The 141,424-nt window shown below is 41.8% G+C and overlaps 11 protein-coding genes across 27 annotated transcripts in view; 5 read left to right on the forward strand and 6 right to left on the reverse strand.

The window, feature by feature from the left end:
- Positions 1 to 1,319: 1,319 nt before the first annotated feature.
- LOC133412050 (junctional cadherin 5-associated protein) lies at positions 1,320 to 11,128 on the reverse strand. Its single transcript, XM_061695067.1, has 3 exons — positions 10,800 to 11,128; positions 2,261 to 5,968; positions 1,320 to 1,385 (listed from the first exon to the last, which is right to left on the reverse strand). Exons 1-3 carry the CDS (start codon positions 11,126 to 11,128, stop codon positions 1,376 to 1,378), a joined length of 4,047 nt encoding a protein of 1,348 aa, XP_061551051.1. The 3' UTR covers positions 1,320 to 1,375.
- A 7,137-nt stretch (positions 11,129 to 18,265) lies between these two features.
- kcnj9 (potassium inwardly rectifying channel subfamily J member 9) lies at positions 18,266 to 28,777 on the reverse strand. Its single transcript, XM_061694605.1, has 8 exons — positions 28,532 to 28,777; positions 27,340 to 27,730; positions 26,336 to 26,549; positions 23,895 to 24,096; positions 22,876 to 23,068; positions 21,831 to 22,028; positions 20,652 to 20,782; positions 18,266 to 19,905 (listed from the first exon to the last, which is right to left on the reverse strand). Exons 2-8 carry the CDS (start codon positions 27,617 to 27,619, stop codon positions 19,630 to 19,632), a joined length of 1,494 nt encoding a protein of 497 aa, XP_061550589.1. The 5' UTR covers positions 27,620 to 27,730; positions 28,532 to 28,777; the 3' UTR covers positions 18,266 to 19,629.
- Positions 28,778 to 29,193: 416 nt separating this feature from the next.
- On the forward strand, positions 29,194 to 33,675 carry eif3f (eukaryotic translation initiation factor 3, subunit F). The gene is made up of 7 exons (XM_061695121.1): positions 29,194 to 29,334; positions 29,672 to 29,742; positions 29,987 to 30,204; positions 30,275 to 30,366; positions 31,830 to 31,966; positions 33,291 to 33,404; positions 33,512 to 33,675. The coding sequence occupies exons 1-7, from the start codon at positions 29,223 to 29,225 to the stop codon at positions 33,587 to 33,589; spliced, it is 822 nt and encodes a 273-aa protein (XP_061551105.1). The 5' UTR covers positions 29,194 to 29,222; the 3' UTR covers positions 33,590 to 33,675.
- Positions 33,676 to 33,946: 271 nt separating this feature from the next.
- On the reverse strand, positions 33,947 to 34,975 carry LOC133412075 (MICOS complex subunit MIC26-like). Its single transcript, XM_061695122.1, has one exon. It carries the CDS (start codon positions 34,819 to 34,821, stop codon positions 34,174 to 34,176), a length of 648 nt encoding a protein of 215 aa, XP_061551106.1. The 5' UTR covers positions 34,822 to 34,975; the 3' UTR covers positions 33,947 to 34,173.
- Positions 34,976 to 35,134: 159 nt separating this feature from the next.
- On the forward strand, positions 35,135 to 37,485 carry dnaaf6 (dynein axonemal assembly factor 6). The gene is made up of 6 exons (XM_061695082.1): positions 35,135 to 35,271; positions 35,365 to 35,431; positions 35,506 to 35,611; positions 35,730 to 35,826; positions 36,275 to 36,360; positions 37,356 to 37,485. The coding sequence occupies exons 1-6, from the start codon at positions 35,182 to 35,184 to the stop codon at positions 37,483 to 37,485; spliced, it is 576 nt and encodes a 191-aa protein (XP_061551066.1). The 5' UTR covers positions 35,135 to 35,181.
- Positions 37,486 to 38,444: 959 nt separating this feature from the next.
- On the forward strand, positions 38,445 to 47,651 carry ralbp1 (ralA binding protein 1). Its single transcript, XM_061693854.1, has 10 exons — positions 38,445 to 38,500; positions 39,617 to 39,908; positions 41,701 to 42,144; positions 42,774 to 43,123; positions 43,366 to 43,527; positions 44,419 to 44,550; positions 44,626 to 44,736; positions 45,385 to 45,506; positions 45,584 to 45,704; positions 45,856 to 47,651. The coding sequence occupies exons 2-10, from the start codon at positions 39,659 to 39,661 to the stop codon at positions 46,201 to 46,203; spliced, it is 2,040 nt and encodes a 679-aa protein (XP_061549838.1). The 5' UTR covers positions 38,445 to 38,500; positions 39,617 to 39,658; the 3' UTR covers positions 46,204 to 47,651.
- Positions 47,652 to 48,200: 549 nt separating this feature from the next.
- rab31 (RAB31, member RAS oncogene family) lies at positions 48,201 to 56,651 on the forward strand. 2 transcript variants are annotated; one of them, XM_061693855.1, is made up of 7 exons: positions 48,201 to 48,404; positions 49,734 to 49,813; positions 50,219 to 50,300; positions 52,225 to 52,296; positions 53,135 to 53,241; positions 53,893 to 54,002; positions 54,161 to 56,650. In XM_061693855.1, exons 1-7 carry the CDS (start codon positions 48,369 to 48,371, stop codon positions 54,256 to 54,258), a joined length of 585 nt encoding a protein of 194 aa, XP_061549839.1. In that variant the 5' UTR covers positions 48,201 to 48,368; the 3' UTR covers positions 54,259 to 56,650. The 2 variants fall into 2 exon arrangements, with proteins under 2 accessions (XP_061549839.1, XP_061549840.1); XM_061693856.1 differs by lacking the exon at positions 52,225 to 52,296 and having other exon boundaries at positions 53,147 to 53,241; positions 54,161 to 56,651.
- A 5,685-nt stretch (positions 56,652 to 62,336) lies between these two features.
- Positions 62,337 to 80,678, forward strand: vapal (VAMP (vesicle-associated membrane protein)-associated protein A, like). Its single transcript, XM_061695152.1, has 6 exons — positions 62,337 to 62,531; positions 73,299 to 73,451; positions 75,274 to 75,377; positions 75,716 to 75,796; positions 79,321 to 79,533; positions 80,190 to 80,678. Exons 1-6 carry the CDS (start codon positions 62,474 to 62,476, stop codon positions 80,322 to 80,324), a joined length of 744 nt encoding a protein of 247 aa, XP_061551136.1. The 5' UTR covers positions 62,337 to 62,473; the 3' UTR covers positions 80,325 to 80,678.
- Positions 80,679 to 82,823: 2,145 nt separating this feature from the next.
- On the reverse strand, positions 82,824 to 100,906 carry LOC133411410 (protein APCDD1-like). Of its 2 annotated transcripts, XM_061693778.1 has the most exons (6): positions 100,568 to 100,906; positions 99,169 to 99,719; positions 93,524 to 93,701; positions 92,931 to 93,456; positions 90,594 to 90,915; positions 82,824 to 86,572 (listed from the first exon to the last, which is right to left on the reverse strand). In XM_061693778.1, exons 2-6 carry the CDS (start codon positions 99,206 to 99,208, stop codon positions 86,127 to 86,129), a joined length of 1,512 nt encoding a protein of 503 aa, XP_061549762.1. In that variant the 5' UTR covers positions 99,209 to 99,719; positions 100,568 to 100,906; the 3' UTR covers positions 82,824 to 86,126. The 2 variants fall into 2 exon arrangements, with proteins under 2 accessions (XP_061549762.1, XP_061549761.1); XM_061693777.1 differs by having other exon boundaries at positions 99,169 to 100,906.
- Positions 100,907 to 125,433: 24,527 nt separating this feature from the next.
- On the reverse strand, positions 125,434 to 131,711 carry LOC133412027 (zinc finger and BTB domain-containing protein 14-like). Its single transcript, XM_061694996.1, has 2 exons — positions 131,614 to 131,711; positions 125,434 to 129,321 (listed from the first exon to the last, which is right to left on the reverse strand). The coding sequence occupies exon 2, from the start codon at positions 129,300 to 129,302 to the stop codon at positions 128,124 to 128,126; it is 1,179 nt and encodes a 392-aa protein (XP_061550980.1). The 5' UTR covers positions 129,303 to 129,321; positions 131,614 to 131,711; the 3' UTR covers positions 125,434 to 128,123.
- Positions 131,712 to 135,131: 3,420 nt separating this feature from the next.
- The window catches only part of LOC133412137 (band 4.1-like protein 3), a 36,588-nt gene continuing 30,295 nt past the window's right edge, over positions 135,132 to 141,424 (reverse strand). For 10 of the 15 annotated variants that reach the window (XM_061695251.1, XM_061695245.1, XM_061695247.1 and 7 more), the window contains 7 exons: positions 141,164 to 141,205; positions 140,169 to 140,237; positions 139,911 to 139,997; positions 139,719 to 139,817; positions 139,249 to 139,329; positions 138,881 to 138,996; positions 135,132 to 135,366 (listed from right to left, as the gene is read on the reverse strand). In XM_061695251.1, coding sequence (XP_061551235.1) covers positions 138,886 to 138,996; positions 139,249 to 139,329; positions 139,719 to 139,817; positions 139,911 to 139,997; positions 140,169 to 140,237; positions 141,164 to 141,205 — 489 coding nt within the window. In that variant the 3' untranslated portion in view covers positions 135,132 to 135,366; positions 138,881 to 138,885. The remainder of the gene's footprint in view (positions 135,367 to 138,880; positions 138,997 to 139,248; positions 139,330 to 139,718; positions 139,818 to 139,910; positions 139,998 to 140,168; positions 140,238 to 141,163; positions 141,206 to 141,424) is intronic. The other 5 variants (XM_061695246.1, XM_061695248.1, XM_061695253.1 and 2 more) reach the window with 4 other exon arrangements.

Below are 141,424 nucleotides of genomic sequence, written 5' to 3' on the forward strand. Positions count from 1 at the left end.
GTTTGAAGTGGCCATTTTAGTGAAAATTTACATTTCGTAGCAGCCTCTGGACTATTTTTTTTATAAATCAGTCCCCAAAGCCAGTTCTCCTTAGCTACATGAAACGTAATTGCAACCTACCATGAGTAGACTCTCAAAAAAGTATCTAAAAGCTATGAGTAAAAAGACACAGGAAGTTGGAAAATTGTATTTGAAGCCACCAATTTAGGGGCATGTATGATATTTCCAGGGTTCCTTTAAAAACAAACTTGTCCAATCAATGTCCAGTTGGTACCAAATTTGAACCGTTTACTACACAAAAGATACTAAATGTCGAACAATTAGATTTATTAGAACTGTGTTGGTGGCGCGTGAAAGTAAATTTTGATGACTTGCCATAAAACATGAAAATCTAATAAGTTGTCAACTCCCCAACTGTCATCACACATGTGGCGGTGGTCTAATAAATGTCTCAAGCACTGTACATAGATCTATATGATGACGTAAAGCAGCAGCCCAAATACCCTGACACCATGTCCCTGTAGAATGATCACAACACATTAAAGACGACGCTTCCGACAGGTACTAGCTCCACGACACCGCTCAGCTTATTTATACAACAATACCTCTATCTTGTTTCCTTTTTTAAGTGTTCTGTTCTATCTATTTATCCATGTTGTGATAGAGTTGCTGTCAACCTTTATTGCTTCCTGAAGGGACCTACGCGGCGGGAGCAGCACGGATCTGGTCGGACTTCACCTGAAAGCAAGGCAACCGGCGCGCCGTGAACTGAGCGGGCGATCACGTGATTAGCTTAGCAACTGGGGGGAGAGGGGTGGTGGTGCGTAGGAAAGGGCACAATGTCGCCGAGTTAAAGAAAGGCCGAGCGATGTCGGGAAATCAAAAACAGTTCTCGAGCCAAACGCGGTCACGACGAGCGGTGCCGCCACCGCCGCAGTCGCAACTTTATTTTGGTACAGCAAATAATAGCAAAACCCTCAAATTAATGCTTACATTCATAATGCACAGATTCTCGAGTGTATTCGCCGTTGTCGTTTGCAAGGATGAGTTGCATAATGTCTGCCAATGAGAAAAGCATCGGGAGAAAACTGAGGGAGCGAAGGAGTCTGTAATTGTGTGTCGACTGGATCGGACAGGGTGGGGGGGGCACCTCCCTTTTGGCAGTGGAACAGCACTCTTAGAAGTCAAACCGAGGGTGAGGGTGTGTACACAATGCTCTCGTCGGACAAGAAGGCCATTTCAGTGTCAAGAGATGAAGATGAAGGCATTCTAAGTTAGGCAGCCAGTTCACAGTGTTGTGTGGAGCGCTAAAATCTCGAGATGGGGACACGATGAACGTTGTCTTTTTCGACACCGTCGCCGCTCTCTCGGGCTGTCACAGCGTTCTGAGACGAAAACAGAGGAGTCATTACACCAAAGTCTACCACACTTGGTTTCAGCATTGGGATATGATTTTAGGGAAGAACTAGTCATTCAAGCATAAAGTATCAGGATCGAGCAGTTTCTAAAATGTTCAGGAGCTTATCGGTTTACAACGGAGTTCCATTCCTACGGAGGCAATGTAACCTGAATTTGTACGCCGTTGTAAGTGGGATTACGCCATAGTCTGTTGCTAACCTACGCTAATGCAATAGTAAAGTCAAATGAAATGCAGTAACTGAGCGTGCCTTCTTCTAGTTCTTTGCACGTCATTGCATTTTGGGACCATTGTAAAAACACGAGAACCTCCAGTATTGTTAATAATTTTGAAATCTGAACAAATCAAATGTCGTAGAGCATTCTGGTACAGATTGTTTCGATTTCCCATGGTGCACTTCACAGGTGAGCTTATGCCTGGTAACTTTGGGCATGGCGCACCCTGGACAGGTTACTGGTCAAGCACAGGGCACATTTAAACAACACAGCTATGCACAATTTAGTATTCAGTTCACCTAACATGAATGTTTTTGGAATGTGGAACCTTTGAATACCAGGCCACTTTGCTGCCCTAAAAGTAACTCAAAACATTCATCCTTCCATCCATCCATATTCTATAGCGCTATCCTGTTCAGGCTGGAGCCTATCCATACTAACTTCAAGCGCAAGGCGCCCCTGGACTGGTCGCCTGTCAATTACATGGCACATATAGACAACCATTCAAACTGACATTCACACTGTCACTGAGTGGGAATTAAACCCACACTCCCCACACCAAATTCAGGTGAGTGAACCACTTTTAGCGACACAAGTGAAAACTCAATTCTTAATATTCTTATCTTACCTGAAAGTAGACCTGTCACCGTGCTTCGCAGTTTCTTCCAAGACCTGGCGGGATCCAGACACCTCTTTGTCTTTGTTCTCCCTGCCTGTCTGAGAAGCGTTTGGGTAATCTTGGGAGTCCTTGCCCTCCCCATCCCCCTCTCCAGAGTCGGTGCTCCTGATGCTGAGGCGTCTCATGCGATACATCACGTCCACCTCCCGCATCTTGCCCAGACGCTCCACAGCCACCCGGCTAGGAGAGACGGCTAGCTTATTATGCAGAGCTTCAATTCTATTAGGGGGGGCGCCACTCTGGTGCTCCCCTTCCAAGCTGAGGGACAGCCTGCGGTCGAGCTTTGGCACGACTGAAAGTGGCAGTCTCTCAGGCGGAAACTCTGGCAACCCGGGGTGGTCTCGCCCCGGGTGTGTCCATAGGACAAGTCTATGTTCCGCGAGAGCAAATGGCTTCCTCTCTTGCTCCTGCTTGTTGTCCGACGTTGCTTCAGTTTGTCCCTCTCGTTCAGTGTCAGCCGCAATACATTCTGCCATTTCTCCCTCGTTGGCTTCTTTCTGTGCTGACTCCACCAACTCAGTTTTACTTAGTTCATCTGAGCGTGCATGCACATCTGTGGAACCATCGACTGTTTCATCAGTATCGCCCAAATTGTCTTGTGTTGATGAATCCTTCTTCGCTGCATCAGCACTCATATCGGACCCCGCCTGGTAGCGACTCGAGTTCTGCGGTTCCTGATTCCTTGCATCCTCAACCGGGCTTTCGTCTGCAGCGCGCTGCGGCGGACTTCCGTTTGGATTGACGGAGCTATCTGAGCTGTTCTCCTCGTGGAGAGGAGGTAGTGGGCCCTGTCTCAACTGGTTCTCCAGCTCCCTTTTGCAAATAGGACACTCCTCCTCTGAATCGAGATCTTGAGGAGTTGCCGGGTCATTAGGATTGCTCGAATCCCGAGAGTGACGCAAAGTCTGGCATATGTCCTCATAGTCGGGAGGACTTGTGAGCGTGGATGCGTCCTGCATGGGCTGTCGGTCTGCCCACGGCACTTCTGCTGTCGTGCTGTTGGTCATCGGGCTGAAGTCACAAAGCGGTGTCTCGATGGGTTCATCGGGCAGGTCCAGTTTCACAGTCCTGCCGTCGTTGCTACGTCTACGCGGAAGATGTGGAACAACCCTGTATTCTCGAAAACCCGACTCCCGAGGGGGCACAGGGAGTTCCTCCCTCAGCTGCTTGCTGAACGTGACCGACTTTGTGGCAGGCCTGGAGAAGGCGCTCTTGACTTCCCTGTACTCCGGATCAACGGACCAGCTGACCGCACTGCGCCTAAGGCTGCTGGGTTTGTTGAGAGGCTGGGACGTCAGACGGATTTTGATACGCTCAGGGATTTCAACTGACCCGTCGGGGACCTTATTGCTGGCAGCGCCAAGCTCCAAGATGTCTTTGTAGGCCTCGTTGAGGTCCTCGATACACTTGTCAACGCTGGGCTGTTTGCTGCTCTGTTGCTGCTGTTGTTGATCCTGGACTTCTTTTTGGATTGCCTCCAGCTCTTTGACAGCATCCCACGGTCGCTGGCTGACAATCGGTTTCAGCAGGAACTCGGGAACCTTAAACACCTCCTGGCCGCTGCTAGCTGCTGGTTTGCTCTCCACATTTCCTGAGGGTGGAACTGCTGGCTGCTGAGCTGTGCTCTTGTTCAGCTGGTTGGAGAAAGTGGTGGTCAGGGAGAAGGCGCTGTTGCTTGAAAGTTTTAGACTCTTCACTCCCTTGATAGGGAACGTGAAGGTGGTGCCTGCTACACTGCCACCATCTGCAGGGGCTTCAGTGGCAGCAGGGATGGGGTCTTCTTGTGCTTCCTTGTTTTCAGGGCCAGTTTTTTCGGCCTCTGGGCTAGTTTGTGTCTCCTGGTCGCGGTACTGGTTTGCGGGCCAAGATCCTGACAACTTCAGCTCCTTGTAATGGTTTATTTTAGGGGGTCTACAGGGCAACTTCTTGAACATTTTACTGCTCGCTCGGCTGCTCGTCTTGCTGCTCGCTATGCTACCTGTTAGCGCTTGCAGCTCGGCCTCGGCTGAAGACGTGCTTTGGAGACTTTGGTTAGTTAAATGGCCCGTTTTGTTTTCGCTGGGACTGTCGGCTGGGTCTGGTGACTTCTCATTATTGTTGTTCTGATCACGGATTGTACCAGTGAGCTGTGGGGTGACCGGAACAGAAACCAAACAAAAGATGGTTTCACTAAGTCTCTTTTTGAGATTCTTGGATTTATCCTTCTCCGGTGGATCGGGCTGTTCAACTTTCTTTACTTCTGCCACAGTTTCAGTGACAACCTGGTCAGGCGGCTTGCATGGGGGCGGTGGTGGTTTACCCAGAATAGATGAAGGGAAAAATTGACTACGATTTTGTTCAGGACCTACACTGTCACTTTTTTTGTTCAATCCCCTGTTACTCCATCGAGTACTGCTGTCATTTTCAGTAAGAGTCGCCTTGCGACCAGTGTTGAGGGATTGTCCCTGTTGGGGAGGAAAGGCACTATCACTTGGAGATTGTCCTAAATTCTTAACGGATGGATTCTCTTTGTTGATGTTTCGGATCTTGTCTGAGTCGGTGAGAGAATTTCTGCTGGGCCCTCCTGAGATTTGATTCATTCTTGCATCTTCAGCTGGTACTTGACGAGCTTGACTCTGTTGCTCTTTGTGTCCAGAGGGTGTCTGTTTTCGATAGGATGCCACACGATCTCCATAGTGTTCCAGCCACGAATCACCCGTGTGCCTCGTTAGCCACCTCCCGGGGTCTGAGCTGGGCTGCAGGGATTCTGACCTCCACCGCAGGTTTAGCATTTCGTTACGATTGATTGACACGGCTCTTGGGGGTGGGGCTCTTTTATAAGACGGAGGAGGAATGTAGCCCGGGGGTTCCATTCCAGGGAGTGAGTGTTGTGCAAAATAGTCATGACGCAGCTCCCCGTCCCTTGAATAAAAGATAGGCCTGTCTTTTATCTTGAGACCCTGGTCTATAGCAAGCATTTCTGCACTACCCCTAATCTGCTGGTGAATCTCATATGATGGCGGCTTTGAAGGCCTGCTGAACCTCGGCTTTGGTAAAAGTGCAACGTGGCTGCTTGGCCCGGAATTCCTGCCCCACCGGTCCCTGCCAATAGCTCCGCTATAGATATACCGACTATAGGGCCCAGAGAAAAGAGTGCTGCTTAGCCTTGGCGGTCTGTCTGGTAGGCTTGGTCTGGATGGAATTAGCTCTCTGCTGTTTGTTCCATCAGGTGACAAAACTCTTGGGAGAGACTGAGACTTGGCTTTTGTTCTTGGGTGAAAAAAACCTTCAGGTGCCCTCAGGCGATACTGCTCCAAAGCCCACCTTTCCCCATCCCCGTCCGACAGCTGCCTGCCCAGGCCCACTGCGGGCCTCCACTCCTCGGTACCGAGGCTTTGACACTTCCGCTCCCCAGTCACCCTCAACTGACCAGGTGCATCTTGGTCCCTCAGCCAGGAAATCTCCTCCCACAGCTGCTGCGCTTGCCTCTCTGCCCTGAGTTCCTCGGCCGCTATGAGGGCCTGTGGTCTCCATGCCCCCGCAGAGGCTCTTAGCTCCCTACCATCGGCATAGTCCAGGAGAATACTGAAGTCTTGGCCTCGCCTCCGCCAGTATGAAATATCTCTCTCGTCGTGGCTTAGCAGCTCAGAGTAAGTCAAACTCGGGACATCATAGAAACTGCAAAGGCAAGAAAACTCAGTCTTAGTAGGACTTCTTCTAGAAGCGTTCATCAATAATGCAGGTTAACCGTCTATCGGCCATGTTTGTTTTAGACAAGAATGTTGGTCATCCCAATGCCCATTACACACTGGTCATTTAAGACAGGATTTTCTGGGCTCACTGTCGAATGTGTAAAGTACCGATGTGGTATGCGGGGGTTTGAAGTCGACCCAAGAATTTGTCGCCTTCTCAGATTTTATCTGAGGCCGAAGAGAGACAGAACATTGCCAGCCATGACCAGTGTATGAAGTTAAACTCTCGAGCGTCACTGCCCATGCCCCTTTGTATTTTCACACATCTAATTATCGAAACGCAGCAACCCATCAGGGTTGCATTCAAGCGACATTAGCCCCTTTCACACAAAGTTTATGTATGAGAGGTACACTATATTGCCAAAAGTATTCGCTCACCTGCCTTTACTCTCATATGATCTGAAGTGACATCCCCTTCTTAATCATCCATCCATCCATTTTCTGAGCCGCTTCTCCTCACTAGGGTCGTGGGCGTGCTGGAGCCTATCCCAGCTGTCATCGGACAGGAAGCGGGGTACACCCTGAACTGGTTGCCAGCCAATCGCAGGGCACATACAAACAAACAACCAGTCGCACTCACAGTCATGTGTACGGGCAATTTAGAGTCTCCAATTAATGCATGTTTTTGGGATGTGGGAGGAAACCGGAGTGCCCGAAGAAAACCCACGCAGGCACGGGGAGAACATGCAAACTCCACACAGGCGGGGCCGGGGATTGAACCCAGGTCCTCCGAACTGTGAGGCCACCGTGCCACCCCTTCTTAATCAATAGAGTTTAATATGACATCGGCCCACCCTTTACCACGATAACAGCTTTAATTCTTCTGAAAAGGCTTTCCACAAGGTTGAGGAGTGTGTGTGTGTAGGGACTCTTCCAGAAGCGTATTTGTGAGGTCACACAGTGCTGTTGGACGAGAAGGCCTGGCTCTTAGTCTGCACTCTAATTAATCAAAAAGGTGTTTTATCAGGTTGAGGTCAGGACCCTGTGCAGGCTAGTCAGGTTTATCCACACCAAAGTCTCATCCAAGTCTTGCTTTGTGCATTGGTGCACAGTCATGTTGGAACAGGAAGGGGCCATCCCCAAACTGTTCCCAGAAAGTTGGGAGCAATTAGTTGTTCAAAAGCTCTTGGTATGCTGAATGCTTTCAAGTTCCTTTCACTCAAAAGGAGCCAACATTTTGGACAATTCCATCCTTCCAAATTTGTGGGAACAGTTCTTCCATTTCTAAGATGACGGTGCATCAGTGCACAAAGCCAGGTCCATAAAGAAATGGATGAGAGAGTTTGGTGTAGATGAACTTGACTGGCCGTAACAGAGTTCTGACATCAACAGGATAGAACAACTTTTAGATGAATTAGGGCGCAGACTCAGAGCCAGTCCTTCTCGTCCAACATCACTGTGTGACCTCAAAAATACGCTTCTGAAAGAGTTGTAAAAAATTCCCACACACATTCCTAAACTTTGTGTAAAGCCTTTTCAGAATAATTAAAGTTGTTATAGGGGTAAAGGGTGGAGCAACGTCATATTAAACCCTGTTGATTAAGACGGGGATGTCACTTCAGATCATATGTGAGTCAAGGCAGGTGAGCAAATACCTTTGTCAATGTAGTGTATGGCAGAAGATCCAGAATTTGTTCATCTTTCCAGTGTAGAAGCAGAAGCTAGTGAAGTAGGGGGAAAGCCCAGACCTGGCTTTTTGCAATTTCCCTTCAAACAGCCATCTATCTCTGTTATGCCTAGATCACACTACAGGATTGTAGCCCCGACATTGGCATGATTAGCTATCATTTTCCCAGATCGGGCCCGACATATTTTGTCGGGAACAACAAAACTTTTTGTGGTGTGACATAATTCACGACCAACGATTTCACGCTAGGTAGCCCTACGACGCCAAAATGAAAAGTCTAGCATGTTTGATTTTTTTGGGGATATCTTCTGTGTAGTGTGACATATCAGCGACAACTCTCCGACAGAGCACCTTGACGTCAACCAATAGGATTCGGTATTATGACCGGCGCTTCGCCTCCTGTGCTTGCTGTTGTCAACATACTTGGTCGCCGTTGTCAATATTTATTTACGCGCACAAACCAATTTTTACCAAACCTTGAGAGCATGAGTCGACAGAACGCCGGCATATTTAGGTCCAATCTTTAATCCTTGCATTAGCTTGCTAGGCCACGTAACATTTTGTTACCTGCTTGCAAGCCATATAGTATTAAAAGTATGTGAACATACCTCAAGCAATCCTTGAATGAACGTCCTCTCCCGAGCACCTTGTGACGACCACCATTTTGTTCTTTTTTTTCCCCAGCACAATACATTGGCGCGATCCATTGTTGTTGTCTTTGCCATGGTAACGGGTCTATCTGGTTGCATTGACCGGTGACACGTTTTCTGGTTCCGACAGTGTTTGATTTGACAAGATAAAGCCCAGTGATCATAAAAGATGGGTTACAGTGGTATCGGAATACATATCGTGTAGTGTTGCCACTGTCAGATCAAGACACGGCAAGATTTTATGGCAGTAGTCTGACAAGTGCAATCGTAAAAGACCACATTTGTCTTGTAGTGTGATCCACGCATTACATTTCTGATCCTACCACCACAGCTGGGAAATCTGTTGGTCGACTTTGACCCCCCCCCCATTTACCATCGGCACTTTATACACAGGGCAGCAAGCCAGGAAAATGCCAGCTTAGATGGTCAGTCTGTAGGGGCTTTGGAGACACTATTTGGCTCATCAGAGATGTAACAGATCGTATTGGAAAGCGACAACTGGTTTCAACACAACAGCGTGGTTGAAGTGAGTGCCAAGTGTTACATTTCTTCCTTTCACACAGCAACCGCCAGGATCTCTGTTCGGCCTTGGAAGCCAGGAAATTCACGTCTACTTCACACCCCAAGTCCACTTGTCACTCTCGTCTAAATCTGCTGATCGGTCGGAACGGAACTGTTATTGGAATATTCTTTCCTCGTCGTCATGTTGAAATAATCATCAGATAAATCAAATTGTCAGCGAGCCAATATGTTAACGTGACTGATAGCGTTCCACCACGCATTGATCTGATTTTACACGACGTACATACTATGCTACACGTGTGTGTGTTTGTGTATGTGTGTGTACATGTGTGCAATGGCTTTTCCAACAAACTGCTGAAGTCAGCCCTCGCTTCAGCATCCCATAACGACGCAAATTGTCATGTTCGTGCAATATGATCTGCATTTTTAATTATGCTGACCTTTTCCTTAAAGGGTCGTTATTGGAAAAAAAAACATCAATAGTGCAAGTCTGGACACATGCAACCAATGAAGAGACCATAAACATTTGTTGTGATTATTATTCAACTGCATTATGATACCATACATGACGATGTGATATGATACCATACGACATGATACAATGTGATGCTTTAAGATACAATTCATTGCAATATGATACAATATACTATATGATACGATACAGTACGGTACAATAAATTGTGCCAAATTACGATAATATATGATATGTTGCGATACATTGCAATTAATTAGGATACATGACGATATAGGCCGGCACGGTGGACGACTGGTTAGCACATCTGCCTCACAGTTCTGGTTACCGGAGTTCAAATCCCGGCCCAGTCTGTGTGGAGTTTGCATGTTCTCCGCGTGCCTTGGTGGGTTTTCTCCGGGCACTCCGGTTTCCTCCCGCATCCCAAAAACATGCGTGGTAGGTTGATTGAATACTCTACATTGCCCGTAGGTGTGTATGTGAGTGCGATTGATTGTTTGTTTCTATGTGCCCTGCGATTGGCTGGCGACCGGTTCAGGGTGTACCCCGCCTCCCGCCCGAAGATAGCTGGGATAGGCTCCAGCACGCCCGCGACCCTAGTGAGGGTAAGCGGTAAAGAAAATGGATGGATGGACATGACGATATAGTAGGATACAATGCAGTGTCTCATTGCAATACGATACTGTATGATATATTATGATGCGATGCATTGTGATACGTTATTATATTACTATACATCGCAGTATTGTTCGATACGCTACGATATTATACATTTCGATAGGTTGTGTTACACTACGACACGTTACGATACTTTGTAACATATTACCATAAATTGCAGTCCGATATGATACCATACAATATTATATATTACGGTGCATTACCGTACGGTACAATATTATCCATTGCGATAAACTGAAATACATTGTCTATACGTTATGATACTAAACTATTGAGTAGCCATGCGTTTTAATGTGTTCTTTTTTCACTATGTATTAAAAACAAGGCAACGTGTAAAAATAACCCCGACGAATGAACGTGCTGTGTGTGTGTGTGTTTGTGTGCGTGTGTGTGTGTGTGTGAGCGAGAGCGAGAGAGACACTAGCAGCATATGCTAGTGTATGGCTGAGGGGGGAGCCGCGCACACTTGCCCAGCAACATGCTGACATCACGCAGCACGTGCTGGGTGGGATTCGGTGTGTCAGTGTTTCCAGTAGAGTGACTCTGTGCTGCGTCTTGACGCAAGTTCAATTCACCCCCAACCTCCAGTCTCACTCTGCTGCTGTTTTCATCTGTCACGAGGGGGACACGCGCTAGCTGTGTGCGCACAAATGGATCAAGCTTTCGTCAGAAGGCCGGCCTGAGATATATCAGCCGTGCTGCTGCAGGGAAGGAGGGTGTGGCGGGAGTTGGGGGGACCTGCAGTGCAGCTTTTGCACGCTGACTGGAGGAAAGGGGAAGGCGTAAAAAAGTGGGGAGAAGCACTCACCCGCTGTCTGTAGCCAAAGAATCACTCAAGGGTTGAGTGTCACCTAGGATACCGATGAAGGCCTCCTTCCTCCTCCTTTCAGCCTCATTGTCCATGTAACCCTTGAGGGGCGCCGGCCTGCTTCCGTACAAGCCGCTGCTGCCCGCCGAGGCCCCGCCGCGCTCCGTCTCATAGCCGTTGAGCGCTGCCGCTGCCCGGCCCGCCCGGTTGTCCAGCAGGAGCTCACGTTGGCAGTCGGCGGGCCGCTTGTCATAAGGAGTGGCCGACGACGGGCCACTCCTGGGCAGCTTGTATCCGTGTGAGATGAGCAGGTCCTCCACACTGTACATGGCGGCGCACGTACAGGGGGCAAAGGTGGGGGTTTGCCTTATGCGCTGTACTGATCAGCAGAGGCCATCACTTTGGGGAAGGGAATGCCAGAATAAAAAACAGAAAGAAAGGGTTAACGACACATCACTCCAGCAACAACCCACATTAACCACAATACCATGTGATAGGAAATGAATCATTCAGTTTTGATTACTTCAGATACAGAATGATTCTTTGTGATACAATTCATTCCGATAGAATACGATGCATTAAGTTGCGATGCGATACTGTGAGATATGATACAATGTAATTTTGCTGCAATGTCGCAACTCATTGAGGATAAGCGGTACAGAAAATGAATGGATGAACATTAAGCTACATCACGACGTAACAAATACCATGTCAAGCGATACAAAAGATAACGATAACTTCCTTGTAAGAGATAACGATTGGGTATTGGGTCATCACAGTTCAATTAAGTTTTTTAAAAAACCTGAAATCTCTGATTGCATGTTGACAACGGGTTATATGAACACAATCTGGTTAATGAACGACTTGAGAAATCCATAAAATGCTCCTTATAGTTTGTCCTAACTTGACAATTTGTGAAATGCATTTACGGAGTATGAACATTTTGGTCTTTTTCTTCTGACTTTCACATCAACAATGAGCCATGATGTGATAAAAATGACAAATTGATACAAGCTCCCCGGACCTCAAGGTGACCTTAATGTTTTGTTGTTTTTTTCTTCTTGAATCCAAGATTGCATTTTGGAAATTCTGAGGAGACGATTTTCACTCAGCATTGAAGCGATTCTTCACATGTACGAAATACACTGGAACCATTAGCCCCTGATGTCGTACAGTTTGACCAAAGATTTAGGGAAATACATGTCTCTGAAGTCACACATAAACTTTGGAGTTCATCAAGGGATTGACTGTGTGTGCTTTGCTTTTTCTTTGGCTTGGTGTGTATTTTTTTGCCAATGATTCATCTAGCAAAGAACAAATTTAGAACTCATAAAAAGCATCTGTTTTTCCACTTGTATAACGGTTAATGTTTAAATGTGCCTTAAAACATTGCCTGAAACTAGGGGTTGAATGACTTCAGATTTGGTAATGATAGTCGAGTCGACGATTAATCGATGATGTCATTTATATATTTTTCAGTTCTCAACTCTCTGCGCCTTTCGCCTCCAAACAGAAGCTTGCTCACTCACTTTCCCCGCCGTCCTCGGTTGTACTGGCTCCATAATCTGTCTTGCAGTTAACCTTAGCGGATGCTTTTGCAGATGGGTGTTAATAGCATTTGTGCTTTTTGTTATATTATAGGATAGACTTTCATATTTTGCAAGTAATCGTGATACCGGTCTCATTTTTAGTATAATATTTCCACGTTTGGGCACTAGTTTGCTGCCCTCACCGACCACCTGTTGATTTCAGCAAGGCTTCCATGTTGTAAAAAACACATGATTGGTAATTAAAAGGCTTCAAGCTATAATCGTCAGTGCGCAGTGATTAAGCGGGTGTGTCGGCTCGTCCTTTGAACCCGTACTGTACACTTACGTAATAAAGGTCTCATGTTGCGATGCCACCTAATGATAACGTGCGGTTGGATATGATAACATAAAATAGGGAATGTGATGATACGGTACAATACAGTATTAATGCAATACGATATTGTACATTTCGATATGATACGATACAATGCGATACTTTTTGATTTGATACCGTACATCACGACATGATGCGCTACCATAGGATACATTACAATATAATGTGCTGCGATTTGACACATCACAATATGATGGGCTACAATATGATAAATTACGATTCGATGCATTGTTATATGATACCATGCGACACAATACAATATGGTCGGGTACAATTCATTACGTGAGGCTACATCACAATATGATGTGTTACAATTTGATACATTACGATGTAGTGTGACAACGATACAATCTGATACAGTACAATAGGTTAAGATATAATATGGTACAGTACTGTGCGATAGGGTGTGGTGTTACGGTATGCAATACAATAGATTGTAGTATGACACGACGCAATGCAATACGATAGATGCAGTACGACGACGGTATGATATGGTACAATACGATGCAATACGGTACAGTATGGTATGATACAATAGACTATGATTCAATACATTAGGAAATGATGTGCTACAATGTGGTATGTTATATGATGCGTTGCGATATGATGCGATACGATACGATGTGATAAAAAGCAATACCATTTGATGTGTAACGATACGATACGTTACATTGTAATAACTCGTTGTGATATGGTATGTTATAATACGATCACATTTGCAATAATTAGTATTTTTGCTATACGGTACCATTCCTGGAGCTGAGGGGCTGTGAATGCACCACCAGTCAACTTGCATCACCAGCCCCTCAATCACTGTAATTGAAGGGGGGGGGGGGTGAAGCCACACCTACCAACATATTATTAAGTATACAACTCATTCCTGGAACTAATGCACCACCAGTCAACCTATTATTAACCATACAACTTATTCTTGTAGCTGAGGGGCAGTGAATGCACCACCAATCGACTTTTTATAAAGGTATGGCTTATTCTTGGAGCTGAGGTGCGGTCAATGCACTCACTGCCACTCAACTTACACAAGGTCATGACTTCAGAGCCTCTTTAGTTTGCATAGCAACAACTAAAGTACCACTGTTTATTCCCACATGAGTTCACCAAAACAAAATATGCATCTGCAAACTTATTAAGAAGTGTACAGATGCTAGCATTTGCCACTATTAAGCATGTGCAAGCAGGAGGTCACATAAAGTTCACTTCAAATGTTTATAAATTAATATTCAACATGTAACAACCCTCCATCCCAATGTACATGCATCACAGCATGGGGTGTGTACCTTTACCTAGTAACACACACACTCGCGAATACCTCCTCATCCTCCTGCTATGAATGAATCATGCAGGTGAAACACGTATCATCACAAATAGTCATCCATAATACATGCTTAATGTGCACCACGGCTGCCTGGCTGCATGCCATGCGATGCTATATGCTACTATGCTATGCTACGCTTTCCTACGGGGGGGGGGGGGGGGGGGGGGCACTGCAATATGGCAACATCATGAGCCCTATCATCATACCTGCCTGGAGACAGCTGCATGCACCTGCACTTCAACTTGCACATGCGGCCATGCTGCGACCCAACCCTGACCGTGCACGGGAGAGGTGGGGGGTGGGGGGCTACCACCACCAAAAATAATGTGACAAATCCTAAAAATGTATGCTAAGACGCGCAAGTTGCAGATGCGCTAAACTGGGAGCGTTTACCGACGCGCACACGCGCTCACACGCACACATGCATGCATAGCAACCCCTCCCTAGAAACCACGAGCTGCACATTGCACAGGAAAAACACATACAAGAAAAGAACATTAATTTGTCATTTTAGTCTTCAAACATACCTGGCGAGATGCTTGCGTGCGTGCGTGGCCGCTCGCTGCAGTTCGACTTGCTCACAGAGCGCGGAGCCCGAGCCGAGCATGCCGATTGGTAGGCGGGGAGGACGCGCCGGTTGCTGGCTGCCTCGGACTGCATGGGCTCCCCGAGACACACGCAGGGAGGGAGGGATGGAGGGGGGAGGCAGGGTGGGGTGGGCTGCCGCTCCTCCTCGCTCGCTGCCTGCTCAAATGGTTTCTTCCACACTTGCTCCTCAACTTTGTGTTCCAGGGTTGTTATGGCAAGAGTATTGTTCGCATTGTTCGCTTTTTGGGCGTTCCCTGGAAAGTTTTGAAAAAAAAAAAAACCCTGTGACTAGTTTAAGCAAGGAACACGAAATTAGGTGGACATGTCTGTCATGACATGACGCACAAAAAAAGTCTCAAGGACACATGCGAAACTGAATAGGAAGTCAGTGATTTCGGTTTGAAGCAACCATTTTGGGCGAATTAAAGATTTCGCATACAGGTATAGGGAATTCGTCCGAATGAACTCCATTTGTAAGTAGACACCCTTGACAGATGGGCAACGCTGAATTACAAAGGTTTTTCCGGCATCATAGTTTGAAGATCATGTCAAGGATCCGCAGTGAAATTTTGATGTTAAATACAGCCAGTTGCACATAGAATCATGAAATCGGTTGGGCATGTCTACCATGATGCAACACGCGAAAAAGTCTCAGAGCCATGCCTGGAATTTAAGAGAACATCGGCCATTTTCGTTTCAAGCGGTTGTTTTGGGCTGAATTCTATGAAACTGATCCACTTCAAACAGGGAATTTGCCCAAATGAGCCCCATTCAAAAGCGGGTATGGCTATCTTAGACTTAATTTTTGCTTGGTTTTATTAAGGCTCAACGACCCTTGCCTGAAATTGAACAGGAAGTTGTCAATTTTGGTTAAAAGCAGCCATTTTGTGACAATTCCAGGGCTCCGAACCAAATGAGCCCCAATTGGAAGCAGGAATCATGGACAAGTGATTCCCAACCACTTTTGCCACTTGTGCTGTGAGAGATCATCAGGTGTGCCTAAGGAAATTATCCAATCTCACGTATTTCGTCCAAAAATAATTATATAGTTACTACAAATAATGTATCTTTGTTCATCTATCTATGCGTATAGTGACAGGCAGAAGAGTTAAATGCTCTTCCACTAGATGGCAGAAGGTACAATTAACCTGTGTATCCACCTGTTGCTCATCATACAACAATAATAGCTTTAGGTTCAACAGGTCAAGATTTCACACTAAGTAAATCAAGATGAGATCATCAGTATTTCACTGTACTTTTGTGCCATTTTTATTTGGTGGTGTGCCGTTAGATTTTTCTATTGTAAAATGTGTGCCTTGGCTCAATAAAGTTTATGAAACACTGTCCTAGACGGATGGGTGCAAATTGCCAAGCTTTTTTATTTCTATGCCGTCTAACGTGGGCAGAGCATAGTGTCACTGTTTAATAATCGTTTCAATTCTCAATGAAAAAGCGGGGAAACAAATAGGAAATTCTGCGCCAAAGTCAGTTTCACTGATGGACACAAAATTGGGTGTACGTCTATCATAACAGGACACATAAAAAAAGTCTCAATGATTCATACCTAAAAAGCCAGAGCATGTTGGTAATTTTGGCAGCCATTTTGGACGAATTCCAGAGTTCCTACATTGAATAGGGAATTAGCCGGAATGATCCCCAATCAGAAGCAGGTATTCCAGACAGATGGGGGATCCAAATCATTTTTTTTTTTTTCTTCTTCCCAAACACCAGCTAATGTGGGTTGAGCACGGTGTCAAGGTTTGATGATCGTTTTCAGATTTGCCATGAAAAAGTGGGTGAAGTTTTTTTGTTTCACTCACGAGCATACAATTTGGTGGATATGTTGCATTTTCGTCATCGGGTCATGGATGAAGCATGGTGGCAAAGTTTTATAACTCGCCTTAAAACATGAATCATTAACTTATGGGTCATACAAGTGTAAAAAGAAGCTACTAATCACTGTAAATAACCACATTTTAAAACAATAACTTGTGCACTCACCCTTCGACGACAAGTGCAGATTACTTCTTGTTTTCTTGGGATGTGAGTCTCTTCACATGAAGATTAAACAAACACATGGAGCTAATTTTCCAGCCGGGGGAGTGGTGCTTTTATCGCTATGCTGCTGCTATACATCGCAATGTGATCAAATTGCATGTCTGAAGTCATCAACATATTTATTAACTTGTACGCTTCTGTTGCAAGTCACACAAAAAAAATCAAAGAAAAAGCTAAACACAATTCCAGAGTTAATCCATAAAATTAAATGAGATTTTCTTAAAACATGAAACTGGTGGTTCTGATGTATTTGTAGCGAAAATGACGCCTACATCCTATTGTGAATTAGAATTGTTTTTTTCTGAGCAGCCAGGACAGTGATGCTTTTTCTCACTATGCTACCGCTATTAATCACAATGTGGTCAAATTACAGTTTGGAGGTCATCAGCCTATTTGTTCATTTTTTTGGTACTTGTGCGCTTCTGTTATGCTGTCATAAAAACAAAAAATACAAAGAAAACACTAAACATACAGTGTATATAACAAATATACACACTGATATAAAAAGATGAGGCCAAGATAAATCAATGGAAAACTTTTTCTGCCATTAGTGTGACCTATAACCTGTACAACTCAATTGAAAAAAATTTTGCTGTGGAATCTCTGTGCAGACCATGGCTTGTGCCGTAAGATGTTACTACAAAAGGACCAGGAAAAGACAACTAGAACAGCTGAACCGTATTCCAGTTAATCAAAGACACTTCAAATGGCAACAGGTGTGTGCTGACTCCCGTTTAACATGAGTGTGAATGTGATTGGTTAATTCTGAACACAGCCACAGCCCTACTTATAAGAGGGTATGCATATTAAAGTGATGTATTTTTTACTTTACACTCCTGAAAAAAATTTAAAATATTTTTTTTTCAATTGGCTTGTACAGATTATAGGTCACACTAATCACGGAAAGAGTTTTGAAATGATTTATCTTCGTCTCATTTTATCACAAAAATCTGGCATTTTATAAGGGGTGTGTAGACTTTTTATATCCACTGTAATTGTAAACTTGATCCTTTAGATGGTCATTGATTGTTTTGGTCATGCCCTGCTTTGCCTCCTCTTGTTCTATTTTGCGACTGACTGGGTCACAGATGACTGCTATTGTCTTTTTTAAATGTCATTTCTTCATGGCTATATGTCAAGGTCACTTTGCATGTCAAGGTCACTCGTTTAAAAAAAAAAAAAAAAAGCAACGGCGCCACGTCTAAGCAAATGTCACTTGGCCTCCCCTTAGTCCATGAGCCCCTTTGGACGTCTACTTCAAAGCACGCACACACACGTACATGTAAACACACACACACACACACACACACACACACTGCTACACACTCTCTTGTCCCCATCCCCGGTTGCCTAGGAGACAGCTGATGAGGTCCCCATCTCATAAAACAGCACCAAGAACGCCGCGTGACAGCCACGATCATCTTGCAGCGTTGGGGATTTTTGTCCTCCTCTGGCGGCCGAACTGAGGATCTAACCCAGCTGTGATTCTGCCTAGTAACCCAATGTGCTGACTTCTCCTGTCTGGCACCAGCATCCATCTTGACAGATATATGAAGGAAGGAGTTTTTTCTTTTCTTTTCTGGAATATACTTTATTCTAAGTGACATATTAGTATATGAGATAGACAATTGTTGTTATTAAAAGCATCGAGTAAAAATCACCACGCGTATACACAGCAGCAGCAAGCAGTAAGCTAGGAAGTGACTTGTGCTTAGAATTCTTAGAACTATAGGCTGGGTAAGGTCAAGAGTAGGTCTCGGATCTGAACTTGTCGGTGCTTACAGCCCAATTCCAATTTTAAATATAATTTAAAATGGAATTACTGCCGTGCCTGATGGTCTACTGCAGTGTTAGATTGACTACCCAGATTGCATACAGTGGTATCATATCATGTGGTCAACTGTACGGTCAGATTGCCTCGTCAGACGATCTACTGTAGTGCCAGATGCACTTGTAATGTCAATTATTCTACTGTAGTGTGTAGTATTTTAAATTATTATATAGTATATAATACTACAGTAGTATTCTACTGTGGTGTGCCCATTAATTATTCATAACGTAATTAAAGGTAATTTGAGGGGGGAAAAAAATTCTGAAGTGTGTATGAAACGAAGCAGATTCACCTAATTACACATTTGTTTTTGATCTGGTTAATGTTAGTACAACCACCACCTGTGTGCCATGGCACCACACACAGAACAGTTTGCACTTGTGCTAGTGCTAACACAACATGAGGGCTCCTGTCTGGTCCACCATAATGTAATTCTCTTTGTTTTATCTTTACATTGACAGTAAATTACAACTGAGAGTGGCATTACAGCTTGAAGCCTTTTTTTTGGGGGGTGGGGGGGGGAGAATTGTTCACCATCTGCCAAACTGCTGCTTACTGTGATGGGAGTTTAGTTCACTGCCGGTACAGCGCTCATATCTCGAATTTTAGCTCACAGCTCAGAGCAATCAAAATCATCAGCACGACGGCTCGCATCTCGAAAAACTCCTAATTTGGGTCACTCGCATCTCAAGGCACCTCTGTAGTAGCCCCAGATTTATATCGACATGAGGGTAAATAGCACCGTTGCTATTAATGTGGCTACTCCAGATCACCCACTTAAGTGGTCTGTAATATTGGTGGACCAGCTCCTGCTGTGTTAGCACTAGCATAGGCGCTAATGTTAATATTTAGGGCTGTTTGTAGTGCGTCAGTCTTCTTATAATGTTCAAATACATCCTAAACTCTCTAAATGTTATTTAAATGTGAACAAAATTGGCCAATTTACAATATCCCACCTCATTCAAACAGTGATAAAGGCCAGGGCGGTTAAAAGGAGACAAGTCCACGTACACTATCTAGAAAGAGTTAAAGAACAAAATGTCTTCTTGATGAGATATAAACAAAATGGCAGAAGGTCTTTGTAAAGATTCTGTCATCTAGTCCTCACACGCCGACTGGATGCTGCCGTTCGGCTCGCCCAGCTCGGGGGACGCCGCGCTGACGTCGGTCAGCTCGCCGACGATGAAGGTGGGCGCCTCCCCTTTGCCGTTGGCGGGGGCGCTCTTGGGCGGCGGTGCCTCAGGCTCCTTGGCCCCCTGCTGGACCAGGGTGGGCTCCTCGTCTAGCCGGCTGGAGATGGACCAGTAGAGGTGAGCGTCCAGCCTCGCGGCAGCCAATGAGAGCTCTCGTGCCGAGCATGAGGGTGTGTCCACCTGGATGGTGATGAGGGGGTACCAATTAGCCCTACATCGTGTGAGACCTCAGTTCAGCGAGCATCAAGGAACTAACTCGCATTCAAAGGAGCAATACGTCAACCTCACCACACGGCTCCTCACTTATTATCCAAGTTAGGAAGTACAGTAGCTCATCTGACACTACAGTAGATCAAGCAAGCCATCGGCGTAAGCCATTTAACACGAACAAACCATCCAATTCACCAACATTGGGTTAGACCAGCGGTCTGTCTTGCACCAGGACTTAAACGTGGTCTGAGTAGGTGTAAGTTTAGATCCACTTTCTGCCACCAAATTTTCACTCCGCCAGGCACATCTCCAAGGACACTCCTTATGCTGCGCCGGAACGCACCACGTAGCGCAGACTGGTCTGCCAAATACGCACGGCAAACCTTGCGCTTGCATGAAAATCAGGATCCGCATTGCGCCCCACAGCAGACGTACCGTCTACGAAAATAGAGCTCCATATTTGACTAAAACAGACGCTGCTGTGTTATCAGGCTTGTGATAAGTAAAAATATCGTAATTGTTTTGTTTTTGTTTTCACATTATGATGTCAAAGTTTGAATATGACACAGACGCTGCTGTGTTATCAGGCTTGTGATAAGTAAAAATATCGTAATTGTTTTGTTTTTGTTTTCACATTATGATGTCAAAGTTTGAATCTGTTGTTTGTCATAATAATAGTAATAATAATAATAAACAATAATCAGGAGAGCCGTTACCTCGAAGGTGTGATGGAAAGCGCCGTAGTCGACGTCGAAGAAGCCCTCGGCCAGCGACATCATGGGACTGAAGCGGTGCCCCCACTGCACCTCCTCGGCCAGGTAGGAGCTCCGGGCCTGGCAGGTCATGCCTGGACACGGGGCGCGTACAGCACACGCGTTACTCGCAGCCGCTTTGGGCCGAAAGCCAAGAACAATCTTTGTAACGCACCCAGTGATGAACGACTAAGCCTTTATCATTAATATTCTCTGTGGCAGAGTTACGGGCAAAAAAACAAAAAAAAACAAAAAAAAAAAAAAAACATTGTCGGACGTTGCTGAGCAAGGAAATCAATAGCCATCCTTACACCCGTGGCGTCAAAGAATAGCTCCAAACTTTTATTATCGTGTTTGGGGACCATTTTGCCGCAAGGCAATAACATAAAGAGCTTCGCTAGGCCGCATCTTTTGCAGGTTTGATACCACTTTGAATTATGGTGACCGCAATGCATCCCCCGGGGATCTTTAAATTGCAATCATTTAAATACGCAAGTTGATGAAAGAACAATTACAGGTATAAAATGTATTCATCAAATTTTAAAACAGAGTTTTTTTGGTTGTGTATGGGGTAGAGTAGGTTTGTGAGGTTAAAAGTTTGATGGCAATTTTTTGGGACCGAATACAAAGTATCAGCAATCCCCCTTAAAATGTTACTTTTAACTCAAATGTAGGCTTTTAAAAATGCTCTTTAGGATATGCTCTTCAGACATTCATTCATTCAGTCATCTTCACGCTCCACACAGGCAGGGCCGGGATTTGAACCCCGGTCCTCAGAACTGTGAGGCAGATGTGCGTACAGTCTTCAGACATGTATAACATATTTAGAAACATACCTCTGAATGAACTGAATAAGGTCTTTAAAAGCAGGCTTTTTTTTTTTTTTTTTTTTTTTTTTACTTTTTTAAGGCAGTGTGCAAGAGGTACAAAAAAAAAAGTGTAATGGTGGTGTGATCTAATAATTACACATTTACAGCGGGCTGTTTTCACTAAGTGCAATTTTTTTGTTCACATAAAAATTTTAAATATGAGCATTTCCTCTTTCTGTTTTTGTATTAGGGTATGTGCGGGGGAGACTACTCGTGCGCCATCCTGCCTCTTCACAAAATCAAAACATTAAAAAAATGTCCTTCATGATCTTACCTGTGGCCTCCACCATTCCCTCCAGGATGACCACGATCTCAAAGTCCTCCTTCTCCAGCTGCGCCTGCGACATGTCCCAGAAGGGCGAGTGGGCGTCGATCTCATGCGAGATCACCAGCGGCGACACCAGGAAGAGGCGGTCGTCGCCTGTCTCGAAGCCCACGCTTATGTCCGTCTGGTCCAGGGGGATGAACTCCCCTTCAAGGAGAGGACTCAGAAGGTAAAAACGTCTGCTTTTCCTTTTGCCAGTGGTGGCCCTTCTCTGCTGGCCTAAACTCTATCACAAGCACTGACCTGCATTTACAACCTTAATTATAATATTTACTCCATTAAATTCTATTAATTTATTCTCAGTCGTCTATTCTCTTCATTTCGTACCAGTTCTCTTGGCTGCTCTGTTTCCAGTACATGTATGTGAATTTTTCTTTTTTGTCCAATCAGATTTCAGCCTCTATGTGTTGCGTTGTCACTGTAATCTGCTCAGGGCCTTTAGAATCAGTACTGCAGCCCGATGTAACTAAAACTTTACTAACATTGCGACTTTTTTTAAATTTATTTTTTTAACCAATCAGATTTCAAATTTACCTTAGTGGACCAGTTATCTGCCCGAGAGTAATGGCAGCATGTTTCCGTTCTCTGATTGGTTGGTCAGAACAAGCCAAGTTCAACTTGCAAAAAAAAAAAAAAAAACAACTGCAGTGATCTGCACACATTAGTACATTTAATAATCAGCGTCTCTGGAGAGTATGATGCAGTTTATTTATTTATTTGAATTTTTGTCATGTTTGTAGAATATGGATTTGGCACAGTCATGTACTGTTATTTGTGTTTTTGTATAGTATTGATCATTTCAACGTGATAGTGGTGGTATTAAGACAAATCAGTAAAGTCACTGAAGGCCCGCAGCCTAACCCTAATCCTGAATTGATTTCATAATGTCCTAAAAGGCTGCGACACACTGGTGTTAACAGCACTGCTGTTGTACTTTACACACATGTTGTTATAGTATTGTGATGACTGTATGGGAGTGTGGTGGCAGCCTCACCCTCCTGCGTCTGCTTGGACTTGATGAGCTTGGCCCGCATGTTGGCACCCACGATGTGCGAGCTGCGCAGGTCGCCCACCCGGAACATCAAGCACAGCTTGTCGTCCCGCAGCGAGATAACGGCGTTCTTGGAGAACACCAGCGTCTCGGCGCGCTTGTTCGGCTGTGAGATCTTCACGAACATGCAGCCCACCTGTGCCGACGTCACAAAACAAACACGTTAGAAATAACCTTCCAACCAAAAGGGCTGGCGACCTGTGCATTTCACAGCAAAAGTGTGAAACGCGTGCCATATTTCTTGTTAATTGGACACACTGGTGGTACAATCTTACACAGCATTTTAAGTATTTTTTTCAGTTGCCAGAACAATAATCATAATTTAAAATAACATTTTAAAAAAATGTACTTGCTGGAATAATCAAAAGTAAAAAAAAATATATATAAATAAGTACAAGACATAATTATTAATAAGAATAACTAAAGCCCCCCCAGAAGCTGATTTAGTTTCCAAAATTACCATAAAAATAATGATAATAATTAAGCCCTTAAAAATCAACTAAGCTGCCAGAATAGTATTTTTTAAGAAATTATAATTACGTTATAATTCTAATATGAATTATAATTATAATTATAAAACGTGATTGAGTTACTGGAAAAAATAAAATTAAAGAGAATAATAACAATAATTAAAGCTCCCTTAAAGGGGATTTAGTTGTTGCACTTGACATAATAATAATAATTAAAGCCCCCACAAATGTGATTGAGTTGCCGAAATAATAATAATGAAGAATAGTATTAATAACAAACAAAGCCAATTTTGAGATAATCACTGCTCTGATTTTTTGTTTTTATCTCCAGGTCAAGTCAGATATTTTAACATAAGGCCTTGTTGCTAAGTAGATTTCATTGGGTTCAACCATAATTGCCCCATAGAACATCCATCCATCCATTTTCCATACCACTGTTTGACATCACTTCAGAATAATATCTACTGTGCAATAAATATAACACATGCTCACCATGAAGGCGTTGACCATGGAACCCAGGATGGCCTGCAACAGCAGCAGCATGGTCCCCACGGGACACTGGTCAGTGATGACGCGGTGGCCATAGCCGATGGTGGTCTCCGTCTCGATGGAGAAGAGGAAGGCCGAGATGAAGCCGTTGACGTTGTTGACGCACGGTGTCCACGTCTCGTCCTCCAGGTGGTCCAGATCGCCCCTTAAGGGTGATGATAATGATGCCGAAATGCGTGGTATATCACCAAATCCATTACATAAACTGCCTACTGCAAATGCATGGACACAAACAACTGCAGTGTATCCCACTGTACAATCTGTGAAAATGTCTGTTTTTACAGGCAGTGCGAAGGGGGCAATAGTTTTTATCGACCCCCTTCTGTTACAGTGTGAGACATGAGTCCATGCATGAGCTAAAGTCTCAGATCAACCGGGAAGAAGCTATTCCATTAAAGTGGTGTTAATTTACTGTATATCATCCGTGTTGGCGGCACAGTGGGCGACTGGTTAGAGCGTCTGCCTCACAGTTCTGAGGCCCGGGGTTCAATCCCCGGCCCCGCCTGTGTGGCGTTTGCATGTTCTCCCCGTGCCTGTGTGGGTTTTCTCCGGGCACTCCGCGGAGTTTCCTCCCACATCCCAAATACATGCATGGTCGGTTCATTGACGACTCTAAATTGCCCCTAGGTGTGAATGTGACTGCGAATAGTCGTTTGTGTCTATGTGCCCTTCGATTGGCTGACAACCAGTTCAGGGCGTACCCCGCCTCCTGCCCGAAGATAGCTGGGAGAGGCTCCAGCACGCCCGCGACCCCAGTGAGGAGAAGGGGCTCAGAAAATGGATGGATGGATGGATCATCTGCGTCTTTATGTTAAGCAGCATTGGTGGCCGAGAAATTGCATAAACAGCAGCCTTCTGCCGCAGCTGGCGTTGGCCCTCCAGTGATACGATAAGGTCAGGATTTTATGAAGCGAGCCCCTTGGCTAATTAGAGCGCAGAGCCGGGAGGGAGTGACGTGCCGCCGAAATGCGACGACTGCTTTGTCATCCTGTTTTTCTTTTTAGCCTTTGCAGCAGAAACGCCTCTGAGGCCTTGTCGCCGGGCGCTGTGGACGTTTAATTAAAAGATGTACTTGTGTTATATTGATGTCCGGCCAAGTGTCGGATCGGGCGATCCATTAGTCTTGTCTGGCGATAAATAATTTGCCACAAGGAAAGCGCAAAGCGGCTTCGCTCGACGTAGGCCGTCGCTAATACCCGCTAAATAATTACCTAATTGTTTTCAACACAAATAGTGTGCCTTTAGGGTTTTGAGCCACGCGGCAGCAAATAAATCATTTCATAAATGCTGGTGGCAAGGCGTCATGAGTCATTTATTGCATTTTAATATGACTACAGAGCAGCTTCACCAAATTACATTTACATGTGACAGTCAAAATATTGGGAACACCTCTCACTATGATGCTCTGCTCACGTTATGAATGAATATTCGACGGAAATTTTTGAAATATTTAAAATTACATTTTTAAAATCTTTTTATCTTACCGTTAAAGGTATCATTTTTCATTCTAAAAGTAAAAACTGCCATTTTAAACATAAAAAAAACAAAATGAAAAATGTTGGTTTTAAACTTACAAATTTGGTTTTAAAAGTAAAAGCTGTCATTTTAAACAAATATTTTAATTTGAATCATTAACATTTTTATTTCAAATGTAACAAGTTTAAGTGTAAAACTATTGCATCGTTACACTTGAAAATAAAATTGTTACATACGACATACATACGACTCATTTTATGCGCAGAAATGTTCATTTTAAGCACAAACATTTTTATTTTAAGCGCAAACATTTTTATTTTAAACTTTTTTTTTTATTTTAAACATAAAAATACATTTTAGGCATCCATCCATATAAATTTAAGTTTACTGTTAAAACAGTCATTTGTAAAGTTGAAATATACAAAACAAATTTTAACAGAAAAAAAACTATTTTAAATGTCGAATTTTAAATTATAAATGTAAAATGTTCCATTTTGAATGTCATAAGGTTCATTTTTAACGCAGCAATTTTCATTTTAAATTCAAAGTTTTTTTTTTTTTAAACTTGACAATTATAATTTTAAACAAAAAAATATTACATTTTAAACACAAAATGTTCATTTTAAACATCCAACAACCTAGCGATATTCTACAGTGCTTGTCCTCATTGGGGTTGTGGGTGAGCTGTAGCTTATACCAGCGGACTTTGGGCAATAGTGAGTTACAACATGGACTGGTCGACAGCCAATCGCAGCATTTGAAATGCAAGAATTCATTTTTAATGTAAAAATTAGGATCAACTTTACAATAAAACAATTTTACATTTTCAGTGCTGACGAGCAAACGACAAAATGACGCCTTGTGAGTTGAAAAGCCGATGAAATAAATTCGTCGAGGACAACGCTCACCTGCAGTAGGCGATGAGGTACCAGATGGCGCCGAAGAAGAGCCACGTGACGGCGTAGGCCATGACGAAGACGAAGAGCGAGCAGCGCCAGTTGAGGTCCACCAGCGTGGTGAAGATGTCGGTCAGGTAGCGGTACGTCTCCCGCATGTTGCCGTGCTGCACGTTGCAGCGGCCGTTCTTCTCCACGTAGCGCTGCCTCTTGCGGCGCGCGCGAGCTGGTACAAAAACAACACGGCACACGGCTATACATGACCACCATAGATTGGCTCATTAGATTTCTTTGGATTTTATTTTGTATTAACAAAGATGGTTAGGGTAAAAGTATAAAGTATCAGAGAAAAAAAGTACACATTTTATTCAGGAAATGTAGTGGGGTAAAGTGAACGTTGCCAGAAATACGAATAACGACGTTAAAGTACACACACGTGAAAGTTCTACTTAAGTACAATAATGGAGTATTTGAACTATGTACGTTACATTACAAGACTGCTGATGAATTGCCAATAAGCAAGAACTGCGAGATAACTAGTACTGGTAAGCGCCATAAAGTCAGAAGCAGAACTAAGCAACATGAAATTCATTAGGCATGTCTATCTTGAGCAGCCTAAAAAAAAAAGTGTCAAGCAGCTATGCTTGAAAAGACACGGGAAGTCTGCCACTTTGGTTTGAAGTGGCCATTTTGGTGTTATTTTGGGTAATTTCCAGGAGTCCTCCAAAGACTAACTTGTCTTAGGCTTTGTTCACACTACAGGGCATGACGCCTAATTCAGATTATTTTGTTAAATCCGATCTTTTTTTATGTAGTCGTTCACATTCAAAACAAGACATGAGACTTCTCATCTCGACGGAATTAGTCTGTGATTTAACAGGCATGCGCGCACAAACCCGTGTCAAACAAACCCAACAAACCCATGGCAAAGTTTGATTAATCGTAGAAAACACGAAACTCCAATAGCTTAACTGCACTCGGACAGAACCAGACCAAAAGTCATGAAGGTCACTCACCCCACCCGAATCTCCCTCGCTCCTTCTCGGGCCCCTGGGTTTTCTTCCTGGTCTGATTGGCTGTGGCCTCCCGCTCTGCCATCTTGGACTGGAACGACCGGTTCACCTTAGCCGCCTCTGTGGTGACGACGTGGCCCAGCTCCTCGGACACGTTGAAGACGCCACGGCTGTCCGCGGGTGGCACCGGGGCCTCAGCTACCGCCTCCTGGTCCCCTTCTGGCTTGCGGTCCACGGGCAGCGAGAGAGAGTCCGGGGGCAGGACTGAGTTCTCCACAGCCATGGCTTGCGCGCTTGTGTGTGTGTGTGTGTGTGTGTGTGTGTGAATGTGTTATTGAAATCTCACTATGGCGCACTCTGTCCACTGGATGTTGGTTGTCCTACCATTTGTTTGCTGAAACAGGAGAAGGAAGACATGCAAGTCAGGCTATTGTTCTGTCAGTGACTGATTTGTTCATCTCCACACAAATACACGTACAAAATATGGAAAACTACTCAGTTGGGTGCAGACATCAGTCAAGGACGAATAATTTTTCTGAAGATATAGAAAGCTGAAAATGCTAATCATAACGGTCTTCCTGCTTCGTCACATTGAACACAATAACAACAAAAAAATAATTACTAAAATGTTCGCAAGGTCAACAAAAGTGGGATGGGGTGTCATTCCATCCCGCTAAAAAGTCTCACGGGATTTGCTGAGGTCACGTGTGATGTTGGTTTTCAAGCTTTGGTTGACTTTTGAGGCTTTTTTATTTTTTATTTTTTTTCCCCAGAACTCTAAATTATTCCACTTTGGAGGTTGCACTTGCATTTGAATTAGGCATTGTGTTAGGGCAGTTTTGCATGTTTTATACAGCAGCAGGGGGGGGGGGAGTGTGTGCGCGTGTTGTGTGCGTGTGTTCGCGCGTGCGTGTATGCCATATGTGCGCGTGTGCTATTTTCAAATGTGCAGGCCTACTCAGGTGTCTTACATAATGCACGCAGCGTGACCTGATGTTAAAAAAAAGAATAATATCCATTATTAGTAGTCATGATAACGAGTCTATTTGCACAATACAAATGATTCATGTTGGTGCGCGTCCATTGTGAGACTGATGGAGGCAATCACAATGACGCACGATCACAAATTGGCTACAATGGTGCACATTTGGCCAACTAGGGGGTTGTTGTGTATTAAAATCATGAAAGCTCTAACCTGATTAGTTTAGCATCATTTGAAGAACATATTCGTCGTGTGGAACGGTGGTTGGACGCGTCGGTCCATTTTCGGCATCGATCCGACGGTTCCTCCAGGACCGGGGGGGACAAAAAAAGAGCTCTCACCGCCGAAAATGGACCACCCACGTCCGATTCTGGAGGCTAGCCTCTCGTCGTGGCCGTTCGGTGGAGGAGCTTTCCGCCGGTGCGTGGATGCGACGGAGGCGGTCAGGTGTCGGCCCAGCCCCTCTCGCAGAGTCTTGCCTTTTGGCACATTTTACTTAAATGACAAAAAAAAAAAAAAATTCACCAATACATACATTTAAACACTTCACACGTTTAACATTGCACTATTTAGACTCTGTAAAGTTAAATAAAAATAGAAATAAAATGTTAAAAAAGCGCCGTGGAAATTTACGCTACATTCACTGGACAAAACGTTAGGTACAACAGTACAAGCTAATGAAATAAAAGAAACCGAAGCTAAATACAATACACCAAATGATTACAAAGCATAGTTCAGTTGCTATACTAAAATATAATGGATATTCTAATTAATAGGACATATTTCCTCATGTAATTTACACTCCGAAGCAGGAGTTGGCGGTATAATACTTAAAGTGGCTAAAATACTAAACAGTTAGCCGAAGTGAGGGACGAAGTAGTCCTTTCTCTTCCTTTTTTCCAACATGTCGGTGTTCGGGCCCGTCGTGAAGGTCCATCCCGTCGTCCTCGCGTCCATTTGCGACTCGTACGAGCGACGAAATGAGGGAGCGAGTCGGGTGATTGGCACCTTATTGGGTAAGGAGACATTTAAAAAAAAAAAAATGTATTTCTTCGTCGTATTGTGGCGTGCTAACTGGTGTTAGCATGTCTGTTGCTAACGCATGCTACCTCAGCTCACTAGCCGGCAGATAGCCTAGCCCAGTTAGCCGAGCAACATCACTTAAACCAGCTATTGAATATTCCCGTCATTTACTCCTAACATTACTCGGTCACATAGGGTCATATTGGACGCTCAATGTAGACTGTAACATTACTGATGCTGTTGTAAAGTCGGGTGAGCTATCTGTACTCTTGCTAACAATAGTTGGCTCAAACGTTTACTTATTTCAACATATGGCTTGTCCCCCTTCAGGTACCATTGACAAGCATTCGATCGAGGTGACCAACTGCTTCTCTGTGCCCCACAATGAGTCTGAAGACGAGGTGCGTTTTTATATCTTTCTGCTGTTTATTATTGTCACTATAGCTTAGGTTGAGCTGGACAGTACTCAACTCAAGCAAAAACAGCTGAAATTAGGTATGTGTAAAATTTAAATCTTGAAACAAAACCATCCTTTGTGTTTCCAAAAAGTAGCTGCATTTATACATTAGTTAATTTTATTGTATACCTTAGTGTTTGTTTTGTTTTTGCTTGATGGTGGTTGTGTGACACAACGCTCGTCATCAGGTCGCTGTGGACATGGAGTTCGCCAAGAACATGTACGAGCTCCACAAGCGGGTGTCACCCACCGAGGTCATCATCGGCTGGTACGCCACGGGCTTCGACATCACAGAGCACTCGGTGCTCATCCACGAGTACTACAGCCGCGAGGCCACCAACCCCATCCACCTGACAGCAGACACGGCCCTACAGAGCGGCAAGATGAACATCCGCGCCTATGTCAGGTCTGTCTCTCCATCTCTTTCCTCATTCGTTTGTGTGAACGACCACACGCTGACACTCCATCTCTCACAGTGCGCAGATGGGTGTGCCCGGGAAGACGGTTGGCGTGATGTTCACCCCACTCACGGTCAAATACATCTACTATGACACGGAGAGGATAGGCGGTAAGGAAGGCAACACTTTATTGAATGTGAACATTTCCACCTAGTGCTCTTGTCTTCTTCTGATTCTGGAAGTGAGGTTCTATCCATCAGTCACACTGCACTCAGTCCAGCACAGGCCCTTTATGTACCCTATCACAATCCCTTTTACATTGCCTTTAAAAGCAGGCATTTTTCTTCCTTTTCCCCATGTCGCTCTTCTATATGGGCAACATGGTCGACCGCACAGTTCTAAGGTCTAAAAGAAGATAAAGTGCAATTTGTCTACTGCAAAGAACTTGCGTGTCACAACAGCACATCTACGATCAACAACACAAGGTAACTTATCGACGTTAGCTAATTTTATATAGCCTACCACTGCTAGTTAGAACATGTTGTAATGCCCCAGCAAGTGATCAGCGATAGATGCAGCCACCTGTGCATTTTAATCACGTTATGGAACAAACAGCGAGAAAAGACAGAAACACGCGTTACATTCATACACAAGCGGCTATGATCACAACTGACGCACAGGCATTTAACAACATCCATATCGAGTGACCTGAGCTAACAGGCTGCACTCTCATTCATGGACGCACACATCACTCACCAGTCCAGACAGCTAACAGCCTGCACTCTCATTCATGGACGCACACATCACTCACCTGTCCAGACTCCACCTTTTAAAGCCATGCTCATTAAAAGTTACAGATATTACACTGTAGAACAGTGGTCACCAACCTTTTTTGCGCCACATACTGGTTCGGTCTGCGGCACGGTGGTTGGGGAGCACTGATGTAGAACGTGTGGTTTACGAACCCAAGTGGAGAAAAATAATACCTTCACATCACATGCACATTTTTGTATTGGTATTGTTGTTTGATAATGCAAAGTTAATTTGTATCCTATTACTTGCCAATGGGATAATCGGTCCAAGGCTCAATTCTAAAAATATTCAATGGGTTAAGCCCTATACTTGCTTCTCCTGCACCCATGCTGGCGTTGACATCGTCTAATTAGCTGATTGCATGATGCTGTGTCTCATTGTGAAAGGTCACTACACAGTTGTCAATATTTCTAGCCTCTGCTGGGTTCTGTGTGAAAGGTACAGGAGGAAAAGTATTTTGTCACAACTCTGTTTCATCCATTTTTCCGGATGTCTGTAACCCCTTTTGTACCATACGTCAAAGCTGTGTTGGACTGCAGTAAGAATTGTCTCTTATCTAATTTTGTGAAAGCACACACTGTCGTGACTAGATCCTGCCTTGGCTGGATTATGTGTAAAAGGCACATGAATGCAGTTATCTGTGTTGGTATGGGACCAAAAAGTACTGAACTGCTTGGTGGAAACATGGCATTTCTGAAGACTTATACTTGTCATTCACGGAGTTTAGTTCGGGGGAAAACAAAAATCACCACTCACAATATTTCACTGTATTATGTTTCCTTTTGTTTTTTTATTATATTTTATTTTATTTTTTATAAAGTGGATCTCCTGCAGAGAACACGCATCACTCCCAGTCGCACAAAGGGCCTGACGTCCGACCTCTCCCAGGTGGGCGGCTCGGCAGCCCGCGTCCAGGACATGCTGACCACCGTGCTGGCGTACATTGAGGACGTGCTGGTGAGTCTCTGCAGACATGTTGTCAATTTCCTCTTATCTCGAGTACTCTCGGAAAGTTGACCGAGGCTGTGCTCTGAATCACTCCCTATCCACTTTACGGTGCCCTGTATATTCATTCATTCATCTTCCGTTCCGCTTATCCTCACTAGGGTCGCGGACGTGCTGGAGCCTATAGCAACTAGCAAATTCGCCATTTTGTAGTGCTGTTTGAATGTGTAGTTAGTGGACATTAGACCTTATATAGTGCGATCAATATGTCGCACCGTGCATCTTTCAGAGGAGTGAACAACTAATGGTCACTAGAAAAGCGATACAGGTTAAATTCATTCCGTGACTATGCTTGTATCAGAAATCATCTTTCCCTGTTGAAATGAATGTGAATACAATTGAGCTGTTCCAGCCCCCTAGAAAAACACCCTGAACTTGCTTTTTAAAAGTTTTTTTCATCAGAAAAAATGCATTCAACAGGATTGTACTGCATAAAAACACCGTAATATTTGTTCTCCACATAACCTGCAAACACGGAAAATGCGTGTAAAAAAGACTGTACCTCATGTATTTATTGTCCTTAATATTTTTCCGTGGCAGTCTATTGGCAGCCGGCAAACCAGTTTAATGGCACATTACTGCCACCAACTGATGATGTCCTTCTACTGCAAGGAAGCCAATGTGAATTGATAGTGGCTGGATGTTGTGAAGTGTGCTGCCACCATCTAGCTGTGGGAATTTGAAGCACACTCTTATCTCAAAATTTGCTCGCATCTCAAGGCAACGCCTTGGTCAAATGACCGCTCATATCTCAAAACTTGTATCTCAAGGCACCACTATGTATCCCAGGATGCATTTCACTGATTAGAAAAAAACCAAAACAACAAGGATGGACATTAGGGTCTGTGTAGATTAAAAAAATACTCATCTCAAGGCAATGTTATTAATATTTATTATATAGGTCTACCAGATGATCCGGTACTTTGTAATTTTGTGACAGCGAGGTGGTAATTAACTCTCGTCTGAGTAGTGTTTGAAAACTATTTTTCATTTGACTGAGTAAACTATGTAGTCCACTATATATTGGGATTATTTATAAATTAAGGACTAGGTAGGGAATGAATGAATGATTTCCAACAAATGTTTTGCAGTGACTCAAAAATGGCGGTCAAACACTGGATTAAATAATCTGTTGGATGTAGTCACTTTGACCGGAAATGTATGCAATATAAAGTTTAGAGGACATAAATCAGATCAGCAAGAAGTAGGTAGGTGTTCTTCCGAGAATTACATATTAGCGAGCAATCCGCTAAACGACTAACTTGATACATCTCAGTCTGGCAAGGTGACAGCGGACAACAGCGTGGGCCGTTTCCTGATGGACCTCGTCAACAAGGTGCCCACCATCCCAACAGAGGACTTTGAGGACATGATCAACTCGAACATCAATGTATGTTTGGCTCCCTTTTTATGGATGATTTATGGATCAAGAGTTCTATCGCGGAATTAGATTAAACCAACACCTCAAGTAATGCTATTTCAAATGTTTGATCACAGGACCTCCTGATGGTGACCTACCTGTCCAACCTCACCCAAGCCCAGATCGCCCTCAATGAGAAGCTGGTGCTGCTCTGAGGCACCACTATTTAATTTTTGTGTACGATATTTCTTTTTCTCAGACAAATAAAAGCAAAATATTCCCGGAGTCCATTCCACTTCAAGCTGGGTGTGAAGTTATTTTAAATGATTTGTCTTTTAATGCATGTTCTAGTGATCTATGGTATGGCAATTGTAAACACTGGTAGTAATGTAGTCAGGGTGGGAATTTCATATTGGCTCATTAATCAGTGATGTGATATTATGTCAATGAACGTGGTGGTATTGATACTGTATTGGGGAAAAGAAGAATCGCAACGTAACTCATCGATCAATGATGTCACTATCTCAATACTACGATAGCAATAACAATATTTGTTACAGTGGTAACTGGAAAATTTCAATATTGACATTTTGTCCCACCCTCTCTACATCGTCAATTGTTTCTGAGTAGACTGCAGTCTGGGAAAAACTTGGAATTGTTTTTATTATTACTACTATTATTCATTTTCTGCATAAATATACATTCTGATAGTCCAGCCTGAGTTATCTTGGTACAAAAAGTAGGCATGAACGAGCACCCAGTTGTTAAAGCTGCTGGTGTCTTCCTGCTTTGGCGATCCTCAGCGTTTCCCTTCAGAGTTGCCGCCCGGCTCGGCCTTCTTGCTTTGCGGCTTCATGATCTTCTCCACGGTGGCGTAGCCGTGCACGGCGCCTTCGTACAGGGTGTCCCCGGCGGACCTGGCGATGGTCGCCGCCTTATCTGGATAGTAGAGGGAGCCGCAGGTGGCCATCAGGCCCGCCGGGTAGATGAACCTCTTGACCCGCGAGCGCCTGGCGAGAAGCAGCCCCAGCACGCCGGTCAAGCCGATGATGCCGGCCCGCGCGTAGAAGTCTCCCGGCGGATTTTTGAGGAACACCCAGGTGTCTCCCCCCAGCCGCACCGCGCTTTGGACTTTGGGTTCGATGCGGTCGTAGGTGGTCCGACACCAAGCCGCGTACGGCTCCGCGAGCTTCCTCAGGGTAGCGACGCTCTGCTCCAGTTGCCCTGCTTTGGGCTCCTCGGACGCGGATTTCTCTTGTCGCGACGCGGCGTACAGCGACAGGTCCTCCCGGTTCAGCTTGGCGGGCGTGGGCTTCTTTCCGTCACCCGCTACGGCGTAGACTGTGGCCGGCCACAAGGTGAAGGCTCCGACCATGAGTCTACCTGTCACCTTCAACATGATCCCTGGTAGCCATGCGTGGCCAATACGGCGGCCCAGGAGGGACATGCTTCCTCGAGGCAAAACGTTCAATTATCCCCTTATAACATCTATAGCAACTTCGTTAACGTGTTTTGTGCGTATTTCATCCATAAAACAGTTTCTTTACTTATCACTTTGATTACTTTAAGTAATTAATAGTTATTTGTTGGTGGAACACGAATTCCCCCGTCGACCGTATTATGGAGTGTCGCTTTAAACGTCACACGTTACGAGTGGACGTTTTATCGCGCTTATTCCTGTGACGTTGTCGGTTACCTTGACAACAACGGTGTCTCTAGGAAACAACAGTGGAACGACACTTTCTGTAAGAGTTGTACTTTCAGAAAGGAGAATAGTCGTTATATAGTTATTTCATTTGAAAAAAAAATGGAATATCTTCAAGTTTCATCCATTCAGAACATCCAGGCGCTGTCCGCCTTGCTTTCCACTCAACAAGATGATGATGATGATTATCAAGTGAGTGAATTTATTTTCCTATGTCTGTGGTTTTCTTTTTTTTCCCCTCCTTCTGAAGCCTATTGTAATTTTTCCCACTCAAAATCTCTCCAGGATGTGTCTCCTTATGCCAAGATGGGCCCAGGACACATAGGCCCCCTGGCCAAAAAAGAGAAAGAAGGTAAACTTCTCCTAAAAAAAAAATAAATAATAATTATTGTATATTTTTTTTTTATGTGCGTTTGTCTGTTTCAGAGTCGTCGGCATATGAGAAGAAGAACAGCAAAGAAGTGTGGAGCGAGGAAGAGGTGCCCGAAGGCCCACAGTATGATGATGTCACCGACCCAAGGCCGCAGCCTGAGTATGTCCACAATAGCAAAACATGAAAATGTTCATGTTTTCCTCCCAAATTCAACATATTCTCCTGTTTGGAGGTCACAGTAGTCAAACTGTAAGACTTGTGTGTGTTTTGTGTATAGATATGAAATCATCCTCAAGCAGAGTGTTGGCACAGAGGATCTCTTTTTGGGCCTAAGCAGAAAGGACCCGTCCTCCATGTGCTGTGAAGCAATGCTGGTAATAAACCATATTATGTAAAAGTTACTTTTTTATTGCTTGCATACATATAGTTGTGTCTCTGGATTGTCTGCCCACCCATCAAGTGTGAAATTCCACAACCAAGTCAATCTCCATCTGAAAGCACGTTTTTTCTAAATTTGATGATGCAACAGTGAGGTTAATTTAAATAATACTATTTAACGCTGCCCCACACACCATGACTTGGCAGCTAGGCGAAGTGAAGGTCAGCCATTTTCAAGCAATGGCAGCACTACACAGTAGCTCGGACCAACCCAGTATTGACCACACACATAAGTGTTTGAAAAATACTCATATTTGTCCCTATTTTTTGGATGTGTCTGCCTCACTTTATAGGATGGTCACTGGAGAGTTTGAAAGCATAGACTCAACTATGGCTCATAAACAAAAGAAATAAAATGTTGATGGTGTATATTTCTACAATCAGGTGAAAATCAAACTTCCTGACAGCAAACTGTCAGATGTGACTCTGGACGTGAAGGAGAAGTTCCTTGACCTTCGGACACCGAAATAGTAAGAAACATTCTCATAACCTTTTATTACCTATAACTGTGCTCATGACACCCCTCTATCCGACAATACAGTAGTAATATTCCTCTGAGATCACCAATTTTTGGGGACGTTTTGTTCATAAACAAAAAAATTCAGCCCCCGAAGCAATTGTAACGCCACAACATGAACTGTAATAACAGTGTCTATCACCAGTAGACAAAAGTGTCAAGAATCTGTGCCTGGGGGAAAAAAAAAAAAAATCTACTCTTTTGGTTTGAAGTGGCCATTTTAAGCGACATCTACACTATGTTCCTGGCGGCCACCGCTTTTCCTTTTCAGGCCACTTTGGACAAGACAATGCAGGGGGGATGGGCAAACATGACAGGCCGCGAAAGCTGTGGATGCCCAGCAAGATTGCTTTTCAAAAGTGCGGGTGAGAAACCTCAGGCGGCTGTAGTAATGCATCTAAACCTGACCGTACAAATTTGGGCAAATTCAAATTTCCGTCGGTCCGTTGTGGGATTGGATGCGTATGTATTCCGCGGCATCTCACACTTGGTGCCTACAACTCTTGTAAAGCTCAGCCATGTGTTTAATTTTCATACAATGCCTTCATGTTAAATGTGTGTGTTTGTGTGTGAAAAAGAGCGCGCACACTGTGCAGTATGCATGTTAAAAATGGGAACGTTTGTATGTTTTGGTACAAGCGATGGATTAGTAAATTAGTTGTTGAAAAAATGAAATATATATATATATATATATATATATATATATATATATATATATATATATTATTGCGGCAGTATGTGCATCTCCGCGCTGATGCCACCTCTGGAGCCGGAACCAGCAGGGGAGTTTCAATGGACTCTGCTTGCACCACAAATGTGCTCCAAAGCTGCAAAAATCTCATGGCGCACAACATTTAGAGCAAACGGGGCTGCTGTGGCAACATAGCCTCAGATTTGGTTTTGGTTTTCAGGTTGTAAATCTGCACATATTGTGTCTTAACGTTACAGTAGACTGGCTCTCCACCTCCCGCACCCAGTCCACCACCAGGAGGGCAAGGCTCAGTTTTTCAGCGAGAGGGAGGAGCTAGAGGTGACGCTGGTGATGAATCGACCACTGGACGCCGTCAACATGCAGTGAAATTCGACAGCCCACGAGATCGCACCTGCACCGGATCGCATGCTGCTGAACTATCTAACTGCCGACTGATGTGGACTATACACATTGACCCAATACAGTACAGTGTAAGGAGTGAATAAGTGTCCCCACGACACATTTTGAACCCCCTAACCCTCAGTTTGGGTTACTCTGTCCTAAGCTGCAATTGTAATGTTTTTATATTTCAATTTACTATTTTTTTTAGATTATGCAGTGAACGCCAAAAGGAGTTATACGCTATTTTTGTCTTTCCTTCCTGACCTTCCCTCCCTCTACCTTCCCTTTTGCCATCCTTCCTTCACCCCTTCCTTGTTTCCTGCCTTTCTTTCCCTCCATTCTTCCTTTGGTCCTTCTTTTCTCCCTATCTTCTTTATTTATTTTCTTTCTTTCCCTTCTTCCTTCACCCCTGATCTTCTTTACTTCCATCCTTCCTGGCCTTCCCTCTTTTCTTTTTTATTTCTTTCTTTCTTTCTGACTCATTTATATTTTATCCTACTTTTCTGCCTGCCTTTCTTCAGTCCCCATCCAAAACTAGAATCCACTTTTTTCCTTCCTAAAATTATTTGTCATTATTCACGGTACCTGTAAAAACAAAATTAACATTTTAAAATGCATATCTAATTTTGGCCTACTCTGTAGCATGTGCACGTTTACAGTACCTCCAAAGAATTCATCATATTTTCTGCGTCCTTGATCACGAATTTCAAGCGTTTTACAGCAATCTGGTGCACAAACGTTGACTGTAATAAAATAAGGAAAATAAAGTTGAGTTAAAAAAAACCTTAGTTTAACTTTTATTTATGTCAGTTTTTGTCATTATTTAAAAAGAGTAAACGACATGCTCCGTCTAGATTTGAAGTTTAAGTGACCGCGGTCTCGCTCTCAAACTACGCCTCCCAGCATGCACCTGTTCCATTGCGCAGGCGCAGACCGCTTTATTTAGTGCACAGCCCTGAGACAACCGGAAACGGCAACACTGTGGAATTGACTGCAATTGGTAAAGTTGATCACTTACTAGGCTTCACTCGTCAGTATAGCTTTTTTTTTAATTTTTTTTTTTTATTAATATATATAAAACACTTTTAAACGTCTGATTTTCTATTTAAAAGATGAGCGAAACAAGCTAAAGGAAGTGTCCCTAATCGACTAGCATAGCTTAAAGTATCGTTAGCTCCCACGGGCCCCTCCATTCAGAGCTTAGCGCTTTCTTTTTGACACTTTTGCTGACAATAGCCTGCTAATACTCGCTTATTCTGTAGGGTGAACCTGTAAAACCCTCAGGAAAACATTGCAATGACAGGCCGTTTTTGTTTGATAGGTCGAGAGGTTTAGTGACGCATTAACGTCTTTTTGGTGACTACACATGATTAAAAATGCATTTATTCTGGGGCAATTTCACCTGTAATGACAGGTTGGTAAACATTAGCTAATAGTTTGTTTGTATGCATTCAATGTTTGTAAATTTCAGCAGTTTTAATGCTACAATAATCGCACTGATCTAAATCAAACACAATTCATAATTCAATCTTTTAACGAGTTGGTTTTAATACATCAAAACGGTATGAAATTGATTATAGAATGGCCTCCTCATAGGTTTGAGCGTAGTATTGTATAAAAATGAAAAAATCAATCAGACGCCTTTGATTTTCGGAGGTGTTATTTTATTATTCATTTAATCTCCTAACTGGTGATACACTGCTGCACTGTTAGTGGTAGAATTAGGATTATTTGTAGCTGCATTTCTATCTAATAGAATCTACCTACAACGTTTTAGTTGTAGGTAGATCTGATTCAGTATATTGAGTGATGCAGATCAGCATTCTATGGGCTCCTGGACCTCTTGAAAGTACTACCCCCTCACCAGGGTCTTCTTTTTGCCCTGGTAAATTATGTGAGAACTAAATTCAGGCCACCAAACACCAAATGCCCATAAATTCCAGGGGAAATTGCCCACGGTGGGAAAGCATCATTTTAGAAGGGACACGTGTGTGAAAGCCTGTAAAGTCCGATTTTTCGAGAGGAAAAAAAAAAAGTCAAAAGTAAAAGTAGGTTGCCCACCCCTGTCCTAACAGGAAAATGAAGACTGTGTGACTAATGGATGTCAATTTCACAGGCTTGATGGCGGGTAAGGCGTGATCGGCGCAGCCCAGCCATCATGACCGAATGCTTCCTGCCGCCCAGCAGCAGCCCCGCCGAGCAGCGGCGGGCGGAGCACCCGGGTGGCGTGGCGCGCACCCCCAGCTCCGAGGAGATCAGCCCGACCAAGTTTCCCGGGTTGTACCGCACAGGTGACCCGTCGTCGCCACATGATGGCCTCCACCACGAGGCGCCCGACGCCTATGTGTCAGACGATGACAAAGAGCACAGCAAGAAGAAGAACAAGTTCAAGAAGAAGGAGAAGCGCAGTAAGTGGAAACTCTGTTATAAAAAATTTTTACAATAAAAATAAAACAGACGAGAGGGAAAAGGAAGGTCTTTGCAGAGAGATGGTGTCACCTTGTGGCATTTCATAAGTATTGATGGTTCCGTTTCCTGTTCTTTCGTTATCATCCTACTTTGACCTTGTCATTGTCGTTGCGTGATTTCTGCTGTGGTGCTGCAAAAAAAGAAAAACGAATTGTTTTTTTTTAATAAGTCAGATGCTCACGTGATTTGATGATGGCTCACGTAAGGCTGTTTTTAGGCATTAGTGTATTAAGAATATATATTTTTTAGAATACACTAATCCCTGTTCTATCGTGGTTCACGTGTCGCGGTCCCGCAAAAGTGCATTTTTTTTATTATACTTGATACTGTACTTTTTTAAATACTTTTTGTACAATATTTTTGTGTTATGCATTTCTTTTGCTCTCAATACATGAGTTTAAATGTGTTTATGTTGTATTAAAGGTGTGTTTAAAGACCTTGAAAAAAAATTCCCAAGTAAATGCTACAAAAACATGCCTAGAGTATAATAAGATATTTCTGTATCACAGATTTCACATATTGCGCCGGTGGTCTGGAACATAACCCTGGCGATGGCAGGTGGGATTATTGTATAGAAGTATTGTGATACATTAAATTACTGTTTTACACTAATAACTTTTTTTATTAACTGGAAGAAGTCACATGATTTCTACCGCCTTTTTGTGTAATAATTATAGTTACCAAATATGGTTCCTTACCCAATACAGGGCGATTAACTATAATTGGTCACAATTATTGGCTAATTCTTTTATGTATTATTAAGAATATATTTTATATATTACGCAATTATTGTGGTGCATTAATTTGTACTTTTTTTAGTCAACTTCTTTCCCCAAAATTTATATTACTTCAATATTATTATAATCATGACATACATGTTTGAAATGTCTTTTATTCTATTTATTATATATGCACTATTACTATTACCCGGGCTACTTGCTGATATGCTGTGAGAAGTCACAGGTTTCTACTGCCAGTGTAGCATCCATTTTGTCTTCAGTGACCAAATATGGTTCCTTGCCCTTTAAAGGGCTGCTAATTATAATTGTTCATAATTGTTAAAGTATTATTATTTATTATTATGAATATATTTCATCAATTATGCAATTATTGTGGTACATTAAGGGGCTTTTAAAAAACTTTTTTTTTTTACTTAAGTAGCTTTTTGATTGGCTGGAAAGTCTTTTCGTGAAGGTGTGTGGTATGCATTGACTACAGTTACCAAATATGCTTAATTATAATTTTCTGTATTTATTAGAATATTGTCATGTATTGTTAAGGATATATAATATATATTTTTCATGCTTAGTGTGTACATTTATTGTCACATTTTGTTTCTGAGGGCATCAGCGTCCTCTTTTCCACTTGATCAAAGTTGGACGCTGTGGTCGACAGTGTTACCATGGTAACGTTAAGTGAGCGCTCGTTTGTTTTCAGCTCTGGCTTCCGAGAGTGGAAGTTAACGGACAATTTGGGGACGCAGCCACCCTCTCACCCACCTTTTGTTTTCGAAACCCGGTGATATAAGTGAACACTAATTGTCTTGTCAATGATTATAAATGATTTAAAATTAGGGAGGTTGAGGCATTAGGGAGCTGTGCTACATTAGCGGCTGACCTGTTTTTTCCAAGCACCCCCCTGCCCCCCTTTTTCTCCCACCTCCCTTCCTGTTTCTCATGTAGAAAAACTAACTAGAACTCTCTCTCGCTCTCTCTCTTTCTGTCGACCCAGCGGAAGGATACGCCGCCTTCCAGGAGGACAGCTCAGCCGATGAGGCCGAAAGTCCGTCCAAGATGAAGCGCTCCAAAGGCATCCACGTGTTCAAGAAGCCCAGCTTCTCCAAGAAGAAGGAGAAGGACTTCAAGGTGAAGGAGAAGGGCCCCAAGGAGGCCAAGGACAAGAAGTCCAAGGACCTCACGGCCGCCGACGTGGTCAAGCAGTGGAAGGAAAAGAAAAAGAAGAAGAAGCCCACAGCTACCGCCGCCCCCACCGCCGATGTGGAGATGCTGCCAGCGGAGATGCCCGCATTCAGGCCAATCTTCGGTGCCCCCCTGGCGGAGGCGGTGAAGCGGACTGCGCTATACGATGGTATCCAACTGCCCGCAGTCTTCAGGGAGTGTGTCGACTACATCGAGAATTACGGCATGAAGTGTGAGGGCATCTACCGCGTTTCAGGTATGCTAACACAATCAAAATGGTTAGAAGATAGTAACACCGTCTTAATTTGAGAGGTGACAAACTGGGAGGAGAGAGCCTACAAAAAGCAACTGCAGAGGACAGCAACAAGACCTGCTAATTTGTGGTTTGGGAATGGGATAGAGAGAGAAAAAAGAGGGAACAAAAAGCAACGACAACACCTTTTAGTATGTAGTTTGATAGGGGACAGACAGAGAGGAGATACAAAATAAAAGCAATAACTAACAGGCAGCTATAACAGCAGTTACAATAAGACCTGCTAGTGTGTAGTTTGAGAGCGGCTAAATAGAGAACAGACAACAAAAAGCAATAGTAACACTTTATTTTTATTTTTTATTTTTTTAGAGGGGACAGACAACAATATAAATTACACTTGCTGGAATGTAGTTTGAATAGGGACAGAGAACAGAGACATAAAAAGAATTAACAAAAGACATTCATAATTATAATGCTTGCTAGTATGTAGTTTTAAGGAGGACAGACTGTGACAAAAGAGATGCAAAACAACCACAATATCACTTTCTAGCATTTAGTTTCAGAAGGGACAGGTGGAGAGAAGAAAGATTAAAAAGACAGTATAACGGACTCGTCTTCCATGGCCCTATCAGGTATGAAGTCCAAAGTGGATGAGCTCAAGGCGGCGTATGACCGAGAGGAGTGCCCGTGCCTGGAGGAGTACGACCCTCACACGGTGGCCAGCCTCCTCAAGCAGTACCTGCGCGAGCTGCCCGACAACCTGCTGGGCCGAGACCTGGCGCAGCGCTTCGAGGACGCGTGCGGCCGGCAAGCGGACGCCGACAAGGTGAGCGAGTTCCAGCGGCTGCTGGCCGAGGCGCCGCCCGAGAGCTGCCTCCTGCTGGGCTGGCTGGTCACCCACATGGACCACGTCATCGCCAGGGAGGCCGACACCAAGATGAACATCCAGAACATCTCCATTGTCCTCAACCCCACCATACAGGTCCCTGTGACTTTTTTACATTTACATAAAATGGGTCACTTTGTTTATCTTTGAAGCTCTGGCCTACTTTAGAGCATTTATTCCTCTTACACTTTCTAAGTGTGCCATTTTTTGCATACATTGGTGCCTTGACTTACAACTTTAATTCGCTCCGTCATTGCTCTTCTTTGATGGGTTTAGGAGTGACTTCCAACTGTTTACCCCCCCCCCCCCCCCCCCACACACACACACCTTTGTTACAGATCGGAAACCGGGTCCTCTACATTTTCTTCACACACGTAAAGGATCTGTTCGGCGACGTGGTCCTGAGGCAGGTGGTGCGTCCCCTCCGCTGGTCCAACATGGCCACCATGCCGGCGCTACCCGAGACCCAGGACAGCATCAAAGAGGAGATCAGACGACAGGTGAGTGGACAAAATTTTGTCATCTCTTTTCTTGCTGCCCTTAGTCTCCCCTCAAATTGCTGCCCTTAGTCTCCCCTCAAATTAAATCTCCTTTTACTTTTGAGGCTGTATGGCTGGAAATAACAAAATTATACTTTATACTCCAGTCTCTGCTGCAGTGGTCCATTTTCTTGCCGCCCGCAGTCTCCCCAAAAGTAAAATTTGTCTTCTAACTTTTAAAACTAAAAATGACCAAAATAAACACTATACTCAGCAGTCTCCATTTTGCTGCAGTGGTCCACTTTCTTGCTGCCCTCCATCTTCTCGAGTAAAATTAGCCTCCTTTAACTTTTGAGGAGGTATGGCTCAAAATGACAATTAAACTTATACTCCACAGTCTCTGCTTAACTGGGATAGTTCATTTGTTGCTGCCCTCCTGAATACAATAAGTCTCTGTTTAAATGTTGAGGATTTATGGATGGAAATGACAAAACTAAACACTACACTCCACTGTCTCCACTTAGCTGCAGTTGTCTGTTTTTCTACTGCCCTAAGTCTCCTCTTGAATAAGTCTCCTATAACCTTTGACGAAGCATGGCAAGAAACGATAACAGTTAACCTTATTCGCCACGGTCTGTACTTGGTTGCGGTAGTCCATTTTGTTGCTGCCCGCAAGCTCCTCTTGAATACAGTTAGTCTAACGTTTGAGAATGTAGGGCAAGAAATGGCAACAGTAAATTTGATACTCCACAGTCTCCACTTAGCTGCAATGGTCCATTTTCTTGCAGCCCGCTTTCTTTTGTTAAATAAGTCTCTTCCATTGTTTTTGTTTTATTAGCGAGTGTTGACCCAACCGGTGCGTTCATTGCAGCCTGTTTTTCATTGTTTTGACTCAAAAGCGTGTTCTTGTAGGAGTTCTTGCTCAACTGCCTGCACAGGGACCTGCAGGCCGGTGTGAAGGATTTGTCCAAAGAGGAGCGCTTGTGGGAGGTCCAGAGAATCCTCACCGCTCTCAAGCGCAAGCTGAGGGAGGCCAAGCGACAAGTGAGAGGCGCTCACATTCGAACGCGACCGCCTCCCCGAGTTGCACGATGGTGACTAATTTTTTTGACGCTTCAGGAGTGCGAGACCAAGATTGCGCAGGAGATTGCCAGCCTGTCCAAGGAGGATGTTTCCAAAGAAGAGATGACTGAGAACGAAGAGGAAGTGGTTAACCTCTTACTGGCTCAGGTGAGTGCCTCGCCACTTAACTTATAACTCACGCTAGTTCTTTCACTGGATTAATAAACTGGGGTTTTGATATTGTTGGAAAATGCTTTTATTGTCATTGAATCTTGAAAATTGCAAAATTTTGGATCAACACAATTTTGTATTTTTAAACTATCAAGTCAACGCTTTCAAGACAATTTAATGAATATTTGATAATTTGTCATGAAAATTTAAATAAAATGTATACCTCTATAATAAAACAAGTGATAAAATATGTATAATCTATAACATTTAAAAATATCAAATACATGTATGAAATTAATGATTATTTGTAGAACATTTTAGAATTTATTATGCAGAATTAAATTAAAATATCCAGTTATTAATTCATACTAAAATTTGTATATTGTAAATGTATAAAAAATAAAATTTAAATATTTTAATATTGATAACATATGTACTACATTTCTGAACCTGAAAATAACACAGTATTAACTTAAAATATGTAATTAAACATCAAACAATACACTATAGAGTAATGTATAGTCAGATGTGTTATTTGTTTTTTTCTATTATTTTCTTTAGTTATTTTTTTTTAATCCTGTTTAAAGTGCTGTTAGGTGTTTTAAAGGGTGCTTATGAATAAAATGTATCCACATGTCTGGTCAGGAAAATGAGATCCTGACAGAGCAAGAGGAGTTGATCTCTCTGGAACAAGTATTGCGCCGACAGATTGCCGCCGAGAAGGAGGAGATCGAGAGGCTGCGGGCGGAGATCGCAGACATCCAGAGGTAAGAGGCCCTGTGGCTGTAATTTCCTCGCGTTATAGTCCCGTAGTACCACATAGAGCCCTAATATTCCTCTACAGTCGTCAGCAGGGCCGCAGCGAAACCGAGGAGTATTCGTCAGAGAGTGAGAGCGAGAGTGAGGACGAGGAGGAGCTGCAGATGATCCTAGAGGACCTTCAGAAGCAAAACGAGGAGCTGGAGGTAAGGAGGAATGGAAAAAATGCCTCAAAAAGTCAACAACAAATGATTTCAAACTGTCATCACGTGAGATCTCAGCAAATCTCATGAGAACTAAGCTCAGTGCGCACATAAAAGATTAACTTGACAAGGTTTTTTTGTGATGCCACCACAGAACAAGAACACCCACCTGAACCAGGCCATCCATGAGGAGCAGGAGGCTATCTTGGAGCTGCGTGTCCAGCTGCGCCTGCTGCAGAACCACAAGTTGCAGCATGAGCTCACCGCGCAGCCGGCGCCCCCGGCGCCCCCTCCACCACCACCACCACCACCACCAGCCGAGCAAGCCGTGCCCACGCAGCCCAGCCCGGAGGCCCGAGGTGGGGGCGAGGAGCAGGCCAAGGTCACGGACAGCAGCAGCAGCAGCGCCGCCTCTGCCTCAGTCACGGCGCCCGTCGGAAAGACAGTCAAGGATCCTCCCAAACCGTCACTGAGCAAAGAAAGGCGGGATGGCAACATGTGAGGCAAAGATAAAAGAAAGGCGTTCCTTTGTTTAAAAAAAATATTTTTTTTACATCATTGCCTCATCTTACGGTGACATTGACTAAATAATTACAGATCTAAAAAGTCCTCGTGGTGGCCTTTAATATGATGTGTGTGTCAAAAAGTTTTTTTTGCAAATTGATTTTTGACCCGGCATTGACATTTTCAAGAAAAAAAAAAAATAATTTGTCATTGTTTCATCATGCGACAACATTGACTAAATTTATAATAAAAAGTACAGACCTGGAAAGTCCTTGTAGAGGCCTTTAATATGACGTGTGAGTCGATGATGATGCAAATTTATTTTTGGCTTGCCTGGTAGTTAATTTTGACACTTCATCTTAAGGCAACATATTGACTAAATAATTACAGATCTGGAATGTGTTCAGAAAGGCCTTTAATATGGCATGAGTTGATGAGGTTTGCGGAGAATTTGTTTTGACAAGGTTATTGATAAACGTTGCCATTTTCAAGCAAAATATTTTGCTTTTTTTTTTTTTCCATCATTCTGCTTATTGGAAGCATTCTCGCTAATTAATTACAGAGCTGGAAAGGGCTTGCTCAGTCCTTTAATATGATGTTTGAGTCTGACCTATGTTGCAAATTGATTTTTGACTTGGTTAGTCATTTTCAAGCCGAAAAATATTTTCATCATGCTTTTGTCTTACGGTGACATATTGACTTAATAATTACAAATCTGGAAGGCCTTCGTTGATGCGTTTAATTTGACGTGTGAGTCGTTGACGCATATTTTTTAAAATCATTTCATCTTATGACATACTGACTAAATAATTACAGATCTGGAAAGCACTTGTCAAGACCTTGAGTTGATAGGGTTTTAATTGGTTTCGAACCTGTGGTCTGTGAGCAATATTTGTCCGTCTGTGCAACTCTGATGATAATGAAACCACAAAGCCCACAAATACTTATGTATAATAATGTATTCAGTCATCATATATTTTCATAAATTCATGTCGACATTACACTGTGCCAAAATGAAGACTGGTTGAACAAAAAAATAAATAAAAAAATCCTCTTTGAATACGTACGATGGCTTTAAATATTTAAATTGTATACTTGGATTTCAATGAAGTGTTCTCGTAATATATAAATTATGTACAAATATATTGTCGATAACGAACGGCAGGAAGGAGTGTTACTGTCCAATCATCTCCATGGTAATTGTGATGATTTCTCATGTTTTATTTTTTTTATTTTTATTAAACTCTCCTTTTCTCTTATGGCTATTAGTTGCAGACATGGGTGTGATCTTTCACATTTCATGCTCACCCCCCCATGTTGTTATTTTTTTTTAAATGTACGCATTAATTGATTTATGCTTCTAGTCTCATGATCTAACATGTTATTAATAACCCTGTGACTGAAACACTTATATGCTGTGAGGAATAAAGTGAGTGTCCGTTTTGAGTGATTTGTTTGACTTGCACCCAAGCATGCCAAAAAAAAAAAATATTTTCTACTTTTTTTCCACCAAGTATTGCCAAACTGGACGTGTGTGCTATATATAGCGTTTCCCACTTTCTTTCCGTTACACATTCTCTTAAGTATGAGACTAAAAAAGGGCAGTAGTTGGATGAACAAGAATCGATAAGACAAACAAGGGACTATATTAAATAATGAACCCAAAATGTGTTGATTAACCCTTTTTTTTGTTTTTTGTTTTTTTGTCATCTGCCCGTTTCCGATGTGCCAAATACGAAAAGCTAGACGTAGGCACACCAAGCTAATACAGGAAGTTGACAGTGTGCGAGCAAAGTTAGGAAAAATAAAATGTTTTTAAAACCAAAGTTTTTCTGCGCAATTTAAGAGCCAACAAAGAAAAGGCGTTTGTCCATTGTTCGCAATTACGAACATAACTTATTTTACGCAAACAGCTTCATCAGAGACACTTCTTCGTCTTAATTTTGTAATCCGTCACAGGATGTACATCCCATTTTAGTGCGGGATGTTCTTGGTGATAGTCAGCAAATCAGACAGTCCGGGGTTGGGTTTTTCTCTCCTCCACATAGCGAGAAAGCGAGAGAGAGAAGAGGGCTGACAAAAGTACGAGTTTCAAGCATGACGAGACAAAGACAGTGATTGAACATTGTCAGATAATGATTTAAGTCATTTTGGGGACCCGCCATGGCGATAAGGGAGCTCAAGGTTTGTCTTTTAGGGGTAAGTAGCACGTTCTTTTTTTTAAAATCACCCTCCATTTTGGGGAAATTCCTTCGATGTACAGTAAATATTTATATATATATATATATATAGCTAAGCTAGTTCATTAAACTTAACAAGACCACGATTTAACTAAGTAACGACCTGCTATGTAGACTTTTCAGTACGAAAATGGTGAAAATGTTACCTGTTGATGGTTAGCTGAAGTTGACCCAATAACCAAACCTCATCAGGAGCAGCTGACAATTTGGGAACATTTTCGCAGCATTCTGACGTTATGTGACGTCATCGCCTCACCCTGCAAGCCTTTGAATTTTAGTTGTCCCTTTGTAACTGTAATGTCATAAGAAATAATAAAGAATATAATTTAAAGAATATAATTTGAAATCATATTTTGCACATTTCATTTTAGTTGTTGGCCAAGTTCTATTATTCATGATTCATATTCAATTTAGAACGATTCCAAATGTTTTTCTAAATTTATTTGTAATTTTTGGGTCGTTTTTCCGAGCTTTGCACATTTACAGTATTGTAGAGCTGTTGTTTTGTATTGTTAAAAAAATAAAATAAATAACATCAATGCTGACGGGTGTAAAATTTACATCGCAATTTTAATTATTAAAAAACAATCGAGAAATCTTTCTGTTGTCGTTGTAACATGCCCCGTCAGGGTTCATCACAGTGAGTCACAAAATAATACATTGAAATTATTTAAATTTTAAAAATAAATGATTTACTTTTTTGTGATTTTTTATTTTTTTTTAAAGTATAATATATTTTTAAACAAGATTCTCTAGCCGTAACTGCTGATGGTGCAATAAAAACATTTTAATTAAAACAATACATTAAAATTAATTACATGTTAGACTGGATTATCTTGACATATATTTTAATTTACTTGAAAATGTATTTGTTTATTATTTATCGTAGTTTTATTTATTAATATTATTTAATTAAATAACACCTAAACATTGTTTAATTCTCAATGTAAATGCTAATGTTTTGAAATGAGAATTAATTGTTTAAAATGAATTCCAACGTTAACACTTACATTTTTAAATAAAAAATGTAAACAAAAAAGAATGATCAGTGAAGCATTTAAACTATGACGTGACGTAATGCCCGGTGACGTTTCACACTGTCTGCGCTAATATTAAGTGCTAAGTCATTTGTGGAAATACATTATCATAAACAACTGGGATACATTCGTAGTGGTCCTCTATGATCATGCATTTCTATTCTCAAGTTATCTTAAACCTGGGATGTAAGGGTTTTTCTGATTGCATCGTTGCCTTTACTGACTCTGTGTTTGTGTGTGCGTGTGTGCAGGACACCGGTGTGGGCAAATCCAGCATCGTGTGTCGCTTCGTCCAGGATCACTTTGATCACAACATCAGTCCCACGATAGGGTGAGACCACCGCCAAGGAAACCGCAATCGCGTAGCCCCTCGTGTTTAATATGTGGAATTCATTTTTCCCATAGAAAATATGAAAACGAATCCATTTTGAAGTCAAACTGTTTCCATCAATAAACCTTTATTAACTGCAAAAGCAACATTTTAAAAGAGGTTCACCCGGACGTTTTGACTCTCGCTAATGCTAAGGGAAGCTTGTTGCTAATGCTAAGTGAGGTTTTAGACAGTCGCTTATGCTAAGTGAAGGTTTAGACTGTTGCTAATGCTATGTAGCATTTTTCACTGTTGCGAATGCTAAGTGAACTTTTACTGTCACTAATGCTAAGTCAAGTTTCAGACTGACACTAATGCTAAGTGAGAGGTTTTACACAGTAGCTAATGCTACATATCCCTCCACAGAGCCTCATTCCTGACCAAGACAGTGCCATCCGGAAGCGAGCTGCACAAATTCCTGATCTGGGATACGGCGGGACAGGAACGGGTGACATTCTTTTTTTCTTTCTTTCTTTTTTGGTTGTTGTTCACACGCTTTGATTTCTCTCGCATGCCTCCATCACATATGGTGTTCTCTCGTGACTGCCTCGCTGTCGGCCGTGAAACGTCATGATCCATGTTAGCATTCAAGGTCACGAGGATGGTACTAGCCTTGCTTCATGTTCATTTGTTCATCAGTAAAAACATTGAAACCAGTGAACCCTCGCTATTTGTGGAGTTTAGAGACCAAGCCCCGACACGAATAGCAAAATCAGCCATTAATTCACCCTCCCAATAGGTGCATAATTGTCGTGATATGCCACAAGATGTCAGCAAAGCAATACTTTTGTCTAAATTCATTTATTCATTTTCCGAACCGCTTATCCTCATTTGGGTCGCGGGCTGCTGGAGCCTATCCCAGCTATCTTTGGGGGAGAGGCGGGGTACCAGCCAATCGCAGGGCACATACAAACAAACAACCATTCGCACTCACATTCACACCTACGGGCAATTTAGAATCCTCAATCAACCAACTGGTAACCAGTTCAGGGTGTACCACGCCTCCTGCCCGATGATAGCTGTGATAGGCTCCAGCACGCCCGCGACCCTAGTGAGGAGAAGCGGCTCAGAAAATGGATGGTTGGATGGATATTAATAGTTGATATACCCCAAATTATGATTTCAAACTAAATTGCCTACAGATTTGATTTTGAAAAAAATACACTGAAAGTGCAATGAGGCTAGCTTGTATGTCGTATAATAGCAATTACCATATTCCTATCAGTCATTTAATTAGATTTTATAAAAAAAAATTGACACAGTGTTACTTTCGTTCTTTAAATACAGTGGTACGTAGAGTTTGGCGTGGTCTGACTTACGAGTTTGCTTTCACTTGCGAGCAAAAATTTGAGATTCAAGATCTTGATGATGTCAGCAAATGCAACTCAACTCACTTCACAATAAGCTGCAGTATGGCAGGCAGATAGTGAACAATTACTTAAAAAAAAAAAAAGAGGCTTCAAGATGTTAATTTCCACTCCCTGTTGAAGTTTACGATCCAATTAAACATTAATCAAAATTAATTACACCTTGCGTACTTAAAACATCCGCATTACTTTGAACGTCCGCTATCTTAATGCTAAAAACGCACAATGCAAATTGCCATAGACTGGCTAACAAATAGCATCATACGTTGTGGTGTTATACAATACCCACAGACCTATATTCTTTATCCTGTTTGAAAAACAACTAATATTACCGCAAATTACTAAGTCAGTTGTGAAACTCTTCTTCATGTGTTTCTCTATGTTTGGGAGTGTGTTGCCTTTATCGAGTGCCCTTAAACATCACGCTGGCCCTATGAGGTTGAATTTGAAACCTTCGTGGGTTAAAGAAACAGTCCCATTGCTAATATAGTTTAAGTTACATCTGTCAGCACTGTTATTCTGAAGGCCCCCGGGTAGTTTAAATGGACAAGGCAGCACATCGAGGCTGAAATCTAATTAGATTAAAAAAATACAACATTTAGAGGACATGTACTGGACGTAGTGCAACCAAGAGAAATTCTGCTAAATGAAGAGAATAAGACTTTTTGGAATTAAATTAATAAAATTTCATGGAACAAATATTAGAATTTAGGTTGTAAATGTCAGTGCTTCTGATTGTTGTGTAGGCCAGTAGGGAAGGCCTTGCTGGACTTGATAACCCATCATCGCGTCTGAGGCATGAGACTTTCCAGTGTAATTTGCAAGCATTTTTCTGTTAAAAGCATCACTTATTAATAAAAGTGAATTGACCAAAGTTGAAACAATCTCCATTGAAGTTCGTTACATCACAAGAAGCCTGATGTTTTCTGGTCGTCACAAGAAGTCATGGCGGGAAGGCAACCTTGATTCTTGTTAATTTGTCCCCCCCGCCCCACTCCTTTTTAGTTCCACTCATTAGCTCCGATGTACTACAGAGGATCAGCTGCTGCTGTCATTGTCTATGACATCACAAAATTGGTAAGTTCACTGCATACATTTTTTTTTTAATTCAAAGTTCCTAGGTGTTTTTAATTACATATGTGTCTGACATGCTTTCATTAAAATATTCCAAGCATAAAGAATTATATAACCACCATATCTGTTGTCTTGCGGAAATGGCAAATGACAATGAAAGCATTTTCACTCAGGGTTGCAGCACTTCATAAATTACACTGTGTGCATGTGGCACATGGAAACATCACCAAACACAAATAGAGACCGAACTATTTTTATACAATCTAAAAGGCCTTTTTTTTTTTTTTTTTTTTTTTTTTTTTAATAATGACCCCTTTAATACACTCAGCAGACACTCCATTAGGTACACCTCTGGCGCAATACGAATGTATCACATATAATGGCTTGACAACTAAATTAATATTTAGTTCAAGTGTATATATAATTTATATTAAATTATATATAATTTAATATAATATAATAATATAATATATTATTATATTAATATAATTGTTATATTAATATAATAGACTCTATATTAATTTAAAATTTCAGCCAGCCACATATAGATAAACAAGCATTCAAACTCACATTTACACATATGAACAATTTAGAGTCTTCAACGAACCATAAATGCATGTTTTTGAAGTGTGGGAGGAACCAGAGTAAACCCACACGAGCACGAGGAGAACATCGAAATGAAAGGTTAGAGCTGAGATTCAAACCCAGAACCTCAGAAGTGTGAGGTAGACATGAAAACCACTAGTGCACTAGCAAATTTCAGGCTTTTTTGTGCAACAGCAACACCACAGAATAAGGGAACGAAATCGACCCGGTAACTGTCTGCCACCTTTGTGTGCAGGACTCTTTCCAGACACTAAAGAAGTGGGTGAAGGAGCTGAAGGAACACGGACCCGAGGACATCGTTGTCGCCATCGCAGGGAACAAGAATGACTTGGGAGACATCAGGTGGACTTACAAGTTTTTTGAAATACGGGCTGTGGCTTGGCCTTTTTTTTTGTTCGTTTTTTTGTTTTGTTTTGGGTCTTTGAAAATGTAATTACGGACAATAGCTACGGTGGCAACTTGACCACAAGCGTCAGTTTGTCAGATAGTGAACAATTCTTCAAAAAGGAGGCCAAGTGCGTCTGTTTATTGTGCCACTCCCAGTTGAAGTGTCCTGGAAAACGAAACGTAAAAACAACTCATACTGTTGCAACTTAGTTACAAAGGTCTTCTGTTTCATCAGAAAATCAATGTGTAGTATGTCTATATATTATACTGTCCCCTTGTGGGCAAGGAGTGCACATCAGAAGGAGTTGCACAAAGCCCACGGAATTATCCATCCATCTATCCATCTTCTGTACCGCTTTATCCTCACAAGGGCCGCGGGCGTGCTAGAGCCTATCCCAGCTAACTAACCGAATCATTATGAAAAACATTTAGATTTATTTCAATGGGGAAACATGAATTGAAATATGCGTGTTTTGAGTTACGAGCGTGGTCACTGAATGAATTAAACTTGTAAGTCCAGGCAACACTGTGCCCCCCCCCCCCCCCCCCCCCCCCCCTGGAAAAAAAACCTCTTCATCCATTTCATACCCACCGCTGACGTTCCAGAGAAGTCCCCATGAAGGAGGCCAAGGAGTTTGCCGAATCCATTGCCGCCATCTTCATCGAGACCAGCGCCAGGAACGCGGTTAACGTGGAGGAGCTTTTCCAGAAGATCAGTAGGTTTCACACAACCTCATTGTGTGCCCGTCAATACGTGTTGTGTCACTGATTTAATATAAGCCATTTTGTAAGTGTAAGTGGAAAACCAATTGCTTTTTGTACTTCCAAATACAGCGTAACAGCGTGGCATCAATTTGACATCTTTTTATTTCAGGCAAACAGATCCCACCGCTGGAAAACCCAGACGTTGAAAGCACCGAGTCGTTCAAACTGACCCGACAGCCTGCTCCGTCCACCAGGAGGTGCTGCTAATACAGCCACAAACAGTCAAGATCACAACCGCCATCGCAGAACATGAGTATACGCAGTGCCACATGCACTAAAAAGTATGAGGGCCACTATGAAAATAAAAAACGTAATATTCTGAGGAAAAAGTCAGAATATTACTGGCATCAAGTCATAAAATTACAAGAAAAAGTTATAATATTACAGATAAAAGTTGTAATAATCTCCTAATAATCTTTTATTTTACAGGAATAAAGTTGTAATATTAAAAAGATTTTAGTTGTGATTTTATATTGCGAAAAAAGACGTAATTTCACCTGAATAAATTCCTAATGCTACAAGAAACAAGTCAACATTTTAAAAGAAAACTTTTGTAATATAACAGGGGGGGGAAATTATTATTACAAGAAAAAACAGGCTACGCAAGAAAAAATATTTGAAGAGGAAAGTTACAAAGTGAGATTTTTACAACAAATGTATCATTTTACGAGAAAAAGTAATCATTTTCAAAGACCTTGTCAAGCATTGCCCTCCCGATGAGTTGCATTCAACTGCTCTCATTACCTTCAATGCACTGTGGCTCTTCAATGGCACATTAACATACAATTTCAATGCACTTGTGTAGCACACACAGAAGCATGTGTGGAGCACACACACATGCACTTGTGTAAGATGTAACTGTAATGCTGCACAATGACGGTTACAGTATGGCGCCTCTTGCTGGAACACTGTGACCCCCTTTACTACAACTGTTTAAATACTGAATGAACTACAGTGGAACCTCCACTGTGGAACCATCATGTCAAGTGTAAAAAGAAGTCAACCGCTGTTAATTGAAATAAGGTAAAAGCGGTCAGTCTTTCAAGACGCCTGAAAGTCATGTCAAGGGGATGGAACAGGTAGTTTGCCCGTTTATGTTTGCTCTTTGCTGTGTTTCTTATATTATAAAGATTCCAGTTCTAAGGTTGGATTGTCATACAAAAGTGGTAATTTTATGGGGGAAACTTGCAATTTTATGAATACAAAAAAGTTGTCATTTAAAAAAAAAAAATTATAATTTTTTTTTAAGTCTCGCTTTTTACGAGAAGGAAGTCTGAATTTTATGAAAATAGTATAATTTATTGAGGGAAAATTTGTAATGTTGTGTAAATAAAATTTTACATTTGTGAAATTGGTAATTTATCGAGAATCATTTTTCCTAAGTATAAAATTGAAATTATAAGTATAAAGTCAAACATTTATGGGACAAAAAAGTTGTCATTCAGCAAGAATACATTCAGAATTTTATGAAAATAGTCATCATTTTACGAGGAAAACAAATCCTAATTTCGAAAAAATTATATTTTGTGTAATTAGTTGTAAATTTGCAAGAATAAAGTCATAATTTTATGAGTAAAATTGTAATTTTATGGAAAAAAAGTTGAAATTTTACTACGCTAAAGTCATAATATTATGAGAAAAAAAGTTACAATTTTAGAGAATTCTTCTTTACTTTTTTAAAGAAAAATGTATCGTTTTACAAAAATGAAGTCAGAATTTTACAAGAATAATCATAATTTTATGAAGGGAGAAAAAAAAAATTTCTAGTTGCTGTTTGCCATTGGATACGTTTCTTACGACACAAAAAGTTCAATTTCCTTTTCAATGGCTATCATCACCTTTTTCCATGCAGTGATAACCATAAAACAGGAAATGGAACTTTTTGCGAAGTCGCTGCACACACATCCTCACCATTGCTGCTCAGTATTATATGGCGTTCACTCCTTGTCAGAATCAGAATCAGAATCATCTTTATTTGCCAAGTATGTCCAAAACACACAAGGAATTTGTCTCCGGTAGTTGGAGCCGCTCTAGTACAACAAACAGTCAATTTACAGAACACTTTGGGGACATAAAGACATTGACAAAAAACAACATTGACAAAAAGATGCAGAGTCCTCTAGCACTTAGAGCAGTTCGAACGACTGATATTGCAATAGTCCGGTGCAATGACCATTGTGCAAAGGGCGCTGAGACTTCAAGGAGTGTATGCGGTTTAAAGTGACGAGTAGTGCTATCATCTGGGACAACGTTGGTTGTGCAAATGTTACAGATACTCCTCAATCAGTGTGCAAATGGAGCAGATGCTACTCTGGCATGAGTGGCCAGTATATGCAAATAGTGCAGCATGGCGAGACAACTACAGTGAGTGCACGAGTAATACATAATTGGCCCCACAGAAATGTGACAACGAACTCAAGTCAAAAAAATTGCCAGCTTGTTGTAATGGAATTATAGGTTAGGTGTTTAAGAAGTTGATCGCAAGAGGGAAGAAGCTGTTGGAATGTCTACTAGTTCTAGTTTGCGTTGATCGGTAGCGCCTACCTGAGGGAAGGAGCTGGAAGAGCCGGTGACCGGGGTGCAGACGGTCCGAGAGGATTTTGCACGCCCTTGTCTTAGTTCTGGCAGCGTGCAAGTCCTCAATGGTGGGTAGGGGGGTACCGACAATCCTTTCAGCAGTTTTGATTGTCCGTTGCAGTCGGAGTTTGTCCTTTTTTGTAGCAGCACCAAACCAGACTGTGATGGAAGAACACAGGACCGATTCGATGACCGCTGTGTAGAACTGTCTCAGCAGCTCCGGTGGCAGGCCGTGCTTTCTCAGAAGCCGCAGGAAGTACATCCTCTGCTGGGCCTTTTTGAGGACGGAGTTGATGTTGTTCGCCCACTTCAGGTCCTGAGAGATTGTAATTCCCAGGAACTTGAAGGTCTCGACGGTTGACACAAGGCAGCTGGACAACGTGAGGGGCAGCTGTGGCGAAGGATGCCTCCTGAAGTCCACGATCATCTCTACCGTCTTGAGCGTGTTCAGCTCCAGGTTGTGTCGCCCGCACCACAGCTCCAGCCGCTCCGCTTCCCGTCGATATGCCGACTCGTCACCGTCCTTGATGAGGCCGATGACAGTGGTGTCATCTGCAAACTTCAGGAGCTTGACAGTCGGGTTCGCTGAGGTGCAGTCGTTCGTGTAGAGAGAGAAGAGCAGCGGAGAGAGGACACAACCTTGGGGCGCCCCAGTGCTGATGCTGCGTGTGGATGAGGTGAGGTGGCCTCCCCCAGCCTGACCTGCTGTGTCCTGCCCGTCAGAAAGCTGTAAATCCACTGGCAGATGGCAGGTGAGACGCTGAGCTGGAGAAGCTTGGTTGAAAGGAGTTCAGGGATGATGGTGTTGAACGCTGAGCTGAAGTCCACGAACAGGATCCTCGCGTAGGTCCCTGCACTGTCGAGGTGTTCTATGATGAAGTGCAGTCCCATGTTGACTGCATCATCCGCAGACCTGTTCGCTTGGTAGGCAAACATCCATTTTGAACATTCTTACCTTTCTTACACGTATAAAAAGAAGTTATTCAGTGGATAATAAAACGGCAATAAAATCAAACCGCTCATTAACTGAGTTCATCCTTTAGATGCTTACCGAGCTGTCGTTTTGTTCCACTTTGGAGGTTCCACCGTTAGTGGGTTCATTACAGGGAAGTGTTTTCCATGTATTTTTATTTTGACCCAAAAAGGGGTTACATTTACTTTCATTTTTGTTTTTATTATGACTAAGCATGTGGAAAGTGTTTAAATTCTATGAACTAACAAACACGAAATGTCATTTAAAAAGCGCGTTTTTAAAGCAACTTTTCTTATGGATCAATACTTTATCTTGTACATGCTGGACTCATGCTCGTATCATGTGACACATAGTGGATGTCAAATAAGTTGAGTTGATAAGTCGACTCTAACCCATTCCCAAAAGTGCCTGTGTGCATGAATCAGCTGCTTTGTATCCTCTTTAACTTGTTTATGTATCTAGTCAGTGTACTGTAATAAAATTTTAATTATTCTATGCTATACTCTTTTACGTTGTACCACTGTTTGTTCCTTTGCTAATATGATAACGGTCAATGTACTTAGCCTGTTTCCAGGAATCTGGAGCTGAGGGAGGACATTTTGGTGCTTAGTTGTCCTGAAAACCCGTACAGACAGTGTTGATGCAACTTTTACTTCTTTTTAAATGTAAAGAATCCGTGGAGAACTACTGTGAAAGTAAAAAAAAAAATGTTTGAAAACACCTGACAAACACGTTATGGAAAGGTAACAGGAAGGCGTTTCAGTTCTATTTCTGCTTCTTCGATGATTATCATCACAGAAAAGTCATGATTGTTCGAGACATAAAGTCTGCAAGATTTATCTTTCATTTTAAGAGATAAATCTTCAGTGAACAAAAGAATAATCATTTTACAAAAATGAAGTTGTAATGTTACAAGAAAAAAAAGCTGTAATTTTTGTCTTTAAAAAAAATCTTACTTTTATGAGAATAACCGTTGTAACTTTATGAAAATACAATCCTTGTTTTATGAGAAAAAAGTCTTAGTTTTATGAGACTAGCCATAATTGTGTAAGAAAGAAAGTTACTTTCATGAGAATACAGTTCTAATGGCACAAAAATAAAGTTATTTCATGACAAAAAAGCTAATTTTATGAGAATACAGTTTTAATTTAAATTTTAAAAAATTAACGTTTTTACGAGAGAAAAGTTTGAGTTGAATAAATATTCAGTTATAATTTTACCAAAATTGTTATTTTATGACAAACAAGTCTTAATTTTATGAGAATAGTCGTAATTGTATGTGGAATTTTATTTTAGTCCAGTTGTAATTTTACGAAAATAAAATTATTTTACAAGGGGAAAAAAGCCTTAATTTGATGAGAATAGTCATAATAGCATGACAGAAAAGGTCCCAGTGTTTTGAGAATATAATTATAATTTTACAAAAATAGTCCTTATTTTATGAGAAAAAAAATATTTTTATGAGAATACAGTGGTAATGTTACGAAAATAGATATTATATGAGAAAAAAGTTTCAATTTATGAGAATACAGTTGTAATTTTGCCAAATAAAGTTGTTATTTAAGAGAGAAACCCCTGAATTTTATGAGAATAGTTAGAATTGTATGAGGGGGGGGGGGGGGGGAAATAAATTTAATGAGAATAAAGTAGCAAATTCAAGAAACAAAAAGTTGTAAATTGACAACAAAACGTGAGAGAATCATGTCATAATTTTCAGATGAAAAAAGTCCTCATTGTTTGAGGAAAAAGTTGTGATATACGAAATAAAAGTTGTAATGTTCTGAGACAGAAATTGTAATTTTATGAGAGAAAAGTCACAATTTACCAAATGATATTTGCTGTTTGTGTTGTTTCTTTTTTTGCAATAAATTCCAACTTATGGTTCTATAGTTGGCGGCACGGTGGCCGACTGGTTAGAGCGTCAGCCTCACAGTTCTGAGGACCGGGGTTCAATCCCCGGCCCCACCTGTGTGGAGTTTGCATGTTCTCCCCGTGCCTGCGTGGGTTTTCTCCGGGCACTCCGGTTTCCTCCCACATCCCAAAAACATGCATTAATTGGAGACTCTAAATTGCCAGTAGGTGTGAATGTGAGTGCGAATGGTTGTTTGTTTCTATGTGCCCTGCGATTGGCTGGCAACCAGTTCAGGGTGTACCCCGCCTCCTGCCCGATGACAGCTGGGATAGGTTCCAGCACGCCCGCGACCCTAGTGAGGAGAAGCGGCTCAGAAAATGGATGGATGGATGGGTTCTATAGTTACCATCACACAGAAGTCGTAATTTTCTGGGAACAAAGTCATAATTTTACAGGGAAAGAGTTGCAATTTTATGAAAATAAAGTAATTTATGAAATTACATAGAAAATGTCCTAAGTGTATGCTAATAAAGTTCTAACATTACGAGGTAGAAAGTCGTAATTTTACAAGAATCAAGTTGTAGTTTTTAAGAATAAAGTCATAATTTTACGAGAAAAAAAAAGTCATATACAATAAGGTTGTAATTTTCTGAAACTAAATAAAGTTGGAATTTTTGGGGGGGAAAGTCGTAATTTTACGAGAAAAAAGTTTCAATTGTACAAGATAAAGCATTTTTTTTGTTGTTTTTTTCCTAAAAAAATTATAATTTTATAGGAACAAAGTAATGTTCATGAGAGAAGTTAAAATGTATGAGAAAATCATGATCACGAGAAAAAAGACGTAACTTGAATGAATGTAAATTTGCAATTTTACGAGGTTTCTTTTTACATTTTAAGACAATGAGATCTCAATTTCATCAAAGCTTTTTTTCAGACAAAAAACACTGCTTTCCAAAAAGTTGTAACTACTTACAGCTTGAACACAAAGTTGTTTGCGGAGTTTCATCTGTCACAATAAGTTTCATTTTCTGTTTTATGGTTTATCATCCCACATTCTTTGCACATCGAAACTGCAGCCATGAGGCCTTGGCGGAGGTAAGCACTCGGTATACTTGTTTGTTTCTGGGACATGCCTGTGCAAGGGGGGACTTTAGGGGTAGAGCGGAAATGTCAGAGTTGGGTTTCACCTCCTGACATGGTGAGAACCTGGAATGCATCGCCATCCGATCCACCATGACGCCTTCATCTCGAAACCTCAACTGCGGAAAAAGGACAACGATTTGGGGTGTGGCCCCATGTTTACTCAGGCACCATAGAGACAATATTACATCCCAAATACTATAAAAAGTTAGTTTTGCAAAGTACGGGACCTTTAAGGTTATGAACAGAATCGGTGACAAAAGGCAGCTTTGGCAGAGTCCAACCCTCACTGGAAAAAAAGTCGATTTATTGCGGGCAATTCGGACCAAACTCTGACACCAGTCGTACAGGGACCGAACAGCCCTTATTAAGGGGGTCTGGTACCCCATACTCCCGGAGTACAGAGTCCACAAAACTATCCACAAAACACATGTCGACTAGTTCGGCGAGCTCCCATGCACACTCGAGGACTCTGCCGCGGGTGGAGAACTGGTCCACTGTTCCACAGCCAGGACGGAAACCACACTGTTCCTCCTGAATCTAAGATTTGACTTCCTGACGGACTTTCCACTCTGGAACCCCTGAAAAGACCTTAATAACCACCTCTGTTACCTCAACCCCAGAGATAGGAGAGCCCGCCTCAAGAGTCCCCAGACTCTGCTTCCTCATGGGAAGGCGTGTCGGTGGAATTGAGGGCATCGTCAAAGCATTCGGCCCACCGACTCACAACGTACCGAGTTGAGGTCAGCAGCGCCCAGCCTTCACTCTACACAGTGTTGATGGTGCACTGCTTCCCCCTCCTGAGACACCGGATGGTGGACCAGAATTTCTTCACAGCCGTCCGGAAGTCACTCTCTATGGCCTCACTGAACATCGCCCACGCCCGAGTTTTTGCCTCAGCGACCACCAAAGCTGCGTTCCGGTACCCATCAGCTGCCTCCAAAGTCCCACAGGCCTAAAAGGCCCGATAGGACTCTTTCTTCAGCTTGACAGCATCACTTACCGCTTGTGTCCACCAGTGGAATGAGTAGTAATTACAATTTTTTAGACTATGATTTTATTGCAAGCATGTTTATTTATTTATTTACTGAAGTAGGAGATGCTTTTTTTAAAAGTATAATTTAATTGTAACATGCTCATTTATTATTAATGTTAGCTTTATAAAGGCGCTTAAAGGTATCATTAATGTCCAGTGCTGTGAAGTATTTGCCCATTTTTCACATTTTTTTTCTTTGGATAGTTTCCCAGTTTAATGTTAAAGATCATCAAACAAATGTAAATACTAGACAAAGAATAAAAATAAAATAAAGTTTTTAAATTATTTTGTTTGTTTTGTTTACTAAGGAAAAAAAATTCAAAGCTACCTGGCCCTTTGTGATAAAGTGATAAAGTAATTTTCCCCCGAATTTCAGAAGGGGGCAACTACTTGTTCACGACCCTGCTCGTCAAATGTTCATGTATTATTATTTTCTGATAATTTGTTTTTACAGTATTTCGGACTATCATTAGAATTAAATTAAAACATATTTGAAGGGTTTCCGTCGGTAAAAAGTCCTATTAGGTGAAATTAAAAGAGGAAAAGCTGGTGGCGCATGATCTTTCTCGGCCTTAATTCAATTACTGCGCCCTTAACTACATCAGCTGGGGCCGCTTACGTAGGCACGCCCGTGTGCCGTGCGTGCGCGCTCCAGTATTGGTAGCGTCGTGCTCGCGTACGTTCTCGTCGTGCTCAGTGCGGAGAGAGCGAAGGGGAAAGAGAGAGAGAGAGAGAAAGAGAGAGAAAGAGAGAGAGAGAGAGAGAGAGAGAGGAGCCGAGTCAAGACTTCACTTGTCAGTAGTGACCTGCTCCCTCACACACGTTCCCCTCCTCTTTAGGTAAAATGTCAAAGTTGGATCAGGTCCTCGTTCTCGAGCCTCCCGTGGACCTCAAATTTAAAGGTAAGGTCCACCGCAATGTCCCTGTTGAGTGGCAAATACCGCCGGGGCACCAAAAAAAAAAAAAAAAAAAGAAGAAGTATTTTTACACTCCCTCCAGCAGCTCGTCGTAGGCTGTGAGCTAGCGAGCGTTCAGCGCCATTTTAAGTTAGCCGCGGACCGGACCGGACGGGCCGTTGCTGCCTCCTTGCGTTCTCCTGACGCGGGCTAGCCGGCCCTTGAGGCCACGCTGGCGGCCAAAGGTGGCGGAGATATGCGGGTGGGGGGAGGCTGACGTCGCTGGAAGTGAACGTATTAGCAATGGTAGCATCATCAAACACCTTTCTTTCTTTGAGGGTTTAATTATTTCATGAAGGAATGATTCAATGTGTGCAATTGGAATTGGACATGTTGCACATGACAGTTGGAATCACAAACTTGGCTGACTGTATTTGTATACTTAACACATTTTCGTACAAAAGTGCATTATTGTATTGTGTAAAACAATGCTGTGTTAGCGTCACCTGGTTAGCTTTCAGTGATGTGTCATTTAATAGTTTGCTGGTAGGCAGGCTAGCCCAAGTTTTAGCTTGTCTTAAACGACCCGTTTTTAAAAAAAAACTTCTTTCAAACAAACCTCTTGAGACATGTATTGATTGCAACTGTTGCTTTTGATGTTGATGAATGTGTCACTTGCAGGTAAAGTTGTCACCCAGTGCAATAAATGTCATTTTGTTTTTTAATTGATGAAGAATAACAAAACAATACTTAACAGAATATGAGAGCTATGTTTAGGCCTTGTGGTGCGATCAGTGTTTGCATATAATCATTCTCTCGCAAATTAAAACGTAACTGAAAAAGGCACCTATTTGCTTTTATTTGTGTGCAGTGTTGTCTTATGAGTTAAAATCATTTTGTGACCACCCACGCTCCTAACCGAAAACATTTAAATCATCATTCACCATTGGAAGGAATGGAAATGCCATTAATCTGTTCCAGCCCCCCATAAAACACTTGTCAATTTTGTTTTTATTTCTTAATATGTAAAAACATACTGTAATAATATAATTGAATAGAATGTAAAGTATTAAACAGTTCGTGCATCATGATTTAATCCAGTGTGCGCACCTTGGCCACCAGGGTGCAGTATAATCCAGATGTATATACGAAGACATGCACAGCTGCAGTAATATCAGTTGTTTTTCACAGAGGATAAATAATATATGCCTCTGAAGATTACATTGTCTGTATGTGTGTTGCTACACTGTTTGTTTTCAAATATCCATTGCTTAGTGTTATAGCGGCTGCAACATCAATGCTAGTTTCTTTAGCCGGCCTTTGGTGCTTTGCATTGGGTGTTAGCATTAAGCTAGCAGATTTTCCTAAGGCAAAGAGTTATGTAGTAGTTTTAAAAATACTTTTAATTATCTTTGTTTTGTGTCTAGTTTGACAGTAAAGTTCAACTAGTAGTGGCAATAAAGAGCTTGAAGCCTCTTTTTTGAATATTTGTTGCCAGCTTTCCAAACTGCTGCTTGTTGTGAAGTTCGCTGCCACCATCTTGCACTCTTATCTCAAAATTTTACTCAAGTCAAAGCAAAAAATTGTCCAAGTGACAGCTCGTATCTCCAAAAACTCGTAAGTCAGGTCACTCGTAAGTCAAGGTACCATTGTATTTTTATGCTCTTTCTGTAATGCCCAAAGATGCCGCCCAAATGCCCTGCTCCTTTGGTGCCATGTTAGTGGAGGAGTAATTAGCATTTGCATTAGTATCACCAGCTGCTTAGCCAGCCGGCTCGACAGCGAACGGCGGCATGACGGAAGATTCCAGTAGCGGTCTGACAGGCAGGTGAGGAGGCTCCTTGTGGGATTGACGCACGAGAAAGCAGGATGGTAAACTTCTCAAGATGATGTGGAGAAAGCTCTGGATTGCCGTTGGCAGTGTTGAAAGTTAAAAAGGTGCCACATCCCGTGCTAAATTATCTGATTGGGCTTCAAAACGTGATGTGTTGTTTTGACGACATTGATGAAACAAGTAACAATGTCCTTAAAAGTGAGAGGTTTATTACTGTAGAGCGAGTTTTGCAGGTTACAATAAGAGTACCGTAAAAAGCGACACTGGTGGTTACGGGAAGTCAACTAAACATTTCACAGGTTAAAAGTAAGACTTCTATCAATCTCATAAATTTGTTCAAAAAGACTACGGTTAACCTCCTTTTTAAAAAAACAAAAAACAAAACCCCCCCAAAAAAACAACACTGTTTACAATAAAAGCTTCTTTATACTCGCTCGGACGGCGACCGCGCTGATGTATCTGCGGCTGTCCCGTGCGTAGTTTGCCTTTATACTCAAGCGCAACCCACGTGCGCAGTTTTGAAAATGTACTGCAGTTCATCTCCAAGTCGGGGGTGTCGCTACGGCTGGTATTGGCGAGGACACCACAGGGTGGAGTTTCCTTTGCATTTTTTGGGCCTTTTCCGGTAACCGTTTTTACTTTCCTTTCAGTAACAAGGAACAAAGCAACAACAATGGCCACCGTGGAACAGTGTCTGCTAGAACAAATGGACCTAGAGGACCAGATGATGCGTTTAATTATGCTGCAAAATCGATCGAGAAGGCGGCAGCGTAGATGGTATTTACAACCCCAATTCCAATGAAGTTGGGACGATGGGTTAAACATAAATAAAAACAGAATACAATGATTTGCAAATCATGTTCAACCTATATTTAATTGAATACACTACAAAGACAAGATATTTAATGTTCAAACTGACAAACTTTATTGTTTTTAGCAAATAATCATTAACCTAGAATTTTATGGCTGTAACACGTTCCAAAAAAGCTGGGACAGGTGGCAAAAAATACTGAGAAAGTTGAGGAATGCTCATCTGTTTGGAACATCCTACAGGTAAAAAGGCTATTTGGGAACAGGTGGGTGCCATGATTGGGTATAAAAGGAGCTTCCCTGAATTGCTCAGTCGTTCACAAGCAAAGATTGGGCGAGGTTCACCTCTTTGTGAACAAGTGCGTGAGAAAATAGTCGAACAGTTTAAGGACAATGTTCCTCAACGTACAATTGCAAAGAATTTAGGGATTTCATCATCTACGGTCCATAATAGCATCAAAAGGTTCAGAGAATCTGGAGAAATCACTGCATGTAAGCGGCAAGACCGAAAACCAACATTGAATGCCAGTGACCTTCGATCCCTCAGGCGGCACTGCATCAAAAACCGACATCAATGTGGAAAGGATATCACCACGTGGGCTCAGGAACACTTCAGAATACCAATGTCTGTAAATACCGTTCGGCGCTACATCCGTAGGTACAACTTGAAACTCTACTATGCAATGCAAAAGCCATTTATCAACAACACCCAGAAACGCCGCCGGCTTCTCTGAGCCCGAGCTTCTCTAAGATGGACTGATGCAAAGTGGGAACGTGTTCTGTGGTCCGACGAGTCCACATTTGAAATTGTTGTTGGAAATTGTGGACGTCGTGTCCTGCGGGCCAAAGAGGAAAATAACCATCTGGACTGTTATGGACGCAAAGTTCAAAAGCCAGCATCTGTGATGGTATGGACCTGTGTTAGTGCCAATGGCATGGGTAACTTGCACATCTGTGAAGGCACCGTTAATGCTGAAAGATACATAAAGGTTTTGGAGAAATATATGCTGCCATCCAAGCAACGTCTTTTTCATGGACGCCCCTGCTTATTTCAGCAAGACAATGCCAAACCACATTCTGCACGTGTTACAACAGCGTGGCTTCGTAGTAATAGAGTGCTGGTACTAGACTGGCCAGCCTGCAGTCCAGACCTGTCTCCCATTGAAAATGTGTAGCACATTATGAAACGTAAAATTCGACAACGGCGACCCCGGACTGTTGAACAGCTGAAGCTGTACATCAAGCAAGAATGTGAAAGAATTCCACCTACAAAGCTTCAACAATTAGTGTCCTCAGTTCCCAAACATTTATTGAATGTTGTTAAAAGAAAAGGTGATGTAACTCAGTGGTAAACATGGCCCTGTCCCAGCTTTTTTGGAACGTGTTGCAGCCATAAAATTCGAAGTTAATGATTATTTGCTAAAAACAATAAAGTTTATCAGTTTGAACATTAAATGTCTTGTCTTTGTAGTGTATTCAATTAAATATAGGTTGAACATGATGTGCAAATCATTGTATTCTGTTTTTATTTGTTAAACACAACGTCCCAACTTCATTGGAATTGGGGTTGTAGAACCAAGGGGCACGCTGAGTACGTCATCACAGCATGTGACTAAAACGGACCAATCACGAGAGATGATCTCCGCGGCGCTCAACGCACAGCAACAATTTTTGCCGTGTGCGCGTCAAGCTACGCAGAGGGGCAATTCGTCGGTCATGTGATGCAATGCGGGCGTTGTTGGCCGCGCGACCGCGGGGGTATAAAGGGGCCTGAAGACAACTGTTAATCACCCAAACGTTACTGCATCGATTCCCAACGACTCATGTAAATCCCACTAGAGTTGTGCTGGTTAAATTAAGACTACCGGAAATCACACACCGGTTGCGCTGGTGAAAATAAGACAAATCCTAAAAATGTTCCATTACTTAAGATATGACTACTGTAAATCCACCAGAGTGTTTCCCTCTGATTACAAAAAACTCAAAATGCAGCATGTTGGAGTCCAAAGCATGACTAATGCTTTGAAGGTCAAAATGGCTGTAGTCTGGTGGTGACTTTTTTTCGGAAGGACACTTAAAATGTGGTTCAAATTGAATGTCCAAAATATATAGTGGCCCTTGGTTGAGCCTTAAATTAATACTGAATGATGAACGGTCTGCCACACTGCGTCCATGTTCCACGGTCATACTGAACGAATAAACCCAATAATGTCATTTATCCAAACATTAGATTGTGAATAAACCCAGCTAACTGAATTAATGTCACAGTCAATTGAAGAATGAATCAGCTGTGAATGGTTTTAATATTGAATAATTCTCATACACCATTGCAAGATGTACCAATGAAATAATGTACTTTCTTTTAATGTTGAAAGGAACATGTCCTCCTCCATCTGGGATTCCTCCAGTGAGATAGAAGGGGGCAGCCCTCTTTCTTTTCCATTTTTTTCTTCTACTATTTTTAGACTACGATCGGGCCTGGAGGACCCAAACTTGGCTGGCATGCAACAAGATGAGCCAAGGTGTCAGCTCAGGGTTAGGTAATAGATGGAGGCAGTGTGGGTGTACCGGGTGTGCATTTATAGTGTAGTCATTTCCCTGTTACTTTGAGTTATGCTTGCAGTATGTGTATTTTTTTTTTTTTAATGGACTGTTTTGTACAGGTCTTTTTCCACTGGATGCTTCCTGTTATTGACTCATTTCCACTCTTTTGCAGTTTCCAGAAGTGTAATCGTCCTCAGTCTCTGCTTTTCCACAGTGTTGCCCTGTGTAATACTCCACAGTCTTCACTTTACTGCATCGATGCCCAATGTAATAATCCAAACTCTCCACTTTGCTGCAGCACTGTACTCCACAGTCTTCAATTTACTGCAGCGTTAGACTCCATAGGCTCTGCTTTTTTTCTCTGAAAGTGTTATGCTCCACAGTCTCCACATTCTTTCAGTGTTAACCACCACAGTCTCTGCCTTGCAGCAGCTTTCTACTTCACAATCTCTCCTTTGCTGCAGTGTTATCCTCCAGTGTCCACAAATGCTGTACTCCAGTCTTAGTATTAAACTCCACTGTCTCTACTTTACTGCAGCTTTATACGCCACAGTATCCACTTTGTTGTTTCCCAGTGTTATACTCATGCCTCTGTGTTGCCTCATACATTGTACTGCAGCATTATATTTCAGTGTCCAATTTGCTGCAGTGTTGGACTCCAGTGTCTCCACTTTGCAGCAGGTTTCCGATTCCTTGCTGTCCAGTCCCCTCTCGGATAACAGTTGTCTCCTTACCATGGCTAGCACGTTGAAGTACAATAACAGAGACCCTTGTTTTTCTCCATTGTTGTTAGTTAGTGTGTATCTTTCTGACCTATGCATTCTGTATAGAGCAGCATAATGGGAAACGATGGAAAATGGTGTGTTAGACAGGCACTGTAGGAAATTGAAAGGGTTACTCCAGTGTAACTCAAATGAATGAAAAGGTTTTTGTGCTAAGAGGCCAGCACAAGACATAAAAAAGCTCAATGGTTTTAAAATTGTAAAATACCACAAATGTGTGACGTCTGGACATGATTAAACCATTATTTAAAAAAAAAAAAGGTTTTTTGGCGTTTTTTTTGTGGTAATCTGTTTAGATGGTCTGTGTCTTTTAAATGTCTAAATTGTTGTTTACGTTCATGTGCTTAATTTGGAGCGGGTGGTGCGTATCATCTTGCAATAGTCATCATGCATCCGCAAACTTCTTGGAAGATTTCGGAACACATTGTCTTCAACAGACACTGGTGAGGTTGTAGAAGTTGTAGAGGTCCACAGGAATGTCCCGGTGAGGCACCTGTTTGAATGGGAATATATGTGTGTGTGTGTGTGTGTGTGTGTGTGTGTGTGTGTGTGTGTGTGGGTGGTGTGTACAACAACACTGCCATGCTTGTTTTCTGCAAGCGGGTCATGCCTGGCGTCTTATCTCTCTCAGTAGCGGGTGTGAATGTGGTCTTTTGTCAACACTGGGCAAGCGTAATGCACAGCCCTTAATACCTCATGACCTGCCATGCACAAATGCAGAATTCTACATCTTGTGTTCATTTCTAGCAAACAACACAAACAGCCTCAAAATTCAAACTCATCAAATCAAAGTCCTTTCTTTACAGAAAGTTGGTCCATGCTACTTCTGGCTGAGAGTCGCAGGAAGCCAACTGGATTGGGAACATAAATGGGAAGGAGAAATTAGTATGCTTTGTGACATTGGAATTACTAGTGATGCTCAGAAAATTCAGTCATGAAAGTTTGCAGATGCAAATTGCCCCATAGTGCATTTTTGTCTTTCGGCTAAAAGACTTTTGTTGCCGAAATAGTAGTGCTAGGAACAAATGCATGCAAATTCGGATTAATTTGCAAATGTTGTTTTGAAAAAAAACGAATCTCAAATCATAATTTTCGCATTCGAATGAAAACTAATGAATACAGAGATTTTATTCTGACAGGAGCTGCAGTGCAGCAATGCCATGCTGCAACTTCCTTTGTTTACTTCCACAGCCAATTTGACTTATTGCGCACGTGCAGTTGGACTGTAGGCTAGAGTTTGCTTTGCATCAGTTGCCTAAGTCACTAACCATCGCTAAGTCACTAACCATCGCCTCCATAGCAGCAATAAGATACACTTCTTACACAAGTGTCGTTATCACAAAAGGAGGACAAGGACTAATTAACAGAATAACAGAGAAGCCATGCTAATTGCTAAGCTGTTGTCACATGTCACAAAATACTGAAATAAATGACTGGGTGATACAGTAGGTACACTTGTCACATAGGTTTGGATGGAACCGCGTTATAGCGGAGCGTAACTAACTGAACAGCAAAATACCAGGCAAAGTATTACGTGTCTGGAGAGAAAATACACAATAATGCTGCATAGTCACACAGGACCAGAAACCGGAAATGAATTAGTACGTCAGGTGAGAACAGGGGTTATAAGGTTAATAGTAGGGCTCGGACTCAGTCCCTAAAACCCCATTCACTGTTTGACGGTAACAAATGACTTTCAGATCCAGAATCAAATCGTTAATCCTTGTACTATTCTGAAATAAAAAATGTCAGTCTAACAAATTAAAAATCCACTGATTATTTGAAAACTATCCATTTCAATCCAATTAGATTATTTTAAAAACTCTCTTTACCCAGAAAGAAAGTATGCTGATACATTTTGGCTGGCGCATTTTAGTTACCACTTTTCCCTCTGGAAAGGTTGTCCTTTTTAGTTTAGATAGACTTATTTTATCCAGGATCCCTCGCCGTAGCCTGGCCAAAAGTAGAACCCAGGTCTGTTTTGGTCCGGTCTTGATGTCGCAAAATGTGTAAATCTACGCTGACTGGGAGCATCTGCCTCCTTTTTTAGCCAGCTCTCGTCAGAATCGTCTTTATTTGCCAAGTATGTCCAAAAAACACACAAGGATGATGTGTTGATTCGATTTTTGCACAACTTCTCTCATTCATTCTGATGTGGTTGCTGTCTTCCATGTAGCTCCTCGGGCACGGCCACTTATGCCTCCATAAGGTTAGATTATCGTCTTGGTGGAGGGGCTTAACGTGCATTTGTGATCCATGATCAGCTGCAGACCATGGTAGCTACTCTACTACTGCGCAGATGCACATGCGCAGTAAGTCAAAATGGCATTGGCCATAAATAAAGGCTAAACACCATGAAATCTTAAATTTTTTTAAGTAAAGGCAGCGTGGCAGCAGAGATGTCAATAAAGTAGTATTATATATATTATTCTTTGATTTGTTGTGAGTTGAATCTAAAAATTCTGATTCTGCGCTCGTTTTTTTGGCGGACTCAAATTCTAATTCGAGTCACCACACACTTGTGCATAGCCATAGTTCAAATTATATTAAAATAAATATTTATAAGATAACCTTTATTAGTCCCATAATGGGGAAATTTTGCATAGTTTCAACAGCAATAGTGGATACACGAAATACAAAAATGTTATGCGAGAAGACGAACTATCCAATCTATCAACAGTGTTATTTGTCTGTTTGCAAAATAGAGTCCTGAGTTTTAATTTTGACTTTTGAGATCTGATTATTCTGTTTGAATAGACTTGGTTTCTTACTATGGTTGAAAACAGGCAATTAATTCATTGACATATTTTTGACAATGGCATGTTGAAATCTCGAACTTTGATTCAGGGTGCAACTGCATCCACCATTACAAGTTTGATGCAATAAATACATTAAAATAGCACACATTTATATAGTGACATTCTTTTTATCCTGTTAATAAACTGTGATAACTGTCCAGCAGTGATGTTCCTGACATACAGTAATTTAAAAAATATGGAAGTAAATTTATATTAATCTGTAGCATAATTTTTTTTTTTTGCCTTGGTTTTCATGATCTGCTATGTTACTGGACAGTAAAATCAGCTATTCTTCCGGACATTGGAATCAGACATGCTACTGGACGTTAGAATCAGCTATGCTACTGGGTTGTTAGTGTTAGTTATGTTACCGGGATGTTAAAATTAGCTATGCTATCAAACATTTGTACCGGGTATACTAACTGACATTCAAATAAGATGGAAGTCCGCGGGTGGATGTGGTCACTAATCTATGGGAGGAGCAACAATTGGCCATCTTGTGACTAAGTTTGCTTCCTATTAGGGCGCTAACCCTGTCAGCCGCATTTAGCCCCAATAAACCATGATATGTTGGAAAAACAGCTACGTCTACATAAACTAAACTCAATCAGCACAGTTAGCCTGGGAGTCGGGAAAAGTACCGTCTCATGATGCGTACTTAGTGTAAAATCCTGCTTGCATTTTTATATTGGCTAATATGGAGTAGGACATTTGGCATCCTTTTAGGGCATCACAAGTTGTTTTTGGGGCTAATTTGTTCATTTATTCTAGTAATCTAGTAATGGACACAAACCATCTCACTGTGTCTGTCCCATTGACAGATTGAGAGAGGCATTTGGCACAGAGCAATAGGGTGCATATTATTGCACCAGTAAGTGAGGCTGCCTCCAGAGCACAGGTGTCAAACGGGTGGCCCGGGGGCCAGATCCGACCCCCCACATCATTTTATGTGGCCCGTGAGAGTGCATCGACTTTGTGTTTCTTGCTAAAATGGCAAAGTTGGAAATTGTCTTCACTTTTAAAACTTGAGATATTGCAAGCATTTTTAGTTACCAACCACCCTTTTAAAATAACATCGATTCATACTGTAGTTGAACAAACAGTTTTTACTGGCTTTTGATTTCAAAACTAATTATCCATTAATTTGTGTATACGTAATAATATGAGGCAATCATACATTCATATGGGTTTGCAGCCATAGCGGCCCTCAGAGTGGAATTATAACTACGATGTGGCCCGCGACAAAAATAAGTTTGACACCCCTGCTCCAGAGCATGGCAGATTCTAATTTTCGGTAGCATAACTAATTGGAATGTCTCGTAGCTTACCTGATTCTCATTTTCGACAATTTAACTGATTCTAATGTGCATCGTTGACTTTGATGTCCGGTAGCACAGCTGATTTTCATGTGCAACAACATGGACAGAAAGTCCGGTGGCCTGGCTGATTGTAATGTCGGAAGCAAAGCCGATTGTGATGTCAGGTAGCGTAGCCGACTGTGATGTCTGATAGCGTTGCTGTATTTCATGTCCGGTTGCATAGCTGACTTTAAAATGTCTGGTAGCATAGCTGAGCTAATATATATAGCTAATAGCTAATTAATTCTAATGTCCAGTAGCATAGGTGATTTGAATGTCCGGTAGCATAATCGATTGTAATAAATCAGTCTATTTAAGTCAGCTGAATGCTTTTATCTTCATCTTATCTGCGGCAGCGTTTTGACACAAGCCACCTTGCGGTGCAACCGCAAGTCTAACAAGTCTCAATTAAATTATTCCTCCTAATCACATCAGTCTAATCGAGTTGTGCCGTTTTTGAAGTTTTGTTTTTGAACTTTTTGTCAGCCTTTTTTTAATTTTTTTTTATTTCCCAAATATGAGACGCGCACTTGGAATTACTGAATTTCTGCTCTCTGATCGCTGTTGAAATGCAATTTATTTACCTGTGAAACTGTACACATTGCTCTGTAAACCCACCCACTGTCTGTCATTTTGTTCTCTGTCAGGTCCATTCACAGATGTCGTCACTACCAACCTCAAGCTGAAGAACCCGTCTGACAGAAGAGTGTGTTTCAAAGTCAAGACGACAGCGCCGCGTCGCTACTGCGTACGGCCCAACAGCGGCGTCATCGAAGCGGGAGCTGCCGTCAATATCTCTGGTCAGTGAAGCCTGCACGTTTCCACTAAATGCCACTCTTTGCTTGAGATGGGTAAACTTGGGTATCTGTGGTTTCACCAGTGCCTGTAAACGAAAAACATGGCTTTAAAGCTTTCTGTTCAAAAAATGGTGCCATTCAATTCATTCTACTGCTACATGGAAAAAGGTGCATAATTCTCTAACAGCCAATCAACACATTGCAGTGTGTCAGAACTACTTCGTCTAGCTCCTTCCAGAATTTCTTTTTCACCTCGAGGTCACATCCTTCCTGTGGGGCATAGCCACTAATCACATTATACATAACACCCTCAATTTCAAGTTTCAGCCTTATTACTCGATCTGATACTCTTTTCACCTCCAAGACATTCTTAGCCAACTCTTCTTTTAAAATAACCCCGACTCCATTTCTCTTCCCATCTACACCATGGTAAAATAATTTAAACCCTGCCCCTAAACTTCTAGCCTTACTGCCTCTAGCCTTACTGCCTTTCCACCTGGTTTCCTGGACACACAATATATCAACTTTTCTCCTAATCACCATGTCAACCAACTCCTGAGATTTTCCTGTCATTGTCCCCACATTCAGTTCTAGGCTCTGTGCTTTCCTCTTCTTTCTGCCGAAGAACCCGCTTTCCACCTCTTCTTATTCTTCGACCCACAGTAGCTGAATTTCCACCGGCGCCCTGCAGGTCAACGGCGCCGGTGGCGGACGTTGTTAACCTGGGCCACGACCGATCCGGTATGGAATTCCTTGGATGAACGCACATATTTGTTTGGCAAAGTTTTAAGCCGGATGCCCTTCCAGACGCAACCCTCTGCATTTATCCGGGCTTGGGGACCGGCCTACAGTTTGGCACTGGCTTGTGGTCCCCATAGGGCTGCATTATCAGGACATCCCGACTAACTGTAGTTATTACCTAAGGTCATAGACATTGAGTTTTCTGCACAGTATTAAAGATGTTTTGAATTTTTATCGTTTTTAAAACAAAAACAATACACTCTTGCCATGACCACAGCACAATCTTGTTCCATGACATTTTTTTTGCCATTTTTCTGCATTAGCCTGCAATGGTTCTTTTTAGTTTTCTTTAAACTCCACTTTCACTTAACCTTAGTTGTAATATGCCACTAATTTGCTTTTAAAGGCGACACATCATGGATTTTTTCGCAGTTTCAAACAATCCCCATGTAATTTAAGATGTGACTTTTTTTTGTCAAGAATTATAGCATACTTTACAGACCTTATTTCTTGTCTCCCTAAAATTAGCTAATTTTTATGGGTGGGCCTGTCTAATGTACAGTGGGGAAAAAAAGTTTGCAGACTGTTCACAATGTTTTCTGCCAATGTGACTTATAACCTGTAAAAATCAGTTGTGGGGAAAAAAAGCATTTCGAGAGGGGAATTACAAAAAAAAAAACAACTGAGCTGTGGTTGCACAAGTGTGCACATCCTCCTATAATGGTGGCTGTGTTCAGAATTAACCACACTCAGACTCATTTTAAATGAGAGTCAGCACATACCTGCCACCATTTAAAAGTTCCTCTGCTGAAAACGAAATAAAATTCAGACAGTAAATTAGCAACACTGGTACGTAACAGTGGGGAAGAAGTGAAGAACGGCTCGCTCACAGACACATTTTCAGGAACGGGCAGACAACCAAAGATTTATTTGGTTTAAGTTTACTCTTGATGGGTGGGCCGGCACTCCAGAGACCCAATTACCTTTATTTGCATGAGCCATTAAAAAGTCAATTTTCCAAAATATGCCAGTAGACACATCCACCTTATCTGAGTTAACTCTGTACTTTGCTGTCCCTCCTCAGTTATGCTACAGCCCTTTGACTATGACCCCAACGAGAAGAGCAAACACAAATTCATGGTGCAGACCATCTTCGCTCCATCCAACGTCTCCGACATGGACTCTTTGGTGAGGAACAGGCGTGTGAGCGATGGTTAAACTGTGCCCTTTCCGCCACCAGAGGGCAACAATATACCAGTCATTTATTACCAGAATGGAATTTTAGGAGGTTTTATCTGATAATCTTGTTTATTAATGTTTTTAACATATTTCATATGTGGCATAATGGTGTGATGTTCTAGTCAATGTTCCAGAATGTGCCAGAATATTCCATATTTCCTGGCTTTGCATGTTAGGATCGTAAGATAGGCTGACGTGGCGTCACGTGACCCTGGCTGTCTAGCTGCAAGCAGTTTGCAACAATAACATTCCCCACTTTGCTTTTCCCGTTTCTCTTCTGACGTCAGTGGAAAGACGCGAAACCCGATGACCTCATGGATTCCAAGTTGAGATGTGTCTTCGAGCTGCCTTCTGAAAACGATAAGATGGTAAGGAAAAGGCGCCAATGCTTATTAATCATGCCAAGTGTTTTCCCAATTCCCTTATGAGCCAGTCATTTTGCACCCTACTTAATGGTATAGAATATAATGGAACCTTCAAAGTGGAACATCCCAAAAGTCGTACAATGAACAAAAATGTTCAAACAACGTGATAGCTGTAGTGCAGGAAACCGAATTTACGATGGTTACGGAAAGTATTCAGACCCCCTTAAATTTTTCACTCTGTTATATTGCAGCCACTTGCTAAAATCATTTAAGTTAATTTTTTTTTGTCATTAATGTACACACAGCACCCCATATTGACAGAAAAGAATTGAATTGTTGACGTTTTTGCAGATTTATTAAAAAAGAAAAACTGAAATATCACACAGCCATAAGTATGCAGACCCTTTGCTGTGACACTTATATATTTAACACGGGTGCTGTCAATTTTTTTCTTCTCGTCCTTCTGATGGTTCGACACCTTCATTGGAGTCCAGCTCTGTTTGATTATACTGCTTGGACTTGATTAGGAAAGCCACACACCTGTCTATATAAGACCTTACAGCTCACAGTGCATGTCAGAGCAAATGAGAATCATGAGTTCAAAGGACCTGCCTGAAGAGCTCAGGGACAGAATTGTGCCAAGGCACAGATCTGGTCAAGATTACAAAAAAATTCTGCTGGAATTAAGGTTCCTAAGAGCACAGTGGCCTCCATAATCCTGAAATGGAAGATGTTTGGGGACGATCAGAACCCTTCCTAGAGCTGGCCGTCCGGCCAAACTGAGCAATCGGGGGAGAAGAGCCTTTGTGAGAGAGGTAAAGAAGAACCAAAGATCACTCTGGCTCCGGTCCAGAGATGCAGTCGGGAGATGGGAGAAAGTTCTAGAAAGTCAAACATCACTGCAGCCCTCCACCAGTCGGGGCTTTATGGCAGATTGGCCCGACGGAAGCCTCTCCTCAGTGCAAGACACATGAAAGCCCGCATGGAGTTTGCAAAAAAAAAAAAAAACACCTGAAGGACTCTAAGATTGTGAGAAATAAGATTCTCTAGTCTGATGAGACCAAGAGAGAACATTTTGCCCTTAATTCTAAGCGGTATGTGTGGAGAAAACCAGGCACTGCTCATCACCTGTCCAATACAGTCCCAACAGTGAAGCATGGCGGTGGCAGCATCATGCTGTCGGGGTGTTTTTCAGCTGCAGGGACAGGACGACTGGTTGCATTCGAAGAAAAGATGAATGCGGCCAAGTACAGGGATATCCTGGACAAAAACCTTCTCCAGAGTGCTCAGGACCTCAGACTGGGCCGAAGGGTCACCTTCCAACAAGACCATGACCCTAAGTATATTTTTCTGTCAATATGAGGTGCTGTGTGTACATTAATGAGGAAAAAAATTAACTTAAAATTATTTTAGCAAATGCCTGCAATATAACAAAGAGGGAAAAATTTAAAGCGGTCTGAATACTTTCCGTACCCACTGTAACTGCGACGTAACAAAGCATCTGGCTCAACCCACTGGCTCAGGGGTCTGCAACCCACTTCTTCTGCTGTGGCTCTCTGAGACTTAGGAAAATGAGTATTTAATTTAAATAAATTTTTATTTTAGCTCGTTCGTTTTGCAAATGTATATCTAAATTTGAAGAATATGGTACTCTTGTAGCATTAAAATAAAAAATAAATAAATGTATAGTTTGTCGCCCAAAATATGCGTCACAACCACCGATATGCAAGACTTTTGTTGCCAAGATTTATTGAGCTATGTGACCCCCAGGAAGTAAACAATGCAAAATTCCAAGAAAAGAAAAGCTTATGAAGAAAACGGTATGTTAATGGTACTTGCTACATGAACTCTATGAAAAACAAACATCGCCCACACCTCCGAGATGACAGCTTACAATCGTGTGTGAAAATGGTGACATATACAGAAAAAAAATGACATTGACAAGGTAAAATATGTATTTTAATTGGCTATTATTTTGCAACTTTATTTTCTACATTACGTGAAATAGTCCTTTTTAATTCAAGTTGACAAGTGACTGCATGCTCCACATTCAACAATGATCACAAAAGCAGACGGCATTTTTGGTTTGCATTTTTGATTCACTGCAGGTGGATAATTTAAGTTTGGCTTTAATTTCATGAATATGGGGAGGATTCAAATAGATGAATATTTTATTTAAAAGCTTCAACCAAGTGTCTTTTTTTCAGAGTTCCAAATTTTTTTTTGTAACTTACAGAAATACAATTTTGTGTTCTTCATAAATGCAACATACTGTAGTTGTGTTTTGGTTTTTTTCATAACTGCAGATAATTAAAAACATGTATATGTAGTGTTATCCTCACTTAAGATGTCAAAAGGGTTTTGTGGCTCCCGGTGTTTTTTTCTATGGGAAATGGTTGAAATGGGTCTTTGAGTACAGCGGACCCCCGCATGCTCGAGGTGCGGCACCTGCGGATTCAGCTATACTTTATTTTTTTTAATTATTATTTTGTGTCAAATTCTTTTCATTTTTTTTCTTTTTTTTTTCTTTTTTTGGGGAGGAACCACCCACAAAATGCTTATTGGCGATTGATCCCCGCTTATTCAAGAATTATTCGGGTTAAAGAAAAAAAAAACAAGTTTGGAAATTATAAAAATGTTTCCTCTAATTTTTATATTTACAAAAACTTGACCGTTTGTTTAAATGGCAAGAGGAGTTACTAAAATGTGTGTTCTTCAAAACATGGACATATTTAGCGCCGCTTAGTGTTGCAAATGCTTATGGTGGCTTGGACAAACTGCTGTCGTTCTGGGAGGCGCACCCGCCATGCAAGGAAGACGCACCGGCTTTGTGGGGCTCCTTCAACAAAGCCGGGTGAACTGCCCTACACTGCTCTGCATCATGCAGGTGATTAAGTAGGTGTATTCAAATTTGGGGATTTTGAATGACATGCAGGACAAACATAACAGTAGTATAATATAAAAATATTTGAGTGAGTTGATTTTTGTGAAAGAATGCACAAAATTAGTTCTTTCACTTAATGTTGGTTTGCTGTTCAGCAGTTTTGGGCCATCTTTCAATGGTAATATTTATGCACAGAACCCTTTGCAGAACCCCCCCCCCCCCCCCCCCCCCCCCCCAAAAAAAAAAAAAACATTTAAATCATAGTATGTGGTTATGTTTGCTTCAAAACAACCCTTTGCTGTAGAAGAGTGGATCGTTTATACCTGCATTTGAGCATGAGCTATAATAATGTGATGTACATTGGTTCAATAAAAAAAAAAAACAGACGTGCTCATGTTTTGTCCTTATTTAAAATGGCATATTTGTCATTTATCTGGTTTGGAATTGCGCGGTCCTGTGTGGTCCCCTGTTAGCACAGATACAAAGTTGTGGGCCCCTCGTAATTAAAGTTGCCCATCCTTGGTTTATAACTAATTAATTTTAAATAATTTTGATTAACGAAAACCCCAAAATCTAAAGAATATAATGATCAAAATATTTTTTCAATTGGCCTTCTGAAGAGTTTGTTACCATGTCATTGCAGAATGACGTGGAGGTGAGTAAAGCCGCTCCGGTGATGAACTCTGCCAAGGTTGACCCGCCCTCAGCAGCAACAGCAGCAGCACCCGCCACCCCAATCATGGCCACCGCCTCTGCCTCCTCATTGGATGACAGCGAGATGAAGAAATTGCTGGAGAAGTGCAAGCGGCTGCAGGCCGAGATGAGCAAAATGTCAGAGGAGAACCGGCACTTAAAGGTGAGACACTTCGTCCCCTGGTCTGTCGCATTGGCGCATAGGGGTGGGCGATTAATTGATTTTATCGATCAATTTGATCTTGTTCCTCAAGATAATTTTTGTTGTTGTGCCTTCAAAACACATCCTCCCTGATGTGCAATACTTGCACTAACACGGCTGCGAACGGAGAGCAGCTAACTTCTGCTAACAACCCAGGTTAAACTTAGCTCCTGACCAACATGCGTACATAGATCTTAGAACAGTTGAGATGCATAACTTCAACGTACTTCCTTGACACCAATTTCCAATTTCTTATTAGCTAGGGCTTTGGTGGTATCTTCTGGTATGTTAGACTGTAACAGAAATAGAAATTCTGAAAATAGGTGAGTGTTCAGCGAATAGCTGAGAATAGGTTCCAACAGAAAAAAAAAGCACATAGGTCAATTCGTGAATAGCACACCACGACTAGGTAGGGGCTTTGTTTTGTCATTTTCACTGCGCAAAGGAGAAAAATGTTGATTAAAATTGGAAATCGGGTTCTGTTTCTTAAAATTAATAAAATATTGTTTACAAAAAATTGGAAATCGGATTTTTGTGAGGGGAAAACAAATCTGAGTTGATTTTAAAGACCATCTCATCCAAGCCCTAGTTGACTATACTTTGCTTGTCTCCCCCAGGACGACAGCGCTCGCTTGAGGAAGATGGCACGCTCGGATCAGGCGACCGCCAACTCGGCCGCCTCCCTGCCCTCCCTCCTGGTGGTCATTGCGGCCATTTTCATCGGCTTCTTCCTAGGGAAGTTCATCTTGTAGACTCGTGAGTCGGCGGTGGCATCTCCGCCCCTCCGTCCCTCGAGCCAAGTGTTTGTGTGTTGATGTCCGCCATCTCACCGCTAGCGTGGGCCCCCAGGCCAACACGCGTGTACGCCAAAGGCGCCTTTTTTATTTTTTTTTATTTTTTTTTTATTTTTATTTTTTTTTCTTTTCTCCCCCCCCCCTCATAACCTTCTCACACGGTTAAGCGCGTGCAGGCGTCCAGAAAGCAAAGGTGACGACAAAGCAATTTTGTAAATTTTTATTTTTTTTATTTTTTTTTGAAGGTTGCAGGTCATGTGACAGGAAGTGATCTGTCAGTCCAAATGGAAGTAAATCAAAACTACCACTCTCTTCTTCTTGTCCTTCGTCTCTTTTTAATCGGTGTGGACTCAATTGTTTTAATGAAATTCTTTTTAAACAAAGACGAAGAACTTCCGTCACCTTCACTGGATCACTTTTTCTTTCTCTTCTCGGAATGTTAACGTCCAGTTGGGGATTAAGGTGCCTCCTCCTCTTCCTTGTACATTTTGTCTATTCTTTGCCCACCAATGCAGACTTTATATTATTATTGTTGTTATTGTTATTAATAATTATACAAATCTATTCCTTTCTGAGGCAAACATTGACTGAAATGGGTCTTCATTCTTAATCCTGTCCCATGATATTAAGCAATGAAAATAAAATGGAAAAAAAACACCCAGTGCTTTCCATACCCGTCTGTTTTGTCTTTGGTTTTTAATCACAACTCTATACATTAATCTGTAGCTATCATAAAAGCATTCATCAGCTAAAAAAAGTTTTAAGTAATACTGTATTATTCTTACCTGTTATAGGAAAGGTTTTTACAGTGTGATACTGTCACCTAGTGGCATGTTTTTTTTTTTTTTTTTTTTTTTTTTTCCATTTCATACCTATGATGACCATAAGGAAAAGTGTTATAATCGTACGGCAAGAAACAAAACTCACTGTGACGTAGGAGCGCATCAGGCACATCAATACATGAACGATGCAATCAGTGAAAACCTTGACGTGCATGAATTAATTTTAAAGCTCCCCTTCATTATTTTTTTTTTTTCATTTTAATCTTTCATGTCCTTTTACCATATTTGCAAGCTAATTTGGCTTGGGAATGCCCAGAATGTCCTTTTTCAAGGTTTTCTAGTTGGTCCATATCACGGCGTGTTCTAGCGTCTAGAAGCGTTGAGAAGTTTGGGGTGGCTGAGTATTCATAGCAAGGTCGTGTCCATCAATTTCTTACTATCTTTGTGAAGCACAATTCACAAACCACATTAATGTCAAACTCAAACCAATTCGCTTTACAGGTTTTTTGCTTATGGGAAAAGAAACAAATTAACCTAGAATGACTTCGAAGTCAAACAGGAACAGATTGTGTTCAGATTTGGAGGTTCCACCAAAGGCGATATTGTCACCTTGTGGACTTCTAGAGCAATTTCTTGAATGAATTGCTTGCATTTACGTGCGCATCTGCATGGTAGAATTAATTCATGTGCGTAATAATTGTGTTGCTCATAACATACTGAGTAGTCAGACACTTTCCCATGTCGTAACATTCAATTCTTCTTCCATGGTTATCGTGACACTTGTTTCTCTTTGCCATCACTGGCACCTAGTGGCATAGCAAAAAAGCAAAACATACTTAATCCTTTATATAGAAGGCATGGCAAATTTGACTCGTGTCACTCACACGTTTTGTTTCATTTGCGTCCAACTTGGATGACTGCCGCCACCTGTTGGACAAAATATTACTAACGCTCAGGCCTTTCAGAAGTCCCATTTCAAAGCAGAGGACCACTTAAAACAGTGTACACGCACGTTTCTTAAAACGTAAGGGACCACACTCATGATGGGGGCCGGTGGATTGCCACGTGTGTGCTTCCTGCTCTTAATATGTGTTTGTAATACTGTCGCTGCTTCAGATAATCAACACAACACACCACACACACAACGATGTAGTACCAAAGATGGCCTGTGAGAGGCAGCACAGTTCCACAGTACATTAAGACCACCGGAAAGTACGTAGTAGTAGAATAAGTGGAAAACGCTAGGCTCACTGTTAGCTCATCAGGTAACTAGATGATGCTTTCATATTCTTGTCCTTCTCATTTTTATTGTGGTGAGTGACATGTGAGACACGTTTTACAAACGCTAAACACAACTAGTTGCGCCGCTATTTGTGTCCGGCAACAGCTTCCTGATTGGCCGTCGCTCTCTTTCACATCACATTTTCTGCCCAACTCGGTGTTGAGCACACGCAAGTCAATATTGACCAAGTTTAAAGCTATCACAGAATAATCAATCCCTCATGATAATGTTTTAGATATCAGACTGAGCAGTGGGGGGAAATACTCTACATTCGGCCTGATGATCAGTATGTGTGTACCCCTTAACATGACAGAAAATCGTGGTTGATAAGGGAACTATTAAAAATCTCGTTTTAATGGATAGTTGTAGATGAGTCCATTAATCAAAAACACATTTCATTACAGTATTTATTGACCCTGCTGTCTTGAAAACATACATGTTACAGTAAGTGCAATTGTAGTCAATTTCATATGACAAAACATGACTTTTGTGTTTCTTTACAATTAAAAAAAAAAACAAAATCGACATCTCTTACATGGACCATATATGGCCCTCTTGAGCATTGGATCCGGCCCACCATGTAGTTATAAAAAATATATATATATCCATACAGCTGAGATTTGAACTCCGAACCTCCAAACTGTACATCCTCACATCCCCACCTTTTCACCGGGCTGCCCAATTCTAAAAAACAATTTTCAGAAAAATTCCACACATACTCCTTGTACACACAAAAAAAAGAGGGCTATTTAGTTTTTGGCTGAAATTTCTTGATGAACCTGAGATGGACTAGAACCTTTACAGGTGAACTTACGTCAAAACAGACCTCACAGCAGGTGTTTGATCCATGAATCGACCATTGGATTTCCATGTTCAATTAGAATTGGTATTTAAACGGTCTTTTTGGTCATGATGTCCACATTTTGACACTTAACAGTTGATCAACAGTAACTCAATATTGCGAGGCTTGAAACAGGATGTTGTCAGGTGGAAGTGACCACTGAAAGAAGAACAGAAAGGCATAGAAGTGGACGTCCTTTTAAGCACGTGTACTTGTTGGAGAACAGCAAGTTATACAAAAAGTACTGAAAAGTTGAACACGTACAATGAAGTTGGGACGTTGTGTTAAACATAAATCAAAACTGAATACAATGATTTGCAAATCATGTTCAACCTATACTAAATTGAATACACTACAAAGACAATTTAATTTTTAGCAAATAATCATTAACTTAGAATTTCTGGGGTGCAACACGTTCCAAAAAAGCTGGGACAGGGCCATGTTTACCACTGTGTTACATCACCTTTTCTTTTAAACACATTCAATAAACGTTTGGGAACTGAGGTCACTAATTGTTGAAGCTTTTTAGGTGGAATTCTTTCCCATTCTTGCTTGATGTAAAGCTTCAGCTGTTCAACAGTCCGGGGTCGCCGGTGTCGTATTTTACGCTTCATAATGCGCCACACATTTTCAATGGGAGACGGGTCTGGACAGCAGGCAGGCCAGTCTAGTACCCGCACTCTTTTACTACGAAGCCACGCTGTTGTAACACGTGCAGAATGTGGTTTGGCATTGTCTTGCTGAAATAAGAAGAATGTACCTTTCAGCATTAATGGTGCCTTCACAGATGTGTAAGTTACCCATGCCATTGGTACTAACACAGCCCCATACCATCACAGATGCTGGCTTTTGAACTTTGCGTCCATAACAGTCCGGATGGTTCTTTTCCTCTTTGGTCCGCAATTTCCAAAAACCATTTAAAATGTGGACTCGTCGGACCTCAGAACACTTTTCCACTTTGCATCAGTCCGTCTTAGAAGAGCTCGAGCCCAGAAAAGCCGACGGCGTTTCTGGGTGTTGTTGATAAATGGGTTTTGCTTTGCATTGTAGAGTTTCAAGTTGCACTTACGGATGTAGCGCCGAATTGTATTTACTGACATTGGTTTTCTGAAGTGTTCCTGAGCCCACGTGGTGATATCCTTTCCACATTGATGTCGGTTTTTGATGCAGTGCCGCCTGAGGGATCGAAGGTCACGGGCATTCAATGTTGGTTTTCGGTCTTGCCGCTTACATGCAGTGATTTCTCCAGATTCTCTGAACCTTTTGATGATATTATGGACCGTAGATGATTAAATCCCTAAAGTCCTTGCAATTGTACGTTGAGGAACATTGTCCTTAAACTGTTCGACTATTTTCTCACGCACTTGTTCACAAAGAGGTGCACCTCGCCCCATCTTTGCTCGTGAATGACTGAACAATTCAGGGAAGCTCCTTTTATATCCAGTCATGGCACCCGCCTGTTCCCAATTAGCCTGTTCACCTGTGGGATGTTCCAAACAGGTGTTTGATGAGCATTCCTCAACTTTCTCAGTCTTTTTTGCCAACTGTCCCAGCTTATTTGGAATGTGTTGCAGCCATAAAATTCTAAGTTAATGATTATTTGCTAAAAACAATAAAGTTTGTCTGTTTGAACATTGAATATCTTGTCTTTGTAGTGTATTCAATTAAATATAGGTCGAACATGATTTGCAAATCATTGTATTCTGTTTTTATTTATGTTTAACACAACGTCCCAATTTCATTGGAATAGGGGTTGTGCATTCAAAACGTCAGGAAAGGTCAAGTTGTCTGTAGATTTTCCAGTCATTCAGGTCATGGTACTCCGAAAAGGTTAAATTGAGGCACCTGGACTCCTCTTGTTTGTTGAATACGTTTCGTGTTAAATCAGAAAAAGGCTTCTTCAGTTAATAATTTTTAAGTGTCGAGTCTCCCTATTTGTCTCTGGTGGATGTGTCCACTGGGCTTGGTCACAATTGGGTTGCTGTTGTTGCCAGACGTGGCTGGGGAATGCCCGTCCTGCATACCAACTGATTGTTCACCTGCTTAGTGGTAAAACGACTCGCTGATTTTCTCCCAACCAAGCTATGCATTTCAAATCCATTAACACCCTTGTACAAAGGTTGCTTCACCCAAAGGTCAAAATCCCAAGAAGAAAACTCAGCAAACTTGTTTATGTAGTGAGGAGTGCAATGACCTTTACATTGGAGAGACTAAGCAACCCTTCCACAAACGCATGGCACAACATAGTAGAGCAGTTTCTATGGGTCCAGAGTCAGCAGTTAATTTGCATCTCAAAAATAAGGGCCTCCTTTGAGGATAACAAGTTCTGAATTTGGAGGCCTGCTGGTTTGAAGGTTTGAAGTGGTGTGAAAGAAGCAATCTATGTCAAACTAGAAAGGGCCTCTCATTGGTTTGTGCCATCACTTATAGTCTACTTGCCACAATGTCCTGACATTGCCTCATTCCACACGGGGACTGGCCACAATAAAAGGTCAAATATTAGGTTCACCTGTAAAGGTTATAGTGTATTTAAGTTCATCCTGAAACTTCACCCAATATCCCAAACGTTTTGTGAGTTATGGCTCCCTGCCTCTTATCTTAAAAGAAAAAAAAAATGTGTACGTATCACATCATTTAAACATCGGAGTCCATCTTTGGGTAGTTCCACCTAAAGTGCAGTTTTTTTCTACGGGACAAGACTTTGGCCCATGGCTCCTTTTCCCTCCAGCAATGTACGTCCACTTAAGTCCATTTTGTGGCCCGTAAGGTACAATCTACACTATTGTACCATTTGGGGTCAAGTAATGACCTCCTAAGGCAACCTTTGTAGCATTTCTCAAGTCTCCATTATGGGCCTAACGCAACAGCAGTGTTTTTAACACAGGCGCAACAAGCACCGCCGTGACACCGGCTCTATGGCGTCCCCCGCCACTATTACTGAGCCGCAGGGCCGTGTCATCCCCGGCCTGGTCGCGTCCCGCCGCCTGGCTGCTGGCCGAGCAGCGCACCAGGGGCAGCTGGTAGGACGTGGCCCGCTTGTCCGGGTGGTCCGGGCTGGAGCCGTCGCTGGGCCGCTGGCCGTTGTAGAGCAGGTAGCGGCCGTTGGCGTCGCGCTCCATGCGGAAGAGCTCGTACTCGGTGTGCGGCAGGCGGATGCCCAGGGCCACGCAGCCATTGGTGGCCGTAACGTCCTGCTCCACGCCCAGCTGCCAGGAGCGCTCAGCGCCGCACTCGTCGCCGCTGAACACGTTGAGCAGCGAGGTGGTGGCGAAGTCCATTGGTGTCACTCTCATGTGGTTCACTGCGGGAGAGGAGGATGCGGCGAGATGACGTACCGTAAGTGATATGACCTTCTGAGGCTAAATAGGTTTATATACTGTACAATATGTCCACCACGTTTGGAGGGGAATATTGAGTAATAGTGTGCTGCTTTGAGTATTTAAGCAAGTTGTTGGGCTATTGTATCATCATATTAGTTCATATTGTATTACTTAATGTGCTTTGTACCAAATAGATTTTTGACCTTTTAACTTGAAGTCAAACAATATACATAGTTTCATTTGATTTGTGCGTTTAGTAAGAATGTTTTTTTGGGTTAGTATGTTATCATATCAGCCATATTGACAAAATAATCTTCTTTTCCTTTCGGCTTGTCATCCTTTTCCATGTAAGCCTATCTCCTGCATCCTCCTCTCGACCACCAACTGCCCTCATGTCTTCCCTCACGACATCCATCAACCTTCTCTTTGGTCTTCCTCTCGCTCTCTTGCCTGGCAGCTCCACCCTCATCATCCTTCTACCAATATACTCACTAGTTCTCCTCTGGACGTGTCCAAACCATCGAAGTCTGCTCTCTCTAACTTTGTCTCCAAAACATCGAATCTTGGCTGTCCCTCTGATGAGCTCATTTCTAATTTTATCCAACCCTGTCACTCCGAGAGCAAACCTCAACATCTTCATTTCCGCCACCTCCAACTCTGCTTCCTGTTGTCTCTTCAGTGCCACTGTCTCTAATCCGTACATCATGGCTGGCCTCATTACTGTTTTATAAACTTTGCCCTTCATCCTAGCGGAGACTCTTCTGTCACATAACACACCTGACACCATCTGATCTCTTCTCCCTGTAGCCTCACTCTTCCCCCACCACCCCTCTCATTCATGCACATATATTCTGTCCTACTTTGGCTAATCTTCATTCCTCTTCTTTCCAGTGCATGCCTCCATCTTCCTCACTGTTCCTCCACCTGCTCCCAGCTTTCACTGCAGATCACAATGTCATCTGCAAACATCATGGTCCACAGGGATTCCAGTCTAACCTCATCTGTCAGCCTATCCATCACCACTGCAAAGAGGAAGGGGCTCAGGGCTGATCCCTGATGCAGTCCCACCTCCACCTTAAATTCGTCTGTCACGCCTACAGCACACCTCACTGCTGTTCTGCTGCCCTTCTTCATGTCCTATATTATTCCAACATACTTCTCTGCCACTCCAGACTTCCGCATGCAGTACCACAGTTCCTCTCTGAGTACTCTGTCATAGGCTTTCTCTAGATCTACAAAGACACAATGTATCTCCTTCTGACCTTCTCTGTACTTTTCCAACAATATCCTCAAGGCAAATAATGCATCTGTGGTACTCTTTCTTGGCATTAAACCATACTGTTGCTTGCAAATACTCACTTCTGTCCTGAGTCTAGCCTCCACTACTCTTTCCCATAACTTCATTGTTTGGCTCATCAACTTTACTCCTCTATAGTTCCCACAGCTCTGCACATCACCCTTGTTCTTAAAAACGGCACTAGTACACTTTTCCTCCATTCCTCAGGCATCTTCTCACATGCTAGAATTCTATTGAACAAGCTGGTCAAAAACTCCACAGCCACCTCTCCTACATGCTTCCATACCTCCACAGGAATGTCATCAGGACCAACTGCCTTTCCATTTTTCATCCACTTTAATGCCTTTCTAACTTCCCCCTTACTAATCATTGCCACTTCCTGGTCCACCACACTTGCCTCTTCTACTCTCCCTTCTTTCTCATTTTCCTCATTCATCAATCCCTCAAAGTAGTCTTTTCATCTATCTAGCACTCTACTGGCACCAGTCAACATATTTCCATCTCTACCCTTAATCACCCTAACCTGCTGCACATCCTTCCCATCTCTATCCCTCTGTCTGGCCAACCTGTATAGATCCTTTTCTCCTTCTTTAGTGTCCCACCTGGCATACATGTCATCATATGCCTCTTGTTTGGCCTTTGCCACCTCTACCTTTGCCCTATGTCGCATCTCAATGTGTTCCTTTCGCCTCTCCTCGGTCCTCTCAGTGTCCCACTTCTTCTTAGCCAACCTTTTTCCTTGTATGATTTCCTGTACTGTGAGGTTCCACCACCAAGTCTCCTTCTCTCCTTTCCTGCCAGAAGATACACCAAGTACTCTCCTGCCTGCCTCTCTGATCACCTTGGCTGCAGTGGTCCAGTCTTCTGGAAGCTCCTCCTGTCCACCGAGACCCTGTCTCGCCTCTTCCCGAAAAACACTTGTCCTGTCTCAGCTTCCACCACATGGTTCTCTGCTCTGCCTTTGTCCGCCTAATCTTCCTCCCCACCACCAGCGTCATCTTACACACCACCATCCCACACTCTCCCCTCCCACTACCTCACAGTCGGTAACCTCCTTCAGTTTACAACGTCTGCACAAGATGTAATACACCTGCGTGCATCTACCTCCGCTCTTGTAGGTCACCCTATGTTCCTGCCTATTCTGGAAAAAAGTGTTCACTCCAGCCATTTGCATCCTTTTTGCAAAGTCTACCACCATCTGTCCTTCCAAGTTCCTTTCCTGGATGCCGTACTTACCCATCACTTCTTCATCACCCCTATGTGCATTACAATCTGCACCAATCACGACTCTCTCTCTGTGTGGGATGCGCAGAACTACTTTGTCTAGCTCCTTCCAGAATTTCTCTTTCACCTCAAGGTCACATCCTACCTGTGGGGCATAGCCACTCATCACATTATACATAACACCCTCAATTTCAAGTTTGAGCCTCATCACTCGATCTGATAGTCTTTTCACCTCCAAGACATTCTTAGCCAACTCTTCTTTTAAAATAACCCCGACTCTGTTTCTCTTCCCATCTTCACCATGGTAAAATAATTTAAACCCTGCCCTAAAACTTCTAGCCTGACTGCCTTTCCACCTGGTCTCCTGGACACACAATATATCAACCTTTCTCTGAATCATCATGTCAACCAACTCCCGAGATTCTCCTGTCCATCTAGTCCCAACATTCAAAGTCCCCACATTCAGTTCTAGGCTCTGTGCTTTCCGCTTCTCTTTCTGCCGAAGAACCCGCTTTCCACCTTTTCTTCTTCTTCGACTTTGACCCACAATAGCTGAATTTCCAACGGCACCCTGCAGGTTGACAGTGGCGGACGATGTTAACCTGGGCCACGACCGATCCGGTATGGAATTCTTTGGATGAACGCTCATATTTGTTTGACAAAGTTTAAAGCCGGATGCCCTTCCTGACGCAAACCTCTGCATTTATCCGGGCTTGGGACCGGCGTACAGTTTGTACTGGCTTGTGCCCCCCATAGGCTCATCAAGACCTTTCATTTGAGGTATGACTCAATGTGCTTCATAGTAAATACTTTAAAAAAAAAAAAAACTATTTATTGGAAGTTTTGTGATTTGTGAGTTTCATAAGCATTTTTGGGGGGTTAATATATTGACAAAATAATTACATATCTCATAGGACACATTACAACCTTTAATTTGAGGTATGACTCAATGTACTTTGAATCATTTCTATTTTTGACAAATTGACTTCTGAAGTTCTGTAGCCCAGAAAAATATATTGTGAATAAGGGTTCATTTGACATTACGTCATCATGTTAGGTCACATTGACAAAATGATAGCAGATGTGGATAACGCTCATCAAGACCAATAATTTAAGGTATATGACTCGGTGATCTTTGTAGCAAATCCATGTTTGACCTTGTCAATGGTTAACTTTGACTTAGGTTATCTCGTTAAGGTCATTGTCAATCGACACCAAAAGCATAAGTCAGCGGGCGTCTGCCTTCTACACATCCCCCAAGTTTAAAGGGAAGTAGATGAAAAGTGTGGGAAAATTCAAGGTATTTGGTTTTTCACTTTGCTTTGACTTTGACTCTGAATCTTTGGCTTGTGAAAATCTCTAATCAAAGTACCTAAGCAGTAAATATGAAGTATTTCTGTGTCAATTTGTTACCGTGAGAGACTAAAAATGAGCCTTGTAGATAAATTATGACTGCATTCGGGGCAAAATCAGTCAGTCACCTTTGAAGACGAAGTCGGTGCCGCCCATGACACGCGTGGAGTGCAGGCCGCGCGAGTAGCGTCCACGGGCGTAGATGGTGAAGGTGGGATGCTTGCACACTGGGTCGGAGAAATGGTAGTAGTAACCCTCCCACGTGTGGTTGTTGTTGTGGAACAGGAAGTGGCGGGTGAGGAAGAGCACCTCCGGGCGCACCTCGCACCGCTGGCTCGCCCACTGGCCGTACAGGCCCACCGACAGGTCGGCACGCGGCGGAAGGATGGGCGGGTGAAACTCGTCCGAGCGGTAGATGATGCGGCAGGCGATGCAGCCGTGCGCGTGGTTCTGGAATGACAACATGTGGTCAAAAGATGGAATTTCACCTTCAATGTACAACTGCTGCTTTTTACACGTACAGAGCAATAATAACAGTCATTCAGGGTTAATTAATTTAAAAAAAATCTAATTCAAACATTAAAAAAAATATATTTAGGTCTGGACTGGAACGGATCAATGACATTTCCATTCATTTCAATGAGGAAAGATGATTTGCGATTTGAGCATTTTGAGTTACGACCTTGGTCACGGAACCAGTTAAACTCGTGTCTCAAGGCGCCCCTGTATTTATTTGGTGATGGTTTGATTTTTCCCAACTTATGTGGTGGAATTTTCCAGAACAACTTAATTGTACCACTTTTGGGGCGTTCCACTTGGAGGGTGTGTGTTTTGTGAGATGTTGATGTTGATGTTGAACAACAGAGTGAGAAAAGAATGGATGGCTCCCTGAGGAGGACTTAAACAAGATTTGTTGTTCTTAAAAACAAAAACATTGCTCATGGATCGTGTTGCAATACAAACCACCAGAAAATATTCTCATTTGTCCAAAAGGACAAAGTGACTATTTCAGCATCGCTTTGTGGTGCACATGTTCAAATGACCAAATAAAGCGGCAGCGAGGCCACAATGGAGTACATTTTGGCAGGACTCTTCTGCCTTTGGGGGGGGGGATTCCCACCATATTTGAGGCGGAGACGATGTTGTCAAGCGCACCTCTCATGTGGTGAACGAAGAATTCCAGCCTTCACGGTGCCTGAGGACTGCGCTTGTCTATGCAGACCCTTTAGAAGCTTCAAGCGGCACATCATGAAGGAATCAAAGCGTGTAGAAATGTGAAGTACACAAAAAAATGAAGGAAAAAAAAACATTGAAAACAAAATATCACATGAAGTAAACAAATAAAATAACTACCCCAAAAAACAAAGGTAAAAAAATGCAACATCTAAAGTAAAATCACCAAAAAAAAAAGGAAGAATCAAAACACTCACAGAAAATTAAGATAACATTAACAGTAAAGTCGCAAAAAAAATGAAAGTAACATCTACATACAATAAAGTCACTGAAAAAGTATGTTTTTGATGTTTTCTTACAGCGGCACGGTGGACGACTGGTTAGCAAATCTGCCTCACAGTTCTGGGGACTGGGGTTCAAATCCCAAACCCGCCTGTCTGGAGTTTGCATGTTCTCCCCGTGCCTGCGTGGGTTTTCTCCGGGCTCTCCGGTTTCCTCCCACATCCCAAAAACATGCGTGGTAGATTAATTGAAGACTCTAAATTGCCCGTAGGTGTAAATGTGAGTGCGAATGGTTGTTTGTTTGTATGTGCCCTGTGATTGGCTGGCAACCAGTTCAGGGTGTACCCCGCCTCCTGCCCGATGACAGCTGGGATAGGCTCCAGCACGCCCGCGACCCAAGTGAGGAGAAGCGGCTCAGAAAAGGGATGGATGGATGTTTTCTTATATTTTCAGCGACTTTGTTTTTGATGTTGCATTCATTTTTGGACAATTTTAGAATTTAAAAAAATGACATTACAGAGAATGGAAGCAATAACAATATATAATAATATCAAAAACAAAGTCAGAAAGATGTGGGACACACCATCATAAGTCTAAAAAAATTAAGGTAACATCTTAAAGTCATAAAAAATTAATAAAACCACCATCACAAAAAAAAAAAAAAACCTAAGGGGGCAAAATCAAAGGAAACAATTTTTGTATTTGTCCTTATATGGGGGTGGATAATTTTTTTATGTTGTTTCCTTCCATTTTTTGTGACTTTGTTTCAGATATTGCAATTGTATTTGGGGGAATTTACCATCAAAAACGACATTAGAGAAAATGTAGTAAACAACATCAAAAACATTCAACATTCAAAGTTTATTTGCGTGAAAGGTAACATCGACAGCGAAATCTCCCAAAAATGAATGAGACAAGAACGAAAAGAAGGAAACGACATCGCAACTAAATCACTGAAAAACAAAGGGAACAACTCAAAAGCCCATGTGTGCAATGTGAGCGGAACTGACCTTAGCGTTCTGCAGGGGCGTCTGGTAGCTGGAGGGCTTGTAGTAGAGCCTCTGCGCGGGGTCCGTGTGGACGTCCCCGAGGAAGAGCTCCTCTACCAGGTGGTCCGGGTTGTGGTGCGTGTATTGCTTCTCTACCCGCAGCAGCTGCAGCTCGTGCATGGCGAAGTTGAGCTCCCTGGAGCAGTTGTAGCCTCCCTCCTCGCTCCACAGCTCGTAGGGGACGTCGGGTTCCCAGGGGCCCCTGACGGCTCCCTTGCAGCTCCGGTTCAGCCTCTGGCTCAGCTCTTCGGCCACGCCGGCCCCGTGACACGTGATCTGGACCCGGTGGAGGTGGTACTCGGCCTCGGTGCCGCCCCGAATGATCCAGGAGGCCTGGCGTAGGCGCAAGCGCCCCCGGACCGACAGGGTGTAGGTGGGCCTTGTGCAGTGGTTGTCCTCATAGTAGAACTGGTGGGCCTGGAAGGTGTTGTTGGCATGGAAGCGATAGGAGCGCGTCAGGAACTCCGGACCGGGTCTCACCTCGCAGCTGAAATGGAACAAACTTTCACGAGCTGAAGAATGCGGACGCGGCGTAAGAACCGAGGAAGACCGACCTGGTGGACACCCAGTGACCCTCCACGTTTGGGGGCATCTGCACGGTGATGCGGGCCCCGTCGTGAAGGTGCTTCAACATGTGGTGGCACATGTGGGAATCCTTGACCGAGCGGCCGTAGGTTTTCTCCAAGGAGAGGTGACGGGACCGCTCCTCCACAGAGAAACATGCCGACAAACCTGCAGAACCAACAAAAACAACACAATCTGCTTTTGCTGAAATTCAGTGTTTGGGTTAGTGGTTAGTTTTTGGTTCGGGTCAAAGGCTAGTTTTAGGGTTATAGGTTGTATTAGGGTTTGGATTTTGGGGACTTGGGGCCAGTTTTACGGTCACGGGTCGGGGTTAGCTCAAAGGACGAGGCTCTACCTTAGAACTAAAAATGTGAAACTCGAGTTTTACGGTGTGGGTTGTAGGTTACGGACTTAGTGTTGTTTTATGACTTGGGTGGGTTAAGGTTAGGTTAGGGTGATTGAATGGGTTGCGGGTTAAGGATAGGTTAGCACCTATGGTGGTTTTAGGTGTCGTGGAAGAATTGAGCAGTAAATTTATTTTAGTGTTGGGCATTAGGGTTTGAGGGGTTTTAGGTATTAGGTTGTGGTTAAGCCTTAAAGAAATTGGTTAGGTTTGATGTAATTTTAGTGAGAGGAGTTAGCCCTTAGGTGTGAATGTGTGCGTGAATGGTTGTTTCTTTCTACGTGCCCTGCGATTGGCTGGCGACCAGTTCAGGGTGTACCCCGCCTCTCGCCCGAAGATAGCTGGGATAGGCTCCAGCACGCCCGCGACCCTTGTGAGGATAAAGCGGTACAGAAAATGGATGGATGGAGTTAGTTTAGAGGGTTTAGAGGTTAGGTTAGGGCTCGTTTTAGGGTTTTACGGGTTGCAGATATGAGGGTTAGGGTAGGTTAAAGGTTCCAGTTCAGATAGTCTTGGGATTGGGAGACTAGATGGTGTTATGGGTTAGTTTTCGGGTTATGGGTTGTTTTAGGTTTTCGTTTTAAATGAATTATGTTATAGGTTAGGGCTAGTTTTAGGGTCATGGGTTGAGGTTAGTTAGGTTTGGGTTATTAAAAAGGTTGCAGGCAGGTTAACAGCTAGGCGGGTTTTATGGTTATGTTTTTCTGTGAAATTTTTATTCGTGTTAGTGTTGGGCATTAGGGCTCATTACAGTGTGAGAGTTTTACAGCAATTAGGTTGCGGTTAGGGTTAGCGGTTAAGTTTGCTGTAATTTTAGTGTCAGGTGTTAGTTTTAAGGTTTAGGGAGGTAGGTTAGTGCTAGTTTTAGTGTTACTGGTTGTAGGTTAGGCTAGTTTTATGAGTTAGGGTTAGTCTTCGGGTTGGAAGTTTTTGACTGTTTTATGCTTATGGTTTGTGTTAGGTTTGGAGTAATTTAAGGGTTTGGGTTTTAGCAGTTAGAGGGTTAAGATTAGCTTTAGTTCTAGGGTTGTAGGTTAGGGCATTAGATTGATGGTAGAGTTACGTTGGGGTTAGAAGTTAGGGGTTAGCGTTGAGTTTACTTTAAGGGTTCAGAATGATGGGCGAGTTGTAGAGTTTGGAGTTGATTTAGTGTTCAAGCATCTAAAAAATAAAAGTAAAAATAAAAGTTCACTACAGCAGCAAGGAATCGAAGACATTTTGAAACATTACGGAGAAACCTGAAAAGTTCCTCCATGAGGTTTACATTCTCGCCAAGCATGAGCCCATGAAGCAGCAAATGGACAAATGGAAAGAAATAAAGATGATAGATGAGCTCCACTCAAGTGAATAGAAATCAAAGGTTCTGTAAGATTCATTTTATTTTTTTTTTTTTTTGACGTCTACTGCACCCACACTAAAAGTGATTTGAGTCTTTTCAGACAATTGTTTGGGGAGCAAGCTTACACCAAAAGTCATGTTAATCCTTTTTGCATGGGAGAATCGAGTCTCTTGGGAGACTTCCTTGTCACGTCACATGTTCCCAGCTTTAACCTTAAGCGAGGTTGACCCGGCTACATGTTAGCATTTAGTAACATCAGGTTTTAGGCTCTCGCAAGGATCCTCAAAAATCTCTTAGCCCACCCTTATCCTTACGTGGCTCCATGTTGGCATTACTAATGTCAGATTTTACACAAACACCCTGGTGCTTGCGTTGTAAGGCTAGGTAGCTACATGTTAGCATTGCAATGTCAGGGTCTCGCCAACTTCGAAGGCAACTCCCGTTTTTATAGGGACTATGTACACACGTCACATGGTGATGCTAGGTGGCTACATGTCAGCATTACATTATTTTAATGTTTTACCAACTTCTAAGGCACCTTAAAAACCTGTTTTAGCCTACGATAAACGGTACGATTTAGCCTTTCTGGTGACATCCCGTTCCCGCACTTACCCTTGTGTTACGATGCTAGGTAGCTACATATGCTAGCATTAACAATGAGTAAGAGTATTATTTCCCCCACAAAGGTTTAAAATGCTGTTAGATGTTCACGAGTTTAAAAAAAAAGCCTAATTAACTTGGAGGTAATGATTAAAAAGTGGATGGCGTAGCTTTAATTTTTTTTCTGAGATTAGCGCAGTCATTGATGCAACGACGACAATCATTTGACTTGGCTCTGAGCTCTCTAGATGTCTTTCTCGAAATCAAAGCGCCCACAAGACTCCCACAGCTCAGAAAGCACACACACAACATTGCCAGCTGGCTCCAAACCGCTGAGTGGTGAGGTAACGTCAGCGCAGACCCCGACAAGAAGCGCAAACGCTGCAACCCCAGACAAAGAACTCAACAACTCCCACTTGTGCGCCCCAAAACATCCCAATATGTGAATGATTTCACATGGGAAAATACTATAATGGAATCCAGGAAGTTAGTGTTTGACAATGCTTACAGGGCGAATGCTAGGCCTACACAAAAAATAAAGACACAATTTTCCCTCAAAAAGATGACATGCTCTTTTCTTAAAAGACATTCTGAATTTATTTTTGTAAAATTGTGACTTTATTCTTGAGAAAACTAAACTTGTTTCCTTTTTTTCTAAAAATAAACTTATATTCATACAATTATATCTTTCTTCAACAAAATATATATTTTCATAGACGTGTCTTTTTCTTGAAAAATATCACTTTTTTCTAAAACCTTATACATAATTTTTTTATACGCAATATATATTTGTATGCGTAAATCTACAGCTTTTCTTGAAAGCAAATTCATTCAGAAAATTATGACTATTGTTATAAAATAACTTTGAAAGAAAATACTTTGGAAAATTACAACTTTATTTCCTAAAAAATACTTTCTCTCCCAAAATATTTTTATAACATCTTAAAATTCTTGCTTTTTTCTAAAGAAAATGTATTTTTAATTTTTCTTCAAATTACAACTTTTTTTCCGAAACAAAATTACGAATTTAATCTTTTAAAATTTTCCATGTAAAGTCAGTGCTTTTTTGCAAAATATTTGTTCTTCTAAAATGACAACTTTACTCTTTGAAGATCACCTTTTTTTTTTCCAACAATTTCCATACAATTCTAAATTCACCCTCTCAAAATGAAGACTTTTAATCTAAAGAAAATGTTACTTTTTCCTCATAAAAATTTATTCTCAGACAATTACAACACTATTCACATAAAATGAAGCCAAAAAAAAAACAACAATGTTGCTCTCAAAATGATAAGTTTTTTCTTAAATTACACATTCCACCCCCCACCCCCCACTCCCCCCAAAAAGGTATTCTCATCAGACTACAACTGTTTAACTTGAAAAAACAACTACCATCAAAATGGTTTTGTTCTTGTAAAATAAAATAAAAAAATTCTCCCCCAAAACATTATTCTCGTAAAATGTCTTGTAAAATGATCACTTCCATTCTCTTAAACATTGTATTTTTTCCCCCTTTGAAAATCTAACCATGTTCTTATAACAAATTAATGACTGTGACTCCTTGTAAAATGACACGTCATAAAATTAGCACATCAAAAAGAAAAGCCTGTCCATTAAGAATCCATTTATTTTGATGTTCTACATCAATAAATATCCTTTTTTTAAGCGTATCGGAGCAAGCTGACCCAAGTTTGTTTTGCACACGCTTTCCATTATGTGATGTCCTTGGAGGCATCGCAGCGCTGACTGACTTCCGAGCGTCAAAGCAACAGAATTGGCGTGTTTGCCCCATAAAAGTGTGTTAATAACAGTGAGTGATGGAGGCTCGGAAAGCGAAAAGCGACTATTTCACATGTGCCTCCTCACATTATCAACTCGTCTCTCATTGGCCGGTCGTCCGTCATCGAGTCAAGTACGAGCAGAAGACACTCACTTCTTCAAGTCTCTCCCCCCCGCAACAAAGTCTTCTTTTATCTTTTAAGAGCAAAAGTCCCACAGTACACTGGTGCTCACGTTCAGACAGCCCCCGGCGACATTTTTTATTGACTTCAAACGTCCCACATCACTAGCAGCACCCTACTTACCCACCAGCCCTAAAAAACAAAACAAAAAAAAGGACTTTCATGAGGCCGCCACACAGGTGCTCACTTCTTTCAAAACAGCCACCAAATGAAAGCAAATAAAATCATTGTTACCTCTTCCAGGCAACGTAGATTTGGACAGGTAGTTTGTAGTTTAAACATTTTAAACATATTTCAAAATATATCCTAGCAACTAAGGATTTTTTTTTTTGGACAAAATTTAATCGTCAGTCCAGAATTTATCTAAGACGGGGGGGGGGGTCAGCAACCTTTTTGAAACTGTGAATTTATTTTTGGTTACGATGCGAAAGGCTTTCAGTTTGATACTCACTGAAATCAATTTGATCACAATACCTTTAAATATATGCTATTATTAATAACTACTAATGTTAATTTATGTGAAGACTGATCATAATCATTTCTCACTAAGGCTAGGAAATATACGTATCAATATGCAACACTTGTAGGCAAATCAAAAGGGATGAGAGAACAATGGGCACAACAACAGCTCTATCAATAACAATAATCGTCCCATTTCTATAAATCTCTGCCAGTGTTTACATTTTCAAATGATCACTTCTGCAACATTCCTAGGAAATCGCAATGTCCCATCACCAGCAAGCAATTAAACAAAAATCGGCCCGCACGGTACTCATGCGTTCCTTGGAGGTGACCTGGTGCCCGCGGGCACCATGTTGGTGACCCCTGATCTAAAATAACAAGTATGTGTTAATATATATATATTTTTAATTATTGAAAAAATACTAATGTACACTTGTAAAATTACAGAAAAAAATATTTTAAGACATTTTCTCGAAATATATATTTTTTTAAATACAGAAATACCTAAGATTAGTGTTTTTAATAATAATAATAAAAAAACTTTTCTCACAAGCCTACATTTTTTCTTTAAAAATAAAACCTTTCCCTCTCAAAAGTACTCATTACGCTCTTAAAAGTATACATTTATTGTTGGAGAATTAAAAACAATAAAATGGATTCTAAAAAAAAAAATTAAAATATGTTCCAGATTTGGCATTGGTGGAGGTCCATTCTTGTTGATTTTGCATATAAAACAAAGTAAACTATATAATTCATCTATCTATCTATCTATCTATCTGTCTGTCTGTCTGTCTGTGTCTGTCTGTCTGTCTGTCTGTCTGTGTCTGTCGTATTGATCTGTAATATGACACACACACAAAGTTGGATTACCTAAACAGGAGGAAATGATGAAAAGTAAAGCCGGGTCCATTCTGTGTCCAGAAGCAACTTGATCCACTTTTTTTGATCAACTCCTTTCTACTTTTTTTCCCCCCCACAAGGTCCGTGTTTGCTTCTTCCTTCCAGGTGAAAAAGGTGCTGGAACACAACAACATGGATGTTCCTTTTTTTTTTTAGAAAAAAAAAAAAAAAAAAAGCAAGTGAAGTTTGCTGAGAGGAGAGGAGAGTCTGTGTGGACCGACGTGCTGAGCTGAGCAAACTCTTCAGTGTTGGAGATTGTTGAACTTGCAGCCTGCCTGCATTCCTCATGGGCGCGGAAAGGCTTGTGGGTGTTTCCTCCATGTGAAAATGAGATGCAAATCAGCAGGAACACATTATCAGGGTGAAATAATATTTGGTCCTTTTGGTGTTTAACTGATTTTAATCAAATCTTGGGGGTAGTATACAAATCTCCTATGTATACTGGTAGGGAAGTAGTACATGTTGGTGCCTTTCATGCAGACATGCATGTGTTGGATTCCTGGCCGGTGCCCAAGCTAATGCTGGATAAAACAAAAGAAAAATAAAGGTCAGTTGCGTCAGAATGGTCATTAGAAAGCATGAGAAAAGGTGCAAATTAAATTTCAAGTGAGTGACTCGCTGTGGTGGCCCCTGATGGGACAAGCAGAAAGTGACACAAAATACATACATTATATTTTTATTACTGTAAGATGACAACTTTAGTCTCTTAAAAGTAAAAAAAAAAATTGTACTAGTTTCTCTTTTGAAACATTTTATATTTTTCCCATAAACTACATCTGTTATTAAAGTATTATGACTTCATTCTCATGACTTTTTTTTCTCAGTTAAAAATGAGGACTTTTTTTTTCCTTCTTTTAAAAGTTACGACTTTTTTCTTGAAAAATTATGACATCAGATTTTTATTCATAACAATTACTTTTTTTTTCCCCCAAAAAAAATTTTTTTTCCCCAACATATTGAATGTGGCTTTTTTTCATTATGAAATGACAACTTTTTCCCAGCACAAATTAAAAATATTCCATTAAAATACATATTTTGTATCCTAAAAAATACAAGATTTTTCCTGACTACAATACATTTGTAAAAGAAAGTGGATGTTTTTTGTTAAAATTACATCTTTTTCCCCCAAAAAACTTTTCCAGTAAAATTATATTATTTTTTTCATACATTTATAAAAAAATAATAAAACATTTACCATAAAAAATTGAATTAAAACAATTCATTTTCCCCCTATAACAGCAACTTTAAAATTAAATTACCACTGCAGATAACCTTTTTCCCTAAAAAATGTAAGAAAAAAAATTATTTTCATCAAAATCACATCTTTATTTGTGTAAAATTCCATCTTTTTTCCTCTCTCCAAACATACTTAATTGTGGTAAAGTAGCAACAACTAGATTTCCTCTGTTCTTGTTATTTCCCCCCCCCCCTCTCTTTTCATGGTGGCCCTAATTCTCCGTGGCACCGGACACCAAGCTGCTTTCCATGATTGCATTTATGTTCCTAATGTGAATTCTGAGCAAGAAAAAAAAAAAAAAAGTTGTTCCCGGGTTGATCTGATAATCCTAATCTTCCTTAATAATTCATCGCTATTATTTGGAGCTTTGAAGCGGTCCGCTCTGCGCTCTTTCTCCTCTAATCCGGGATCCTTGCTCTGGCACAGTGGGTGCGCCGTCCTTCCTCCTCCCCCCGTCCTCTTCTTCCTCCTCTTTCAGGTCCACGGAAAAAAACTGGGATGCGGACAAACACCCTGATGGGATTTGCAAGGAGGCCGGAAGGGGCATTCATGACGGGACCAAAGTGGGAGTCTTGTTCTTGTGTGTTGACCCCTGCACAGTCGCAGCATCACTGCACCCTCTTTGTGCGGCAAAGAAAAAAAAACAAAAAAACTTCATTTTGCGATCAAGTCACCGTGATAATTCAGGAAACTTGTTTTTCCCGTCCTCAAAATCGTCACGGAACACTTTTTTTTGGAGTGGTGGGGGGCCATTTCTGATGAAAACCTTCTGCCACCCTGTTGTGGTGAAAGCAAATAGGTAACGTTTTTGTAAACATCAAAGACCATTTTTGAGCCTTCACTAAAGCTGACATTTTTTTTCACGAAACATTGAAAGGTTTTTCACAGTAAGAGTATTCAGAGTCTTCACTGAACGCAACATCCACCCATCCATCCATTTTCTACCGCTTATCCGAGGTCGGGTCGCGGGGGCAATAGCTTTAGTAGGGATGCCCAGACTTCCCTCTCCCCAGCCACTTCATCCAGCTCTTCCGGGGGGATCCCGAGGCGTTCCCAGGCCAGCCGAAGGATGTAGTCTCTCCAGCGTGTCCTGGGTCTCCTCCCGGTGGGACGTGCCCGGAACACCTCAACAGGGATGCGTCAGGGAGGCATCCGAATCAGATGCCCCAGCCACCTCATCTGGCTCCTCTCGATGTGGAGGAGCAGCGGCTCTACTCTGAGAGCTTCTCCCCCTATCTCTAAGGGAGAGCCCTGACACCCTGCGGAGGAAACTCATTTCGGCCGCTCGTATCCGGGATCTCGTTCTTTCGGTCACGACCCGCAGCTCGTGACCATAGGTGAGGGTAGGAACGAAGATCGACCGGTAAATCGAGAGCTTCGCCTTTCGGCTTAGCTCCTTCTTTACCACAACGGACCGATACAAAGTCCGCATCACTGCAGACGCTGCACCGATCCGTCTGTCGATCTCCCGTTCCATTCTTCCCTCACTCGTGAACAAGACCCCAAGATACATGAACTCCTCCACTTGGGGCAGGATCTCATCCCCGACCTGCAGAGGGCACGCCACCCTTTTCTGACTGACATATTTGGAGGTGCTGATTCTCCCCCCGAGGCACACGGTCGAACGCCTTCTCCAAGTCCACAAAACACATGTAGACTGGTCTGGGCGAACTCCCATGCACCCTCGAGGACCCTGCAAGGGGTGTAGAGCTGGAGATACCGGATGGCGGACCAGAATTTCCTCGAAGCCGTCGGTAAGTCTTTCTCCATGGCCTCACCAAACTCCTCCCATACCAGAGTTTTTGCTTCAGTGACCACCAAAGCTACATTCCGCTTGGCCAGCCGGTACCCATCAGCTGCCTCAGGAGTCCCACAGGCCAAAAAGGCCCGATAGGACTCCTTCTTCAGCTTGACGGCATCCCTCACCGTTGGTGTCTACCAACGGGTTCGGGGATTGCCGCCACGACATGCACCAACCACCTTACGACCACGGCTCCGGTCGGCCGCCTCAACAATGGAGGCGCGGAACATGGTCCACTCGGACTCGATGTCCCCTGCCTCCCCAGGAACATGAGCAAATTTCTGTCGGAGGTGGGAGTTGAAACTCCTTCTGACAGAGGATTCTGCCAGATGTTCCCAGCAGACCCTCACAATATGTTTGGTCCTGCCATGTCGGACCGGCATCTTCCCCCACCATCGGAGCCAACTCACCACCGGGTGGTGATCAGTTGACAGCTCCGCCCCTCTCTTCACCCGACTGTCCAAGACATGCGGCCACAAGTCTGATGACACGACCACAAAGTCAATCATCGAACTGCGACCTAGGGTGTCCTGGTGCCAAGTGCACGTGTGGACACCCTTTTGCTTGAACATGGTGTTCGTTATGGACAATCTGTGATGAGCACAGAAGTCCAATAGCAGAACACCGCTCGGGATCTGATCGGGGGTGGGGCCGTTCCTCCCAATCACGCCCTTCTAGGTCTCACTGTCATTGCCCACGTGAGCATTGAAGTCTCCCAGAACGATGGAGTCCCCAGCGGGAGCGCTCTCCAGCACCCCCTCCAAGGACTCCAAAAAGGGTGGGTACTCTGAACTGCTGTGTGGTGCATAGGCACAAACAACAGTCAGGACCCGTCCCCCCACCCGAAGGCGGAGGGAGGCTACCCTCTCGTCCACCGGAGTGAACCCCAACGTACAGGCGTCGAGCCGGGGAGCAATAAGTATACCCACACCTCCTCGGAACCTCTCACTGTGGGCAACTCCAGAGTGGAAGAGAGTCCAACCCCTCTCGAGAGGACTGGTACCAGAGCCCAACCTGTGCGTGGAGGGGAGTCCGACTATATCTAGTCGGAACCTCTCGACCTCACACACCAGCTCGGGGTCCTTCCTTGCCACAGAGGTGACGTTCCACGTCCCTAGAGCCAGCTTCTGTAGCCGGGGATCGGATCGCCAAGGTCCCCGCCTTCGGCCACCGCCCAGCTCGCGCTACACCCGACCCCTATGGCCCCTCCCACAGGTGGTGAGCCCATGGGAAGGAGGACCCACGTTACCCTTTCGGGCTGTGCCCGGCCGGGCCCCACGGGCGCAGGCCCGGCCACCAGGTGCTCGCCTTCGAGCCCCACCTCCAGGCCTGGCTCCAGAGGGGGGCCCCGATGACCCGCGTCCGGGCAAGGGAAACCTGAGTCAATTTTTTGTTGTCATCATAAGGGGTCTTTGAGCCGTGCTTTGTCTGGTCCCTCCCCTAGGACCTGTTTGCCATGGATGACCCTGCCAGGGGCATAAAGCCCCAGACAACTTAGCTCCAAGGATCATTGGGACACACAAACCCCTCCACCACGATAAGGTGATGGGACGCAACATCCATGTTTTGATAAACATCAAAGACAATTTTGCATCTTGATTTAACTTTACATACTTGTTTTCTAAACATCAAAAACAATTAGAGTCTTCTGAAGTCTTTATCTGTAAATCACTGACTATTTGTTTGGCGTCGTCAATCACCCTAACATACTTTTCTGTAAACATCGACAATTTTGCGTCTTCAATGGGCTTTGCGTACATTTACATGAACATCAAAGAAAATTTTGCGCCTTCAGTGAACTTATCGTACTTCTCGTTAAAACAAGGAATCTTCAACAAACCGAGTGTCGTTTTCCTAAACTCTGAGGTCAATTCGGAGCGTTCGCTGAGGCCGACATACTTTACGTGTTTTGGTAAACGCTGAAAACGAGTTTGTGACTGCGTGTCCCTGATTAAATCCACGTTGCGCAGCTCTGCGCGAGCTATCTGTTTCGTGTTTGCTTCTGGTGACGGCTCCCCGAGGATCTTTGTGTCATCGGAGAAAGGCCGGCCGGGTGAGGAGGGAGCGGCCCGGCGCACCCAGCGCAAAATTCCCACTGAGTCAGGAAGACTAAATGTGTTCTTTCAACTGTTTATTCCAGTAAATGAGACCTTTGCCAAAGTCCCACCAAACCAAAAACGCCAGCATGGATCTATAAAGCAAATATTTTGCTCAACTTCCTTTCAAAGAAGAAACATCCATCCAATGGGAATGGAAATGATCTATCCCCGGGTCAAACTCGCTATTGTAAAACCGACATAAACTGTACTGGCAATGCTTTAAATAGTCATGCAAGTGTAAAAAGAAGTTAACCACTGTACAACATAAAAACAATCAAGTCAAGCTTAACTTCGATAACCAGTGGTGATGGTTAAGGAAGGGAATCACAGGATTTCCTGGACGATTAGTTTTATTTAAACTATTATACAAAAAAAAAAAATGTGCTTGAAATTTTTTTTTACTCTTGTAAAATTAACTTTTTCCCCATGAACAATACAGTTTCTCTTGTAAAATTACAACTTTGTTTTCATAAAATGAATAAAACTGTCTCCTAAAAGGCTAACTTTTTGTTTAAAAAAAAAAAGACTAATAGCAAAATTACCTTTTTCAGATGAAATTATTCATCTTTCTCATTGATGTCCAACTTTATTTTTTGTAAAATTTTGGCTCCACACTGGGAAGGAAGAAAAAGTATTTTTCTAATTCTTAAAATTACCAATTTCTTTTTCATGAAAAAATTACTTTATTCTCACGAAATTATAAAGTTTTTTAATGTAAAATTATGACTTGTTTCAGTTATTTATTCCTCCAAATTGTATAACATTATCTATGCTCATAAAATTAATGATTTTTATACTAATGAAAGGACAACTTTTTATTTTTGAGAAATGACGACTTAGTTCTCACAAACGTTCGACTTTTCAATATCACAACTTTATGCTGAAAGAAAAATGAAAAATACATGTATTTACTAATGTTGCATTTTTTCATGGAAAGGAAATCCCCTTTATTTTCACAAAATGACAGTTTATTCTCATAAAATAAAATTTTGGTGAAAACGTTTTTCCTCAAAATGTAAATTATGTTTGCTTTATCGTTAACTCTTAAGTTACTATCCTGGGTTAAGACTCTTTGGGCCCCAGGACAAAGCCTTGAGGTGCGCCATGTAAAACCAAATGGTTTTGTATGGCGACGTGCCACGCAAAACAAAATTTGCATGTCGCTTCACTACCGCACTCCTTTGTTACACAATGATACTTGAGACCCCATAATGTGTCCGTTTGAACAAAATCTACTCTTGGGCCACATTATGACGTTACACAGCTGTTTTTAAAAAAAACAAAACACTAAAGCGATCCTTGCGGTTATGTAAACCGCTTCAAACATGTTTGCACATTTGTTCCTTTTCCCACCAGACACGAAACCCCACAGCCAAACGGCCGTACGTGCTTTCGTAAACATCAATAACAATTTTCAGTGAACCTAAGTAAGGTTTTTATGAATATCAAAGAGCATTATTTTTTTCAGTGAATCTCACAAACACATTACTGACAGACAATTTAGCGCCTTCAAAGAACCTTTTTACGAGTACTTGTTTTGAGTTTTGAGTACTCAAGCTAACATGCTTTTCTAATAAAAAAAACAATTTAGTGTTTTCAATTATCCTCTTTTTTTTAATAAACATTGAAGAAACAATTGAACTTATACATTTTGTAAACGTCAAAAGGCAATTTGGAGTCTTCAGTGAACTGACTGTATGCGTCTTCGTAATCATGAAAGATTTCTAATAAACATTCAAGAAAATGTATCGTCTTGGATGAACCCATTTTTAATATTTAATTTTCAAACTGATAAACTTCATTGTTTTTAGCAAATAATCACTAACTTAGAATTTTATGGCTGCAACACTTTCCAAAAAAGTTGGGACAAGGTCATGTTTACCACTGTGTTATATCACCTTTACTTTCAACAACATTCAATAAACGTTTGGGAACTGAGGACACTAATTGTTGACGCTTTGTCGGTGGAATTCTTTCCCATTCTTGCTTGTGTACAGCTTCAGCTGTTCAACAGTCCGGGGTCTCTGTTGTCGTATTTTACGCTTCATAATGCGCCACACATTTTCAATGGTGGACAGGTCTGGACTGCAGAAAGGCCAGTCTAGTATCCGCACTCATTTACTACGAAGCCACGCTGTTGTAACAAGTGCAAATGTGGTTTGGCATTGTCTTGCTGAAATAAGCAGGGGCGTCCATGAAAAAGACGTTGCTTGGATGGCAGCATATGTTTCTCCAAAACCTCTATGTACCTTTCACCATTAATGGTGCCTTCACAGATGTGTAAGTTACCCATGCCACTGGCACTAACACAGCCCCATACCATCACAGATGCTGGCTTTTGAACTTTACGTCCATAACAGTCCGGATGGTTCTTTTTTTCCTCTTTGGCCCGGAGGACACGACGTCTACAATTTCCAAAAATAATTTGAAATGTGGACTCGTCGGACCACAGAACACGTTTCCACTTTGCATCAGTCCATCTTAGATGAGCTCGGGCCCAGAGAAGCCGGCGGCGTTTCTGGGTGTTGTTGATAAATGGCTTTTGCTGTGCATCGTAGAGTTTCAAGTTGCACTTACGGATGTAGCGCCGAACTGTATTTACTGACATTGGTTTTCTGAAGTGTTCCTGAGCCCACGTGGTGATATCCTTTCCACATTGATGTCGGTTTTTGATGCTGAGGGATCGAAGGTCACGGGCATTCAATGTTGGTTTTCGGCCTTGCCGCTTACATGCAGTGATTTCTCCAGATTCTCTGAACCTTTTGGTGATATTATGGACCGTAGATTATGAAATCTCTAAATTCCTTGCAATTGTACATGGAGGAACATTGTCCTTAAACTGTTCGACTATTTTCTCACGTACGTTTTCACAAAGAGGTGAACCTCGCCCCATCTTTGCTTGTGAATGACTGAGTAATTCAGGGAAGCTCCTTTTATACCCAATCATGGCACCCACCTGCTACCAATTAGCCTGTTGACCCGTGGGATGTTCCAAACAGGTGTTTGATGAGCGTTCCTCAACTTTCTCAGCCTTTTTTGCCAACTGTCCCAGCTTTTTTGGAACGTGTTGCAGCCATAAAATTCTAAGTTAATGATTATTTGCTAAAAACAATCACGTTGATCAGTTTGAACATTAAATATCTTTGTAGTGTATTCAATTAAATAGAGGTTGAACATGATTTGCAAATCGTTGTATTCTGTTTTTATGTATGTTTAACACAACGTCCCAATTTCAATGGAATTGGGGTTGTACTTTTTGGAAACAAAGACAATTCAAAGAGCCTTGAATGAAACGAACACACTTTTCATTCATTCAATACAAAAGACCATTTTGAGTCTTCATTGAAACACACATACATTCTTGTACACATCAAAGTCCATTTTGAATTTTTAACGTAATGTAATGTTATACCAGTGTTTTTGCATTGTAACAAAAAAAAAAAAAAAAAAAAAACATCCCACACACTAGACTGATGATCGCGATTTAGTACACCACTTGACCCTCATCTTCCCCAATACGACGTCCATATTTGTTCTTTCTTCCTGCAAAGGAAAAAAAAACTCGGCAGCCAAAGCGTGAGAGTCGAAAGGGCCGGCCATCTTTCCAAGTTCAACATGGCCGCCATCTGCTGAGGCTAAATGAGATCCAGAAAGGATAAGAGAGAGAGAGCGCGAGAGAGAGAGAGTGGCCAAGGCCAAAACGTTTCATGGGGTAAACATGTGTCCCATGTGCAATGAGGGCTCCTCTTGTTTGCGGGATAAAACAGCTAGTGTGTCATCACATGATGAATTGGCCCTGACAAAAGTGCGCCAGTGGGCGGGGATGATGGGAGATCGAAAGCTGGGAAAAATTGTGCAGGGAAACACGCGAAGATGACACTCAAGACACTTTTGGTGAGGGGCGGGGGGGCCTGTCATCATCTTCCAGGGGACCACAATATGTCTGCCTTTTTTTCCATGCTGCTTTTGTATAAACGACACCAGCATGGAAAGTCGCCTTGGGGAGATCATTTTCTTTAATGGACCAAATGAAACCAATGAAATAAACATCAAAGACCATTGTGAGACTTCAGTAAAAATAAATAAATAAATAAATAAATAAATAAATAAATAAATAAAAAATAAAAATAAATATATATATATATATATTTTTTTTTTTTTTTAATTCATTAAATAGAATTTTGATTCTTTAATGACAAAAACCCTTTTGTAACAAAGACAATTTCGAGTTTTCACTGGTCTTTAATGAAGCCAACATACTTTTCCCACTAGAAAAAAGTTAGCCTTTGATGACGCTAGCCTACATTTTGTAACATCAAAGACAATTCCGAGGCCTCCGTAAAGCTAACATGGAGTCATTTTTGCTGTAACGACAATCAAAGTGGCGAGGAGCCGTTTTTGTTTTTTAAACGAGCGAACTGCAGCTTAAACGTTCCAAGCATTCAAGGACATACAGTAGAAGATGTAAAGTCCTTCACATTCATAGAAATCCATGACGCAGCGTAACTCTTTGAGCCATCTAAAAGAGGCCCGGACTGGACTGCGGCGACATTCGGGATTCTTGTGGCTTTCGTGGCCTCGGCTCCTTCCATGTCGGGCTGCTGCTGCTGTTAAGCGAACACACGAGCTGACGCTCTGCCCTTCTGCAACAACCCCCCCCCCCCCCCCCAATAAAACACGTGCTCAATCCCACTGCTAAACCTGCTATGTGTACAGAAGCAGAAAGGACAACCTCCATTTTAGAGACCGTTTATGCCATTTTGAATTGAGAGCCAAACCACTAAAAACATTACAACTGTGTTTGCAGGCCTGAAATTGCAAACAACCGCAAACACAAACATCAAAGACAATTCAAAAGTCCTCAATGAGCCGAACACACTAGTTTTTGTAAACAGTCAGCACAATTTTGTCTTCGTTGAAGCAACATGCTTTTCTTATAAAACTCGACAAAAATTTCAGTCATCAATGAACCGAACATACAATAAACGTAGTGTACTTATTAATTAAATCAAAGACAATTTAATCTTTTCACTTTTCATAAACTTTAAAGACAATTTTGTGATCCAAGAAGCTAAAATAGCAACTTTAAATAAAACGTTAAGTTTTCACTGGACCCAGCACTCAGTACATTAGTTTATAAACATCAAAGACAATTTCGTCTTTAATGAGCCTAACGTAGCCTTTTCAGTAACTTTGAAGACAATTTAGAATCTTCAATGAACTTACATACTTTTTCAGAAAAATCAAAGAAAATGTACAGTCTTTGATGAACCTCACAATTACAACACTATCTTCTTTTCTCAGTTACAGCACCTTTTGAATTGATTTAGAAACTATATGATGGATGAACTATTTGTGCAAGTAGTTCTGAGTCCCACTCTGCTCCTGTCTTTCGGGGTTCCACAAGGTTCAATTTTGGGGCCGTTGCTTTTCTCCTTATATTTTCTTTCCCTAGGTTTCAACTTAAGTAAACGCAAGATTTCCTTCCATTCCTATGTCGATGATAGTCAGACTTATGTGCCACTTAAGAAGACTCTTTTTCTATAAAACCGCTTTTATTATGTCTTGAAGACATTGAAACTTGGATGGCCTTGAATTTCTTCAACTTTAATGATAAGAAGACCAAAGTGATGGCGTTTGGTCCCAGTGGCCCTTGTAAAACCCTCACAGTTGACTTGGGCCAGTTGGTGCACTTTGTGAAGCCAATTGTCTCAAACTTGGGTATGAAGTTGGACTGTGATTTTAAATTTAGATCACCAAATCAGTGCGGTAGTTAAGTCCAGCTTTTTTCACTTCAGGCAGTTGGCAAAGTTTGAAAGCCTTTTCCCACACAGCAGCACTATGAAACAGTAACCCATGCCTTCATCACATCTCAGCCAGTCTTTCCCTAAAACGTCTCAATTTGGTTGAAAATGCTGCTCCTGCTCGCCTCTTAACTGGAACATGTAAGTGGGAGCACATAACTCCTGTCCTGGTCTCCAAAAACATAAATCATAATTTAGTGTTCACTTTTTCATTCACATCAAGGACATTTTAGAGTCTCCAATAAACCTCACACACGTTTTCTTTTGAACACGTGGACTTTTTTTTTTATTTCAAAGACAATTTATCCTTCAGTAAGCCTACGAACTCATTGAAGAGTTTGTGTGTGCGTGTGAGTCTTCAATGACACGAACATTTTTTGTTGACTTTCAAGACCATTTAGAGTTGAGTGAACCTAACACACAAGTTTTTGAAAACATTGAATGCAATTTAGTCTTCACTGGAGATAAAATACTATTTTTCCCAAAACATCAAAGACTGTTCTGTCGTCAATGAACCTAACACCGTGTAAACATCACAGACAATTTAGTCTTTGATGCTAACATACCAGTTTTTGTAAACATTGAATACAATTTAGTGACGATAAAAATACGATAATATTTCGAAAACATCAAAGAATTTTGAGTCATCAGCTTTAAGTTGCATGTTTTTCATCAGGAAACGAGTCGTCTTAAAAACCCAACACATCTTGAAAATGTTTATTCTTTCAGGAGGAGAAACATTTGTGCGTTTCTTGGCAGCTTTTCGAAGCGCCGAAAAATCTCCCCCCCCCCCGTCGGCCGCGGCCCACCTTCGTCCTGCATAGCTTTCATCTGTTACTAATACAGCGGGCGGCCTTTTAACGCGCCTCCCATCAGACGTCCCGACGTGTCCCGGCACAACACAAAGAGCAGCAATGAGCGGCAGGTACGCTCACGCTTCGTCTTCTCTTCCTTTCTTTTTTTTTGTTTAACTTGATGGACAGCTTAATTGCTTGAAGGTCGTATTTCAAAACATACCAGCACGCCTCCGACAACATTTGATCTTCTCTCTGCCGTTCTTGACGTTCGTGTGTGCATGCGTGCGTCTTTTTCATGGTCTTTTTCACAAAACTCATTCATTACCCCCACCAAGGTTAGAATTTGTCTTCAGGTAATAATGTATAAATCTTAAAGACAACATTTGGTGTGTATCAGTGAAGATGGGTTTATTTATGCAAAAATATGAAATATAAAATACAAAGAAGCGGAAGAAAATGGATGTGGGGATGGATGGATTATTATTATTATCCATCCATCCATTTTCCACACCGCTTATCCGCACTCGGGTCACGGGCGTGCTGGAGCCTATCCCAGCTGTCTTCGGGCGAGAGGCGGGGTACACCCTGAACTGGTCGCCAGCCAATCGCAGGGCACATAGAAACAAACGACCATTCGCACTCACATTCAAACCTACGGGCAATTTAGAGTCTCCAATTCATGCATGTTTTGGGGATGTGGGAGGAAACCGGCGTACCCGGAGAAAACCCACGCAGGCACGGGGAGAACATGCAAACTCCACACAGGCGAGGCCTCAGAACTGTGAGCTGGATGTCCACTGTGCCGCCCATTATTGTTGTTATTATTATTTTATTATTATTATTATTATTATACATGCATATGTCCACTTTTCATGAATTATTTTAAATTCAATACATTTTTTATGAATGCATTCACTTTGTGTATTTATGCAATTATATATTTATTTATTTGTAGCTTTTTGCCTTTTTTGTTGCTTTTCGTACACATTGAATAAGTCGGTAACCCTTATGCTTTCAGACAATTTAGTCTTCGATGCCGTGAACATCCATCCATGCATCCATCCATCCATTTTCTGTACCGCTTAATCCTCACAAGGGTCGCGGGCCTGCCGGAGCCTATCCCAGCTCTACTTTTTAATAAACATCAAAGATCATTTCGTCTTCAATGACGTTCAAAACACGTCGAAACGGGGTCATCCAAACATGTTTATGCCAAGGCCAAACGTGGGAGTCATCCTTTCTTCCAGTTTCCACCAACATAGACGCATTTGTGTGTGTGTGTGTGTGTGTGTGTGTGTGGCACCAGAATTTGTCCCAGATTTTTCCCTCCTCCTCCTCCTCCTCCTCCTCCTCTTCTTCTTCATCTTCATCGTCATCGTCGTCTTCTGCGGGCTCTCTGACAGCAAGCTTTGATGTGGCCTTCTCACTGTTGCGACCGCAGGCGCAAGAGGAACCAGATGATGTGCCTTGTGGAAAAATCAGAAAAAGTCCCAACATTTTTTGAAAAAAAGGGAGCGAGGGAAAAGGCCAAGGGATTAGGGAACAAAGGTGTTTTAGAAGCAGGTAAACAATCAAGTCATCGGCGAACACGGAAGGTTTGGTGCGGGGAAACCTACGGTCAAAATACGAAACAGATGCGTCGCTGATGTCTCCTCGATGCTCTTCTTGCCTTCAACACTTTGAAATGGAAAAACGCAATAAGTCACACAATTTTCACCATTCCGACTATCTTTCCAGCCATCACGTACGTACACACTGGAAACTTTTTTTTTTCCCTCGAGGTTTATCCAAACGTTCACGTTTGTCCCCGAAATCACACCAGAAAACGACTTTAATGCAAGTAGGAAAAGACGCGCGTTAACTTACTATCCAAATTGTCTTTGTTATTTATGAACACGTGTACGCTGGATTCCCTGAACATTCTAAATGGAAGTTTCCCTAAATCTATGTTAGGTTTATAGAATACCAGATCGTCTTGAATGTTGATGAAAATGTACATTTGGTTTATTGTTGGTATTTGATGTTTATGAAAAGACATACGTTACTTCCTGAAAGACTAAACTGTCTTTCATGTTTATGGAAACACTTTAGGTTAATTGAAAACTCAAAATTGTCCCATGTACGTACGTTTCATTGAATACTCAGGTGTATTTAATGTTTGAAGAAAAAAAACAAAAACAATATATTCTGGGTTAATAGTAGACTCAAAAATGTCTTTGATGATAATGAAAACAAGTTCATGGAAGACTCCTCAAAGTTGACAAAACGTATGCTCGGTTTATCGTGTTCGTTCTTTAGGAAATCATGTCCTTTAAGTAAATGGAACACGAAATGGTCTTTGAAAAACGTACCAGGTTTGGCGAAGATTAAAAACTCTTTGATGTTTTTGGCACATGCACGTTAGATCAATTGAAGACTCGAAATCGTCCTCAACATATATGATATGGAAAATATGTTTGCTTCAATACTAAGGTGTCATTGATGTTTAAAATGTAGACATGCATGTTTGGCTCACTGAAGAAAAAATTGTTTTTTTTATTTTTTACATTTTTTTTTTAATAAAAACAAGTGCGCTAGGTTCATTGAGGGCATAAACTTAGCCTGAAACTGCACAAATTTGAGATTTGTTGGCTACTTAGGTGCTTTTGATGTTTACAAAACACGTTACGTTCGTTGAAGACTTAAATGTCTTGAGTTTTACGCCCGCTAGTTTAATTGAAGATTCTAAATTGTTATTTGACGTTCATGTAAACAGATACCTTGCGTTCACTGCAGACTAAATTGTACTCAGAATGTTTTGGCCATTGAATGCTAAATTATCTTTCATCTTTAATCCAAACACATATGTTAGGAAATTGTCTTTGATGTTTACGAAAACAGAAGTTAGGTTCCTTGAAGATGAAATTGTCCTTGATGTTTATGAAAGCACGTACCATCGGTTCACTTTTGAGACTTCAAACTGTCCTCAAAGTTTCCGAAAATGATGCTAGGTCTGTTGAATAGGAAGATTGTTTGACGTTTACAAAAACATGTACGCTAGGATTCATTGAATGCTCAAAAATGTTAACGAAATACATACGTTGTGTTCATTGAAGGCGGTAAATTGTCTTCAAGTACATTTGAATCATTGCAGACTAAATTGCCTTTGGTGTTTGTGAAAACGCACACATGCTAGCACACGTGTGCTCCTTCAACTTGAACTACATTTCCAAGCGGGCTTTGCAACAGCAGCGCTTGTCTGGACTCGCTCCTTCTCCAAGTAGCTGTGGCTTTTTTCCCCTACTTAGCCGCCGCAGGACGTTGAAAGGGTTTTTACACAAAAAAAGTTTTGTGTTATCCTGGTACCGCTCGCAGCGACAAGATGTTTTATTGTCACGCTGCTAATTACACACATTATACACGAAGACAGCAACAATGGAAGTTGGTACAGTAAACAGCTATTTAAAACGTCTTCCTTTCATGCCTTTTTGTTGTTGTTGTTGTTGTTTTCTACATTTGGACACTTAACAAATAAAAATATATATTTTTGTCCCCATCCTGGTTGGCCTCTGGTGCTGGAATATTTGCTGACAAAGCAGGTTGGCACGATGCCGCTCTGTCTGACCGCCGACATTCCCGACCTCATATTACTTGCTAAGCATGACCCTTATGGGACACCGCACGTCTGTCTGCAAGCCTATGAACATCCTTGAGGCATGATATCACTGAACTAATGCACCAGTATCGCGATACCATCGGCATCGTTGGAAAAATATCATACCGATCAATATCTAGTATTCTACAATCGCCGTATCGTGATACAATCAGTATTGTTGGGAAACTATCCAAACAAAATTGTATTGTGATTCCCCCTCCCCAATGTATCGATCATCGCCGTATCGTGATGCTATCGGTATCATCGGTATTACTGGAAATGTTCTTATTGTAGGTATGGAAATAATTGTACTGTGGTTTTCTTCCAACACGTTGATTACCGCACAATAACTGTATTGGGATAATATCGTCCCACGTTTTTCTTCCAATCTATTAATGAGCAAGCAAACGCCGTATCGGTTGTTGGAAAAATGTTGTTATAAAATTGAATCCGGATTTTCTTCCAATACATTGATTGGCGATGTAACACAATGCTATCAGTATTGATGGAAAAATATTGCGATAATATCGGATCCTCTTTTTCTTTCTGTGTAATGTTTATCGCTGTATCATTATGCTATTGGCATTATTTTAAATGTATTGTGATACAATTGTGACATTTTCTTCCAGTACGTCGATTATTCATTCATATTAATATATTATTATCGTGATACTACTGATAACATTGGAAAAATATTGTGGCAAAATCGTATCGTGTTTTACTTTCAATACAATTATCTCCGTATTGTGATAAAGTTTTTCCCCAATATATAAATTAGCATGAAATTGGTATTATGATACTTTTGGTATTGTTGGTAAAATATTGTGATAAAATCTCAGCTTTTCTTCCAATTTATTGTTTATGGCTGTAAAATTTTACGATATCGCATTATGGTTTTCTTTCAATGTATCGAATAGGTTGCAATCACTGTATATCTAAATATCGCAATATTTTATTGTGGTTTTATATATATATATATATATATATATATATATCGATTATTGCAAATGCGCTAGTATTAGCAAGTTAGCTATGGCAGCGTGCTGCTTTAACTAAGTTGCTAATGCTTTGGTTTTTGATGATATTTAAACGACATTCGTTTTGAAGAATAATGAGTCAGATCTGAGCGACAAAACGTCTCCCCTTGTGTTTTACTTTGTAGCAAATGCTGGGAAAAAAACTTGGCGGCTTCCACGTGGACCGCGTACACACACACACATGCTTTGTCAAGCAGAACACACGCGCACACACAGGAAGACGGTGTACTTTGTGGAATGAAATCCCCCCCCCGCGTGCACACAAACACTGCGGCGGGGGTGGCGTCGGTGATGCGAGGGCTTGGGGGGGGTCTCGTTCTCGGAGGTGCAGAGCGGTGTCATTGTTGATGACAAGGGTCCGTGAAGCTTCCCGTCTGTGATCTTGGTTGTCGTGGCGACAGCAGGACCTCAGTCAAATAAGATTAGCTTTGATCCGGAGCACGGAAATGCAAAAGAGGAATCCTTCCAATTGGCAACAGCGGTCCACATCAAATGGACCGCTGGCACGACGCTGTGGCCGAGTCTGGAAAAGTCTTAAAGCAGCACTTTGGATCCACTTACACTCGCGCACTTTTCATTGGACGACAGAAGAGCACCGAAAAAAAAAAAAAAGGGAGGAAAGCGGGAATGTTTCCTCCACACCAGGTGGGGCGCCAGCAAACAATATGAAGTTATGGCAATATTTATTTTTTTATACCGAGCTCGTCGATGTATCGAAAGGATAATAAATACAATACCGTTGCAATATTTTCTCCAACAATATTGGGAGTATCAAGATACAACAAATGCGGGATAATTGCCATTGAAAACAATGATACAATATCATCACTTTTTTGTTGTTTTTTTTTAGGCTTGAGCACCTGCCCCCCAAACATCTCTATGCACGTGCCTGCCCGTGACCCGCGTGAGGATAAGCGCTATAGAGAATGCATGCATGGATATCAGTAATATCACAATGCAGAAATGCTGCACTAACCAATATGTAAGAAAACAATGATATTGCTAATATCATGACTCGGTGAGAATGGATATATTGCAAGAAACGATTACGCGCACGCGCACACGCATCAGTATGATTTCCTGCTTCAGTGTCTTTGTTGTCTTCATGTATCCTTCAGTGGCACATGTAAGAATGCGAATGATCGCTGCAGCATATATCCGCCTCTGGAAGTTATTTAAACAAGATGGAGCACACAAGAGGAGGAGGAAGGAAAGCGTTAGCTGGAAGCTAATCGGATTGGTGGTCGTTCAAGCGTTAATGTGCTGCAGCCTTCGCTTGTAATGGGAGCAAGAAAAGAACCAAAATGTGTGACACGTGCACACTAAATGTTCACATCACGATTGCAGCGTGTGCGCGTGCGTGTGCGCATCCTGGACAGGAAATGGAATATATCAAAGCAGGAAGATTGAAAAACAAAATTTAAAAATAACATCTTGTGGAAAGCTACTGGATTTCCTCAAATAGTAGCCCCTCCCTCATATCAACACAGTGACGCTACTGCTGTTTCATTTCAATATAGGATACCGTATAACTCCATTACTGTATTATTGGGGAAAATATCGACGTAGACTCGGATCATGGGTTTTGTCAAACAATATTGATTACCGATGTATCATTTGTATCCCTGGCAAAATATCATGATCATATTGGATTACGTCTGTCTTCCTAGATATCATTTATTACTGTATCGCCATACTATCGATATTATTGAAACAGATATTGCACGAACATCATCACCGGATCGGGATATTTTCACAATATTGTAACGTGTTTTTTGCTGATACATCAACTTTTTCTTTGAGTATATCGATTATCCCTGTATCACGATACGATCAGTATCGTCGGAAAAACATTGCAATATTATGATATCATGTTTTTCTTCCAACCTCATGATTGATGCACGATTGCTGTATCATGATGCTGTTGATATTGTTGGAAAATGGCCGCGCTAATATTGTATCACCGTTTACCGATATGTCAATAATTGCACGACGGCTACATTGGGACACTTTTGGTACCGAAGGAATTATTATTATTTTTTTTTTTAAATAATATTGGATCAAATTTTCCTTCCAATATTGTGATATTGTTGGCATGGTTGGAAAAATATCACTGTGATACTGAATGAATGTGAATGAATATGATACTGTCTTGCAATAAATTGATGAGTACTATGTCGTGATACTCTTGGTATCATTGGAAAAAAATCACTATCAGTTATTATGCACCGAAGTCCAGCAAGTGAATCATCAGTATTTCAATATTACATAGTAATGCTTCAATTTGCCGCCAGAATGTCCACAGATGATGTTTTAATTGTGCAAATTGATTTGGGCGTGAAAGGAAAGGTCAGTTCGAGGTCAAACGTGACACCGGGCAACTTCCCCTCGAGGCCCGACCGACACTTCATTCGCTTTTTCAAACAAGTCCGCGAGCGTGCGCCCCGGCTCAACCTTTGCCCGTCGTCTGGCGGAAAGCGCGTGTCCAAGTCGTCGTCAAACACTTGCCTCATCCTCTCGTAGCCGCCACGCTTATTTGTAAAGACGCTAAAGAACCGCGTGACCTCATCCGCCATCTTTTGGTGTCGTTTAAAGGCGGCTTTTTTTGGTCATTTGTCATCTTTTGTTTACTCGTGTGGCCACATTCGAACTATCTGCGATGTCATTCAATGAGACACATGCGGCGAAGTTTCGATCCCGACCGCGCGCGCGTGTGTGTGTGTGTGCTTGTGCTGCTAAGCTTATAATCGAAACTGCAAACACATACATACGCAACTCATTAATTTGTGGCAGGGAATGACGACAACATACAAAACTTTCCCATAGGAAAAAAAAAAGGAAAGGCAGTTCATCTGTTTCTGTTTCAAAGTCTCACATACAAGTGTAAAAAGAAGTTTACCGTCGTGGAATGTGACAATTGAGGGTGCACGGACTCTTCAGGTTGATGACGTGACAGGCGCGGAATTGCTATAGTTGAGTTGATTCCTGGGCAGCACGGTAGGAGAGGGGTTAGGATGTCGGTTCTTGAGGTTCTGGGTTTGAATCCCTCTGTGCGTGCGTGTGTGGGATTTCTTCCGATACACTCGATTCCTCTCACATTTCCAAAAGATGTATGTTAGCTTCATTGAAGACTTTAGTCTAAATTGTCCATAGTTGTGAGTTTCAATGGTTGTTTTTTAATATGTATAATATTTTTGCATTTGTCATATGTATTTTTCTTTTTTATGTGTATTTGCGTATTTTGCATTATTACATATTTCTAATATTTCTATATTTGTGTCAAATATTTTGTGTTTTTCATGTTTGTGTATTTTTTTTTTCTGACGTGTATTTTTCATCTTTTGCACTTTTTTAGCCAATATTTCTTACTTTTCAATAATTTAGTCACAATATTGGTGTATTTTTCAATCTACCACACTTTCATTTGCCAAACCCCAAACTTAGTGCCCCCTCCTGGCCTGGCATGAACACTGCGCTGATGTCAGATAGCTTTCTGCACACTGAGAATGACTTTTTAGACAGCACCATTTTTCAAAACATATTAGCAATAAAATATCAAAGTATTAGGAAAAACTACCAATGCCAAAATATTAGGCAAAAACAACAAAGATATAGAAAAATAAATATTAGAAAAGAAAAACCTAAATTTAAGAAAAACACCAAACTATTAGGAATAAAATATACCAAAATCAGGAAAAATAAACAAATGTATATTTGAGTAAAAACAAAGCACATACATGCACACATACGATTTACTGTCAAATGAGGCTTCAGCTCAGTGAGCATCAAAAAAGTGAAATGAACCTGAATGCAACATAGGTGAACACCTTCCTGCCGCCTCTCCATTACATGTCCACCGGGCGCTTCAGAGTGTACGTTCATTTTATTTCACTATGGTTAACTTCTTTTTACACTCGAATAAAAGCATAAATAGTATGGCCCTTGGAAGAGTTTCCCAAAATGGTTCCCTCCCTCGGTTTAAGTCAGTCAGTAGACGTGAGCGTCAGCTCGTTCGTCTCTGTCGTGACTTCCTTCTCTCTCTCTCTCTCTCTCTCTGACCTCCACCCGCCTGGAAAAACACAAGCGGGAGAAGTTGCGGCCGGCGTTCCCTCCTCGTGACTCTTCGCGTGACGGATGGCGAACACTTAAAAGACGTTTGCGTTTAACTATTGTGCAACACCTAAGCACAGGTTTAACGTGTGCGTGCGTTTTCCTTGGCCACTTGTCTTTGACGCGCATCACCCATTTTTCAGCTGGTGAATAACCGACCAAGCCTGCAAGTCAAATGCGGGGCTTTGTGCCAGATTGTTTACACAAGACAACGGCAAATAATGTCGAGGGCTTTCCCACACTCGAAATCTCCATCCATCCATTTTCTATTGAGCTTGTCGTCATGACCGTGGCGGGTAAACTGAAGTCCATCCCAGCTGGGCAAGAGGCGGGGCTCACCCTGGACTGGTTGCCAGCCAATCACGGGGCACATATCGGCGAAGCCCCAGATGTCAGAATAGGGTCGATTTTATAATATTTTCACAAATGGATAATATTGGTCTGTCCCTACGTCGTCTGTTATTTTTATGCATTGTTAAATTGTTAACCGATTGACAGTGTTGAAAAAAAGCTTCAGAACAAATCCGTTAACTCTCTTAGACATTTGAACTGACTGCGGGAGCCGTGCGGATTTATGTCACCTCGAGATCGAACGTCTGGATGTTATTTAAAAACTATAATGAGTGAAAATAGATTAGATTCCTGAGAGTAAGGCTGTTCTGTTGAAAAAAAAAAAAAAAGGATAGCTGTAATGCTTCAGTGGAGGAAAACATTTTTGCTTCCGTAGTTTGGGCTTCACTGGTCTAATAGTTAGAATTGTTTCAAATACAGGATGTCCCGAAAGTCACAATGCATGTATTCTTTTTTTTTCTTTTTTTTTTTTCAGGTATCATTTGGACAGACGTGAGGCAATCAGCATTAGACAGTTTAGACTTTGCACTTTCTGTAAGAATATCACTCCAGTGGACGTTGGAGGAGCAGCGTAGAATTACTGCTCCAATGCGTCGTACAATTTACGCTATCAATGTCACGTTTCCCGAAACAGCATCTGGTCTTGACAGACCACGCGGCGGAAGGTCTGCTACTCCCACCAGTGATGAAAACACTATCAACTCCCAGAGCTGGCATTTGCGCAAAGCCAGGGAAACTCGCAATGGAGAGCTGTCCTTTCATCGATATTTTTAGTATTTGTATTTTGAAATTCATGTCTAATATATATTGTTTATTTTCTTTCTAATAGTTTAGATTTTCTAATATTTTCGTTTTTTTAAACAGATTTTTGTCATATATGGAGATCGTTTTCCTTATGTGTATTTTAATCTAATATTTATGATTGTATTCTAATAATTTTGCCTTATTTTATTTCCCCTTTATTTTCCAACTAATAATTAACATTTGATCCCCTATTAGTGTATATGAATGCTTTACTTCCTAATATCGGTGTCTAATATTTTGTATTCGCTAATATTTTAGTTTTTACTTTTAACATTTAAAAAAAATCTTTTTTTGTATGATTTGATTTTTCATATTTGTCAACTAATAATATTATCTAGTATCTGTTGTTTCTCACATTTTTGTTACATATTTCTATATTCTAAATGTTTTAAATTCTAATATTTTTGTTTTTTTTCTAATATTTTGGTATTCTTCATTTAACATTTCGTATTTTTTGTCAAATGTTTTCAAATGCAATCTATTTCTTAATATGTTTGTATTGTACCTAAAAAGTGTGCAGTTATCATCTAACATATATATATATATATATATATATATATATATATATATATATTTTAGTGCTCGTTAGAAAATCTGATGTTTTTGCCTTGTGCTACACCCATTAATTAGTTTTAGTGCCCCAAAAAACACCAACCCCCCCCCAAAATAAATAGCACCAGTCTACAGTATTGTATTTCTGGTGTGCACACCTTGGCCACCAGAGGGCAGTATAACACATAGATATACGACACGTAGATTTGCTGACGAAACACTGAAGAGTGTCGCAACTGACAGATGAAGAAAGTATGTTACATCGTTTTACTGCTTGTCTTGCTACCGCTTGTGTCCAAATCTAAGTTGTTTCAAGGTGACGCAACTTCAACGCTTGTTTCGTTAGCCCGACTGTGGCATTTTTGCATTGTGAAGCCAGCTGACTTTCGTAAGACAGTGCGCTTTGGTTAAATATACAACTGGTCATTCTCCTTGTTTTATGTTTCGTTTGCCAGTAAACTTCTTTCCCCCCCCCAAAATGTGCACTATCTGCCAAACTGCTGCTCGTTATGAAGTTCACTCCCAGCATTAGATAATGCTCGTAACTCAAATCTGTGTTTGCAATTCCCCAAAAATGAATAAATAAAGAATTGTGAGCGGGGCGGCGTGATCTGAGTGTTTTGCTGGACAGCAAACACCTTCCTAATACCGCTCTGCTATGCGTCTTTATTTGAGCTTTTTACGATCAACTTGAAAGCGGCAACTGGGAATGTTAAAAGTGTCGAACGGAAGCAGGTGGGACCATTCAAAGCACATGTGAAGGTGCAATTTGAAGAGTGCCACAAACCCACTCGACACGTTTCAATATGTTTCTCATCTTTGTCATGCGACTTTCAGACAACACGGTGGGGGTCACGGGGACATCGGCCGGGGGAAATTTCCTTCAGAGAGCGGGAGACATCCTCAGTGGCCGAGAGGGGTAACATGCCGGAGGAAGGACAAGGGCGTGCACTGTGTGTGACCCCCCCCTCCACGCGCTTATCTCGACGGGGGGAGGTGAGTGATGAAGATGAAGGCAAAGGAAAGCGAGATTCCACACGTCCATATAAACTTTACTTTGCAATTTTAGCCCTTTTTAAAAAAAAATACTTCCCCCCCCCTCCCTCTCTCACTGCATGCAAACTGTCATTCCAGCGTCAGTGAAAAATGTCGCCGGTTTGACTTTGACGTTGTTGACGAGAGACACAGAAGAAATCAGAAAAAGAGAAAAGAAGAAATTTTTTTGAAACTATATTTTGGGTTTTGTTAGTGTTAATGTTTTCATATTTGTATTTTGTTTTCAAATATTTCTGCCGGTGATTAAAGCAAAGGGATTCCCAACCAAGTATTGAAGATTAACATATCGTTTGGAAAGTACCATATTTTGATTGATTTAATCTGACCCCAACTTCTTTCTTTTTGTCAACAAAAACTGAGAAGGAAAACGTGATTTCTTCACAGTATTCTAATTTTTTGGAATTCCTGATTTCGTGGGTTTTAATGAGCTGGAAGCCCAGATTATGTAAAAATAAGCAAATAAATACTTGAAATTGTGGGCCCTGAATCTATAATCTGTGAAGGTTTAACTTTTCTAATGGAATTATGGAAAGAAATAAACTTTTCCTTGATATTCAATTTTTTTTGGAAAGGGTCTGTATTTCACATATTGCATTTGTAGTTTTCATCTAACATAACATTCACATCTAACATTATTTAAAAAATATTCGAAAAATACAAAAAATATTGCATTCACAAAAGTATTTCAAAATGTCTGTATTTTTGTAATATTTTTCATCTATTTTTATTGTATTTGTCATCAAATATTAGTGTATTCCATTTTTTTCAATATTTTCGGTGTATACTTTTCAAATATTTGTACATTTTTGTCTCAAATATTATATTTGCGTATTGTCTAATACTTTATATTTTTCTTCTATTTGTGTATTTTTCATCTAACATTGGTGTGTTTTCCTAGTATCTGAAGAATAACAGAATTCTGTTATGTATATATTTTGTGTGAGTATTTTTGTTTATTTTGCAATATATCTTTTTTTACATTTGTGTATTTTTAATCCATTATTTAGGTAGTATATTCTGTTTTCTAATTGTTTTGTCATTTTTTTTGTCCTGAAAATATTTCTAGATTTATTCCGATATTTTTTTCATTGAGTTGGATTCCTTTCTGATATTTGTATATTATATTTTTTGTCTTAATATTTTGTATTCTTTCATTTAAAAAAAAATAAAAACAATTGTTTGTCCCATATCTAATATTTCAATATAACTTTTTGGTTCAAATTTTGAAAAGTTCTATTTTCTACAGCAAGTCCTCCTCTCACACAGGGCTCCCATAAAATTGACACGTTGGAACCAAGACAAAATAACCAGCATTTCCGACAAAGTATTTAAAAAAATAATTATATATATATATATATATATATATATAATTCCTCAATCCCGATCTCCTGTTCCATCTTTGCAGCTCTTGACTCTACGACACCGTTACCCACAATGCAAACCACTTTGCGAGGCACACACACACGCGCGCTCATGTTTGATTTTTGTTGCATTTTTAATTTGCTTTGGTTATACGGAATTCGTAGATGCGGGAGGTGGTGGAGGATCACAGGACACGATGCTCCACTCGGCAGGGTGAAAAGTGCACGCGTTGGTGCACATGGAATTGTGTGTATACTCTTGTTTAGATATATTTATATGAACATGTATGTGTGTGTGTGTGAGAAAGAGTGATGAATGTAATTAAAGTTGTGTGTTTTTTTAATTAGACGCTGTTCTTTTCTGGGAAGTCTGTGGCGGTCCTGGGTGGAGCCTCAGTGGAGACAGGAGGCTTGCGGTTGGGCCTACGGAACCACGCCGGCCCCTGTAATGGAAACCGTGTGTGCGTGTATCCTACACACACACACACACAAACACATCATGGATTGTTGTGCCAGACGAAACTAGAAAGACAAGAATATACAATCTAGAGTCACACAAGCCCATGGAGACAAGAATGTGTGTGAACCTCACAATTCAAATATCACTCACAGGCGGGTTGCTCCACACGAAAACAGAAAGAGGCGCCACAGGTCACTGCAGACATGATTGTGTGTGTAGCCCGCACAATGCATTTATATCGCGCACACGCACGCCGAATGTCACGAGCTGTGCCATACTATGATAGAAAGACAACAACACGCACACAAAATGCACAATTTCCACAACGCAATATTACAGTAAAAGGTTGTAGCTTAATAAAATAGAAAGCCAAGAAGACACAAAACTCACAGTCACCTAAGCAAATGGTGACAAGAATGTGTGTGTACGTTTTCCACCAATGCATTTTTTTTAAAAAAACACATCACAAACAATATAACAATATGGTTTGCGCCGCACACACAAACTAATGGAAACATGATTGTGTTTTTTACAAGTATGCCCCCCCCCCCAAAAAACACCGCAATGCATGCACACACACGCACGCATGACGGCCCACTTCCCGAAATGGCGACGACGTTCACACGCGCATGCGCGTCCGCTGTCACACACGTCTCATTAAAGCAAACGCACGCACTGGTGCGTGCTCGTCACCACGCACGCAAGCTCGCTGTCATTACGCATGCGTCCGCACGTACACATGCCTGCGCACGCATATATCCGTGCGCTTAAGCACACGCGATCGTAAACCGAGTCTTTCGCGCGTGACGTCACATCCGCCCCAAACCTGACAGGATGACGGAAGTAAGAGAGAGTATTGCTTGGAAGGCTCAAAACGAAGCAAAGGACGTTTCCAGTGTGTGGTCCTTTCCAAACCTCTCGTCGGTTAGAACGGGCGAAGGGCGCCGCCTAGCGTCGCCGCGAGACATTGACCCTCCCGTGTTTCACTCCTCAAGTGCGTGACCGGGTCCCACGCTAGCGAGCACGAGATCGTCCTCGTGATACGTCAGGCTACTTGGACAACACGGCAACAGGGCCGGAAGTTTGACCAAAATAAAAGTCTCGGTTCTGGAAAAAAAACAACAAACAAAAACAAGCTCGAGCTTTTATTTTAAAATGACAAATATTATGATATCATATTCAGACAGTGACAGTTGATTTTCTTTTACTTCCAAATACAAACAAATAAGTAATATTTAGATGAGTGTTGCAGTCGGTCATTAAATATACAAAAATATACTTGTATCCTGTGGGTTGAGTTTAACCTGTCAGTTATATAAAATCACATTAGACTATAGTAAAAGCTTTGGTGAAATGTGATTTTTTTTAAACAGGGAACATAAAAGAACCAAATAGAAATAGCAAGAGCACACTATTAAATATGAAGGAGTATTAAGGCCACACTGAAAAGGGCAGGAAAAAAATGGCAATATCACAAGTGACCATTTTTCAAGAAACAATCGTAACGTCAAAGACAGTATAAGTGTAAACCAATGAGAATTATACTTTTTAATTCATCAATTTACAAGAATAAAGTCCCCCCACCCACAGAAAGTCTCATGAGAAATTAGTACTCTTTTCAAGGAAATGTTAAAAGAATATAGTCTTTTTTTTCCAGAGAAAGTCTTATTACAAGAATAAAGTGAGATTCTTTTCATGGACATTTTTTTCCCCTGAAAATTAATAGTCAAGAATAAAGTGGTTATCGCAGAAAAAAAAGTACATCACATGAACATTATGAGTTTATTGTAAAGTAGCACTTGTTTCTCATTAAATGACAACTTTAAGTCTCTTCACGGTCTTTTATGGTCGTAGCATTTACTTTCCTTTTGGGTGCGGCCTTAAACGCTCCTCCGTGATTTAAAGGTGCGCTTTCAACAGCAACAAAAACAAATCAAAAATTATTGTCAAAGCGTCAGAGTGGGACAACGTTATTAATATTTATATATTTGTATACGTATGTGCATAATTCCTTGTTGTGAACTCTAAATTGTGCCACAAGCTAATCATTGTAAGCTACAGTATATACAGACGTCCGTCGCTGACCGCTGACGCGTGCGTGTTACTGTATGACAGTAAATTAGTCGCCGGCAATCCGCCGCGTTGCTCTCATCGCCGCGTGACAAACGCAGGAAACGGTCGCCTCGCTTTATCGTACAGAGCGGCCAATCGGTACTGACTATAAACACGTCCATTTAAAAACACCCACATGAATATACGCAACTAAAGTTAAAGAGGACATAATGTGAAAACAGAACTTTTTCATTGCTTGTATACAAATAGGTCTGTGTCTGTGAAATCAAAGAAATATTTTGTTCATTGTCTATGTCCCAAAAAGGGATTCCTTTTTCTTCAGTTCGGGCTAGCTAGTCACAGTAGCCGCTCGAAACGAAAGCCGTACTCGGCGTTGGCTCCGTAGTTGACGGGGGCGGGGCGAGCAGAGACTGACTCCACCCCCAACCAAAAGTACTTTCAACTTTTTGTGCGTTTTGACCCGAGAATTTTTGAACTTTTATTAATGACGCCTGGTAAGTGTTTCAACCCTCCTGTTGTTAAGTTGTGGCTCATACTGATCTAGTTGAAAATATGGAGAAAAACATTTAATTAAATGAGGAATAAATGTACTTTACTGACCTTGTTTTTCCTTTTCTTTAAAAAAAAAAACAATTTGCATTGTATTAAATGGGCCCCACATGAAAATTTAGAAAAAAATTCCGCTCCCCTCCATTTAAAAAACAAATCAAAACAGGATTTACATTGTGTAATATTATAATAAATTACGCGTGGAGCAGGTCACATTGACCTGTGTGAAATTTGAGGAAAAAAAAGGAGGCTTAAACTTATTCTGCTGTCCTCACATTTTTTTCTTCTCTCTAAAATATGCACTGTTATTATACTTTTTAAATATTCTGTTACATAGAGCCGTTCAAAAATGGATATGTATATTTTTTTTAATGAGGGTTGAAATTAAATTTATACAGTGGATAAAAAAAAAAAGTCTACACAGCCCTGTTCAAATGTCAGGTTTTTGTGAAGTAAAAAAAATAAATAAAATGAGACCAAGACAAAGCAATTCAAAACTTTTTCCATTATTGTGTCATCATCTATAACCGGAATAACTCAAGTTGACAAAAAATAAAATAAAATAAATCTTTTGAGAGGGGAAGTAAAAATAAACAACTGAGATAATGTGCACACACTCTTGGAATGTGGCTGTGTTCATTCAGAATTAACTTTCAGATGCTCTAAGTTCCTGTCAGTTTTTTTTGTCAACACATGGTCCACCGGGAGCTGCCACCAGCCATATATTTTTCAACTGAGTTGGAGCGGTTAGAGTTCACATTAATATTGGAAAAAGTTTTGAAATTATTTAACTTGGTGTCATTTTTTATATCACAAAAAATGACACTTGAAAAGGGGTGTGTAAACTTTATATCCACTTGCATAAAATTAAATGAAAAAAAAATTGCATAAAATTTATGATGATGCTTCTTTTCTCTTTCAATTATAAAAAGCAAAGAAAAATAGAAAACGGATAGGGGCTCATGCTGACCGTGGGCATTATTGGTGACACAACAGGAGGGTTAAACTGTGTGTGTGTATATATAATAATGTCTCCTTTAAGCTCCTCTTGGGCATCATGACACAAACAAAATAATAATGAGACCATAATTCTAACAATGGTTTGTGAGAAAAACGAAACGTTGATTTTACACGTGGAAACAAAGAAGAAGTCTTTCGAGCCTGCCGGATGTGGGCTTTTGGGGGGGGGGCACACCAGTCTCAGCAGTCGGAGTTGTGCGAGTGCGCCGCCGCCGCGGCCGCCGCCTCCAGCTTCCAGTCCCGCTGGTCGTCAGCGGCGTGCTGCGAGGCGGCGGGCGACAGCGACATCTGACGGCGCGGGTTGCCGCTGTGCATGGTGTTCCAGTGGCGCTTGAGGTCCGACGCCTTGATGAAGGCCTTGTCGCACGAGCCGCAGTTGAACGGCCGCTCGCCGCGGTGCTGCCGCTCGTGGTCCTTCAGGTGTGACTTGTGCTTGAAGGCCTTCTCGCACAGCTGGCAGGCGAAGGGCCGCTCGTTGCTGTGCACGCGCTCGTGCCGCTTCAGGTCGGGCCCGCGGATAAACGCCTTGCCGCACACCACGCAGCGGTGCGGCTTGAAGCCCGAGTGGATCTTCAGGTGCTCCTTGAGGTGGGCGGCGGTGGTGAAGGCCTTCGGGCAGTGCTCGCAGCCGTACGGCCGGTTGGCGGTGAGAAGCCGCTCCTTCTTGGCGCCGTGCTCCAGCGGCTTGGCCCCGGCGCCGGGCAGCGAGCCGTGGTCGCGGTGGCCGTACAGGAGGTACTCCAGCTTCATGTCGCCGGAGGACGACGAGCCCCAGCCGTGCGCGTGCGGTTCCTTGGGCAGGCCCGTGTTGTAGCCGTGCGGCTGTGGCACGTGCGAGCCGCCCGCGCCGCCCATACCGTCCATGCTCGTGTCGTAGAAGCTGTTCTTGCGCACCTCTTCCATGGCCAGCTCCTTGAGGATGGCGTCCTGCGCGCGCAGGCCGTGGTCGCCGGGCGGCGCCTGGTTTTCGCGAGTCTTCATGTTGGTCAGCTCGCGCTTCTGCGAGCACAGGTTGTCCAGGAAGTTGATGCCCAGGATCTGGCCTGACGACATCATCATGTTAATGTCCTTCTTGCGTACGGCCAGCCGCGCCGTGTACATATAGTTGAGCACCTCCTCGAAGATGTCCGAGCGGATGAAGTCGAGCTCTACGATGGAGTTGTCCTCGTCGTTCTGCTTCTTGAACAGCTTCTTGAAGTAGTTGCTGCAGGCCGCCAAGACGCAGCGGTGAGCCCGGAACTCGATATTCTCCACCACCACCACCACGTCGCAGTGCTCACCTTCCATGCGCTGCTGGTTGAGCATCTTCAGGAAGGTCGCCTTGTGGTCGTAGTCGATGTAGCGCAACAATTCAGACATGGTGTCGAATGGGAGCAACCTGGAAAGGAGGAAGGCGTGGGGAGTGAGTGAACTCGTGTGAGACACGACACTGAGTCAACACAGGCTTCCTTGTTTACACGCAAACAAATGAGTTTGAAAATCTAGAAGAAAAAAAAACAAGGGCCTTTCCCCCCCCCCGTAAAAAACAAAATCCATTGTGTTTTTGTTGTATTTGATGGGTCAGTGTACAGGGTGGGTGAAAAGTAACTAGGCAGTAGAAATTACATATAGAATTTTTAGGATCACTGAAGTCATTACAAAACATTTTTAAACGGACAAGACTGACGGGGGGGTTTCTTATGGTCTTATTTCATAACTTCCAGATGGCCAGTTTCTTGTTGACACCACCGGTGCGTACATTGAAATACAAAGACTCACTTTCATATTGCCGTGTAATAAAGAAAATGTAGCGTTTGTTTCAATAGGTTTTTAGTAGGAATATGGATTTTATTGCCAATTTGTAATGTCTAGTTACTTTCCACCCACCCTGTAGAGCAGGTCACATTGACCCATTTGAAAAAAGGAGAAAAAATAACATTTCCCGCTGGTATTTTGTTTTTCTTTTCCATATAAAACAAAATGATGAAACAGAATTCGCATTGTGTTATCATATTATTTGATGACCAAGCATAGAGCAGTTTACAGTGACCCTTTTGAAAATGTATTTTAGAACATGACAAAAGTAGTCTGCTGCTATTTTTATTATAAGAAATGTGAACATAAAAACCTGAATTTGCATTGTATTATTAGACCACTTTGAAAACTTAATTTAAAAAACAAAAGTTTTCTCCGTGTGGAGTTCGAATGTTCTCCCTGTGCTTGCGTGGGTTTTCTGCAGGTACTACGCCGGCTTCCTCTCTCACTCCAAAAACACACGTTTGGTTCATTGAAGACCCTAAAAATTGTCCTGTGTGACTGCTGGTGACCAGTCCGGGGTGTACCCCTCCTCTCGCTAGGATAGGCTCCAGCTCACCCGTGACCTTAGTGAGAATAAGCGGGTACCCTCAAAAATAAGGAGTTAATTTTGAATCACCTTGCAGACTTACTCACTGTAATACAGTTGTTTATGCTCTCTCTTTTCTTTTTTTCTTTTTTATAGACATTTAGTGAACACGGGGAGAAGTGTAAAGCACAAACACACTTACGCAGACGCTGCTATCGGCCACAGCTCTTGCACCAGACCCCGCCTCTTAAAGGCACAGACGCAACAACACGTACAGCATTTATTTTCTGTACATCTTATGCTTGCAACTTGTTTATTTTGTGCTGAAATGCGTTTAAAGTGTGTAAGTTGAAATGTATTTGAAGCATTGAGAAGGAGTAAAACAATTTCAGATCTTCCTTTTCCCCATTCACTGCAAATCCTCCATGTTACCATGGATATCTGAATTCAACAGCCGTCAATGGCAGCAAGTGTTAAATATAGTTTCGCTGTATTGCAGATTTACACCAGTCGCGGGTGCCTAAGGATTCCAGACCCAGACTTCGCTCCAGAGTCTGGAACGTAGCTCCGTACCTGTAGGCCTTCCCTCGGCACATCTATAAATCTCCTCTTCACCTCCTACCTGGCAACTCCTTCTCCCTAACACCTTCCCAATCTGGCCTCTCGAGCTTTGTCTCCAAGCCTTCCAGTTTGAACTCACATTGCCGATTCCATGCAGAATCTCTGCATTTTCAACTCTGGCTCCAACCCATATTGCCGTCCTATAATAGCAACCTCGCTTGACTTTTGCTGGTGCTTTTCTGTCCCAGATCACCCCTGACACTTTCCTCCACCCTGCTTGCACTAGCTCTCGTCTTCACCTCCTATTGCACACTCCCCATTGCTCTGAACAGTTGAACCCCAAGTATTTCAACTCCCGCATCTTTTCCACCTCCACCCTTTGCCAAACGGTAACCACCGGCCTCCCTTTAATTCACATTCACACAAAAATACACTCGCTAAATATTCCCAGCGGCGGGAAATAAAAAGCCAAAATAAAGTCGACGGCGACGTGCGCGAGTCATAAACAAAATGCACTTTCGTTTAGATTTCGTGGTGTGTTCAAGGCTTTGGGGTGCGTTCAAGGCTCGCGTGACAAGCGTGCGAGAGAGAATATTTCACATTTCACTGCGCCCAGCCATTTTGACCAAGCTCAAGCTCCGCTCGCATGTTGTTCACAGAGGAGGAAGGACAAGGAGGAGGGGGGAGGCGAAAGGAGCGCGGAAACACAGCGTAGGTCCTACTTCGACGCCAAAACGACCTTTTTATCCCGTAGCCAATCGAAGGGGAAACGAAAAAGGTTCCTACCCGAAGCCCGAATGCGATTGCCCGTGTTGTCACGCAAGGCGAGTCGACGACGAATCCACACTGGCTTCTGCGGCTGCTGTCGTTTTTCCTCTTCCTCCTCTTTCTTGTTGTGACCACCGCGCCGCGCAGGAAATGCCGCAGTGCTCTGGCGCCACCCACAGCATCGGAGACGCTACTGCAGCCGCAGATCGGCTATAAGGAGTCTGATGACTCACTCGCTGCAGTTTGACTGATAGATCAGCAAGGGTGTCAAACTCATTTTATTGTCACGGGCCACAACCACGTCTGTGAAACCATAGAAATGTACAATGGCCTCATCATATTATTAGTTACAGTATATATAAAAAAAATAAAATTAAAAAAAGATTGGAAATATGAAGTCAAGGAAAATAATTTGTTCAACTATTGGCCTATTTATTTTAAAAAGTGCTTTGGTAACAAACAAAATACTTGGAATTGCTTAACGTTATTAAAAGTGAAGACAATTTGCTATTTTGGAACAGACTTTAGCAACACACATGATTTGCTTTCGCGGGCCAAATAAAATAATGTGGTGGGCTGCAGCTGGCCCGCGAGCCATGAGTTTTACAAGGGTGCATGGGATAGAAGTGGAAAGAGAGATATAGACAGACAGACTGATGGAGGAAAGGGAGACAGAACGATAGAAAGCTTGCAGATATCTAGAAACAGATAGACAGAAATGTAGAACGATATTGAGACAGATAAGAGTGAAAGATAGAAATAGAGACAGCTATAGATAGGCAGCTCGATAGAATAGAGACGGAGAGAGATGGTTAGAGATAGAGCGACTTTGATAGACAGCGCTAGAAAGATGGAGAGATGGCAAGATAGAGACAGAGATAGAGCAAGAGACAGAAATAGCTCGACGTCAATAATTTATCCACAAAGAAAATTCACTAGCCTATAACTAATCTAAGCGACTCACTTGACCCTTATGTGCGGTCCGGGTCAAATTTGACCTGTTATGACAGCAATAAAATACCCTACATTTTATTCTTTCACACTGATATGAGATGACTTTTCTTAAGGTGACCAAAGATGCACAAAAAGTGAAAATATTTCAAGTTGCCGCTGTTTTTGTATAGCTGTTGCAAGGTTTGTATACACGGAGGCTATTCCAGGTCAAATTTGAGCTGTGTCTACGAAAATGGATTTTTAGATTTACCAGTGTGTAGTAAATAAAAGAAAATGGTGTGAGTCTTGAAATTGTAAAACTGGGGGATAGCATAATTGAATTTTTTTTTTATGTGACAGTGGAAACAGTCCTGAGAAGTGTTTCCACCAATCTTGAAACAGTGAAAGAGTAAAACAGTTGAAGATGATCATACATTAAATGTAATGAACAGAGGTCATACAGAGGTCAGTGACTTGATAGGCTCTCGCTATGCACCTGCAAAAACGAGTACCTGCAATCAATGTTTTCTCGGAAACATTAAGGATTGATCATCCATTTATTAATTGTCAGACAGGCAATGAATACATTTGAAAAGATATGCAATGTGTTGTTTATAATTTGATATATACAATTATTTAGTACTTAAGTACAGAGAGTGTGAGGATTTTAGGTACCTCTGCTGTGAAGCGTGAAAATAGTTAATTCCATTTGCTCTACACCATACTAGTGTTTTGAAGCGTATAAAAAGACAGTTAAGTGACCATGTTATCTAGGACTTTCCCGCAAGCGGACACGAAACTTATTTAATTCCAGCACATTGGCTTTTCACCAGCGGGCAGAGCCTGCCTGTGCAGTTTTCTTTTTTTTTTTTTAAATGACCTTAAGGAATTTATAAACAAGCAGCATAAAAGTGTTTACATGCCAAGTTGCTCATTAAAAGAACATTCAGTGTGAGCATGACGTGATTTAAAAAAAAAATAAAAAAAAAAAAAAAAATAATAATAAAAAGTTGAAATCCCCATTTTAACCATTCCGTTATGTTGCAGGTCAAGTTTAAGACAATACAAATTAAAAGCTACAAGGAGAAAATAACATGTCCCTTTAATGTTTTTTCTCTCTCCCCAAGACACAACATTTAGTGTCCTATACATATAGTAAAAATTGCGAATCCTCAAAAAGATCATCAAATGTTGATGCCATGCTTCAATTGGGATTCATTCAGGTAGGTATCCCAAAATGGCTGCCTCAAACCAAGATGGCAGACTTCTTGTTCATTTTCCAGCATATGTCGTTGAGCATTCATGTGTCCCATGATAGACATGTCCACTCAATTTCATGTTAAGTTCAAAACTGGCTTCAAGGGGGGAATTTTTTTTTAAACTTTCCAGGGGCAAAATGTTCTGTGAACATTGTTGCTGCTCCAGAGAAACAACCGGGAAATTTATTGAAAATGGCAAAAATGCCAAAGTTGGAGTACATCATGCAATATAAACAACGCTTATTGGAATACCCCTCCCCCTCCAAAATGCAAAAGTTGGAGATAATGCGACAATGTTTATGATTGATCCCCCCGTTTCTGTCAATTGTTGATATTTAAACCAGCCTTGCAGCGAATTGATCATCAAATTACTGCTGTCCCTGAGAAACGAACCTTAACAGGGGCTATAAACAATGCAAAAGGATTTATGTCATGAATAATGAGATACGAACAATGCTAGTTGAGATTTGTTCCCATTTGTGACACTTGTGAATGTTTGAACCAGCCCCAAATTGTATTATTGATCCTGAGAAACAAACCATGACAGGATAAACAAAGAATGCATATTGATTTAAATAGCACCTTGGAAAAGGCAATGCTTTGCTAGTTAGTCCTCAGCAGAGCACACATACATTTATGAGATATTTATCATGTTGGGAGCAATTTTTTTTTCTTTTTTTTTTTTAAATAACAGATCCCTTTGAATGTTTATATTTTCTAGAACTAAGTGGCTGATCGAATCAAAGGCTCTCCTGGACCATAATATAGCCCGCGTGCCTTAGGTTGGTGACCGCCCTCAGTGCAACTCTTAGAAATGATCCATATCACAGTCGTTCCTGTTGTGACGCGTCAATGTTTTATTAACCGGAGAAGGAAACTGCAATTCAAAACGGACACACATGGGCCACATTTCCCACGCATCGTGAGAAAAACGTACTTGGCTATGGAGACAGGGGGCGCTACGAGTGGGCGGCGAACAGCGGACACATTCAAAGCCTGCGCAGGCACGGTCAAACGATTCCTTGGCCTCTTGCCGATGAAAAGCCTCATCGTGGCTTTGATGCTAGCACACACAAAAACACTGATATGATTGTTAAAAAAAAAATGCAGTTCAAGTAAAAATGACAAAAAAATAAAATAATCAACAGTAAGAGATCACAGAACATGGCCTGGTGTTTGTATTTAGTGGCATACCTGACAGGAAATCCATCTACAGAAATGTTAAATAGTGCACGCGCTAAACATATACGCAGCCTCTATCTGGAGTGATGGCTTTTATGTCATAAATAAACAAAAACGCTGACAACAACAATTTCTCTCATAAAAATGCTTTAAAGTCATAAGGCAGTGAAAGCAACTTGCTTTAATTATTATTACTTCTTTTAAATCGTACAGCTTTCTGGGATAATCTCATATGGGTTTGTGATGGTGATATTAATAATGCCGTATCACGTCCATCGCCGCATGCGTTCCTTTTTTACTTCTGCAGGTTGGATGGTTGCGACTAGCGGGCAAGAGGAAGAAGAAGAGTTTCAGGTCCCGCTTTCATATGTGGAATTCTGGGATGTCGCTGTTACTCCTGGAAGAGTGGAAGAAACAAGAAGTCAGTGCGTCAAAGTCTTCAGAACGTCAGCTCGCCCCCACCGAGGCCCCGGTCACACCAACCCATCTGGTTCCCAAATGGTGCAAATCATGGTGTGAAGTTCCCCCTTTTACACAGGGTGCGCACAAAATGGCCGTATCAGGGGCAAAGGTGATATCATTCCGCAATCAGATCATGAGATGACGCCACGGCCACCATCTGGAGTGATGTGTAAACATTGCTTTCGACAATAATGTGGGAGAGGTGAGTATCAGGCGTTAAACCTCACACCCTCGTCCCGGGTTCTCCTTACACACGGCTACCGTCCCACCTCTGTTACACCTTTGACACTACCGCTCAAGATGGAAAATCTTGAGCGATAGTATCAGTCCGTAAAAAGTGGTGGATCCAACTTGCCACCTTTTTTCTGTTCTGTATAAATGATAAAGAAGAGGGGCACCAAAGTCTGGCAATTTCCTTCTTTCGGCGGTAGCATCAGAGACGCAATGAGGTCTGTGTGTAAGCGTATTCTTCAATGCTGGGACAGGGGTGTGAAGTCAACCCAGGAATTTTCCGCTTTTGGAGCTACCATCAGAGACGTAAGACGTAACAGAGGGGAGACGAGGTCTGTGTCTGTGTGTAATGCTGGGACAGAGGTGTGCAAGTCGCCCCAGCCATTTTCCGCCTATGGAGGTAGTATCAGCGACGAGACGAGGTCTCGGTGTAAGGGTATTCCACAATGACGGGGGGACGGGTGTGAGGTTAAACTGGGGGGTGGGGTTAAGCCGACCCAGCATTTATCCGCCTTCTGAGATAGAAGATGGGGCGAGGTCTGTGTGTAAGGAGCATTCTGTATTTCCAGGACATCAGTGTCAAGTTAAACTGGGGTTGACCCAGCAATTTTCCACCTTTGGAGGTAGTATCAGAGATGAGGTTTATGTGCAACGGTATTCTGCAATGCCGGGCGGGACAGGGATGTGGAGTTTGCATGGACAGGGTCAAGTTGGCCACTCAGTTTTACTTTGTCAATTTGGAGACATACAGTAGATCTGTGAATTTGGCATTCGATACAGCAATGTTTTTGTCTTCTTAAGTAGTAGCAAGCGTATTCCGCAATGCTGGGACAGCGGTGTGAAGTTTTACGCAACTCACTTCTCCCGCTCTGGTGTGTTGAAAGCAAAGTCACACCAGCAGATGCGGGAACTTCCTCCTGTTTGACAGAGGCTACTGACATCTCATTGCACAGACCACCACTCGATTACAGCGTCAAATTAGTAGTAGAGATGCATTTTGGGAGTTAGTCACACCCGGTCGGAACAGAGCCGGACACAAAATGGATACGATACAGCAGAACCTCCAAAGTTGAACGTGATAAAAAATTGGATGCACGAAGCGCATTCAAATTGTTTTCTCGTCATAATATCATCAACACTTAACTTCCATTACTCCACATGGTAAAATGTTTTTGTGTTTTGTTTAGACTCCCTGATCGACTTTAAGAGGTTCCATTGTACGAGGTTACAGCAGCGTTAGAAAAAACATCTACTTAGCATAGATAGCACACAGGTCTTTGGGGCGCTGCCGGCGGTGGTGGCATCAAACCAATTTTACATTTGAGAGCGCAAGCTAAGACAAGTTAGCTCACACTTGTTAAAAACTAGAAGACAAAATCCCTCAATGCCCCGGATTGAATTTCACGCCAAGCAATGTCCATTCTGTTGCCGCCCCGACACCGTGTGCGCATCTACGCATAGCAAAGGAAACGTTCACTATCATGTTAGTAGTTCTACTCAGTAGTAAACGTACACTAATGCACCGAGCGCGAGGCGGCAGAGACAAAAGGCGAACATTCCCATGTGGTGAGTCACACAAGCACACGCACGCACGCACGCACGCTGGCAAACAATCCTGAACCCGCAATACATTTGGAACTGTTGATGTAGCCACGGCTAATGAAAGCTGCAGTTTATGCAGACAGCCCACAAGTTGATACATTCAATAAAACCCCATGAGAGAGGAACTGATTAGTGTTATCTCTGGTAGAAAACTTGATGCTTACTATGGATGGTGGAACATCTAAAGTCGTCATCCAATCAGATGTGTTGAGGAGCTGCAGTCGCTCCCCCAAAGGTTTATGAAGCATTACAGAGCGGGGTCTTTTGGCCCCCCAAAAAAATTATATGACCCGGTTGTAACACATACCGATAATCGTGCTTAATTTTCCTACTTTCCGATCAATGTCAGCAAAGGCCCGATTATCGGATGTCTGAAGATTGTCCTGAGTGATTATCCTATTGTGTGATGGTATGGAGTGATTATTATTATTATTTATTTTTTTGTCGGGGTCGACAATCATAAATGTTAAACCTGTCCAATATTTACAATCACAAATCTTTATGTGTATGCATACTATAATATCTGAACTTTATTTGAAGTTAATCAGAGGCACTTTAAATGGTGGGAGGAGTTTGCTGAAAGAGTTTGAATGTGATTGGTTCATTCTGAACACAGTCACATCCCCAGTTATCAGAAGGTGTGCAGACTTGTGTAGCCACGTCATCGCAGTTTATTTTTACTTCCCCTCTCGAAAAGATTTTATTTACTTTTCAATGCAGTTGTACGTTATAGGTCACATTAATGGCGGAAAAAGTTAAAATGATTTATCTTGGTGTATTTTTCCTATAACAAAATCCTGACATTTGAACAGGGGTGTGTAGACTTTTTATATCCACTGTAACAGCATAGCACCATTTGTCTCAAGATTTTGGACAACATATTATGCACTCGATCAAAAAACACGAGAATTAGACATAATAGACTGCAAAATTTAGGGTCCGATTGTGTTGATTTTCTTTCTTCCTGTTTTCAGCGGCAATTACAAATGTGGGCTGATTTACCTTGAAGCTAACGAAGGCTATACCGGCTTTTGACTCAGGTTTGTCGCCCGTGAGTTTCTGAGGCAGCTTTCTGCCGACTGAGGCATGCCCGTGTACGCTTCAGATCAGATTCCGCTGGATATCGGCATGTTTACGGGATCCGGTCGAGCAGGTCTTTCACCTCCCCGGGCTAGTACCTTTTTTGTGAGGCTACACAATGCATGTAAACAAATCAGTGTTGTTCAGACCTGTGTAACATGGTTTTATGTACAAAAAAAACCCCCACAAAAAAGTAATTTGGACATGTTACCCAAATTTCTACTAAATAAGTCAAAAGGTGTGCAGCGTTTCATTCATGTCCAGCAGGGGGAGCGTCTTCACCACATGAGATTGCATGAGAATGCCACCAGCATTAGTGGAAAGGGATTTCAGGGCTCGTCGTTACAAGTTGAGATTGGAATATCCCTTGTGTGCGTGCGCCCAGGCTGACATTTTTCTCCCCCGGCACAACAACAAAATGCATTAGCATGGAAGTACAATTTTAAAAAAAACAAAAACAAGAGGGCGACTGTTGGGTGATGGGAGAAAAGCGGGCATGCCAGAAGCGGGGAGCAGGACTGGACTGGGTGGCTTACCTGGGTCAGTCCTCCCCCTCCTCTGGCGTGATCTCTGTCTCTTTATGTACCACTACTTTGGTCACTGACATGTCAGGATGCTGCTCTTTAGCCTCCTTTATGGCCTGAGCCAGAGCCTACATATGCACAGGTGCAGTGCCAGAAGGGGGTCAGAGAATGGGGGGGAGGGGCAGGGATAGGAAGTCACCATTATCCAGATTTTAAAATCAAAAGTGAACAAATTAATTAGTTTCGAGGCAGCATGCTTTGCCCCTTTGATTGCAAGAGGCTAAATTGGGGTGCTTAGGGGGATTAAGATGTTTTATTAAAAAGCTGCTACTGAAACACCCCCCCTCCCCAAAAAAGAAGAACATTGTAAAGGAAAATACCTCATCATGGTCGATGTCGGAGTCTCCCGTGATGACGATCCGTTTCTCAATTCTCGTCTCTGAAATGCCTCCTTTCACAGTCTGACAGATTAGAAAACGCACACAACAGTTTAAAGTCAGCATAAAAATAGAAAAAATTATATACAGGACCAAAACACACAGTAAAAATATGTGACAGACATAAAAATAAAGACAAAAAACCTAAAAAGAAGCCAGGAAGAGCTGAACAGCTGGAATTTAGAGTAAACTCAGCCCAAAATATAGTCCATAAAAACAAACAAACCAAAACATCTCAAATGTGCTGGTAATTCAGTGTGAAAGGGGATTATTATGCAATGGCATGACAAAAACAAAAACACAAAACAAAAAACTGAGGCCAAATTTGTACACGCTAATTTGTACTTTTAGCGCAAATCCAGTCGCTTAAAGGAGATTCCGCTCAGTGCTGCGTGTCAACAATGAACTCTGACCTTCGTGATGTGTGTGGTGGTGGTGGTGCTGGTGGTTTCAGAGGTGATGGTCTGGGCGCTCAGCAACACGCCGGGGTCCGCGTCACCATTCATGTCGCCCTTTTGACAAATATGGGACAAAACGGAGCAACTCACCCAAGGCTAAGTTTGAAAGCCAACAGCTTTTGATCCCAGATTGTTATTGGCACGTACCACTGCTGCCTCGTATGTGATGGTCTTGGTCTCCGTATGAACCACGGGCGTCTCTTTGGAGCAGACCATGTCCCCTTCAGTACACTGCTGGATAAAAAAGTGAACGTTTAACACCATCCGAACTCTTAACCGGTGACTCAGAACACTCTGCGGCACCCAACTTCTACTACCGTAAGGAAGAATTTACACTACAGGTCTTCTATTCCGATTTAGCACATTGCTGATGCACATCTTACAGTCTTCGGTGTGGGTACTCACTGAGCAGTCTTCCGGTGCTGCGTCCGTTTCCATGGCAACAAGCATCTTCTGCTCCGGTTCAGCTGATACCTGCGAATGAAATGATGATTGCATGCTTGTATCACAATAGGAACGTATGACGTATTAGAAACACACTGAAGAAAAAAACACTTCAATGATGTGCAAAAATTTTACGATAAATTTGTAATTCAACGAGAATGTGTTTTATTAAGTATGAGAAAGATGTTGGTATAATTTTTACAAGGGAAAAAGTGGCAGCTTGACAAGAAACAAGTAGTGATTTTTCAACAAAAATTATAAATGAGAATGTTATAATTTTAGAAAATAGTAATCGTAGGAGAAAGGTCATTTTATGACAAAAACGTTGTTCTTTAACAAGAATTAAAATGTAATTTTCACCAGGAAAATATATTACAAGAAAAAAGTATAGTCAGAACATATTAAAATTGTTTACAAGTAACACAGTTTACAGTTCTAGTCTTTTTACAAGTTTATAATAAAACTAAAATTGCAATTGAATAAAATGTAATTTTATTGGAAATAGTAATAGACAAGAGATAGTAAATGGTAAAAAAATAAAGTTGCAGTTTTTTCTCTTCTACCTAAAACTTCTTTAAAGAAAATGTCACGTTAATATAACAAAAGTTGTATTTTAACGAGAAACAAATTTTACAAGAAAAAAAGTCAGCATTTAAATAAGAAAACAGGTAGTTATTGACATAGTCATAATATTCCAGGTGATAACAGCCTCTTTAATTGGGTTCAGTACTTCGCAAAAAAATACAATTAAAACTTTCTTCCCATAATTTGATTTTTTTTCTTATTCAGTGTGCCCTAATAAAATCTAATAGAAAGCAAACAACAAAAGGAACATTGTCCTGCTCTTTTCCACGTATCACCTGTGAGAAAGATGAGCAGCATTTTGACTACAACATCTTCGGCAAAAGAAACGCATGAAAAAGTCAGCTTGTGACCGACCAGCAAAGTGTGGTCACCTTTTCGGAAGTCACAGAAGAAGAAACCCATCCGAGAGTCGACTGGCAACGACAAGACGTAGGATATAATGAGGAAAGAAGGAAGAGACAGAAAGGACAGTGAGACGAGATATCAGAGCAAAAGGAGAAAGAGAGAGCGGAAGAAAGGTGGGGACATTTCTGATAGATTGTATGGAATACCTCAGCTAAAATTTTGTTTCTTTTGTGTATCTTTGCAGGTAGAGCCATACAATGTTTTCAGGGAGAGGGGGAGTGGGATGA

Source organism: Phycodurus eques, chromosome 13, assembly GCF_024500275.1.
Source record: "Phycodurus eques isolate BA_2022a chromosome 13, UOR_Pequ_1.1, whole genome shotgun sequence".
NCBI classification, from domain to species: Eukaryota; Metazoa; Chordata; class Actinopteri; order Syngnathiformes; family Syngnathidae; genus Phycodurus; species Phycodurus eques.

What these genes read in the sequence shown, in the direction of transcription:
- kcnj9 (XM_061694605.1), bottom strand. Translation starts at nt 27,619, where the DNA reads ATGGCTGTGGAGAACTCAGTCCTGCCCCCGGACTCTCTCTCGCTGCCC. An exon ending in TACCTCATCGCCTACTGCAG is followed by an intron (nt 24,097 to 26,335) that starts GTGAGCGTTGTC and finishes ATCACCCTTAAG; the next exon opens with GGGCGATCTGGACCACCTGG. An exon ending in GGGAATGGTGGAGGCCACAG is followed by an intron (nt 20,783 to 21,830) that starts GTAAGATCATGA and finishes CCCCGTGTCCAG; the next exon opens with GCATGACCTGCCAGGCCCGG.
- ralbp1 (XM_061693854.1), top strand. Translation starts at nt 39,659, where the DNA reads ATGACCGAATGCTTCCTGCCGCCCAGCAGCAGCCCCGCCGAGCAGCGG. An exon ending in CAAGAAGAAGGAGAAGCGCA is followed by an intron (nt 39,909 to 41,700) that starts GTAAGTGGAAAC and finishes CTGTCGACCCAG; the next exon opens with CGGAAGGATACGCCGCCTTC. An exon ending in TCCTCAACCCCACCATACAG is followed by an intron (nt 43,124 to 43,365) that starts GTCCCTGTGACT and finishes CCTTTGTTACAG; the next exon opens with ATCGGAAACCGGGTCCTCTA.
- rab31 (XM_061693855.1), top strand. Translation starts at nt 48,369, where the DNA reads ATGGCGATAAGGGAGCTCAAGGTTTGTCTTTTAGGG. An exon ending in TCAAGGTTTGTCTTTTAGGG is followed by an intron (nt 48,405 to 49,733) that starts GTAAGTAGCACG and finishes GCGTGTGTGCAG; the next exon opens with GACACCGGTGTGGGCAAATC. An exon ending in AACATCAGTCCCACGATAGG is followed by an intron (nt 49,814 to 50,218) that starts GTGAGACCACCG and finishes ATCCCTCCACAG; the next exon opens with AGCCTCATTCCTGACCAAGA.
- eif3f (XM_061695121.1), top strand. Translation starts at nt 29,223, where the DNA reads ATGTCGGTGTTCGGGCCCGTCGTGAAGGTCCATCCCGTCGTCCTCGCG. An exon ending in AACATCCGCGCCTATGTCAG is followed by an intron (nt 30,205 to 30,274) that starts GTCTGTCTCTCC and finishes CATCTCTCACAG; the next exon opens with TGCGCAGATGGGTGTGCCCG. An exon ending in CGTACATTGAGGACGTGCTG is followed by an intron (nt 31,967 to 33,290) that starts GTGAGTCTCTGC and finishes GATACATCTCAG; the next exon opens with TCTGGCAAGGTGACAGCGGA.
- LOC133411410 (XM_061693778.1), bottom strand. Translation starts at nt 99,208, where the DNA reads ATGGACCCGGCTTTACTTTTCATCATTTCCTCCTGTTTAG. An exon ending in GGTCACTGGGTGTCCACCAG is followed by an intron (nt 93,457 to 93,523) that starts GTCGGTCTTCCT and finishes GTTCCATTTCAG; the next exon opens with CTGCGAGGTGAGACCCGGTC. An exon ending in CGCCCCTGCAGAACGCTAAG is followed by an intron (nt 90,916 to 92,930) that starts GTCAGTTCCGCT and finishes TTGTCATTCCAG; the next exon opens with AACCACGCGCACGGCTGCAT.
- LOC133412050 (XM_061695067.1), bottom strand. Translation starts at nt 11,128, where the DNA reads ATGTACAGTGTGGAGGACCTGCTCATCTCACACGGATACAAGCTGCCC. An exon ending in TCTTTGGCTACAGACAGCGG is followed by an intron (nt 5,969 to 10,799) that starts GTGAGTGCTTCT and finishes TTGCCTTTGCAG; the next exon opens with TTTCTATGATGTCCCGAGTT.
- LOC133412027 (XM_061694996.1), bottom strand. Translation starts at nt 129,302, where the DNA reads ATGTCTGAATTGTTGCGCTACATCGACTACGACCACAAGGCGACCTTC.
- vapal (XM_061695152.1), top strand. Translation starts at nt 62,474, where the DNA reads ATGTCAAAGTTGGATCAGGTCCTCGTTCTCGAGCCTCCCGTGGACCTC. An exon ending in AGCTGCCGTCAATATCTCTG is followed by an intron (nt 73,452 to 75,273) that starts GTCAGTGAAGCC and finishes GTCCCTCCTCAG; the next exon opens with TTATGCTACAGCCCTTTGAC. An exon ending in TCTCCGACATGGACTCTTTG is followed by an intron (nt 75,378 to 75,715) that starts GTGAGGAACAGG and finishes TTCTGACGTCAG; the next exon opens with TGGAAAGACGCGAAACCCGA.
- dnaaf6 (XM_061695082.1), top strand. Translation starts at nt 35,182, where the DNA reads ATGGAATATCTTCAAGTTTCATCCATTCAGAACATCCAGGCGCTGTCC. An exon ending in ATGATGATGATGATTATCAA is followed by an intron (nt 35,272 to 35,364) that starts GTGAGTGAATTT and finishes AAATCTCTCCAG; the next exon opens with GATGTGTCTCCTTATGCCAA. An exon ending in GACCTTCGGACACCGAAATA is followed by an intron (nt 36,361 to 37,355) that starts GTAAGAAACATT and finishes TTAACGTTACAG; the next exon opens with TAGACTGGCTCTCCACCTCC.
- LOC133412075 (XM_061695122.1), bottom strand. Translation starts at nt 34,821, where the DNA reads ATGTCCCTCCTGGGCCGCCGTATTGGCCACGCATGGCTACCAGGGATC.